We start from the raw sequence: 117,087 nt of genomic DNA on the forward strand, positions 1-117,087 counted from the left end.
GAGTTTTCCCAATTTGCTGACATATTGAGTGCAACACTTTCACAGCATCATCTTTTAGGATTTGAAATAGTTCAACTGGAATTCCATCACCTCTACTAGCTTTGTCGGTAGTGATGCTTCCTAAGGCCCACTTGACTTCACCTTCCAGGATGTCTGGCTTTAGGTGAGTGATCACACCATCGTGACTATCTGGGTCATGAAGATCTTTTTCGTATAGTTCTTCTGTGTATTGTTGCCACCTCTTCTAAATATCTATTGCTTCTGTTAGGTCCATACCATTTCTGTCCTTTATTGTGCCCATCTTTTCATGAAATGTTCCTTTGGTATCTCTAATTTTCTTGAAGAGATCTTCAGTCTTTCCCATTCTATTGTTTTCCTGTATTTCTTTGCATTAATCCCTGAGGAAGGCTTTCTTATCTCTCCTTGCTATTCTTTGGAACTCTGCATTCAAATGGGTATGTCTTTCCTTTTCTGCTCTATCTATTGCATCTCTTCTTTTCACAGCTATTTGTAAGGCCTCCTCAGATAATCATTTTGCCTTTTGCCTCTGTTTTTCTTGGGGATGCTCTTGATCACTGTTTCCTGTACAATGTCATGAACATCCGTCCATAGTTATTCAGGCACTCTGTCTATCAGATCTAATCCCTTTAATCTATTTGTCACTTCTACTGTATAATCATAAGGGATTTGATTAGGTCATATCTGAATGGTCTAGTGGTTTTCTCCACTTTCTTCAATTTCAGTCTGGTTTTGGCAATAAGGAGCTCATGATGTGAGCCACAGTCAGCTCCTGGTCTTGTTTTTGCTGACTGTATAGAGCTTCTCCACCTTTGGCTGCAAAGAATATAATCAATCTGATTTTGGTGTTGACCATCTGGTGATGTCCATGTGTATAGTCTTCTCTTCTGTTGTTGGAAGAGTGTGTTTGCTACGACCAGTGTGTTCTCTTGGCAAAACTCTATTAGCCTTTGCCCTGCTTCATTCTGTACTCCAATGCCAAATTTGCCTGTTACTCCAGGTGTTTCTTGACTTCCTACTTTTGCATTCCAGTCCCATATAATGAAAAGGACATCTTTTTTGGGTGTTAGTTCTAAAGGTCTTGCAGGTATTCCCAGAACCATTCAACTTCAGTTTCTTCATCATTACTGGTCAGGTGATAGACTTGGATTACTGTGATATTGAATGATTTACCTTGGAAATGAACAGAGAACATTCTGTCATTTTTGAGATTGCATCCAAGTAGTGCATTTTGGACTCTTTTGTTGACTATGAGGGCTACTCCTTTTCTTCTAACAGATTCTTGCCCACAGTAGTAGATATAATGGTCATGTGAGTTAAATTCACCCATTCCAGTCCATTTCCGTTCACTGATTTCTAAAACGTCGATGTTCACTCTTATCGATTCAACTCATTTTAATGTTTTATGGGTTACCTCACAATGAGTTAAATGAAATCTTTGACATGTGCTCATTTTATATGGGTATGAGTGTTGTGATTTTTACCTTTTTGAATTTTACATCTTAAAAATAATGGAATCTGGGCTCTGCCTGAAGTCTGTTCTTTGCTCTGCCCTGCAGTACCTGCCAGGAGGAACCTCTGCCCACTGTGCAGGTGGCCAGTGGAGATGCCTCCTGTTTCCTGTCCCTACTCAGTATCCACACCTGAGGTGGACGTTAGAGTATCTGCTCTCTTTGGTGCTGTAGGTTTTCCATCTCCCCACCATTGTTCAGACTGGGGGAGCCTCAGGGCATTTTGGAGGGCTTTCCAGGTGGCTCAGCAATAAAGAATCCACCTGCCAATGCAGAAGACATGGGTTCTATCTCTGGGTAGGAAAGATCCCCTGGAGGAAGAAATGGCAACCCACTCCAGTATACTTGCCTAGGAGATCCCATGGACAGAGGAGCCTAGCAGGCTACAGTCCATGGGCTTGTAAACAATAGGACATGACTTAGTGACTAAATAATAGGACATGACTTAGTGACTAAACAATAACAACAACAACAATAGGGCTTATTGAGGCCAGTATCAGTTTCTTTGATGATAAAAGTCCCCCAGGAGCTTGGGAAGTTTTGTGTATTGACTTTGTTTTTTTGTGTTTTTTTTTTTTCCTTTTTTTTTAAATTTAATTTAATTTTATTTTATTTTTAAACTTTACAATATTGTATTGGTTTTGTCAAATATCGAAATGAATCTGCCACAGGTATACATGTGTTCCCAATCCTGAACCCTCCTCCCTCCTCCCTCCCCATCATCCCTCTGGGTCTAGCCAGTGCACCAGCCCCAAGCATCCTGTATCATGCATTGAACCTGGACTGGCGACTCATTCCATATATGATATTATACGTTTTTCAGTGCCATTCTCCCAAATCCTCCCACCCTCTCCCTCTCCCACAGAGTCCAAAAGACTGTTCTATACATCAGTGTCTCTTTTGCTGTCTCGTATACAGGGTTATTGTTACTGTCTTTCTAAATTCCATATATATGCGTTAGTATACTGTATTGGTGTTTTTCCTTCTGGCTTACTTCACTCTGTATAATAGGCTCCAGTTTCATCCACCTCATTAGAACTGATTCAAATGTATTCTTTTTAATGGCTGAGTAATACTCCATTGTATATATGTACCACAGCTTTCTCTTATCCATTCATCTGCTGATGGACATCTAGGTTGCTTCCATGTCCTGGCTATTATAAACAGTGCTGCGATGAACATTGGGGTACACGTGTCTCTTTCAATTCTGGTTTCCTTAGTGTGTATGCCCAGCAGTGAGATTGCTGGATCATAGGGCAGTTTTATGTCCAGTTTCTTAAGGACTCTCCACACTGTTCTCCATAGTGGCTGGACTAGTTTGCATTCCCACCAACAGTGTAAGAGGGTTCCCTTTTCTCCACACCCTCTCCAGCATTTATTGCTTGTAGAGTTTTGGATCACAGCCATTCTGACTGGCGTGAAATGGTACCTCATAGTGGTTTTGATTTGCATTTCTCTGATAATGAGTGATGTTGAGCATCTTTTCATGTGTTTGTTAGCCATCTGTATGTCTTCTTTGGAGAAATGTCTATTTAGTTCTTTGGCCCATTTTTTGATTGGGTCATTTATTTTTCTGGAATTGAGCTGTAGGAGTTGCTTGTATATTTTTGAGATTAGTTGTTTGTCAGTTGCTTCATTTGCTATTATTTTCTCCCATTCTGAAGGCTGTCTTTTCACCTTGCTTATAGTTTCCTTTGTTGTGCAGAAGCTTTTAAGTTTAATTAAGTCCCATCTGTTTATTTTTGCTTTTATTTCCAATATTCTGGGAGGTGGGTCATAGAGGATCCTGCTGTGATGTATGTCGGAGAGTGTTTTGCCTATGTTCTCCTCTAGGAGTTTTATAGTTTCTGGTCTTATGTTTAGATCTTTAATCCATTTTGAGTTTATTTTTGTGTATGGTGTTAGAAAGTGGTCTAGTTTCATTCTTTTACAAGTGGTTGACCAGTATTCCCAGCACCACTTGTTAAAGAGATTGTCTTTAATCCATTGTATATTCTTGCCTCCTTTGTCAAAGATAAGGTGTCCATATGTGCGTGGATTTATCTCTGGGCTTTCTATTTTGTTCCAATGATCTGTATTTCTGTCTTTGTGCCAGTACCATACTGTCTTGATGACTGTGGCTTTGAGGTAGAGCCTGAAGTCAGGTAGGTTGATTCCTCCAGTTTCATTCTTCTTTCTCAAGATAGCTTTGGCTATTTGAGGTTTTTTGTATTTCCATACAAATTGTGAAATTATTTGTTCTAGCTCTGTGAAGAATACCATTGGTAGCTTGATAGGGATTGTATTGAATCTATAAATTGCTTTGGGTAGTATACTCATTTTCACTATATTGATTCTTCCAATCCATGAACATGGTATATTTCTCCATCTATTAGTGTCCTCTTTGATTTCTTTCACCAGTGTTTTATAGTTTTCTATATATAGGTCTTTAGTTTCTTTAGGTAGATATATTCCTAAGTATTTTATTCTTTCTGTTGCAATGGTGAATGGAATTGTTTCCTTAATTTCTCTTTCTGTTTTCTCATTATTAACATATAGGAATGCAAGGGATTTCTGTGTGTTGATTTTATATCCTGCAACTTTACTATAATCATTGATTAGTTCTAGTAATTTTCTGGTGGAGTCTTTAGGGTTTTCTATGTAGAGGATCATGTCATCTGCAAACAGTGAGAGTTTTACTTCTTTTCCAATTTGGATTCCTTTTATTTCTTTTTCTGCTCTGATTGCTGTGGCCAAAACTTCCAAAACTATGTTGAATAGTAATGGTGAAAGTGAGCACCCTTGTCTTGTTCCTGACTTTAGAGGAAATGCTTTCAATTTTTCACCATTGAGGATAATGTTTGCTGTGGGTTTGTCATATATAGCTTTTATTATGTTGAGGTATGTTCTTTCTATTCCTGCTTTCTGGAGAGTTTTTATCATACATGGATGTTGAATTCTGTCAAAGGCTTTCTCTGCATCTATTGAAATAATCATATGGCTTTTATTTTTCAATTTGTTAATGTGGTGTATTACATTGATTGATTTGCGGATATTGAAGAATTCTTGCATCCCTGGGATAAAGCCCACTTGGTCATGGGGTATGATCTTTTTAATGTGTTGTTGGATTCTGATTGCTAAAATTTTGTTAAGGATTTTTGCATCTATATCATCAGTGATATTGGCCTGTAGTTTTCTTTTTTTGTGGGATCTTTGTCAGGTTTTGGTATTAGGGTGATGGTGGCCTCATAGAATGAGTTGGAAGTTTACCTTCCTCTGCAATTAATGATTACTGGCTAGCCCACTCTCTCCTCTATTGATTCTACCTCATCTCTTTCGGGTCACCTCTAACTCCCTCCTCCCTCTTCTCTTCTCCATGTAATGCTGTAAACCTCTCTGGGTGACCCTCATGGTGGAGAAACTTTTCATCTTTAACGTAGACGTTTTATCAATGGTGCTGTATAGAAGGAGAAGTTTTGAAACTACTGTAATAATAAGACCGATAACTGGAAGCAGGAGGCTTAAGTCCAAACCCTGACTCCAGGGAACTCCTGACTCCAAGGAACATTAATTGACAGGAGCTCATCAAACGCCTCCATACCTACACTGAAACCAAGCATCACACAAGAGCCAACAAGTTCCAGGGCAAGACATACCAAGCAAATTCTCCAGCAACACAGGAACACAGCCCTGAGCTCCAAGATACAGGCTGCCCAAAGTCACCCCAAAACCATAGACATCTCATAACTCATTACTGGACACTTCATTGCACTCCAGAGATAAGAAATCCAGCTCCACCCACCAGAACACCGACACAAGCTTCCCTAACCAAGAAACCTTGACAAGCCACCTGTACAAACCCACACACAGTGAGGAAACTCCACAATAAAGAGAACTCCACAAACTGCCAGAATACAGAAAGGACACCCCAAACTCAGCAATTTAAACAAGATGAAGAGACAGAGGAATACCCAGCATATAAAGGAACAGGATAAGTGCCCACCAAACCAAACAAAAGAGGAAGAGATAGGGAATCTACCTGATAAAGAACTCCAAATAATGATAGTGAAATTGATCCAAAATCTTGAAATCAAAATGGAATCACAGATAAATGGCCTGGAGACAAGGATTGAGAAGATGCAAGAAAGGTTTAACAAGGACCTAGAAGAAATAAAAAAGAGTCAATATATAATGAATAGTGCAATAAATGAAATCAAAAACACTCTGGGAGCAACAAATAGTAGAATAACAGAGGCAGAAGATAGGATTAGTGAATTAGAAGATAGAATGGTAGAAATAAATGAATCAGAGAGGAAAAAAGAAAAACGAATTAAAAGAAATGAGGACAATCTCAGAGACCTCCAGGACAATATTAAACGCTACAACATTCAAATCATAGGGGTTCCAGAAGAAGAAGACAAAAAGAAAGACCATGAGAAAATACTTGAGGAGATAATAGTTGAAAACTTCCCTAAAATGGGGAAGGAAATAATCACCCAAGTCCAAGAAACCCAGAGAGTCCCAAACAGGATAAACCCAAGGCGAAACACCCCAAGACACATATTAATCAAATTAACAAAGATCAAACACAAAGAACAAATATTAAAAGCAGCAAGGGAAAAACAACAAATAACACACAAGGGAATTCCCATAAGGATAACAGCTGATCTTTCAATAGAAACTCTTCAAGCCAGGAGGGAATGGCAAGACATACTTAAAGTGATGAAAGAAAATAACCTACAGCCCAGATTATTGTCCCCAGCAAGGATCTCATTCAAATATGAAGGAGAAATGAAAAGCTTTACCGACAAGCAAAAGCTGAGAGAATTCAGCACCACCAAACCAGCTCTCCAACAAATACTAAAGGATATTCTCTAGACAGGAAACACAAAAACGGTGTATAAACTCGAACCCAAAACAATAAAGTAAATGGCAACGGGATCATACTTATCAGTAATTACCTTAAACGTAAATGGGTTGAATGCCCCAACCAAAAGACAAAGACTGGCTGAATGGGTATAAAAACAAGACCCCTACATATGCTGTCTACAAGAGACCCACCTCAAAACAGGGGACACGTACAGACTGAAAGTGAAGGGCTGGAAAAAGATTTTCCATGCAAATAGGGACCAAAAAAAAGCAGGAGTAGCAATACTCATATCAGATAAAATAGACTTTAAAACAAAGGCTGTGAAAAGAGACAAAGACGGTCACTACATAATGATCAAAGGATCAATCCAAGAAGATATAACAATTATAAATATATATGCACCCAACACGGGAGCACTGCAATATGTAAGACAAATGCTAACAAGTATGAAAGGAGAAATTAACAATAACACAATAATAGTGGGAGACTTTAATACCCCACTCACACCTATGGATAGATCAACTAAACAGAAAATTAACAAGGAAACACAAACTTTAAACGATACAATAGACCAATTAGACCTAATTGATATCCATAGGACATTTTATCCCAAAACAATGAATTTCACCTTTTTCTCAAGCGCACATGGAACCTTCTCCAGGATAGATCACATCCTGGACCATAAATCTAGCCTTGGTAAATTCAAAAAAAATAGAAATCATTCCAAGCATCTTTTCTGTGTATTGACTTTGAATCAGAATTATGTACTTGGAGCCTTAACTGAAGTTGTATTCCAGAGCAAATATTTATACCTGTCTTGTGTTTACGGGTTCATTGCTTGTGTCAAGCATTTCTCCCCCAATTTTTGAAGACTACCTTGATGCCCACAATATTATCTGAAATAATAGGCTTGAGCTGGATAACAATCTTTTAGCCTGATTTTGCTATAAAGCAGGAATGTTTTGTTAAGCTGATAAAGACGCTGAGTAAGTTTTGTCTCCAGAGTTTGAATTTGGAAACATTTGGATTTCAAACCTAAAGCCCATTTGCTTCCAAATATGCTTCAAAATGAACCAGTTCTTGCCAGCTCATCCCATTTTTATTATACCTTGTTAAATGCAACTAGGAAAGAGTCCTGGCAACCCCTTCCGCTAAGCAATAGGCACCAAAAACTCATGATCTGACTTCTAAATTATCAGGGGTGGGAGCCACACTCACCAACTGACTTGAGTCACCTGATTCCAGTTTTCCAGAAATAATGTTCCTCACCATCCACTGCCCAACCATTAAGCCAATGCCATATGGCTTTAGCTTCTTGTTACAGCAACACTCTGCCTGCAGAATTAATTTCTGTATTAGGGTAAAAAGGCTGCCATAATTGTTTTTACTGGAGTCACTTAAGTAAGATAATGGTCTAGCCCCTCATGTGGTCAGTAGCTTTGCTCTCATGGACATTTAAGGTCACAAATTCATTTTATTTTTTGTTTAGCAATATTCTAAGTAGATGTGGGCAAGTTTTTTCCTGGAAAGGGCTAGATAGTAAGTATTTCACACTTTGCAGGCCATAGCATCTTTGTTACATCTATTCAACCCTGCTGCAAAGGCAACCACAGTAAGTGAAAAAAAATAATGAGTATGGCTAATGGGTATGGCTAAAATAATGAGTTCCAATAAAATTTTATTTATAGACACTGAAATCTAAATTTAATATAATTTTCATGTGTTAAAATATAATTCTTCTTCTGAGTTTTTCCAACCATTTAAAAATATGAAAATAATTCCATAAAGGGCCAAGGGTTGTAGTTTGCTGACCCCTATATGACCGGGTTGTCCTCCTCTGCATGGTTGAAGCTGGGTCATGGGCATGGCAAGGACCAAGCTCACGTGACAGGAAAAGAGGGACTTCAAAGCAAGCAATATTTTTGTTGTTGTTGATAATAAATAGAAACGTATATCTCACAGAGGCTGAAAGTCTCAGATCAGGGTGCCAGCATGGCTGGGTGACATCCTCAGCCAGGGGCCAGATATTTCATTGTGTTCTCCATGGTGGAAGGGCTAGGGAACACTCTGGAGTCTCTTTTATCAGGACACTAATCTCATTCATGAGGCTTCTATCCCCATGACCTAAGCACCTTCCAAAGGCCCCATCTCCTACCATCACTTTGGAGACTAGCATTTCAGCACGTGAAATGGGGGGAGGAGGGGAGGGGAAGCAGACACAGACATTCAGTCTTTAGCACACAATGAACTATCACTATGCACTTGCCAGAATAGTTAAAATTTTAGAAGGAGACAATGCCCAAAGTTGATAAGGTGGAGCATCTGGAATTCTCATGCACTGCTAACGAAAAGGTAAAGTAGCAAATAACCACTTAGGAAAATTGTTTGTTTCTATCAACACAAAATATGTATATATCCCGCCTGCATGCTAAGTCACTTCAGTCGTGTCTGACTGTTTGTGACCCTAGGGACTGTACCCTGCCAGGTTCCTCTGTCCACAGGATTCTCCTGACAAGAATACTGGAGTGGGCTGCCATGTACTCCTCCAGGGGATCTTCCCAACCCAGGGATCTAGCCCACATTTCTTACGTCTCCTGCATTGGCAGACAGTTCTTTACCACGAGCACCACCTGGGAAGCCCTAGCAATTTCATCTCTAGGTGTATATCCAAAATACATAGGTATTTTCACCAAAAGATGTGTACAATAATGTTCATGAATGCAACACTCTTAGCTGCCAAATAGTAGAAACTTTCTGCATGTCCATGAACAGTACAAGGGATACACGGTCACATACAAGATGCTACAGTCATACACTGGAATGCAGCAACAGGAGTGAATAAAGTACTACTACTAACAATGTAAGTAAATCTCCCAAACACGATGTTGTAGAAAAGAAAACAAAGTGAGGCAAACTGCCTGGTTCCATTTTATATCAAGTTCAAAAGCAGGCATAAGCGACCTGCGGTATTGGAAGTCAAGACAGAAATCAATTTTAGAGAAGAGGAAGTGGTCACTGAGGAAGGAGTGGGGAGTGCTTCTGGGGTCCTGGGAAGAGCCCACTTCTTGACCTAAGTGGTGATGACACAGATCTGTTCCCCGTGACTGCATCCTCACCTCTCAGCTGAGCCATCATCCAGGGTAGGCCTTATCTGCACCTGTTTCCTTACAAACTTTTCTTACATAACGAGCACAGGTCTGCCTCCTGGGTTACACTTCCTCCTTCCTCGTGTGGGAAGATTTTCCAGTCCAGCTGGTACACCTACTTCGCTTCATCAAACACAGTCAGTAACTTGAGGGCACATCTGAGCCACATTTCTAACTGGTCCATCCCTTCCAGCCCTGAATGAAAGTCCCTGCCCGAGAAGAGGCTCCACACTCCCTGGACAGCACCTCTGTAGTTGAATATGTGCACCCTCCTTCATCCCATCAAATCAGAAAAGCAATCAACCCAAATTTATTTTGAATGAACACATGCAGCTGGGACAGCAGATGCCCTTGGCATGGGACCACTGCCCCAGCCCACTCCACTGAAGCCACAAAGGACAAGCTGAGCTAATAGATTTCACAGGGTCAAGACAAGAACACGGGTGCAAAGCCAGTGCTCTGGTTGTAAGGCCACAGACGGAACAGCAAAACTGCTATGGAAGAGCATGAGCGCAAGCTGTTATGTCTGATGCAGGCGTCAGATCCGGTTATGCCAGCAGAGAACATCACTTTCCATTGGCTAGAACTGGGTCACATGGCCCCTGGTCACAAAGGACACTGGAAAACAAAGATAAAGCTGGGTGTCCATGTGCTCGGGAGACCAGAAGAATATCTGATAATCAGCTGTCCCCACTCACTCCCAAGATGACTTCCTAAGAGCACTGTTAGGGTCACCAGCCTGATGTACTTCCTATAAAGTTGCCTGAGACCCATCGCCTGAATTCTATAGCTCCCTAGCTCTAGTTTTGCCTTAATAATATCTCTTCCATTCTCCCAGCTAGAAGACCACAACTATGTGAGGTGAAATTCTCTCCACCTCTATGTGTCCATCTTCTAACAACCACATCCATCCAGAGAGAAGCTAAAGATTCTTGGCTCTAGTCTAAGAATATACTATACACACAATGCAATGTTAAAGCTATGAAGGTTGACAGATTTTCATGTCCTAGATAAGCCCTCAGATATAACAGTTAAAACTGCTACATACAAGCTAGTGACCCATGGGATCGTGTGTTCCCACGCAGTAATCTCTGCTTTAGCACCCCAAATACAGCTGGATTTTTTTTCCTACCCACCACCCTCTAGGAGTCCTACTCCCACAGCCTTTGAACTATGAAAGTATTAATTGCTCAACCGTGTCTGACTCTTTGCAACCCCATGGACTTTAGCCTGCCAGGCTCATCTCTCCATGGAATTCTCCAGGCAAGAATACTGGAGTGGGTAGCTATTCCCTTCTCAAGGGGATCTCTCTGACTCAGGGATCGAACTCAGGTCTCCTGCATTGCAAGTGGATTCTTTGCTGTCTGAGCCATCAGGGAAGCCTGCAACTTTTGGACTTACAAATATCCTGGAACAAGTTTCCACACACAAGACAGAAAGGTGTCACACTGGCCTGTCAATAGCTGAGATAATGGTGCAGGTGAAGCAAAAGCCCTCCAGATCTTCAACTGGAATATCCCCTGATTGTTGGCTTTGGTAATGGGGATTCAGGTAATGGGAGGCTGCCAGAACCCACAAAGTCAGCCTCTACCAGACAAGAGCCAGTCTAAGCAGCTGCAATGACATCAGTCTAACTTTGAGAAATTGGATAGAATGTAGACGGTTGGGATCTGATTTTCTGGGAAGGTCACAAATGAGATGAAATCTTCCAAGTGGTAAGAGAACTACCAGTCAAAACTGAATTGTGGTAGGGAGGGAACCCTGAAAGTGTAACTAGTTCATGGAAAGGCCAGATCTGATGGAATTATATTTAGGAGGCAGATTTTTTTCCCCTATTTTTTGGCCGTGCCACCCAGCATGCAGGATCCCAGTTTCCAAACCAGGGACTGAACCCATGCTTCCTCACAGTGGAAGTGCAGTTCCAACCACAGGACTGCCAGGGAAACCCTGGAAACAGGTAAATTTTCTCTTTACTGCCAACAAACAGACTCTGTGGGCTCCCCTTTCCCTGCCCCTTGACAAGACCTGGGCAGATCTCAAAGTTTTGGGGTCATTTTTAGCTTTAAGGACAGCCTCATTCTCATCTATAGGAAGTTCAGCCTCGTATGACTTAAAACCCTAGTCTCGTCCAATCAATCCACTACGGCAGGCCAGTCCACAGCCGTTGAACACCAGGATGAACGATTCCCTGTTGGGCTCACCACCTCTGAGCATCCTGCTCTGGGCTCCCATCCAGCACTGCAGGCATCCTCTAGTGAAGTATGTGTCCACTCTCCTCCTGAGCCTTGGCTTTCTTACTTCATTTGTAAAGGGTTCTGAGCTTTTTCCTGTCATACCACCCATGCCTCCAACCCTCTCACCCCACTCCTCCTGGCAGATTCTAATTTACTTGGTAAGAGGCAGAGCCCAGGAATCTGAATTTTTAATAAGCCCTTAAAGTGATTCTGACACAAACAATCCATGCAACAGGATCTGAGAAACAGTGCTTCAGGGAACAGCTGGCATATCAACCAGGATACACATCCCTGTTTTCCTTGGTTCCTATTCTAACATAAAGCCTTTTGGTTATTTACACACTCTCATCACACAAATAACCTGTGTGACTACTTCCTTGAGCAACTCACTTCTTTTCCACCTCTCAAGCCTCTGGAATGGCTGGATCATCATAATTCCTTCTGACCTTTAAACTCTGTTCCACGCTCCCTGGCCTTGCCAGGCTCTGGCTTTACTTCAGCCTGCATACCACTGCGGATGCCTACTCCTGTAGCTTCCTTAGGCAACAATTGCCCATCCTCCCACACCCCCCTTACCCTGCACTTGAGAAATGAGGTTGGCACCTTCATTTCTCCCAAAACCACGTCCACACCATCGCTCACACACTTTCTTCAGCAGGCCCTACTCCCTGGAGACTCAGGCAATCTGACCCCTCTACACCCTGCCTTCGGGCACACTCCGCATCTGCCTATGCTGCCACTATTATGGGCCAGCTTCCTTCACCGCCAGGGCGCCCAGCGCAGAGTATTTTTCCCATACCAAGTTCCAGGGAACCTCCCATCTACAGAAGAGCCTCTGTGTTGTGCTGTGCTTAGTTGCTCAGTCAGGTCCAACTCAGTGACCCCATGGACTGTAGGCTGCCAGGCTCCTATGTCCATGGGATTTCCCAGGAAAGAATACTGAAATGGGTTTCCATGCTCTCCTCCAGGGGATCTTCCCAACCCAGGGATCAAACCCAGGTATCCCACATTGCAGTGGATTCTTTACCATCTGAGCCATCAGTGAAGCCCAAGAATACTGGAGTGGGTAGCCTATCCCTTCTACAGGGGGATTTTCCCAACCCAGGAATTGAACCAGGGTCTCCTGTATTGCAGGCAGATTCTTTACCAGCTGAGCTACCAGGGAAGCCCACAGAAGCCCCTACCCTCACATTATCCATCAGCTGTTTCATTGTGTCCCGTCACCTGTACCCTTTTAGATACAATCTCAACTCCTCTCTTCCTAATGTTTGCCACAGACCGCTCATTGCCTCCACATGCAAAACCCTGATCCTGGATAGATACAGCTACCCCTTGTCATCTGTGTTTGCACCCAAGTGCTAAATATTGATAAAGAAGAATCGAATTCATAGTGTAGCCTGGTCCCAACCTGTAGTTGCCAGCCTCAAATGGGCCTGTGTCACTGTTCAGGGATGCTATGCCACTGCTCTGCTTGCATATTAAACATTCAGATCCTGTTCTTTCACATCAAATGCCCAATCCTCCACATCCCCCTTCTCCTTCAGCACTGGACCTCCTAATTCTCTAGAAAAATAAGTAGATAAGCCTTCCTATACTTGCAACAAGATTTCCTATTTCCACACATATGTCTGTACACTGGGTGGCAGGTGGTACAGCCAAGGTTAAAAGACCAGAAACTTAAAACAATCTTGGGGTGGGATGGTGTGGGTGGGAGAGAGGTTAAAAAGTATAGGGATATATTTATACTTATAGTTGATTCACACTGTTATGAAACCAACATAACATTGAAAATAAAGCACTTGTCCTCCAATTAAAAATTAGTTTAAATAAAATAAAGGGAAACAAAAAATCAATACATAAAAAATAAAACAATCTTGCTTATATATAGACTGCTATATCAAAACCTCATGGTTACCACAAACCTGAGCCTTGGCTTTCTTACTTCATTTGTAAAGGATTCAGAGCTCTTTCCTGTCATACCACCCATCCTCCAACCCTCTCACCCAACCCCTCCTGGCAGATTCTAATTTACTTGGTAAGAGGCAGAGCCCAGGAATTTGAATTTTTAATAAGCCCTTAAAGTGATTCTGATGCAAATAATCCTTGGAACAGGATCTGAGAAACAGTGCTTCAGGGAACATCTATGATAGCTGTGTGCGTGCATGCCAAGTCACTTCAGTCATGTCTGACTGTGACTCTATGGACTGTGGCCTGCCAGGCTCCTCTGTCCATGAGGTTCTCCAGGCAGGAATACTGGAATGGTTGCCAGGCCCTCCTCCAGGGGGTCTTCCTGACCCAGGGGTTGACCCCACGTCTGTTATGTCTTCCGCATTGGCAGGCAGGTTCTTTATGACTAGTGCCACCTGGAAAGCCCCTACAATAGATACAAACACACGCAAGAGAAAGGCATCCATACACAACACTAAAGTTAACTGTCAAATCACAGGAGAAAAGAACAAAAGAGGAAGAGAAGGAACAAGACCTACAAAAGCAAACCCAAAACAATTAACAAAATGCAATATATCTATAATTATTCTAAACGTATTAAATGCTCCAGCCAAAAGACATAGACTGGATAAATGGTACAAAAACAAGACCCATAGGAACCTCACTGGTGGTCCAGTGGTTAAGATTCCATGCTTCCAAAGCAAGGAGTGCCTGTTTGATTCCTAGTCAGGGATCAAAGATCCCACATGCTGTGTGAGAAAAAACAAATTCATAACAACCTATAAATAAGAACCATACATGTGTTACCTATAAGAGACCCACTTCCAATCAAGAGACACATACAGTCTGAAAGTGAGAGGAAGGAAAATGGTATTCCATGCAAACAGAAATCAAAAGAAAGTTGGAGTAGCAGTATTCACATCAGACAAAATAGACTTTAAAAATAAAGACTGTTACAAGAGAAAAAGAGGACAGTAAATTATGATCAATGGATCAATCCAATAAAAGATATAACAATTGTAAATATATATGCACCCCACTTAGGAGCACCTCCATATATAAAGCAAATGCTAAAGCTATAAAAGGAGAAATCAACAGTGACACAATAATAGTGGGGAACTTTAACACCTCACTTATCAATGCATGGATCATCCAGAAAGAAATCAGTAATAACTAACACCATACTGAACATTGAAATTTTAAAATCATTTCCTCTAAGATCAGGAAAAAAACAAGGATGCCCACTCTTGCCACAATTATTCAACACACTTTTGGAAGTCCTAGCAATGATAATTCGAGAGGAAAAAGAAATAAAAGGAATCCAAATTGGAAAAGAAAAAGTAAAACTGCCACTGTTTGCAGATGCCTGGATTTGAAGGTTTACTATCAAGAACCAAGCAGTCGTGCAGCGTCCCCAGGGAGTAACACAGAACCACTTGAGCTTGGTAAGCACAGGTTGGGACCAATCTACACTATGAATTAGATTCTTCTTTATCAACATTTAGCACTTGTATGATACTATACGGGGCTTCCCAGATGGCGCTAGTGGTAAAGAACATGCCTGTCAATGCAGGAGACTTAAGAGACACATCTTCAATACATGAGTCAGGAAGATCCCCTGGCGGAGAGCACAGCAACCTCCTCCAGTAGTCTTGCCTGGAGAATTCCATGGACAGAAAAGCCTGGTGGGCTGCACTCCACAGGGTCACAGAGAGTTGGACACAACTGAAGTGATTTAGCATGGATGCACACACACATGATACTATACATAGAAAATCCTAAAGATGTTACCAGAAAACTCCTAGAGCTCATCCATGAATTTGGCAGGGTTGATGTATACAAAATTAATATGCAAAAATCTGTTGCATTACTATACACTGATAGCAAAACACTGGAAAGAGCAATTAAGGAAACAATCTCATTTACCACTATCATCAGAAAGAATAAGATACTGAGGAATAAACCTGCTAAAGAAGCAAAAGAGCTCTATTCCAAAAAACTATAGACACTGATGAAGGAAACTAAAGACGTGACAAACAGAAAGATATACCAGATTCTTGAATTGGAAGCATTAATGTTGTTAAAATGATCATACCACCCAGGATAATCTACAGATTCAAGGCACTCGCTATCAAAATACCAATGGCATAGTCACAGAACTAGATTTAAAAAATTTAAATTTATGTGCAAACACAAAAGACTCTGAATAGACAAAAGAATCACAGGAAAGAACTGAGCTGGAGGACTCAGCCTCCCTGACATTATACTGCAAAGCTATAGTCATCAAAGAAAGGTACGGAACTGGCAGAAAAAAGACAGAGATCCACGGAACAGGATAGAAAGCTCAGAAACAGGCGCACAAACTTGTGGTCACCTGGTCTATGGCAAAGGAGGCGAGAGAATACAACAGAGAACAGTCTCTTCCGTAAGTGATGCGGCAAGCCTGGACAGCTACATTTAAAAGAATGACAATAGAGTGCTCTCTAACACCATACACAAAAGTCAATTCAAAGGCATATGAAAATATGCTCAACAACGCTGATTATTAGATAAAGGCAAACCAAAACTACAATGAGTTATCACCTCACAGCAGTCGGAATGGCCACCATAAAAAAAAAGGCTACAAATAATAAATGCTTGAGAGTATTTAGAGAAAAGGGAACCCTTCTACACTGATGTTAGGAATGTAAATTGGTGATGAACAATATGGGAATTTCTTAAGAAACTAAAAATAGACCCACCAGATGATCTACAAAATCCACTCCTGGATATATATCCAGTGAAAAACTAATCTTAAAAGATATGTGTACCCTAATACTCACAGCAGCAAAGTTTACAATGACCAAAACACTGAAGCAACATAAATGTGCATTGACAGATGAATGGATGAAGAACGTGTGTGTGTGTGTGTGTGTGTGTATACACACACATTCAATGGAATACTACTCAGCAATAAAGAAGAATGAAAAAATTCCACTTGCAGTAACATGGTTGGACAGAGGATTATCATACTAAGTGAAATAAGTGAGACAGCAAAAGACAAATATCATTTAATACTACTTATATGTGGAGTCTTAAAAAATTATACAGATAAATTTATTTACAAAACAGAAGTAGATTCACAGACATAGTAAAGAAACTTATGGTTACTAAAGCAGATAGCACGGGGATAAATTAGGAGTTTGGATTAAAATATACACACTATATATATAAGATAGATAAAGTTCCAACTGTATAGCACAGGGATCTAAACTCAAAATTTTTTAATAACATATAATGAAAGCTGTGATACATATACACAATGGAATATTACTTAGCCATTAAAAACAATACATTTGAATCAGTACTAATGAGGTGGATGGAACTGGAGCCTATTATACAGAGTGAAGTAAGTCAGAACGAAAAACACCAATAGAGTATATTAACACATATATATGGAATTTAGAAAGATGGTAATGATAACCCTATATGCGAGACAGCAAAAGACACACAGATGTATAGAACAGTCTTTTGGACTCTGTGGGAGAAGGCGAGGGTGGGATGATTTGAGAGAATAGCATTGAAACATGTATATTATCATATGTGAAACAGATCGCCAGTCCAGGTTCGATGCATGAGACAGGGCACTCAGGGCTGGTGCACTGGGATGATGCTGAGAGATCGGATGGGGAGGGAGGTAGGAGGGGGTTCAGGATGGGGAACACATGTACACCCATGGCTGATTCATGTCAATGTATGGCAAAACCAGGACAATATTGTAAAGCAATTAGCCTCCAATTAAAATAAATAAATTTAAAATAAATAAAATAATATTTAAAAAGCAACATATAATGAAAAACAATCTGAAAAAGAATATATATGTTTAACTGAGTCACTTTGTTATACACCTGAAACTACACAACACCGTAAATTAACTATTTTCAAATTTAAAAACAAAAGACATTTTGGAGTCTTATCCCCTAGTACTTAGGAGTGTGACCTTCTTTGAACAGAGTCTCTATGGAGGTAACCAAGTTAACACGAGGTGATGAAGGTGAGCCCTGGTCTAATGAGACTGGTGTCCTTATAAGAAGTTTGACAACAGGGGCGTGCATACAACAGGGAGACGCCATGTGAAGACCAAGGCCGACATCACAGTGATGCAGCCACAAGCCAAGGAACGTTGAAAATTACCACACACCACCAGCATCTAGGGGAGAGGCCTGGAACAGATTCTGGGTCACAGGTCTCAGAGAGAACCATGCCTGCCGATGTCTTCATCCTGTACTGCCAGCCTCCAGACCTGTCCTTTGTCTCTATCATCACTTTAAACAACATACAGCTTCCAGCACAGAGGAAGTACTCAACAAATGTTTAGAGAATGACGGAGTCCAGAACACCTGGCCTTATAATTCATTCTGTGCCCAAGAGTCCTAAGCCAAGCCTTTAAAAGGCAGCCTGAGCTGCGAACCTTGATCACTCATTCCTCCTGCGGTTGCTCCTGACAATTTCAAAGTCTAGTCTCTTTGATTTTCTAGCAATCAATCATCTCTTCAGTTTTCAGCTTCTGATCCTCAGGTGAGCTGTCCCTAGATTAGCCCTCACCTACCCTTTCCCACCACACTGGCCATTCTTTGCCTTGATTTTCCAAGCACAACCTCAGGTCCCCTGCATTCCAGTAGCTGCTCTGATGGGCAGGAGGGGACATGAAGCCTGACCATGTGAGTGGGACTGACCAGCAGCAGAAGAAGTCTTTCCTGGGCAAGAATTAGGTGGCAGGACTGATGTGGATCCTTGCTTTGTTTTCCTAGTCTTCAACCACCAAAGGACGGGCTTGGTACTTGGAATCCAGAATGAATTACACACGGTTCATCACAGCCAAGAGTGCGGCCAGAAAACCTTATTCCATCAGAGTCATGTGTGAGTCCAAGCTGCGCCCCTCTCCTCCAGACCGAAAGTGGAGGGGAGGAGGGTCCCACAAAGCAGCTCCAGGCTGGGTGAACCTGGCTCTGTGGAGACTTGACACAGATGTCAGGCTGAAATAGGCAGGAGGGCAGTAAATCAGCAACAGAGAGAGACCAGGCCGCAGTGGGCATGTCCTGGTTAGGGTCCAGGAGGCTCTTCTGGGCACAGGAGGTGGGGTTCAGCACAGCCTGCAGACATGTGCAGAGCAGGGAAGGTGGGTACACAGGACAGAAAAGCGGCACAGGGAGCCTGGCGAGCCGGGAGGGGCCGAGTGGAGGAGGGTTTTCTGTTTCTGTGGCCCCTGGCTTACTGCCTGATCAGCCGGCCTTCTTAGCTTCACCTGTTGATTCCTTATTTCCTCCACCAGTGAGGTCAGCCCAGAAAAATTCATCTTCTATGTTTCTTTCAGACTAGCATTCTATCACTAGACATTATTACACTGTAAAGTTTTATTGACTTTAAAGCAACATACTGACCATCTCTGTTTATGAAAGTCTTCACTGAAAGTGTTTCTTCTTCTCTTCCACGTTGTTTAAGATGAGAAATTGGACAAGGCCCCGAAATCTGTCATCTCCTTGGCGACTGGAGTACCAAACCCCAATATGTTCCCTTTCAAGACTGCAGTTATCACCATAGAAAACGGGAAAGCTATCCAGTTTGACGAAGAGTTGATGAAGAAAGCACTGCAGTATTCTCAGAGTGCTGGGTCCTGTTCAGTAGATAATTTAACTTACTCGATTCATTTTCATAAGCAATGTTCTACAGCCAGCTGACAATGTTACTTGTGTCTTTTTAATTGGATAGTCAGTAGGTAGGAAGGTTTGAGGAAGAGTTAAAAGCAGCAAGGACACTGACAGCTTAACACCACTACTGATTGCTTCTAAACCATACATAACTAGGAGAAGGAGAGAAGGCTTTTGAAGGAGATTATCATTTGAGCTGAGACTGGGGGAAAAAAAGTGAAACGGGATAAAAAAAGAAGATAAGCTAACTGAAGAAGCAGCGTAGGAGAAAAGAGGAAAAAGATGATCCAGGAAGCAGCCATTTTATTTCCTGGGGGAATTTTTCACTAATTATATTCCCATTGTAAACAGGCAGCTGTGCAAATATGTTGCCTGAAGTTCAGATGTATTTAGATTCATAAAGGCAAATGGAACGAACATTCAAAGGCTTTACTTAGCTGATCTACTTCCAGTGATGAAGGGTAACCTATGAGTATCAATTATACCTTATTAAAGCCTGTTTCCTCTGTGATTAAAGAACAATGCATGTTGGGTGAATAAGAATTGAATTGTATACAATGTACACCTACGTTTTGTTTTTTGTTTTTTTTTTCATGATGCAAAGAACTTAACCTGGGCTTCTGAGTATCCTAAGAAAATCTCCCTAAGGAAAACAAAACAAAAAGAAAAGAAAAATAAATTATACAGGAAGTGCTTAATATAAAAGAAAAAGTACAGGCTTTGGACTAAGAAAGCTGTAGATTCAAATCTCAGCTCTTTTACACCAACCAATTAACTTTATGTGGATTTCTTAATCTCTAAGTGTGTTACCTTGTCTTTTAAGTAAAGATATTAATATCGTCAAAAAGCATTTGAAGATTTTTAACTCAAATGTGTAAAATTGCCTGGTATGAAGTCACCATTTAGTTGCTGTCTACTACCATTCTGATTTTCACTGTCAATTTTTAAATGCATTTATGCTTTAGACTCCCAGAGCTGTTATCCTGGCTAAAACAGTTACAAGTAAAATTGCATAATCCGCCCACCATCCATTATGCACCCAGCCAAGGACAGATGGACATATGTGTCACATGTGGCAGCCTAGAAGGTCTCTATAAGGTAAGACTGGAGGGAAAGGGCACCCATGGCAAGAATCTAACATGTGCACCCATACAGCCATCTCTCCCTTAACCACAGAGCAGCATGTTTTGTGGGACACCAGGTCTTCACCTGAATCATAAGTAGAACTTGAAGACATGCACCAGCCTGATTTCTCTTAAACAGAGAGCCCAGAGCTCTGAGTCCTTCGGATAAGATTCCCCGCAGCTTAGTGAGCACGGATCAGTTTCATGTGGCTCAGAGATTCAGGCCACATTGAGTTAGGCCGTGGTTATGTCTGTATGACTGTTTAATTCCTCGAGGGTGCGTCCTGACCCTCCTGAGCTGAGGCCTCATCCCTTTGTGTGTCTGCTGCTGCCATCGTCTGTACCAGCTGCCTCTTGTGCCCCCTCTCCCTCTTGGCTGTACTTCTCCAGATCTAAGGGTACGTCTGGTCTGTGGCTGACCTCTCCTCTGCGTTAGCGTCTTCTCTCTCTCTCTCTGTTTGTCTGTCCCTCTCTCTGCCTCTCTCCTGGATTCCAGGAAGTCCACCAAGGTAACCACCACTGGGGGTTCCCCTGATAAAGAGACTGCGTATATAGTTCTCAGTTTCATATATCTTTTTCTTTTCTTTTTCTTGAATAAGTAGTCCTGGATAAGGAGATTCTGTATTCATCTGCACATCTAGCTTAAAGTAAGACTCTTATTTATATTAAGCCAGAGTAGTTTTCTTGTTCCTCTTATGTATAAGAGGAAACCTATAATCTGGTTACTTTTAATGAATTTTAATTCAATTATTATTCCAGAATAATGTATTGAAGCAATAACACTTTAAAACTTCCTCCCTGTTTTATGACTTAATTAGGACAAAGACAAGGATAAGCTGCTGTTTGAGGTGTTTTGTTTTTGTTTTGTTTTGTTTTGTTTTTGAAGAGAAATATTTGTGATGCCCCAGACCAGTAGGAAAAAAGTTCTTTTCAGTGAAATACCTTTCCTAGAAAGGTACACCATGAGCCTTTTCTTCCCCTACAAAAGATGCTCTGGAAAGTTTCTTCTTTATCCATCTCAACATTAGTCCTATCGAAGAGGAAGATAGCACACATGGCCAAAAGCATCAGTTACTCACTGGTCACAGCCATGCGCTTACAGAGGCCTCCTGGGAATATGGTTTCACATTTCTTCCATTTTGCCCTCCAGAATAAATATTATTTTAGGTGCACAAGTCTCAGATAATAAACAGCACTCACTCCTCATTTAGGATATTGGACTTTGTCATGTCCCCTTACCAACACAGGAAATGTTGGTCATGAGGTTTTCATCTGATCCATAAATTATACATGGATTTGCTTGGTCCTAGGAGGTCGTGTAAAATGTAAATCAACTAACTTGTCAGAGGAGGCCTGTGTTTGTCATAAAATGCCTAAAGCTCATAAGGAATAGTAAATGGAATATCCTAGGCCAAATCAGGAAAGAAAAGTCAGATCTTCTATCTCAATGGATACTGGCCGTGATGCTTGTCAAGAGCTCTAGGTTGTTCAATGACACCGAGGAGAGGCTTGACCTGGGGCTGATGAAACATCACAGGGTAGGCAAGGATGGTTCTGTGCCTTGTGTAAGATACGTTGGAACGGACCCCTCTGATTCAGGCAGGGAAAATCTCTGTCTGGCTCTGCTGATGTCCTGAGGCATCACAGGGTCCTCAAGATCTGCTCTGATTTGCAGGCCTGGTCTCCCTTGACCTCCGCGTCTCCTGAGCCCTTGCTGAAACCGTCCTCTCTGGAAACTCCCCCGTCCTTGCCCTGCCCACCCTGCAGTGTCCATGGTCCACAGGAGCCCCGCAAGACTGGGCCTCGGACCTCTTCCCTTCCCACACACACCTCCCCTGGGCATCACGCCAGGTGCCCCTGCCCACGCCTCCATCGCCAGGCGCCCTCCACATCCACGTGTCCACCGCCCCCAGTGACCTCACCCCAGGCTGTCTCAGGGGCACCTCACACCAAAACACACTCAGCTGCTTCTCCCTCAGAACAGACAACATCGGGGGTGTTTTCCAGTGAATGACACCCCTCCCATCACCTCCTTGCTGTACAGCCAGGAATCTAGAGGCCCCTCCTTACCCCTCCTTCTCTGCTTCCCCTCAGCCCACACTTGTGTCCCTTGCTACTGGTTTCCTCAATGCCCCTCAGCTCTCTTCAGCTCCACCACCACCACCCCATCCAGACCACCCTTGCCTTTCCCTGGGACTGCAGCAAAAACCTCCCAAATGAGCCTAAAATCTTCCCGGACTCCACCTGTATTCTCACTCCTCTCTGATACTTTGATCTTGAAGCCAGAATGACCTTCTCAAATGCCTGTCTGATCTCATGACTCCTGGGTCCCGCCCTCTACTTAAAACTCTCCCTGGCTCACTTGTCCAAAGGCCTCCATGGGATGCTCTCTGCCCACTTCCTTCTGACCTCCCTCCACTCTCCTCTTCACACTCCACCTCCAAGCCACAGGATTCTTTCAGTTTCTCAGATGTGTACCCATCCTCACCTCTTCCCCAACTCTTCACTTCCTCAAAGAAGCCTTCCCTGAGTACCCCAAGTCTGCCGAGTGCCCAAGCCCTCCTACAATGAGCACTAGAACACTGGCATCTACACAGCAGTGCTTATGACTGATTTTACACGCATATTTATCTGAGTAGTGTCTAGCTCAGTGCTCTAGCACCTTCATGAGGGTAAAACCATCCTATATAATCTTTACTTTCTCTCCATACATTACACAGGCCTGGCTTATATCAAAGATTTAAAATTTTTTCAAAGAATGCATAAATACACTTTAGGAGCCAAACTAGTTATTTTTTTTCAACCTAGAACAGAGGTTGGCAAACTATGGCTTGAGAACAAAACCAATCCTTATCTGATTCTGTAAGTAGAGCTTTAGTGTATCTCAGCTTATGCGCTGTCTGTGGCTGCGTTCTCACCACAAAGGCGGAGATGAGTGGTGGCAACACGGACACCGGGGCCCACAGAACACGCCCTATCTGGCGTTTATGGAACACTTGCCAACTCCTGCTCTGGAACCCTGAAAGTAAAAGTGAAAGTCGCTCAGTCGTGTCCAACTCTTTGTGACCCCATGGACTATACAGTCCTTGGAATTCTCCAGGCAAGAATACTGGAGTGGGTAGCCTTTCCCTTCTCCAGGGGATCTTCCCAACCCATGGATCAAACCCAGGTCTCCTGCATTGCAGGCAGATTCTTTACCAGCTGAGTAACAAGGGAAGCCAAAGAATACTGGAGTGGGCAGCCTATCCTTTCTCCAGCAGATCTTCCTGACTCAGGAATCAAATCGGAGTCTCCTGCATTGCAGCGGATTCTTTATCAACTGAGCTATCAGAGACACCCACTCTAGAACCCTAGTGAGCTCAAAAAAAAAAAAAAAGTTGGAGGGGGTGTTCTAAGACTTGAAACTATATTTTCCAAGCTAACCTGTGTTTCTTTCGTTAGGTGTTTGAAATGATCATTAATCCTGGAGATAATATCCTTGTAAATGAACCTGTTTATTCAGGAACGATTCATGCTGTGAGTACATAATCTTACAAAAGGCAAGTCTCTTTCTTATAATAAAGAAAAAGAAATCACCACACCTTTAAAATTAGTTGCCCACTGAAAAATAAAATAGCATCTTTCTTTTGTAAAGAAGAGAAGTTTTAGTATAAGGAAAATATGCTAAACATACCCTCTGATTTATACATTTCTTTTGACAAAATCTAAATGTAGATGTGCTAAAATTCAGTCAGGAAAATCATGTCCCATTTTCTTAGTATTTCATTTGAAATGCCTCTTAATTTACAAAGACATTTTTCATTACTGTATATATTACCACATGTCTAAGACAAATCATATGTCAATGTAATATAACTAAACCTATCAGTATGATCAGGACTTTCATATCTAGTGTTTATTATAAGACTCTAGACCCAGAATAAGGAGGCAGATCACCTGCTCTGCTGGGCCCTGCTCAGAACTCAGCACTGTCTGGGGTACAGTACTCTGGGGTTGATGTGAACACAGTCAGAGAAGCAACCACAGTCACAAAGAATTAGAAATGAGACCATATGTTGAATGCTTTTAGGAACCATGCTCTTTCCTGCAGAAAGAGGAGACATGAGGATTGTCCTCAACTACATAAAAGTTAGCCGTGTCACAGAGGAGTTAGATTTGTCTGTGTGTGTCCTTAGGTTGACAGAACTGGAACCAAAGTGTGGAAACTACAGGGAAGCAATTTCAACTCAATGTAACAACTTTCTAACCCTCAGTCTTACCCACTCTCTGAGGAATAAGGCAGGCCCATCACTGCAGGTGCTCAGAGAAAGCAGCCAGACACAAAGGAACAAATATTGTATGATTCCGCTTATACAAAATATATAAAACAAGCAAATTCATAGAGACCAGAAGTTGATTGGAGGTGACCAAGGACTGTGGAGGGGGAAATGGGGATTTCTTGCTTAGTGGGCACAGGGTTTCTGTTTGGAGTAATGAAAAGATTCTGGAATTAATAACGATGAGAGTTGCACAAACTGTGAACATAATTATTCCCACTGAATCACATGCTTTAAAATGGCACGTTTTTTAGTAATATATATTTTACCAAAACTTTTAAGTGAAAGTGTTAGTTGCTCAGTCATGTCCGCCTCTTTGTGACCCTATAGACTGTAGCTCCCCAGGCTCCTCTGTTTATGGGATTCTCCAGGCAAGAATACTGGAATTGGTTGCCATTCCCTCCTCCAGGGGACCTTCTTGACCCAGGGATTAAAACTGTGTCTCCGGCATTGTAGGCAGATTCTTTACTGGCCAAGCCACCAGGTGTGCTGTGCTTCAGGTCCGACTCTTTGAGACACCATGGACTGTAGCCCACCAGGCTCCTCTGTCAATGGAGATTCTCCAGGCAAGAATACTGGAGTGGGTTGCCATGCACTCTTCCAGGGGATCTTCCTAACCCAGGGATCAAACCGGGGTCTTCTGCATTGCAGGTGGATTTTTTACTATCTGAGTTAGAAGGGAAGCCCTTTTAAAACTAAAGTAAAATAATTGCCTTTTCGTTGTGATTGGAGACTAATTATTAACAACCTTCCTAAATTCATAAGGTCACTTTCACTTTTCACTTTCATGCATTAGAGGAGGAAATGGCAACCCACTCCAGTGTTCTTGCCTGGAGAATCCCAGGGACAGCGGGGCCTGGTGGGCTGCCGTCTATGGGGTCGCACAGAGTCGGACACGACTGAAGTGACTTAGCAGCAGCAGCAGCATATATGTAAAATCGCATCCATGTAAATAGCTGGATGCACATACATTGTCACATGCCAAAACACAAATCGTACGAGCCTCTGAGGGAAGAGGCTGAAGTTCCATGCACATTTATCTCATCGCCCAACATCAACTTCTTGTATTCATGTAGACGTGCTTGGAAAGTCTAAGATCTTTTAAATTTGCTGCAAATATGGTCTAGACTATTCTCAGTGCATAAGTATACATTTGACCTCTACTAACTATGTTTGCTTGTCCCTTGAAAACTATTTTTCTGAGAAGCTAATCTTAATTATTATTATTTTTAATTTTATTGAAATATACTTTATTAACAATGTCATTTTAGTTTTAAGTATACAGGAAACTGATTCAGATATATATATATATGTGCATACATATATATATATATATTACAATATATATCTGTTCTTTTCAGATTCTTTTCCATTATAGGTTATTATAAGACATTGAATATAGTTACTTATGCTATATAGTAGGAAATTGCTGTTGATTTTATATATTGTAGTATGTATATGTCAAACCCAAATTCCTACTATATCCGTCCCCACATTTCCCCTTTAATAACCACAAGTTGTTATAATATGTCTGTAAGTCTATTTGTTGTGTAAAATAGTTCAAAATAGTTTATTTGTATCATTTTTTAGATTACATATATGTGATATCATATAATATTTGTCTTTCTTTGATTTACTTCACTTAGTATGATAATCTCTAGACCCCATGTGACTACAAATGGCATCATTTCATTCTTTTTTATGGCTGAGTAATACAGAAGTGGTCAAACAGGAGACGGCAAGAGTGAATGTCGACATTCTAGGAATCAGCAAACTAAAATGGATTGGAATGGGTGAATTTAACTCAGATGACCATTGTATCTACTACTGTGGGCAGGAATCCCTTAGAAGAAATGGAGTAGTCATCATGGTAAACAAAAGAGTCCAAAATGCACTACTTGGATGCAATCTCAAAAACGACAGAATGATCTCTCTTCTTTTCCAAGGCAAACCATTCAATATCACGGTAATCCAAGCCTGTGACCGAACCAGTAACGCTGAAGAAGCTGAAGTTGAACAGTTCTATGAAGACCTACAAGACCTTTTAGAACTAACACCCAAAAAAGATGTCCTTTTCATTATACGGGACTGGAATGCAAAAGTAGGAAGTCAAGAAACACCTGGAGTAACAGGCAAATTTGGCCTTGGAATACAGAATGAAGCAGGGCAAAGACTAATAGAGTTTTGCCAAGAGAACGCACTGATCATAACAAACACTCTTCCAACAACAGAAGAGAAGACTCTACACATGGACATCACCAGATGGTCAACACCAAAATCAGATTGATTATATTCTTTGCAGCCAAAGGTGGAGAAGCTCTATACAGTCAGCAAAAACAAGACTGGGAGCTGACTGTGGCTCAGATCATGAACTCCTTATTACCAAATTCAGACTTAAATTGAAGAAAGTGGGGGAAAACCACTAAACCATTCAGGTATGACCTAAATCAAATCCCTTATGATTATACAGTGGAAGTGAGAAATAGATTTAAGGGACTCGATCAGATAGAGTGTCTAATGAACTATGGACTGAGATTGGTGACATTGTACAGGAGACAGGGATCAAGACCATCCCCATGGAAAAGAAATGCAAAAAAGCAAAATGGCTGTCCGAGGAGGCCTTACAAATAGCTGTAAAAAGAAGAGAAGCAAAAAGCAAAGGAGAAAAGGAAAGATATGAGCATCTGAATGCAGAGTCCAAAGAATAGCAAAAAGAGATAAGAAAGCCTTCCTCAGTGATCAATGAAGAGAAATAGAGGAAAACAACCCAATGGGAAAGACTAGAGATCTCATCAAGAAAATTAGAGATACCAAGGGAACATTTCATGCAAAGATGGGCTCGATAAAGGACAGAAATGGTATGGACCTAACAGAAGCAGAAGATATTAAGAAGAGATGGCAAGAATACACAGAAGAACTGTACAAAAAAGAGCTTCATGACCCAGATAATCACAATGATGTGATCACTCACCTAGAGCCAGACATCCTGGAATGTGAAGTCAAGTGGGTCTTAGAAAGCATCACTATGAACAATGCTAGTGGAGGTGATGGAATTCCAGTTAAACTATTTCAAATCCTGAAAGATGATGCTGTGAAAGTGTTGCACTCAATATGCCAGCAAATTTGGAAAACTCAGCAGTGGCCACAGGACTGGAAAAGGTCAGTTTTCATTCCAATCCCAAAGAAAGGCAATGCCAAAGAATGCTCAAACTACCACACAAGTGCACTCATCTCACACGCTAGCAAAATAATGCCCAAAATTCTCCAAGTCAAGCTTCAGTAGTACGTGAACCATGAACTTCCAGATGTTCAAGCTGGTTTTAGAAAAGGCAGAGGAACCAGAGATCAAATTGCCAACATCCCCTGTATCATGGAAAAAGCAAGAGAGTTCCAGAAAAACATCTATTCCTGCTTTATTGACTATGCCAAAGCCCTTGACTGTGTAGATCACAATAAAATGTGGAAAATTCTGAAAGAGATGGGAATACCAGACCACCTGACCTGCCTCTTGAGAAACCTATATGCAGGTCAGGAAGCAAAAGTTAGAACTGGACATGGAACAACAGACTGGTTCCAAATAGGAAAAGGAGTACATCAAGGCTGTATATTGTCACCCTGCTTATTTAACTTATATGCAGAGTACATCATGAGAAACGCTGGGCTAGAAGAAGCACAAGCTGGAATCAAGATTGCCGGGAGAAATATCAGTAACCTCAGATATGCAGATGACACCACCCTTATGGCAGAAAGTGAAGAGGAACTCAAAAGCCTCTTGATGAAAGTGAAAGAGGAGAGTGAAAAAGTTGGCTTAAAGCTCAACATTCAGAAAACTAAGATCATGGCATCCGGTCCCATCACTTAATGGGAAATAGATGGGGAAACAGTGGAAACAGTGTCAGACTTTATTTTTCTGGGCTCCAAAATCACTGCAGATGGTGATTGCAGCCATGAAATTAAAAGACACTTACTCCTTGTAAGGAAACTTATGACCAACCTAGATAGTATATTGAAAGGCAGAGACATTACTTTGCCAACAAAGTTCCTTCTAGTCAAGGCTATGGTTTTTCCAGAGGTCATATATGGATGTGAGAGTTGAGCTGTGAAGAAAGCTGAGCGCCAAAGAATTGATGCTTTTGAACTGTGGTGTTTGGGAAGACTTTTGAGAGTCCCTTGGACTGCAAGGAGATCCAACCAGTCCATTCTAAAAGAGATCAGTCCTGGATGTTCATTGGATGGACTGATGCTGAAGCTGAAACTCCAATACTTTGGCCACCTCATGTGAAGAGTTGACTCATTGGAAAAGCCCCTGATGCTGGGAGGGATTGGAGCAGGAGGAGAAGGGGACAACAGAGGATGAGATGGCTGGATGGCATCACCAACTCGATGAACATGAGTTTGAGTGAACTCTGGGAGTTGGTGACGGACAGGGAGGCCTGGTGTGCTGTGATTCATGGAGTCGCAAAGAGTCAGACATGACTGAGCGACTGAACTGAAATGAATATAGAAGTAGGCCTTGTTCAATGAACAATGCAAAGAAATAGAGGAAAACAACAGAAGGGGAACGATCTTCAATAAAATTGGAGATATCAAAGGAATATCTAATCCAAAGAAGGGCACAGTAAAGGGCAGACTAAAGACGTTGTAGAAGCAGAAGAGATGGAAAGAATAAACAGAAGAACTGTGCATAAAGATCTTAATAACCCAGATAACTATGATGGTATGGGCACTCACCCAGAGCCAGACATTCTGGCATTTGAAATCAAGTGGGCCTTAGGAAAGCACTGCTATCAATAAAGCTAGTGGAAGTGATGGAATTCCAGCAGAGTTACTTAAAATCCTAAAAGATGATGCTATTAAAGTTATGCACTCAATATGTCTGCAAATTTGGAAGACCTAGCCATGGCCACAGGACTGGAAAAGCTCAATCTCCATCCCAATTCCGAAGAAGGGCATATTAAACAAGATTCAAACCATCAGACAACTGCACTCATCTCCGATGCTAGTAAGGTTAGGCTCAAAATCCTGCAAGCTAGGCTTCATCATTATGTAAATCAAGAACTTCAAGATTTTCAAACTGAGTTTAGAAAAGGCAGAGGGACCAGAGATCAAACTGCCAATATTGCCTGGATCATAGAGAAAGCAAAGGAATTCCAGAAAAACATCTACCTCTGTTTCATTGACTACGCTAAAGCCTTTGACTGTGGATCATAACCACCTGTGGAAAACTCTTAAAGAGATGGGAATACCAGACCATCTTACCTGTCTCCTGAGAAATCTGTATGCTGGTCAAGAAGTGACAGAACCTTGTATATAACAACTGACTGGTTCAGGATGGAGAAAGGAGTACGACAAGGCTGTTTATTGTCATCTTGTTTATTTAACTTATACACAGAGCCCATCGTGAAGAAATACCAGCCTAGATGAGTTACAAACTGGAATTGAGATTGCCAGGAGAAGTATCAACAATCTCAGATATGTGGATGACACCACTCCAATGACAGAAAGCGAAGAGAAACTAAAAATCCTCTTGATGAGGGTGAAGGACAAGAGTGAAAAAGCTGGCTTAAAGCTAAATATTAAATAACCAAGATCATGGCATCTGGCCCTATCACTTCATGGCAAATAGAAGGGGAAAAGGTGGAAGTACTGACAGATTTCCTCTTCTTGGGCTCTAAAATCACTGCAGATGGTGACTGCAGCCATGAAATTAAAGACAATTGCTTCTTGGCAGGAAAGCAATGAAAAAACCTAGACAGTGTGTTTAAAAGCAAAGACATCACTTTGTCTACGAAAATCCATATAGTCAAGGCTATGGTCCTTCCAGTAGTCATGTATGGTTGAGAACGCTGAGTGCTGAAGAAGTGATGCTTTTGAACTGTGGTGCTGGAGAGTCCCTTGGACTGCAAGGAGATCAAACCAGTCAATCTTAAAGTAAATCAACCCTGAATACTCATTGGAAGGACTGATACAGAAGCTGAAGCTCTAATACTTTGGCCACCTAATGTGAAGAGCCAACTCACTGGAAAAGACCCTGATGCTTGGAAAGATTGAAGGCAGAAGGCAAAAAAGGTAACAGAGGATAAGTTGGTTGGATGGTATCACTGATGCTATGAACATGAACTTGGGCAAACTCCAAAAGATGGTGAGGGACAGAGAAGCCTGGTGTGCTGCAGGCCATGGGGTCTCAAAGAGTCGGACACAACCTGGTGATTAAACAACAATATTCCACTCTATATATGTACCACATTTTCTTTATGCATTCATCCCTCAGTGGACATTAGGTTGCTTCCATGTCCTGACTATTGTAAATAGTGCTGAACATTTGTGTGGATATATATTTTTTAATTGTCCCAGAGTGGGATCACTGGATCATATATGTAACTCTATTTTTAGTCTGTTAGTGAACCTCCATGCACTTCTCCATAGGATCTATATGCTTTACATTTCCATCAACAGGGTAGGAAGGTTCCATTCTCTCCAAACCCTCTCCAGCATTTTATTTTATTTTATTTTATTTTTAAACTTTACAATATTGTATTGGTTTTGCCAAATATCGAAATGAATCTGCCACAGGTATACCTGTGTTCCCCATCCTGAACCCTCCTCCCTCCTCCCTCCCCATACCATCCCTCTGGGTCGTCCCAGCGCACTAGCCCCAAGCATCCAGTATCGTGCATCGAACCTGGACTGGCAACTCGTTCCATATATGATATTATACATATTTCAATGCCATTCTCCCAAATCATCCCACCCTCTCCCTCTTCCACAGAGTCCAAAAGACTGTTCTATACATCAGTGTCTCTTTTGCTGTCTCGTATACAGGGTTATTGTTACCGTCTTTCTAAATTCCATATATATGCGTTAGTATACTGTATTGGTGTTTTTCTTTCTGGCTTACTTCACTCTGTATAATAGGCTCCAGTTTCATCCACCTCATTAGAACTGATTCAAATGTGTTCTTTTTAATGGCTGAGTAATACTCCATTGTGTATACGTACCACAGCTTTCTTATCCATTCATCTGTTGATGGACGTCTAGGTTGCTTCCATGTCCTGGCTATTATAAACAGTGCTGCGATGAACATTGGGGTACACGTGTCTCTTTCAGTTCTGGTTTCCTCAGTATGTATGCCCAACAGTGGGATTGCTGGATCATAAGGCAATTCTATTTCCAGTTTTTTAAGGAGTCTCCACACTGTTCTCCATAGTGGCTGTACTAGTTTGCATTCCCACCAACAGTGTAAGAGGGTTCCCTTTTCTCCACACCTTCTCCAGCATTTATTGCTTGTAGACTTTTGGATCGCAGCCATTCTGACTGGCGTGAAATGGTACCTCATAGTGGTTTTGATTTGCATTTCTCTGATAATGAGTGATGTTGAGCATCTTTTCATGTGTTTGTTAGCCATCTGTATGTCATCTTTGGAGAAATGTCTATTTAGTTCTTTGGCCCATTTTTTGACTAGGTCATTTATTTTTCTGGAATTGAGCTGTAGGAGTTGCTTGTATATTTTTGAGATTAGTTGTTTGTCAGTTGCTTCATTTGCTATTATTTTCTCTCATTCTGAAGGCTGTCTTTTCACCTTGCTTATAGTTTCCTTTGTTGTGCAGAAGCTTTTAAGTTTAATTAGGTCCCATTTGTTTATTTTTGCATTTATTTCCCAAAGCAATTTATAGATTCAATGCAATCCCTATCAAGCTACCAATGGTATTCTTCACAGAGCTAGAACAAATAATTTCACAATTTGTATGGAAATACAAAAAACCTCGAATAGCCAAAGCTATCTTGAGAAAGAAGAATGAAACTGGAGGAATCAACCTACCTGACTTCAGGCTCTACCTCAAAGCCACAGTCATCAAGACAGTATGGTACTGGCACAAAGACAGAAATATAGATCAATGGAACAAAATAGAAAGCCCAGAGATAAATCCACGCACCTATGGACACCTTATCTTTGACAAAGGAGGCAAGAATATACAATGGATTAAAGACAATCTCTTTAACAAGTGGTGCTGGGAAAACTGGTCAACCACTTGTAAAAGAATGAAACTAGAACACTTTCTAACACCATACACAAAAATAAACTCAAAATGGATTAAAGATCTAAACGTAAGACCAGAAACTATAAAACTCCTAGGGGAGAACATAGGCAAAACACTCTCCGACATACATCACAGCAGGATCCTCTATGACCCACCTCCCAGAATATTGGAAATAAAAGCAAAAATAAACAAATGGGACCTCTCCAGCATTTACTGTTTACAGACTTTTTGGTTATAGTCGTTCTGACTGGTGTGAGATACGCCTCACTGTAGTTTGCATTAGCTTTTCTCTATAGTCAGCCATGTTGAGTGCCTTGTCAAGTGCACGTTGGCCATCTGTAGGTCTTCTTTGGAGAAATATCTCTTTAGGACTTCTGTCCACTTTTTGACTGGGTTGTTTTTGTTTTTGTTTGTTTGATATTGAATTGTGCGAGTTGTTTGTATAATTTGGAAATTCATCCCTTGTCAAATGCATTGTTCTAAATATTTTCTCCCAATCCATAGGTTGTCTTTTCATTTTGTGTATGGTTTCCTTTCCTTCTTATTTACTAAGTCTCATGTTTTTTCTTTTGTTCATCCATAAACATAAAATATGAAAATGCAGGTCTTTCACAAAACTCTGTCTATAAGGAAGGCCACCACTTTCGACTTCAGCCTCTGTAGTTGGTACAGTACTGAAACACTTGCACATCCCTTGCAGAGCCACAGCCCTGATGCTCCTTGGTGCCCCAGCCCCACCCTGGCCCCCCCTGACCCCTCTCCTGAGACCACCCTGAACCCCCACAGTGCAGAGCTAATGCTGATTGGCGGGGAGTCTCCAGGACCCCATTCCACCCTGCTCTGTGTCTGTGCTCCCATGCTACACCACTTGTCCAATATTTTGAGTATCACCTCTGCTTATAACTATTTCATGTATTAGCATCACAGATGCTTTCTATGATTGATTTACTGGGTCAAAAAAACATTCCTTAATAAACACCTATTTTATGAACCAGTTCTAATCATAATTGTGAAGATAATGCAGCGTGGGCATAAAGCTGAGGGCAGGTTTGCGAAGGGTAAATGATAACATTCTCCTTAATGTAAGAACCCTTGGCACTGATATTTTGTAATCATGTCTCAATCTTGGATTTGCTTTTCTCTGTGTACTTGACAGCTGCAACCCCTGGGCTGCAACATGATTAATGTTTCCAGTGATGAGCACGGGATTATTCCAGACTCCCTCAGAGAAATACTTTCCAAATGGGAACCAGAAGATTCAAAGGACCCTGAGAAAAACAGCCCCAAATGTCTTTACACTGTCCCAAATGGCAACAACCCCTCTGGGAACTCATTAACAGCTGAGCGCAAAAGGGAAATCTATGAGGTATTTTCAAAGAAGGTGTTACGTACTTGTGTTCTTGTTTCTTTCTGACTCTTTAGAAGAGTACTCTCAAGTTCCTTCTCTTATTAGCCCCTTGCTCACAATGAAGATGGTTTTTAATAAAACAAAGTCATCTATACCAGTGTTGCCACAAATTTAAACACAAGAATTTACTACAGTCTGGTTGACTATGATGTTTCTTTCCCTTTAATTGATATTTTCACTGAAAGAGATGCTACTCTTGGTGGGATGTTACACTCACCTCTTACACCCATCTCTTCTTTCTGTCTTCTCTTCATCCCCCACCTCCACCCCATACAGTGGCTCCTACCACCCACGTTACTCAAACCCACCATCTCCTTGGCCACACTCCCTCCCTGACCTGTGAGCACTTTGGAGTTACCCACCCCGACCCCCACACCAGCCCTTGACATCCTTCCTGCTCTAGTGTGGACCTACAGTTCCTCCTCCAGCCGCTTCACCCCACACTGCAAACAGTATCAAAGTCCTTCACCTGCCACATGCAATGATGGAACCTGGGCCTCTGTGTAAGGCTAGGGTCTCTCATATCCTTCCTTCTGTCCCTTAAACATCTATGCCTTCTAGAAACTTCTGTCCCTAAAACATGCCAAGTATTTTCTGCCTCCAGGGCCATTGCTCCCTGCTCTCAGTCTAAACATCTCCCCCAGCATCTGCACAACTGATCCTTCCGGTCAGCCTGAGCTCTCCTGCAGCTTCCCTGTCTCTCTCTCAAACATCAGCCTCTTCAACCATCTGCCGGGCCCTCAGAACCTCCCACCTGATCCTCCTCTGGTCACTATCTAGGAGCTCAGGTTCTGTCTTTACCACCAGAATGAAAGTTCTGTGAGGACAGAGCCTTTAGGGCTGGTTCCCCCTCCTAGGACAGCGGGGCCTCAGTAGTTGCTGGGATGAATGAATGAGTGAGTACAAAGAACTTTGATACCAAGTGATTTTCATCTTAGATAACTCTTAAGAAATAAATATGCTCCTTCAACCTTTTTGTAGCTCGCAAGAAAATATGACTTCCTCATCATAGAAGATGATCCTTACTATTTTATGCAATTCAACAAGGTAAGTGATGGTATCAACTCCACACACAATCAGTAGACAAGTGGTTGTAAGTTACTGCACTGCTTTGATTTTAACCTGGATCCTGAGTGTTTTCATCTCTGGAGGCTTACTTTTTTTCTAGAAATTCCCTACTTTTAGAAGAGTGGCTGGCTCTCTGTGTCAGGCACATGAAGGAACATGTGAGTCAAGGTGAGGGTCGTCTTGACTCCACATCCTGATCGTAGTTCCATAGATGGTACCAGGGATGTGCAGTGGGTGTCTCCTGGGGTGTCAACCTCAGTCTCTCAGGGGAGGCTGATGGGATGGAGGACTTGGGAGCTGTGTTCCGAGAAAAGGCAGAGGGCTGTGCTCAGTCAGTGATGTACTGTGAGCAGAGGAGGGCTCTCCTAGCATCATGCTCCCTGCCTGCCATCCCTGTCGCGTAGGGATGGGAATGCACCTGCACAATAAAGGACTTCTAGATCCTTCCCCAGTGTCCACGTGCACCACTGTCCCCGAGCACTCTTCCCTAGGAGACAACAGTAATGGCCCAGACTCCAGCGCCCAGTTCCTCAAAATCTAACACTAGAATTGCTCTCAGGGCTGCAGAGAACAGACACACGGATTCAGTCCCCACTACAAATCTACTGAAAAGAAACACAATTCTTGGCTTTTTATCTATTTGCCTATCATGTCTGCCTGCCACCCACCCTAAACACGACCATGACCCCCTTCCCTGTGGGCATTTACTTTGAAATAAATGTGGAAGGTTCGGCATTGCACGCTGACTACATGGCTCATCTTCATTTATACTTTTTCAGGGTTTCTGGTTGTTCTAAGGGTCAGCATTCCCTTTCTAAACAGCCCTGCATGCTGATGACCCTCTTCGTTGTGGTCTTTTCCAAACTAGTTTTCCTGGAATCCTTCCTGGGAAACTGTTCATCCTGGATCTCAAGCCTTGGGACAAGGAGGTCCTAGGTGAAGTTTCCCCACTCTGCACAAAGTAGGGATACAGACTCTAACAGATATAAATATTGTATGTATCTTCCATTTCAAGCCCTGGGCACCGACATTTCTCTCCATGGACGTGGATGGGCGTGTGATCCGAGCTGACTCTTTTTCCAAAGTCCTGTCCTCGGGGTAAGGTCCTGGCTCTGCCTTCAGGCTGCAGATAAAGGTGACAGGGCTGCCCCTCAGCATCTTTAGTGCAGACAGTTCTTCTCACTTAAGATGCTTGTACACATTCACCTTAACACATCTGTTAGATTATTACTATTACTAACAGATTTTCTCCCAATCCATCCTCAGTGGTCAAATTAAGTTATAGGTGTAGGAGGACTGCCCAGGTTTTTGGTTGCATGTATGAAAAAACACATTTAGAAATATATGGTCAGATATGCATTCTAAGTGTACAATTAAATTTAAATCTGTATTTTAAATAAGAAGTAGTGTCACTAGAAGGTGTTAACTGTCTAGATTCCTTTGTCCCCAGGTTACAACCTCCCTCCCCATGAACTCAGTAACATGATGTTAACTGATGTAGCAGGGTTGATAATATGCCTTTTCTGTCTTTGTGCAGGTTGAGAGTAGGGTTTATAACTGGTCCAAAGCCCTTGATCGAGAGAATTGTTTTACACATACAAGTTTCAACATTGCACACCAGCACTTTTACTCAGGTAAGGACAATTTCAGTTCAGTTCAGTTCAGTTCAGTCGCTCAGTCGTGTCCGACTCTTTGTGACCCCATGAATCAGAGCACGCCAGGCCTCCCTGTCCATCACCAACTCCCGGAGTTCACACAGACTCACGTCCATCGAGTCGGTGATGCCATCCAGCCATCTCATCCTCTGTCGTCCCCTTCTCCTCCTGCCCCCAATCCCTCCCAGCATCAGAGTCTTTTCCAATGAGTCAACTCTTCGCATGAGGTGGCCAAAGTACTGGAGTTTCAGTTTTAGCATCATTCCTTCCAAAGAAATCCCAGGGCTAATCTCCTTCAGAATGGACTGGTTGGATCTCCTTGCAGTCCAAGGGACTCTCAAGAGTCTTCTCCAACACCAGAGTTCAAAAGCATCAATTCTTTGGTGCTCAGCCTTCTCCACAGTCCAACTCTCACATCCATACATGACCACAGGAAAAACCATAGCCTTGACTAGACAGACCTTTGTTGGCAAAGTAACGTCGCTGCTTTTGAATATGCTGTCTAGGTTGGTCATAACTTTCCTTCCAAGGAGTAAGCGTCTTTTAATTTCATGGCTGCAGTCACCATCTGCAGGGATTTCAGAGCCCAAAAAAATAAAGTCTGACACTGTTTCCACTGTTTCCCCATCTATTTCCCATTAAGTGATGGGACCGGATGCCATGATCTTCGTTTTCTGAATGTTGAGCTTTAAGCCAACTTTTTCACTCTCCTCTTTCACTTTCATCAAGAGGCTTTTGAGTTCCTCTTCACTTTCTGCCATAAGGGTGGTGTCATCTGCATATCTGAGGTTATTGATATTTCTCCTGGCAATCTTGATTCTAGCTTGTGTTTCTTCCAGTCCAGCGTTTCTCATAATGTACTCTGCATATAAGTTAAATAAACAGGGTGACAATATACAGCCTTGACGTACTCCTTTTCCTATTTGGAACCAGTCTATTGTTCCATGTCCAGTTCTAACTGTTGCTTCCTGACCTGCATACAGATTTCTCAAGAGGCATGTCAGGTGGTCTGGTATTCCCATCTCTTTCAGAATTTTCCACAGTTTATTGTGATCCACACAGTCAAAGGCTTTGGCATAGTCAATAAAGCAGAAATAGATGTTTTTCTGGAACTCTCTTGCTTTTTCCATGATCCAGTGGATGTTGGCAATTTGATCTCTGGTTCCTCTGCCTTTTCTAAAACCAGCTTGAACATCAGGAATTTCATGGTTCACATATTGCTGAAGCCTGGCTTGGAGAATTTTGAGCATTACTTTACTAGCGTGTGAGATGAGTGCAATTGTGCGGTAGTTTGAGCATTCTTTGGCATTGCCTTTCTTTGGGATTGGAATGAAAACTGACCTTTTCCAGTCCTATGGCCACTGCTGAGTTTTCCAAATTTGCTGGCATATTGAGTGCAGCACTTTCACATCATCATCTTTCAGGATTTGAAATAGCTCCACTGGAATTCCATCACCTCCACTAGCTTTGTTCATAGTGATGCTTTCTAAGGCCCACTTGACTTCACATTTCAGGATGTCTGGCTCTATGTCAGTGATCACACCATTGTGATTATCTGGGTCGTGAAGATCTTTTTTGTACAGTTCTTCTGTGTATTCTTGCCATCTCTTCTTAATATCTTCTGCTTCTGTTAGGTCCATACCATTTCTGTCCTTTATCGAGCCCATCTTTGCACGAAATGTTCCCTTGGTACCTCTAATTTTCTTGAAGAGATCTCCAGTCTTTCCTATTCTGTTGTTTTCCTCTATTTCTTTGCATTGATCACTGAAGACAATTTAGGAAATTTAGGAATTTAGGACAATTTAGGAAACAGGAATGTCTGAAATCAGATCATAAAATGGATGCGGGCAAATAAGACAATGTGAAGGTGTCAGGGAGTGAAGTCATTTGACTGCTTCTCTGTTTCCCTATGGGCTGAATTAGAAGATCAGATATACCACAGATGTTTACTCCAAAAGGCAAAGAGATTTAAATATACCTGAGCTGTTTCAAGGTGTAGACCAAGCTCCTAGAGTCAGAGATCTTATTCATCTTGTGTCCTGGCATCTAGTTCAGGAACCCCATAAAAACTCATCAGGACGGAAGAGGTTTGGTGAAGTAACACACCATTATTTCTAGAGGCTGTGCAGGGTGGCAGTTATTGAATGGATCTGGGCCTGGACGTTCTGACTTGAGTCCAGGATTTGTGACCAACAGTGATCACAGGAAATTTAACTTCACCTAATGCCTCAGTCTGAAAAGGCAATGGCACCCCACTCCAGTACTCTTGCCTGGAAAATCCCATGGATGGAGGAACCTGGTAGGCTGCAGTCCATGGGGTTGCTAAGAGTCGAACACGACTGAGCGACTCCCCTTTCACTTTTCACTTTCATGCATTGGAGAAGGAAATGGCAACCCACTCCAGTGCTCTTGCCTGGAGAATCCCAGGGATGGGGGAGCCTTGTGGGCTTCCGTCTATGGGGTTGCACAGAGTTGGACACAACTGAAGTGACTTAGCAGCAGCAGCAGCAGCAATGCCTCAGTCTCAATATGAGTACAGAGAAATAACGGCCTGTCTAATAAGGGTATTGCAAAGACCAACTTTGCTGAAATGTATGGTACAGCAGTTTCTTGGATATACCAAGGACCATAAAAATATTTGTTATTATTGTTGTCATTGTTATTAAGCAACATTGTTATAAGTCACCGGCCCTATAAAGCTTGGTGCAGGTTATTGCATCTTCTTAGTGTGGTTTGTACATAATCAAGAGTGATTTGCTGTTACATTTGACAAAAAGTACATTTTAGAGGATGAACCTTGTTACTGTCTCATGCCTTTTAGCTCCTGGTATCACAGCTTCTGCATCAGTGGGGAGAAGAGGGCTTTCTGACTCACATCGACAGGTACTGTATTTTAGGTTCCATAGTTTATATAGAAATGGACTTCACTTGATTAATTTTCTGTTTTGAATTATTCCAAAACAATGGAAAAATCACAATGATACAAAGTTTACTACCTGACAGGTCAAACAAATATGCTCTATTCCCTCAATGAGTTTCAACATTTTCATCAAGATACAAAATAGATTCTTATAGACTGGACTCCAGAGCCTTTTGGTTTCTACAATCAGTGTAGCAAACACATATTTTTCATTGTTTTCTTCCTCTAGGGTTACTGATTTCTACCGGAAGCAGAGGGATGCATTACTGGCGGCAGCAGACAAGTGGTTAAGTGGTGAGTAGAACACACATCCTGTCCTGGGATGAACGAGCAGCAGTCCTTCTGTGAGTGAGTGATACTATAGAGTATTGTTAATAACCCTGGGGAAGGAAATAGGGTCCAGGCCTATTCTGGTCAAGAAAATGTTACTCTAGGGCTTCTCTGGTATGCAATGGTTAAGAATATGCCTTGCAATGCAGGGGACACCTGTTCAATCCCTGTTCTAGGAAGATCCCATATGCCCCAGGCAACTAAGCCCAGGCACCATGACTATCAGACTGGCACTCTAGAGCCCATGCTCTGCAGCATGAGAAGCCACAGTGATACGCCTGTGCACGGCAACTAGAATAGCCCCTGCTTACCACAACCAGAGAAAGCCCACACGCAGCAGCAAAGATGCGACGCAGTCAGAAATAAGTACTTTTCAAAAACGAAAGTGGTACCCTATAAATAATGTGAGAAGCAACAGCAGTAACCCTGCTGCAATTACAGCACTTCTACTACACCTAACTGCTGCACAGAGTGTGTGGTTTAAAGAAGAAAAGACCAATCAGTCTAACAACCAACCAGCAATAAGCTACTGAGAGCCAAATAATCTCTGAACCAAAAAGGTTCCCAAAATGTTGCTCCAAAGAGAAGAGGAATTGTGAAATCAACAACATAATTCTTTCTGACTCTATAAAAACAAAATACTGCAATCTTTGGCAGGTTTTTCATTACAGATGATGGGCCTTTTAATCATTAACTTCATTTATCTACTATCTAATCTTTTATATTGCTAATTTGATTTCAGGATGGTTTAGATTTAATTTTCTATTAAGGAAGAAAGTAAAATGAATTTCATGGCTTTAATTACACCACTAAAAATGCCTTTGGCAAAAATAATGGTGAATACACAGTGAAGTGAACATGGCTCAGTCCGACTCTATGTGACCCCGGGGACTGTAGCCCACCAGGCTCCTCCGTCCATGGGATTCTCCAGGCAAGAATACTGGAACGGGTTGCCATTCCCTTCTCCAGGGATCTTTCCGACCCAGGGATCAAACCCAGGTCTCCTGCATTGCTGGTGGACTCTTTAGGACTCAGCCACCTGGGAAGCCCTAATACAAGGTATCAATTCCTTATTTCCATCATACCTTCTTCCCTATGAAGTCCTGGTAAAAATACAATTAGTATTTTTTATAAGAGTACTATTTTACCACACTGTAAAGTTGAAAAAAGGTTTTAATCAACAGCAAGTTCTTTTTTTTAAATGGTAATAATTAAAATCAAAATAATTTTCTTCCTTCTTGGTTTCTCTATCCAATTCAATGAAACATAAAGCCTACAAATGCACCCAGAATTCCTTAGTTTTAAGTATGACTTTTATAACTAATTACATTCTGATAAAAATGTCAATTCATTACACTTCTGAACAATTTACTGAAACACTAATAAGATTCTAGAAGGAGTTGAGGAATCCTCTCCTACAATTTGAAAGAGACATGTATGCCTTAGGGACAGCTCTAAGGAAGAGAGATGGGCATGACACAGGAGTTTCTGCATGGCCCTAAAACCCACTAAAATCCTATACATACACATGAGTCCCCTTTCTCCCTTTCAAAACTTCCCCTCACTTTTTGAAATAAAACTCAGAACATCCAATTTCAGGACTCATAAAAATACATTTTTTAAAATTCTGTCACTGAAGGAACTTTTTTGGAAATGCTGCTGCTGCTGCTGCTGCTGCTAAGTCGCTTCAGTCATGTCCGACTCTGTGCGACCCCATAGATGGCAGCCCGCTAGGCTCCCGCAGCCTGCTAGGCTCCCCCATCCCTGGGATTCTCCAGGCAAGAACACTGGAGTGGGTTGCCATTTCCTTCTCCAACGCATGAAAGTGAAAAGTGAAAGGAAAGTCGCTCGGTCGTGTCCGACCCTCAGCCACCCCATGGACTGCAGCCTACCAGGCTCCTCCGTCCATGGGATTTTCCAGGCAAGAGTACTGGAGTGGGGTGCCATCGCCTTCTCCATTGGAAATGCTAGTTTACAATTACTGTCATTTGTCATTTAAGTGATATAACTGACATCATGAAAACTGGACTCAGAAAATATTTCTTCTCTTCTTTTCTTTGTAGGTTTGGCAGAATGGCAAGTTCCTACTGCTGGAATGTTTCTGTGGGTGAAAATTAAGGGCATTCATGATGTAAGAAAACTGATTGAAGAAAAAGCCGTTAAGAATGAGGTAAGACAGGAGGAAAAGCTAAACTTTTTCTGTAATTTCTTAATAAAAATTGTGAGATGTTTATCGTTGCCAACTAGCACAAGGCATTACATTTGCCTATCAGATACACTATCTCATTATTAAGATCACGATAGATTTTGGGTTCCAGATTTAGTCTCCTAAGTAGGGGAAATACAGTCATTCAGCTCAGCTACTGGTTATCTTAGTGGCCAGAGCACAGTTTTGGGAGCCACAGTCCTTGGGTGTGAATCCCAGCTCCAGTCCTTCATGATATGTGGTGTTGAGTCTCATCTGAAAAAAGGAGATAATAGGAATCTCTCGCTATCATGAAAGGAATCAACATGGAAAAAACTCCTAGACTAATGCCTGGCACATAGTAAATGCTTGATAAGTGTTAGCCATTAGTATTTAAAATAGAAGGGTTTTTCCCTTATGAAAGTAAAGCACACTCAGGGTGGCATTGTACTTCATTAAAGCATAATGTCACTTTTTAATTTTTATTTGATATTGAGGTATAGTTGATTTACAGTGCTGTGTTAGTTTCAGGTATACAGAAAATTGATTCAGTTATACATAGGCATATATTTATGCCTTTCAGATTCTTTTCCCATATTAGAAAACGGGTTATTATAAGATACTGAGTCAATTCCCTGTGCTATACAAGTAGGTTCTTATTGATTATTTTACATATGGTAGTGTGTATATGTTAATTCCAAACTCCTGATTTATCCTTTCCACACACACCACCACCATTTCCCCTTTGGTAAACTTTTCTGAATCTCTGAGTCTGTTTCCGTTTTAGAAATAAGTTCCTATGTATCATTTTTTTTTAGATTCCATATACAGTTTAATCACATATTTGTTTTTCTCTGTGTGATTTCACTTAGTGTGATAATCTCCAGGTGTATCCATGCTGCAAATGGCATTATACTAGACCATTCAGGTATGACCTAAATCAAATCCCTTATGATTATACAGTGGACATGAGAAATAGATTTAAGGGCCCAGATCTGAGAGATAGAGTGCCTGATGAACTATGGAATGAGGTTCGTGACATTGTACAAGAGACAGGGATCAAGACCATCCTCATGGAAAATAAATGCAAAAAAGCAAAATGGCTGTCTGGGGAGGCCTTACAAATAGCTGTGAAAAGAAGAGAAGCGAAAAGCAAAGGAGAAAAGGAAAGATATAAGCATCTGAATGCAGAGTTCCAAAGAATAGCAAAAAGAGATAAGAAAGCCTTCCTCAGCAATTAATGCAAAGAAATAGAGGAAAACAACAGAATGGGAAAGACTAGAGATCTCTTCAAGAAAATTAGAGATACCAAGGGAATATTTCATGCAAAGATGGGCTCGAAAAAGGACAGAAATGGTATGGACCTAACAGAAGCAGAAGATATTAAGACGAGGTGGCAAGAATACACAGAAGAACTGTATAAAAAAGATCGTCACGACCCAGAAAATCACGATGGTGTGATCACTCACCTAGAGCCAGACATCCTGAAATGTGAAGTCAAGTGGGCCTCAGAAATCATCACTACAAACAAAGCTAGAGGAGGTGATAGAATTCCAGTTGAGCTATTTCAAATCCTGAAAGATGATGCTGTGAAAGTGCTGCACTCAATATGCCAGCAAATTTGGAAAACTCAGCAGTGGCCACAGGACTGGAAAAGGTCAGTTTTCATTCCAATCCCAAAGAAAAGCAATGCCAAAGAGTGCTCAAACTACCGCACAATTGCACTCATTTCACACACTAGTAAAGTAATGCTCAAAATTCTCCAAGCCAGGCTTCAGCAATATGTGAACCATGAACTTCCTGATGTTTCAGCTGGTTTTAGAAAAGGCAGAGGATCCAGAGATCAAATTGCCAAAATCCGCTGAATCATGGAAAAAGCAAGAGAGTTCCAGAAAAACATCTATTTCTGCTTTATTGACTATGCCAAAGCCTTTGACTGTGTGGATCACAATAAACTGTGGAAAATTCTGAAAGAGATGGGAATACCAGACCACCTGACATGCCTCTTGAGAAATCTGTATGCAGGTCAGGAAGCAACAGTTAGAACTGGACATGGAACAACAGACTGGTTCCAAATGGGGAAAGAGTACGTCAAGACTATATATTGTCACCCTGCTTATTTAACTTATATGCAGAGTACATCATGAGAAACGCTGGACTGGAAGAAGCACAAGCTGGAATCAAGACTGTTGGGAGAAATATCAATAACCTCAGATATGCAGATGAAACCACCCTTATGGCAGAAAGTGAAGAGGAACTCAAAAGCCTCTTGATGAAAGTGAAAGTGGAGAGCAAAAAAGTTGGCTCAAAGCTCAACATTCAGAAAACGAAGATCATGGCATCCGGTCCCATCACTTAATGGGAAATAGATGGGGAAACAGTGGAAACAGTGTCAGACTTTATTTTTCTGGGCTCCAAAATCACTGCAGATGGTGACTGCAGCCATGAAATTAAAAGACACTTACTCCTTGGAAGGAAAGTTATGACCAACCTAGATAGCATATTCAAAAGCAGAGACATTACCTTGCCAACAAAGGTCTGTCTAGTCAAGGCTATGGTTTTTCCTGTGGTCATGTATGGATGTGAGAGTTGGACTGTGAACAAGGCTAAGCCCCGAAGAATTGATGCTTTTGAACTGTGGTGTTGGAGAAGACTCTTGAGAGTCCCTTGGACTGCAAGGAGATCCAACCAGTCCATTCTGAAGGAGATCAGTCCTGGGATTTCTTTGGAAGGAATGATGCTAAAGCTGAAACTCCAGTACTTTGGCCACCTCATGCGAAGAGTTGACTCATTGGAAAAGACTCTGATGCTGGGAGGGATTGGGGGCAGGAGGAGAAGGGGACGACAGAGGATGAGATGGCTGGATGGCATCACTGACTTGATGGATGTGAGTCTGAGTGAACTCCGGGAGTTGGTGCTGGACAGGAAGGCCTGGCGTGCTCTGATTCATGGGGTCGTGAAGAGTCGGACATGACTGAGCGACTGAACTGAACTGAACTCAATAGTACCACATCTTCTTTATGCATGCCTCTGTGACTACTCTCTAAAGTGCTTCAGTGAACAGTGAGGCATATATAACTTTTTGAATTTTGGTTTTCTCCAGACATTTTCCCTGAAGTGGGACTCCTGAATCATACAGTAGCTCTATTTTCCGTTTTTTAAGGAATCTCAATACTGTCCTCCATAGTGACTATACCAGTTTACTTTCCCACCAACTGTGTAGGAGTGTTCCTTTTTCTCCACACCCTCTCCACCATCTATTGTTAGTAAAATTTTTGATGATGGCCGTTCTGACCTGTGTGAGGTCATTCCTTATTGTAGTTCTCATTTTTCATTTCTCTATTAATTAGTGATGTTAAGCATCTCTACATGTACTTTTTGGCCATTTGTATGTATTCTTTGGAGAAATGTCTATTTAGATCTTTGGTCCATTTTTTTATTGGGTTGTTTGATCCTTCTGATAATGAGCTCATGTGTTGTTTATATATTTTGGAGATTAATCCCCTGTCAGTCACATTGTTTGAAAATATTTTCTTTCATCCCATAGACTGACCTTTTATTTTGTTAATGGTCTCCTTTGCTGAATAACTTTTAAGTTTAATTAGCTTCTATTTGTTTATTTTGCTTTTATTTCCCTTACTGTAAGAGGTGAATCCAAAAAGATACTATTGAAATTTATGTCAGAGAGTGTTCTACCTATGTTTTCCTCTCAGAGTTTTATAATTTCAGGTCTTACATTTAGGTCTTTAATAAATTTTGAGTTTATGATTGTGTATAGTGTTACAGAATGTCCTAATTTTGTTTCTTTATATGTATCTCTCTGGTTTTCCCAGTATTATTTATTGAGGAGACTGTCTTCTCTCCATTTTACAGTCTTGCCCCTTTTGTCGTAGATTAATGGGTCATAGGTGCATGAGTTTATTTCAGGGCTTTCCATACTGTTCCATTCATCTATATTTCTGTTTTTGTTTTTGTTTTTTTTTTTCACCAGTACCACACTGTCTTAATTACTGTAGCTTTGCATTATAGTCTGAAGTCAGGGACCCCAAGTCCTTGACCTCTCTTTTTCTTTCTCAGGATTGCTTTGGCTATTTGGGGTCTTTTGTGTTCCCATATATATCTTAAGATTTATTTACTCTATGTCTGCAAAAAAAAAAAAATGCCATTGGCAATTTGATAGGTATTACATTAAACTTGTAGATTGTCTTCGGTAGTAGAGTCATTTCAACAATATTGATTCTTATAGTCCAAGAACATGGTGGTGTATCTTTTCATTTGTTTGTGTCATCTTTGATTTCTTTCATTAGCATCTCATACTTTTAGAATTCAGGTCTTTTGAGGCCTTGGTTAGGTATGTGCTATGCTGTGCTTAGTCACCCAGTCATATCTGAATCTTTGCAACCTCATGGACTGCAGCCCGCCAGGCTCCACTGTTCATGGGAATTCTCTAGGCAAAAATACTGGAGTGATTTGCCATTCCCTCTTCCCGTGGTTAGTTATATTCCTATGTATTTTATTCTTTTTGATGAGATGGTAAATGTGATTAATCCTTAATTTCTCTTTCTGATCTTTCAGTGTTATAGAAGTTAACAGATTTCTATGCATTAATTTTTACCCTACAACTTTACCAAATTCATTGATGAACTCTAGTAGTTTTCTAGTATCATCTTTAGGATTTTCTATATATAGTACCATGTCATCTGCAAACAATTTTAGTTTTACTTTTTCCTCTCCAATTAGGATTCATTTCTTTGTCTTCAATTTGATTACTATGTATCTCAGTGTGTTCCTCCTTAGGTTTATCCTGTATGGGACTCTGCACTTTCTGGACTTGGGTAAATGTTTTCTTTCCCACATTAGGGAAATTTTCTGCTATTTTCTCTTCAAATACTTTCTCAGGCCCTTGCTCTCTCTCTTCTCCTTCTGGGACCCCTATAACGCTAATGCTGGTGCATTTAAAGTTGTCCCAGAGGTGTCAAATTGTCCTCACGTCTTTTCATTTTTTTTCTTTAATCTGTTGTGTGACAGTGGTTTTCACTATCCTCTCTCCTAGCTCACTTATTCATTCTTCTGCCTCATTTATTCTGCTATTGATTCCTTCTAGTGTATTTTTCTTTTCAGTTATTGTATTGTTTAACTCACTTCTTTATGTCTTCTAGATCTTTGTTAAACGTTTTCGTATCTTCTTGTTCTGTGCCTCTATTCCTTTTCTGAGATCTAGAATCATCTTTAGTATCATTCCTGTGAATTTTAGTGGGGTAGATTGCCTATCCCCACCTCACTTGGTTGTTCTGAGATTTCATCTTGTTCCTTCATCTGGAACATATTCCTCCGCCATCTCATTTTTTTTAACTTTCTGTGTTTGCAGTTTTCATTCAGCGGGTTGCAGGGTTATAGTGCTTCTTTGCTTCTGGTGTTAGCCCTCTGGCAGATGAGGCAGGTATAAGATACTTATCCAGGCTTCCTGGTGGGAGGGGATGTTTCCTGCCCACTAGCAGACAGGGCCATGTAAAGGGGTGTGTTCAGAGGTAGTTGTGAGCTCAGCAAGATTTTAGGCAGTCTGTCTGCTGATGGGTGGGGCTGTGTCTCCATCCTATCGGTTCTGTGACCTGAGGTGTCCCAGCACTGCAGCCACTGTTGGGTGGGGCCAGGTCTTGGTGTCAGGGTGACAACCTCCAGGACAGACCATGCCAATGAGGACTCTCCAGTACCACTGCCACCAGTGTCTTTGCCCCCACATTAAGCCACTTCTGCCTCCCACTCACCACACCTCCCACCCAGTAGACCCACAAAGACACACAGGTAGGTGCATTCCAGGCTCCTGTGAAGTCACTGCTTTTACCCCCTGGGTGCTAGTGCGCACGAAACCTCCTTTGTGCCACTCAAGGGTGGAGTTTCTCTCTCCTTCAAACCTGTGAAACTCCCGCAATCATGCCCCGCTGGCCTTCAAAGACAAAATGCTCTAGTGGAGCTCCTCCCCCTGATGCCGAGGAGAATCTGGTGGGGGTCTCAGAACTCTCACTCCTGTGGGAGAACCATTGAGCTGTAATTATTTTCCAGCTTGTGGGTCACCCACCTGGCAGGTTTGAGATTTGATAATCTCACAAATGCACCCCTCCCAGCATCGTGTTGTGGTTTCTTCTTTGAATATGGAACTATCTTTCTTCGTGGGTTCCAGTCCGTTTTGTTGACGGTTGTTTAGCAGTTAGTTGTGACTTTTGTGTTTTCACGAGAGGAAGTAAACTCAAGTCCTTTTACTCCACCGTGTTCTGTATTACTTCTGAATTTTTTTTAAATAGCCCATAATTTTACCACCCAGGTTTTTTGACCATTCATGGTACATTTTCTTGAAGAGCTTGTATGTATCTAATTTATTTTTAATGAAATGAATTTTTTTTTTTTTACTAAAGTATAGTTCATTGACAATATTACATTAGTTTCAGGTATACAACACGGTGACTCAATACTTCTAAAATTATACTCTTCATAAAGTTAATATAAAACACTAGCTATATTCCCTACACTGTATAATATATCCTTATGTGTTATTTATTTTATACATGATAGTTTGTACCTATTAATCCTCTACTCCTATCCGGCCCCTCCTCCCATCCCTCTCACCACCAGTAACCACAAGTTTGTTTTCCATACCTATGAGCTTATTTCTTTGTGTTATATTTATTCATTTCTGTTTTAGGTTCTGCATAGAAGCAATAACATATGGCATTTTTCTATCTCTGACTCATTTCACTAAGCATAATACTCTCCAAATCTGTCCATGTTGTCACAAATGGCAGGGTTTAATTCCCTTGTATGGCTGAGTAGTAGTCCATCATAGGCACATACTACAAATTCTTTATCCATTCATCTGCAAATGGATATTTATGTTGCTTTCATATCTTGGCAATTGTAAATAATGCTATAAATATAGGGGTGCATGTATCTTTTAAAATTAATATTTAAATTATTTTATGTATACCCAGGAATAGAATTTCAGGATCATAGTATAGTTCTATTTTAGTTTTTTGAGAAATCTCATATAGGTTTCCAAAATGGCTACTCCAGTTGAAATTCCTACCAATAGTATATGACAGTTCCCTTTTCTCCACATCCTCAACAACATTTTTTGTTTGTGGTCTTTTTGATGAGAGCCATTCTGAGAGGTATGATATGATATTTCATTGTGCTTTGATTTGCCTTTCCTGGATGACTAATGATGTTCAGCATCTTTTCATGTGCCTATTGGCAATCTGCATATCTTCTTTGGAAAATGGCTATTTGGGTCTTCTGCTGTTTTTTAACAGGACTTTTAATTTGTTTGATATAGCTATACATTTATTTTACATGATTAAAATTACAGGGAAATTTACATGTAATTTTACATAAAATTACATCCACCTTTTTTCACTTAATTAATCTACAAGGATGTCTGCACATTTTGTGCTTAAACCATAAGTCTATTGAGATTTAATTTAGGGGCATTGATAAAGCTAAAAAATCTAAATAATTTTTTGTGCAGCTTCCCAACTTATCAAATAAATCATCCTTTCAACATTAATTTTTTTAACATATTCATCAGTCTTATGTAAACACTAAGATCTGTTTCTAGTATCATGTTTGTCTTGAGGTACTAAGTACAAAAGAAAAACCATGTTGATGCTAGCAAAGTCCTGTGCTAGAACATAAGAGACAAGGCAGGTTAGCAGTCAGAGCAGGAAAATGGCTGTCTGGAAGCAAGAGCAAATGCACTCTCCTGGGGAAGTCATTCACCCTCTCTAACCATCATCCTTGAGTTCAGGGCTCATGCTTTATCAATTCTTATAATGCTAATGATAGCACATAGTAATTGTTTAATAAATACTTACATGACTTAAAGAATTGCATTTTAGTTTAATAAGTCATTTTGGAGCTCTCACAGGAGAAGATGAGTGCATGTCCTTCTACTCCACCATCTCATTGTATCAAATTGAAGACAGTAGGGAAAATCACTAGACCACTCAGGTATAACCTAAATCAAATCCCTTACAATTATACAGTAGAAGTGACATATATATTCAAGGGATTAGATCTGACAGACAGAGTGCTTGAAGAACTATGGGCAGAGGTTCATGACATTGTACAAGAGGCAGTGATCAAGAGCATCCCAAGAAAAACAAATCCAAAAAGGCAAAATGACTGTCTGAGGAGGCCTTACAAATAGCTGAGAAAAGAAGAGAAGCTAAAGGCAAAGGAGAAAAGGAAAGATAGCAAGGAGAGATAAGAAAGCCTTCCTCGGTGATCAATGCAAAGAAATAGAGGAAAACAATAGAATGGGAAAGACTCTCTTCAAGAAAATTAGAGATACCAAAGGAACATTTCATGCAAAGATGGGCACAATAAAGGAAAAAAAATTGGTTTGAACCTAACAGAAGCAGAAGATATTAAGAAGAGGTGGCAAGAATACACAGAAAAACTATACAAAACAATCTTCAGATAACCACAATAACCACAGATAACCACGATGTGTGATCACTCACCTAGAACCAGACATCCTGGAATGCAAAGTCAAGTGGGCCTTAGGAAGCATCACTACAAACAAAGCTAGTGGAGGTGATGGAATTCCAGTTGAGCTACTTCAAACCCTAAAGGTGATGCTGTGAAAGTGTTGCACTCAATATGCCAGCAAATTGGGAAAACTCAGCAGTGGCCACAGGACTGGAAAAGGTCAGTTTTCATTCCAATCCCAAAGAAAGGCAATGCCAAAGAATGTTCAAACTATTGTACAATTGCACTCATCTCACATGCTAGCAAAGTAATGCTCAAAATTCTCCAAGCCAGGCTTCAACAGTATGTGAACCGTGAACTTCCAGATGTTCAAGCTGGATTTAGAAAAGGCAGAGGAACCAGAAATCAAATTGCCAACATCCATGGGATCATTGAAAAAGCAACAGAGTTCCAGAAAAGCATCTACTTCTGCTTTATTGACTACGCAAAAGCCTTTGACTGTGTGGATCACAGCAAACTGTGGAAAATTCTTAAAGAAATGGGAATACCAGACCACCTTACCTGTCTCCTGAGAAATCCGTATGCAGGTGAAGAAGCAACAGTTAGAACAGGACATGGAACAACAGACTAGTTCCAAATTGGGAAAGGAGTACATCAGGCTGTATATTGTCACCCTCCTCATTTAACTTATATGTAGAGTACATCATGCAAAATGCTGGGCTGGATGAAGCACAAGCTGGAATCAAGATTGCTGGGAGAAATATCAGTAAGCTCAGATATGCAGATGACACCACCCTTATGGCAGAAAGTGAAAAACTAAAGAGCCTCTTGATGAAAGTGAAAGAGGAGAGTGAAAAAGTTGGCTTAAAGCTCAACATTCAGAAAACGAAGATCATGGCATCTGGTCCCATCACTTCATGGGAAATAGATGGAGAAACAGTGGAAACAGTGTCAGATTTTATTTTTGGGGCTCCAAAATCACTGCAGATGGTGATTGCAGCCATGAAATTAAAAGATGCTTACTCCTTGGAAGGAAAGTTATGACCAACCTAGACAGCATATTAAAAAGCAGAGACATTACTTTGCCAACAAAAGTCCGTCTAGTCAAGGTTATGGTTTTTTCAGTGATCATGTATGGATGTGAGAGTTGGACTGTGAAGAAAGCTGAGCACCAAAGAATTGATGCTTTTGAACTGTGGTGTTTGGGAAGACTCTTGAGAGTCCCTTGGACTGCAAGGAGACCGAACCAGTCAATCCTCAAGCAATCAGTCTTGAATACTCTTTGGAAGGACTGATGCTGAAGCTGAAGGTCCAATACTTTGGGCACCTGATGTGGAGAACTGACTGAATGGAAAAGACCCTGATGTTGGGAAAGATTGAAGGTGGGAGGAGAAAAAGAGATGACAGAGGATGAGTTGGTTGGATAGCATCACCGACTCAATGGACATGAGTTTGAGCAAGCTGTGGGAGCTGGTGATGGACAGGGAAGCCCTGTGTGCTGCAGTCCATGAGGTTGCAAAAAGTCGGACACGACTGAGCAATTGAACTTATAATAAGTCAATTTTATTACATTTTGTTTGCTTTCTTATCAATGTCATTATCCAGAATATTTGATAAGTGGCTATTTCTGTGTAAGAAAACAGCTCCCTGAACTAAGAGCTAAGGATAGATACTTCCTATTTTATAGCAGTTTTTTTCAGTCCCCTTCACTTATTCCATATACCCTGTGGCATGTACTTTAACTTTTCTAAATAATCTGCAACTTTATCACTTCTGCCTTAGACCAGATTTGGGTCATCATTCAAGGAGATTATTACCACTTCCTCCTTCTCTACAGAAACTTGCTTCTGGCACATCCCAAAACTATTCCACGATATTGGGAGAAATGACATTTTCATTGTTAATGAGGACAAAAAACTCTTCTTCCACCTTGAAATCTTCTTCCCTGAGTTCCCCAAATCATTTCATTCCCAGTTCATCAAACTTCAGTGACCAGAGCCCAGATTTATAACAAGTAATAACAATGGTTACTTGAAGTTTGAATATCATGATTTTACTAGACAACAATTTCAAAGACTTAACACAAGGCAAGTTTATTTCTTTCTCTGGCACAATTTTCAGAGGCATGGTCTACAGGCTCTTCTGCTCCCTCCTTGAGTCAGAGACCTGGGCTCCTGCCACCGTCTTGCATGGCATTTCAATTCATGGGCCACAATGAAAACAGCATGCAGAGGGTATGGCGGGTCACATGGGGAGATGTTCACAGGCCAGGCCAGGAAGTAACACCAAGACTTCCCCTCCCTAGTTGGGATTCAATCACTTGGCCATGAGCATCTAGAAAGAGGCTGGAAACAGTGTGTTTGCATGCCTAGGAAGCAGAGGACACTTGTGTGGGGGCAGGAAGCTGGCAGCCACAGAAGTCACCGAAGGAGACGGTGTCCCAGAGTTCTGACAGAATTACTTGCCATTTTATTCCTCCAGTCTAAGTATTGTTTCCACCTCTTTGAGTGACCCATTTTCTTTGCATCTTCAGGCCTCTACACTCTGTATCTTCTCCCCAAAGGACTCTTTCCTTACATTTTCTTTGGTCAATACCTACTTATCTTTGAAGTCCCAACTTAAAGATCACTTCCAAACTTGATATCTCATAAAGAATGTTTCATTGTTAGAATTTATTTTACTTTTCTAGTTACATTAAATGGTTATTATGTTTATTACAATTTCTGTTGCCTGTAGGATCTGTCCTTGGTCCATTAAAGCTAAAATTTAGTGTTTTTCTTCTGTTTCTGTGCTTTTTTATTTTAGTATACAGAGAAGAGATAGGACTGTCATATTTATCCTAAATACTTTTCCTGTTTCTGTGCTTTTAGTTTTGTTTATTGTATGATATGCAGAATTCTTCTGTAAGTTGTTTTTTCTCTTCAAATTTCTTTCATTGCTTTTAAACTCAGAAAGTCCTCTGACACTCTGAGATTAGATTTACCTCTATTTTTATTTTTCTTTTAATTACCTATTTTCCAAAATTCTCTCAGATATTCATGCTTCCAGGATATGGTTTCTACATTGATAGTTCAGCTCCTTGCCCCTACTTCAGAGCATCCTTCTCTTCAGCTTCTCCAGAACAGATGGACATGGTGAGTTATCAATTTATTTTTTGTGTTCATTTTGTGAGTTACAACATTATTTGATGTCTCCTTTGGTTTCTGAAAAATGGGAATAGTTGGAAAGTCATGAAGTATAACTCAAAGAAGTTGCCAGATTTCTATGGAAAGGTAATGAGACCAACTTGGAGTTGAATTTTATTGATTCTGTGAATAGATTTCAGACCTAACTCAACAGTGTTGACAGATCATCAACATGTTATAAAGAGAACCTCTTTCCCTCCTGCATAAAATTAACATGAGTCAGAGTACAAATTCACGAAGCCATCGGACTCTTTCTCTGAATATCAACAAGGGTCAAATAGACTAATATTGATGATTAGAATTAACTTATTGATTAATCAAAAAGTCCAGCTTTAATCAAGATAATATGAAGAAAAGAAGCAAGTTGCTAACTACTACCATGTCAGGAACTCACAGAAGAGCCATACACTGAAATCCAGTAACTACAAGAAGATTGTAATACTTATCCTTGGAGATGGGGTGTTTCTGGGTGTGTTCTTGATTTACTTGCTTTCTCACATCATTAAATATGCTCTTCATTAGTTATATATGAGTAGAGTTGGACAACTGAAACTACATATAAGGCATATGCAGATGAAAGAATATTTGAAAAAATAAAGTAATTGGTGTTCTGGGAGAAAATGATGAACTTGAGGGTAAAAAAATGTCTTTTTAATGTCTGGGATTCTGACATGTTTCCATATATTAGTGGACATGATGGCATACAACCCAGATAAACCTGAGGTTAACCCTGAGCTTTCATTATCTGATCTCAACATAAGATAAGACTCCTTTTTAAAAATTTTAATGTTATGGCAGAATTCTCCTAAAGCCTCTTGAAAGTGAAAGTTGCTCAGTCATGTCCAACTCTTTGTGACCCCATGAACTATGTAGTCCATGGAATTCTCCAGGCCAGAATACTGGAGGGGGTAGCCTTTTCCTTCTCCAGGGAATCTTTCCAATGCATGAGTAGAACCCAGGTCTCCTGCGTTGCAGGTGGATTCTTTACCAGCTGAGCCACAAAGGAAGCCCAAAAAGCATGTTAATTTCAGTAATTCTCCTCTCTGTCTTATTTTAGGCCTTTCAGAGATTAGCCCAACTTATAGAAGAATCTCTATGAAGAAATCAAACTCTTTATAGCACTCATGGATTTCAGATAAATTATTTCTATGTTTTAGCAAGAAGAAATGATCATTGGTGTAAGACTTACAGATTGGGTTTCAACAAATATGTCACATTTGTAAAAATTTAACTACAAAACTTTTAAAGTGCCCTTGAAACCATCAGAATACCAAAATATATTTATAATCCTTTTGATAAATTTTCAACCCCCCAAATGATATCCTTATCATGGGTTTTATTGTAAAGAACTCTATAGTCACTTTCTGCCTTTTCACACTTACTATAATAAAATGCCAGGCTGGATGAAGCACAAGCTAGAATCAAGATTGTCGGAGACATCAATAACCTCAGATATGCAGATGACACCACCCTTATGGCAGAAAGTGAATAGGAATTAAAGAGCCTCTTGATGAAAATGAAAGAGGAGAGTGAAAAAACTGGCTTAAAACTCAACATTCAAAGAACTAGGATCATGGCATCCAGTCCCATCACTTCATGGCAAACAGATGGGGAAACAGTGGAAACAGTGACAGTCTTTATTTTCTCGAGCTCCAAAATCACTGCAGATGGTGACTGCAGCCATGAAATTAAAAGACGTTTGCTCCTTGGAAGAAAAGTTATGACAAACCTAAACAGCATACAAAAAAGCAAAGACATTACTTTGCCAACAAAGGTCTGTCTAGTCAAAGCTATGGTTTTTCCAGTAGTCATGTATGGATGTGAGAGTTGGACTATAAAGAAAGCTGAGCGCCAAAGAATTGATGCTTCTGAACTGTGGTATCGGAGAAGGACTGCAAGGAGATCCAATCAGTCCATTCTAAAGGAAATCAGTCCTGAATATTCATTGGAAGGACTGATGCTGAAGCTGAAACTCCAATACTTTGGCCTCCTGATGCGAAGAGCTGACTCATTTGAAAAGACCCTGATGCTGGGAAAGATTGAAGGCAGAAGAAGAAGGGAACTACAGAGGATGAGATGGTTGGATGGCATCACCAACTCAACAGACATGAGTCTGAGCAAGCTCTGGAAGTTAGTGATGGACAGGGAAGCCCTGCATGCTGCAGTTCACGGGTCGCAAACAGTTGGACAAAACTAAGCGACTGAACTGAGCTGATAGTCGCTTTATAATTTCCCATAAATTTTCTTTGAAACTAACATTTTACAGTAAATTATTTGTAAGAATATAATGAAATTCAAAAGAGACACTGATGTATAGCACAGGCTTATGGACTCTGTGGGAGAGGGAGAGGGTGGGAAGATTTGGGAGAATGGCATTGAAACATGTGAAATGTCATGTATGAAATGAGATGCCAGTCCAGGTTCAATGCACGATGCTGGATGCTTGGGGCTGGTGACTGGGACGACCCAGAGGGATGGTATGGGGAGGGAGGAGGGAGGAGGGTTCAGGATGGGGAACACATGTATAATTTTTTTTAATTAAAAAAAAAGAATATAATGAAATTCAAAATGGTATATCATGTAAACTCTATTTTTAATTAAATTTAATAAAAATGTATTGCAAAAGTTGTTAGAATTTGACCATTGGGCATAATTCTCAGTAAGAGAAACACAGACATTATATTATGGCATAGGAATCTCTTTAAAATAAAATTCTAAAACTAAACATACCTAAAGGTCTGCTTGCTAATTCTAAATGAGGAGGAGAGATCCAGGACATAGAAAAATTGACTAAATTGTATTTTTATACTACACTACTTCAAAAATGTATTCATATCAGTTATAGGATTTCTGGCTACTACACTCCTTTCAGGTACTTAGAATATACTTTTTAATGATTTCTTTCTCACCTTTATGATCTTTATTTCCCTCATCTGATTATTAAATATATGCTGATCTAAATGTTTTCAAACAATCCAGGAAGAATAAGCAATAAAGTTAAAGTTGCTGGCTGTCTCAGCCTCAGCATGCATCAGCCAGCCTTTTTGATGTTTCTGTGCATGTACACATAATATGTACAAGAATAGGATGTCATTAGGACAGTATCAAAAATACCCTGTATCTGTTTTCTGTTGCTGTAGAAAACTTTACCTACGTTCCATGATCTAGTCCTTATAAAGTTATCAGGTTCTTTGAGGAATTAGGACACTTATGTCAGTGTTATTCCCACCTTCCTTATATATATATAAATGTCTCCATCATGGCTATTATTTTCTCAGCATCTGAATGAGCTGGAGCATTGAGCCCTGGTGAGAATCACTATGGTTATTTCAAGCTAACCTAAAATTAAGAGTTGTCGGAAGGTTCAGAGAGCCCTAGGCAGGATAAACCCAGATAGGAACACACTGAGAGGCATAGTACTCAAATTGACAAAAATTAAAGAAAAAATATTAAAGGGAATATTAAAATATTAAAAATATTAAGGGAAAAGGCAATAAATAATGTGCAAAGGAATCCCCATAAAGTTAGCTGGTTTCTCAGCAGAAATTGTGCAAGTCAGAGGGGAGTGACATGATATATTTAAAGTGATGAAAGGGAAGGACTTACAACTGAGAATATCCAGCAAGGCTCTCATGCAGATTCTACAGAGAAATGAAAAGCATTTCATCAGAGACTGAAAAGCATTACTATCTGAACCACCAGGGAATTCTTGGTGGCTCAGACGGTAAAGAATCTGCCTGCAATACAGGAGACCCAGGGTCAGGAAGATATCTTGGAGAAAGGATGGCTACCCACTTCAGTGTTCTTGCCTGGAGAATTCCATGAACAGAGGAGACTGGTGGGCTACAGTCCATTTGGTCACAGCGTCAGACACGATTGAGCAACTAACATCTTTTTTCACTTTCAGACAAATGCTACAGGAACTGCTCTAGATGGAAAAGAAAAGGCCACAACTAAAAACACAGAAATTATGAACGGAAAAGCTCATTCATGCATACAAAGGCAAACGTACAGTAAATGCTTCTAACCAGCAATTGTGAGAAGAGTACAGCATAGACATAGGATACTGGAAATACCTTTGAAATTAAAAGACCAGTAACTTAAACCGATCTTGTATATAGATGCTATGTCAAAACCTCATGATAACCACAAACCAAAAATCTAAAATAGATACACACAAAAAAGAAAAGGAATCTAAACACAATACGAAAGTTAATCATCAAATCACAAGAGAACAAAAGCAGAGGGGAAGAAAAAAGATCTATAAAAACAAACTCCAAACAATTAATTAAATGGCAATAAGAACATATATTCTTATATAAGCCTTCTTCAGCGATCAGTGCAAAGAAATAGAGGAAAACAACCCAATGAGAAAGACTAAAGATCTCTTCAAGAAAATTAGAGATACCAAAGGAACATTTCATGCAAAGATGGGATCGATAAAGGACAGAAATGGTATGGACCTAACAGAACCAGAAGATATTAAGAAGAGATGGCAAGAATACACAGAAGAACTGTACAAAAAACATCTTCACAATCCAGATAATCACGATGGTGTGATCACTGACATAGAGCCAGACATCCTGGAATGTGAAGTCAAATGGGCCTTAGAAAGCATCACTACGAACAAAGCTAGTGGAGGTGATGGAATTCCAGTGGAGCTATTTCAAATCCTGAAAGATGATGCTGTGAAAGTGCTGCCCTCAATATGCCAGCAAATTGGGAAAACTCAGCAGTGGCCACAGGACTGGAAAAGGTCAGTTTTCATTCCAATCCCAAAGAAAGGCAATGCCAAAGAATGCTCAAACTACCGCACAATTGCACTCATCTCACACGCTAGTAAAGTAATGCTCAAAATTCTCCAAGCCAGGCTTCAGCAATATGTGAACTGTGAACTTCCTGATGTTCAAGCTGGTTTCAGAAAAGGCAGAGGAACCAGAGATCAAATTGCCAACATGCACTGGATCATGGAAAAAGCAAGAGAGTTCCAGAAAAACATCTATTTCTGCTTTATTGACTATGCCAAAGCCTTTGACTGTGTGGATCACAATAAACTGTGGAAAATTCTGAAAGACATGGGAATACCAGACCACCTGATCTGCCTCTTGAGAAATTTGTATGCAGGTCAGGAAGCAACAGTTAGAACTGGACATGGGACAACAGACTGGTTCCAAATAGGAAAAGGAGTACGTCAAGGCTGTATATTGTCACCCTGCTTATTTAACTTACATGCAGAGTACATCATGAGAAACACTGGACTGGAAGAAGCACAAGCTGGAATCAAGATTGCCGGGAGAAATATCAATAACCTCAGATATGCAGATGACACCACTCTTATGGCAGAAAGTGAAGAGGAACTCAAAAGCCTCTTGATGAAAGTGAAAGTGGAGAGTGAAAAAGTTGGCTTAAAGCTCAACATTCAGAAAACGAAGGTCATGGCATCCTATCCCATCACTTCATGGGAAATAGATGGGGAAACAGTGGAAACAGTGTCAGACTTTATTTTTTTGGGCTCCAAAATCACTGCAGATGGTGACTGCAGCCATGAAATTAAAAGACGCTTACTCCTTGGAAGGAAAGTTATGACCAACCTAGACAGCATATTCAAAAGCAGAGACATTACTTTGCCAACAAAGGTTCGTCTAGTCAAAGCTATGGTTTTTCCAGCAGTCATATATGGATGTGAGAGTTGGACTATAAAGAAAGCTGAGCGCCAAAGAATTGATGCTTCTGAACTGTGGTATTGGAGAAGGACTGCAAGGAGATCAAATCAGTCCATCCTCAAGGATGGTTTTTCCTGTGGTCATGTATGGATGTGAGAGTTGGACTGTGAAGAAGGCTGAGCGCTGAAGAATTGATGCTTTTGAACTGTGGTGTTGGAGAAGACTCTTGAGAGTCCCTTGGACTGCAAGGAGATCCAACCAGTCCATTCTGAAGGAGATCAGCCCTGGGATTTCTTTGGAAGGAATGACGCTAAAGCTGAAACTCCAGTACTTTGGCCACCTCATGCGAAGAGTTGACTCATTGGAAAAGACTCTGATGCTGGGAGGGATTGGGGGCAGGAGGAGAAGGGGACGACAGAGGATGAGATGGCTGGATGGCATCACTGACTTGATGGACCTGAGTCTGTGAACTCCGGGAGTTGGTGATGGACAGGGAGGCCTGGCGTGCTGCGATTCATGGGATCGCAAAGAGTCGGACATGACTGAGCGACTGAACTGAACTGAACTGAAGAACATATATACTGAAAATTACCTTAAGCCTAAATGTATTAAATGCTTCAACAAAAAGACATTGGCTAGCTGAATGGATACAAAAACAATACCTTATACAGAAGAGTCCCACTTCAGATCTAGGGACACACACAGACTGAAAGTGAGGAGACGGGAAAATGCATCCTCTGCAAATGGAAACCAAAAAAAAACTGGAGTAGCAATATTCATATCAGACAAAATAGACTTTAAAATAGAGACTGTTACAAGAGACAAGGAAGGACAGTACATTACGATCAAGAGATCAATCCAAGAAGAAGAAATAACAATTGTAAATATATACGCACCCAACCTAGGAGTACCTCAGTATATAAGGCAAATAGAACAGTTGTCACTCTGCAGGGTTTCCTTCTGATTTAAATTTAAATATTGACTTGTCAATTATGAGTCCCTCCTCTGGCCCCATGTAAAAAAGTCTTCAATGCTTCCCTGTAGATCACTGAAACTGAAAGCTAGTTCTTTGAAAAGATAAGCAAAATTGATAAACCACTAGACACACTCATCAAGAAAAAAAAGGAGAGAACTCAAATCAATAAAATTGGAACTGAAAAAGGAGAAGTTGCAACAGACACCACAGAAATACTAAGGATCATGAGATACTACTACAAGCAACTACAATATACACCAATAAAATGAACAGCCTAGAAGAAATGGACAAATTCTTACGAAGGTACCAAGACTGAACCAGGAGGAAAGAAAAAATATGAATAGACCAATTACATGTATTGAAATTAAATCAGAAATTTAAAAGGTCACAACAAGCAAAAGTCCAGGACCAGATAGCCTCACAGGTGAATTCTATTAAACATTTACAGAAGCATTAACACCCATACTTCTGAAACTATTCAAAAAATTGCAGAGGAAGGAAACTTCTGAATTCATTTTGAGGCGACCATCACTCTGATACCAAATCAGACAAGATACCACAAAAATAGAAAATTACAGGCCAATTTCACTGATGAACACAAATGCAAGAAATCCTCAACAAAATACTATCAAATCAACTCCAACAAAACATTAAAAAGATTACACACCATCATCAAGGGGATTTATCCCAGGGAAGTTAGGATTTTTCAATATTAAGAAAATAATCAATGTGATATACCACATTAACAAATTAAAGATGGTTTTTATTTTTAATTTGGATCATCTCAATAGATGCAGAAAAATCTTTTGATAAAATTCAACATCCATTTGTGACTTTAAAAAATCTCTTCAGGAAGTGGGCATAAAGGAACCATATGGGCTTCCTTGGTGGTTCAGATGGTAAAGAATCTGCCTGCAAGGCAGAAGACCTGGGTTCAATCCCTGGGTCCGGAAGATCCCCTGGAGAAGGAAATGGCTACCCACTGCAGTATTTTTGCCTGAAGAATTCCATGGACAAAGAAGCCTAGTGACCTACAGTCCATAGGGTCACAAAGAGTCAGACATGACTGAGCAACTCTCACTCACTTACTTTGATGTCATCATAATTACATCAAATATAACAACCCACAGCTTATACTGTACTCAACTGTGAAAAGCTGAAAGCATTTCCCCTAAGTAAAACTCTCACCATTTGCAGATGACACAATGTAGTACATAAAAAACCTTAAAAATGCTACCAGGAAACTTCTGGGGTTCATGGTGGATTCCATAAGCTTGCAGGATACAAAATTAATATATAGAAATCTGTGGCATTTCTATACACAAACAAAAGAAAATATCAGAACAGAAATTAAGGAAACAATCCCATTCACTAGAGCAAAAATAATAATAATAATAAAATACCTGTGACTAAACTTACCTTAGAAGGCAAAGATCTATACTCTGAAAACTATAAGATTTGATAAAAGATATATTGAAAATACGGAGAAGGCAATGGCACCCCACTCCAGTACTCTTGCCTGGAAAATCCCATGGATGGAGGAGCCTGGTGGGCTGCAGTCCATGGGGTCGCTAGGAGTCAGACACGACTGAGCGACTTCACTTTCACTTTTCACTTTCAAGCATTGGAGAAGGAAATGGCAACCCACTCCAGTACTCTTGCCTGGAGAATCCCAGGGACGGGGGAGCCTGTTGGGCTGCCGTCTATGGGGTCGCACAGAGTCGGACACGACTGAAGCGACTTAGCAGCAGCAGCAGCAGCATATTGAAAATATAGATGACACAAACAGATGGAAAGACACACTGTGTTGTTGGACTAGAAGTATCAGTATTATTCAAATGACCATATTATCCAAGGCAATCTACAGATTCAATACAATACCCATTGAAGAATTTTTCATAGAACTAGAGCACATAATTTAAAAATTTTTTACCCAGAGGGATGGTACGGGGAGGGAGGAGGGAGGAGGGTTCAGGATGGGGAACACGTGTATACCTGTGGCGGATTCATGTTGATATATGGCAAAACCAATACAATATTGTAAATTTAAAAAATAAAATAAATTTTAAAAAATTTTTAATAAAAATTTTTATGGAAATACCAAAGATCTCAAATAGCCAAAACACTCTTGAGAAAGAGGAATCGAGTTGGAGGAACCATGCTTCTTGTCTTCAGCCTACACCACAAAGCTACAGCCATCAAAACAGTATAGTATTGGCAGAAAATGAGACATTAGACCAGTGGGACAGGATAAAATGTGCAGAAATAAACTCAAAACCTGTGGTCACCTAGGCTATGACAAAGGGGGCGAGAATATACAATGGCAAAAGACGGTCTCCTCAACAGGTGGTGTTGGGAAAACTGGACAGCTACACGTAAGAGAATAAAATTAGAACATTCTCTAATACCATACACAAAAATAAACTGAAAATGGCTTATATACCTAAATGTAAGAAAGGATACTATAAAACTCCAAGAGTTTTTTCACTTCCTTGACAGTATCTTAGACACACAAAAGTTTTAATTTTGATGACGTCCAATAATAATTTTTTGTGTGTTGGTTGTTTTGGTGTTATAATGAAACTTTTCTCTAAGGTAAAATCATAAAAAATTTACATGTATATTTCTGAGATTTTTACATTTTATCTCTTATATTTACCTATTTAATCCATTTGAGTTAATTTTGGTAGCAGATGTGATGTAGTTATCCAATATTATTATTTTGTATGTGAGGTCCATTTGTTACCCCACCATTTTTTTGAAAAGGCTGTTCTTTGCCCACTGAATTATTGTGGCAACCTTCTCAAAAATCAATTGACTACATATATGTGTGTTTTTTAGAAACACAATTCAATTCCATTGATCCTGTAATTATCCTTATACCAGGAGCACGTTGTATTGGTTACTGTAGCTTTGTAGTAAGGTTTGAAGCCAACAGTTTTAATTTATCCAGTTATGTTCTTCATTTCCAACATTGTTTTGACTATCTGGAGTCTCTTGCATTTGTGTTTCAGTAATCAGTTTGTTTATTTTTGCAAAAGGCAGTTGGAATTTTGATAGAGATTGGATTGAGCCTCCAAGAACAATTTGTTCTCTTGCCATCTTAAAATTTCGAGTCTTTCAATCCATGGACATAGTCTGTCCCTGCATTTATTTCTTCCAATAGTACTTTATATTTTTAGTGTACAGGTGTTTTACCCATTAAATTCATGTCTATGTATTTAAAAATAAATAAATAAAACTCCAAGAGGAAAACACAAGTAGAACATTCCTGACATAAGTGGCAGCAATGTCTTTTTGGATCCATCTTCTAGAGTAAATGGAAATAAAAACAAAACTAAACAAATAGGACCTAATTAAACTTTCAAGCTTTTGCACAGCAAAGTAAACCATAAATAAAATGAGAAGATAACTTAGGGAACTGTAGAAAATACTTTAAAAGATGCTCCTGACAAAAGATAAATTTCCAAAATATTCAAAGAGCTCATATAGCTTAATATCAAACCAAAAAAATCCAATCAAAAAATGGAGAGAAGACTTAAATAGACATTTCTCCAAAGAAGAGATACAGATTACCAACAGGCACATTAAAAGATGCTCAACATTACTAATTATTAGTGAAATGCTAATCAAAATTACAATTAGGTATCACATCACAAGGGCTGCCCAAGTGACTCAGTGGTAAAGAATCTACCTGCAAAGCAGGAGACATAGGCTCCATCCTTGGGTCAGGAAGATCCCCTGGCAGAGGAATTGGCTACCTACTCCAGCACTCTTACCTGGGAAATTGCATGGGCAGAGGAGCCTGGGGGCTACAGTCCATGAGGTCACAAAAGAGTCAGATACGACTTAGCGACTAAACAACAACATCACGTTACAGTGGTCATTATTAAAAAGTCTACAAAGCATAAATGCTGGAGACAGTGTGGAGAAAAAGGAACCCTCCTGCGTTGCTGGTGGGAATGTAAATGGCCACAACCACTATAGAGGATAGTTTGGAGGTTTCTTAAAAAACCATGTGATCCTGCTATCCCACTTCTTGGCATATACCTGGAGAAAACTCTAATTCAAAAAGATACATGCACCTCACTGCTCATTCCAGCACTACTGTCAATAGACAAGGCATGGAAGCCTAAATGTCTGCTGGCAGATGAATTGATGAAAAAAGATATGGTACATATTATTCAGCCATAAAAAAGAATGAAATACTGCCATTTGCAGCAACATGGGTAGATTCAGAGATTATGATATTCAGTGAAGTCAGAGAAAGACAAACATTATATGATACTACTTATATGAGGAATCTTATTTTTAAAAAAGATACAAATGTGCTTATACACAAAATAGGAAGAGACTCATAGACATATAACATAAACTTGTGTTTACCAAAGTCACTGGGAGGAGAAGGGAGGGAGAAGTTAAATTAGGAGCTGGGATTAAAATAAAGTATGTTATATATAAAATAGATAAGTTCCAACTGTATAGCACAGGGATCTATACTCAGTATCTTTTAATAATGGAAAAAATCTGAAAAAGAATATAGATGTTTAATTGAATCACTTTGCTGTACACTTGAAACTACACATTACAAATTAACTATACTTCAATTTTTAAAAAGAGACACTTTGGAGTCTTAACCCCTAGTGCCTAGAAGTGTGACTTTATTTGAACACAAAGTCCTTACGGAGGTAACCAAGTTAACACGAGGTGATGAAGGTGCTGCTGCTGCTGCTAAGGTGCTTCAGTCGTGTCCGACTCTGTGTGACCCCATACGGTCTAATGAGACTGGTGTCCTTATAAGAAGTTTGACAACAGGGGTGTGCACACAACAGGGAGATGCCATGTGAAGACCAAGGCCGACATCACGGTGATGCAGCCACAAGCCAAGGAACGTTGAAAATTACCACACACCACCAGCATCTAGGAGAGAGGCCTGAAACAGATTCTGGGTCACAGGTCTCAGAGAGAACCATGCCTGCCAATGTCTTCATTCTGTACTGCCAGCCTCCAGACCTGTCCTTTGTCTCTATCATCACTTTAAACAACATACAGCTTCCAGCACAGAGGAAGCACTCAACAATTGTTTAGAGAATGACTGGGTCCAGAACACCTGGCCTTATAATTCATTCTGTACCCAAGAGTCCTAAGCCAAGCCTTTAAAAGGCAGCCTGAGCTGCGAAATTGATCATTCATTCCACACCCTCAGGAGAATTCCTCTTGCGATTGCTCCTGACAATTTCAAAGTCTGGTCTCTTTGATTTTCTAGCAATCAATCATTTTTTCAGTTTTCAGCTTCTGATCTTCAGGTGAGCTGTCCCTAGCTTAGCCCTTGCCTACCCTTTCCCACCACACTGGCCATTCTCTGCCTTGAATTTCCAAGCACAACCTCAGGTCCCCTGCATTCAGTATCTGCTCTGATGCGTCACTTCTCTGCCTGTCTCCCTGAACTCAATCATCACCACCTCACAGTCAATCAGCACCCTCAAACTCTCACCTGTCCCACTCCTGCAGCTGAGTGGAAAATTCAGCAGAAACTGATGAAAGTTCAGAGCCTGCATCTTATGAAGAGAAAGCTCTTTAGTTTTGGCTCCCTTCGTTTTGTTACCATTGATTGGGAATGTGGGTGGGGATAATTTCCATACTTTAAAAAATAAAATTCTGTATGTAATCAATACTATAAGAAGCACAGACCTGTACAAGAATATGGCTCCAAAGGCTAATGTTCTCCTTGGCCCAGAACACCAAACACCTTTCACCAAACAGGTTCCTACTGACAAAGGGAAGATGTTTAAGTTTGTATTAAGTATCTAAGGGAATCACACTAATTAAATGTGAGGAGGAAATCCTGAATCTCTCTAGTCACATCAACATCTCCATTTTATCGCCCCGGCTATCCTGCTCCCGGCCAACCGGCCGCTCCAGGTCCAGTCTCCAGGAAGTCCTGGCCGCTCCAGGTCCAGTCTCCTGCAGAGACTCCAGGTCCCGGTTCAAGCTGCTAATGCGGGGTGCCAGGTCCCGATACTGCCTGGCCCCGCAAGACGCAGGACCAAGCTAGAGGGTGTGGCCGGGCCTCGGATTGGAGGGGCGGGCCATCAGGGCGGGGCCGGAATGGAGGCGTGTTCTCTGAGGCCAAGGGGCTGGAGGCGAGGACCCGTCTAGAGGCGCGGCCAGGGGTGGGGTTGACCTGCTGCCGCCCGGACGCCGGGACTCCTCACAGGTTGGAGGCGGAAACCAGACCCGAGGCGCGGCACGCAGCCACTACGGGGGTGGAGGCGTGGTCTCGGGGCGAGAAACCGACTGGGAGTGGTGGCCATTGGCTCTAGACCGCGTCACGCAGGGAGGGAGGGGGCACGCGTCGTGAGCCTGTGAGTGGACTTTGCCAGGCCTGCCACCCGCCGGCCGAATCCTAACCAGGCCCGAGCGCAGCCTGCAGCCGGGACTCTGGCCCTGCACGCCAGAAACCGATACCCAGAGGAGGTGCCTTTCTCAGGCAAGGGTTAGGCCGGACTGAGAAAAACCTCCAATCGGAGAAGGAGAATGAATTACGCTCGGTTCATTACCGCCACGAGCGCGGCCAGAAAGCCTTCTACCATCCGAGTCATGAGTGAGTCCGAGCTGTGCCCCTCTCCCATGGGCTGGAAGTGGGGGTGGGGGTGCCCTCAAAGCGGCTCCAGCCTGGGTGAACTGGCTTTACGCAGACTTAGCACAGAAATCGGGCCGAAATAGGCACAAGGGCAGTAAATCAGCAACAGAGAGAGGCCAGGTCACGGTCATGGTTAGAGTTCAGGGGGCTCTTCTGGCACAGGAGTCAGGGTTCAGCACAGCCTGCAGGCGCGCGCAGAGCGGGGAGGGCGGGTACACAGGACAGAAGGGGCTGCAGGGAGCCTGGCAGGCAGGGAGGGGCCGAGTGGAGGAGGGTTTTCTGTCACTGTGGCCTCTGCTTTGGGCGATCAGTCCGCCTTCTCAGTGGCACGTGTTGATTCCTCAGTTCCTCCACTAGTGAGGTCCCTACAAAGTCATCTTATGTTTCTTTCAGACTAGCATTCTATCACTAGACATCGTTACACTGTAAAGTTTTATTGACTCTAATGCAACATACTGACCATCTCTGTTCATGAAAGTCTTCACTGAAAGTGTTTCTTCTTCTCTTCCATATTTGTTGTAGCTGAAATATTGAGCAAGGCACCGAAATCTGTCATCTCCTTGGCAACTGGGGCACCAAACCCCAACACGTTCCCTTTCAAGACTGCGGTCATCACCATAGAAAACGGAAAACGCATCCAATTTAATGAACAGATGATGAAGAGAGCACTGCAGTATTCTCAGAGTGCTGGGTACTGATTGATCAGTAGTTCAGCCGCTAACTTGTGTCGACTCTATGACCCCATGGACCGTAGTTCGCCAGCCTTCCCTGTCCTTCAGTGTCTCCCAGAGTTTGCTCAGACTCATGTCCACTGAGTCAGTGATGCTATCCAACCATCTTATGCTCTGCCGCCCCCTCTCCTCCTGCCCTCAATCTGATCAGTAGATAATTTAACTTAGTTGGTTCATTTTCATGAGCAATATTCTACAGCCAGCTGATAAAGCATCTTGTGTCTTTTTAAACTGGATATCAGCATTTAGGAAGGTTTGGGGAAGAGTTTTCAGAGTAATTAAGAGCAGCAATGTTTCTGACTGCTTAAGATCCCTAATGACTGATTCTCAACCTTATATGACTAGGAGAGGGAGAAGATTTTGGAAGTAGGTACGATTTGTGCTCAGACTGGAAAAAATACAAAGTGAAAATAGATAGGTAAATAAACCAGGATAGGAGAAAGGAGGAGAGGATGACACAGGAAGCAGGCATTTTAGGTCCTGAGAAAAAGTTTTAATGATTATGTTTCCATGCTAACCAGGCAGCTATGGAAATGTGTTGCCTACAGTTCAGATGTATTTAATTTCATAAAGGCAAATGGAACAAATATTCTAAGGGTTTCCTTAGCTGGTCTTTTTCCACTGATGAAGGGTAACTTACAGAGTGTCTATTAATTATATTTTATTAGTCCATTGCTTTGTGATGGAAGAATAATTCATGTTAGGTACGTAACAATTGTATATAATGTATGCCAAGAACACGCCTGCCAATGCAGGAGATATAAGAGATGCGGGTTCGATCCTGGGGTTGGGAAGATCTCCTACAGAAAAAAATGACAACGCACTCCTGTATTCTTGCAAGCATAATCCCGTGGACAGAGAAGCCTGGCAAGCTACAGTTCATGGTGTTAGAAAGAGTAGGACATGACTGAGCAGCTAACACAGAGAGGCTTTTCTTTCCATGATACAAAGAACTGAGTGAACCTGAACTTCAGGTATCCTACAAACTCTCCCAAAGGAAAACAAAAAGTCAGTAACAGTGAATGCTCTAACGGAAAGAAAAACTATAGCTTTTGGAATAAGAAAGCTTTAGATTCAAGTCTCAACTAATTTAACAACCAGCTGATTAATTTATGTTAATTTCTTACTCTGTAAGATTGTTGCCCTGTATTTTAAGTAAAGATAGTAATATCAGTGAAAGGCATTCAAAGATTTTTAAATTGAATATATAAAGTGCCTGGTATGAAGTCACCATTTAGTTGCTGTCTACTACCATTCTGATTTTCACTACTGTCAATTTTTAAATGTATTTATGCTTTAGAATCCCAGAGCTGTTATCCTGGCTAAAACAGTTACAAGTAAAATTGCATAATCCGCCCACCATCCATTATGCACCCACCCAAGGACAGATGGACATATGTGTCACATGTGGCAGCCAAGAAGGTCTCTGTAAGGTAAGACTGGAGGGGAAGGGCACCCATGGCAAGAATCTAACATGTGCACCCATACAGCCATCTCTCCCTTAACCACAGAGCAGCATGTTTTGTGAGACACCAGGTCTTCACTAGAATCATAAGTAGAACTTGAAGACATGCACCAACCTGATTTCTCTTAAACAGAGAGCCCAGAGCTCTGAGTCCTTCGGACAAGATTCCCTGCAGCTTAGTGAGCACGGATCAGTTTCATGTGGCTCAGAGATTCAGGCCACATTGAGTTAGGCCGTGGTTATGTCTGTACGACTTTTTAATTCCTTGAGGGTGCGTCCTGACCCTCCTGAGCTGAGGCCTCATCCCTTTGTGTGCTGCTGCCATCATCTGTACCAGTTGCCTCTTGTGCCCCATCTCCCTCTTGGCTGTGCTTCTCCAGATCCAGGGGTACGTCTGGGCTGTGGCTGACCTCTCCTCTGCATTAGCGTCATCTCTCTCTGTCTCTCTCTGTTTGTCTGTCTCTCTCTCTGCCTCTCTCCTGGATTCCAGGAAGTCCACCGAGGTAACCACCACTGGGGGTTCCCCTGATAAAGAGACTGCATATATAGTTCTCAGTTTCATATATCTTTTTCTTTTCTTTTTCTTGAATAAGTAGTCCTGGATAAGGAGATTCTGTATTCGTCTGCACATCTAGCTTAAAGTATGACTCTTGTTTATATTAAACCAGAGTAGTTTTCTTGTTCCTCTTATGTATAAGAGGAAACCTATAATCTGGTTACTTTTAATGAATTTTAATTCAATTATTATTCCAGAATAATGTATTGAAGCAATAACACTTTAAAACTTCCTCCCTGTTTTATGACTTAATTAGGACAAAGACAAGGATAAGCTGCTGTTTGAGTTGGTTTTTTTTTTTTTTTTTTTGGAAGAGAAATATTTGTGATGCCCCAGACCAGTAGGAAAAAAGTTCTTTTCAGTGAAATACCTTTCCTAGAAAGGTACACCATGAGCCTTTTTTTCCCCCTACAAAAGATGCTCTGGAAAGTTCCTTCTTTGTCCATCTCAACATTAGTCCTATAGAAGAGGAACACAGCACACGTGCCCAAAAACATCAGTAACTCACTGGCTCACAGCCATGCAGTTACAGAGGCCTCCTGGGAATATGGTTTAACATTTCTTTTTTTTTTTTAGAACATAATATAGTTTATTAGTTCTCATATTTATTTCTTTTTTTTTCTTTTTATTTATTTATTTTTTACTTTATGTATTGGTTTTGCCATACATCAACATGCATCTGCCACGGGTGTACATGTGCTCCCCATCCTGAACCCCCCTCCCTCCTCCCTCCCCATACCATCCCTCTGGGTCATCCCAGTGCACCAGCCCCAAGCATCCAGTATCGTGCATCAAACCTGGACTGGCAATTCCTTTCTTATATGATATTATACATGTTTCAATGCCATTCTCCCAAATCATCCCACCCTCTCCCTCTCCCACAGAGTCCAAAAGACTGTTCTATACATCTGTGTCTCTTTTGCTGTATCACATACAGGGTTGTCATTACCATCTTTCTAAATTCCATATATATGCGTTAGTATACTGTATTGGTGTTTTTCTTTCTGGCTTACTTCACTCTGTATAATAGGCTACAGTTTCATCCACCTCATTAGGACTGATTCAAATGTATTCTTTTTAATGGCCGAGTAATACTCCATTGTGTATACGTACCACAGCTTTCTTATCCATTCATCTGCTGATAGACATCTAGGTTGCTTCCATGTCCTGGCTATTATAAACAGTGCTGTGATGAACATTGGGGTACATGTGTCTCTTTCAATTCTGGTTTCCTCGGTGTGTATGCCCAGCAGTGGGATTGCTGGATCATAAGGCAGTTCTATTTCCAGTTTTTTAAGGAATCTCCACACTGTTCTCCATAGTGGCTGTACTAGTTTGCATTCCCACCAACAGTGTAAGAGGGTTCCCTTTTCTCCACATCCTCTCCAGCATTTATTGCTTGTAGAATTTTGGATCACAGCCATTCTGACTGGCATGAAATGGTACCTCATTGTGGTTTTGATTTGCATTTCTCTGATAATGAGTGATGTTGAGCATCTTTTCATGTGTTTGTTAGCCATCTGTATGTCTTCTTTGGAGAAATGTCTATTTAGTTCTTTGGCCCATTTTTTGATTGGGTCGTTTATTTTTCTGGAATTGAGCTGTAGGAGTTGCTTGTATATTTTTGAGATTAGTTGTTTGTCAGTTGCTTCATTTGCTATTATTTTCTCCCATTCTGAAGGCTGTCTTTTCACCTTGCTTATAGTTTCCTTTGTTGTGCAGAAACTTTTAATTTTAATTAGATCCCATTTGTTTATTTTTGCTTTTATTTCCAATATTCTGGGAGGTGAGTCATAGAGGATCCTGCTGTGATTTATGTCGGAGAGTGTTTTGTTTGAGGTGCTTTTTTTTTGAAGAGAAATATTTGTGATGCCCCAGACCAGTAGGAAAGAAGTTCTTTTCAGTGAAATACCTTTCCTAGAAAGGTACACCATGAGCCTTTTTTTTCCCCTACAAAAGATGCTCTGGAAAGTTTCTTCTTTGTCCATCTCAACATTAGTCCTATCGAAGAGGAACACAGCACACGTGCCCAAAAACATCAGTAACTCACTGGCTCACAGACATGTGGTTACAGAGGCCTCCTGGGAATATGGTTTCACATTTCTTCCACTTTGCCCTCCAGAATAAATATTATTTTAGGTGCACAAGTCTCAGATAATAAACAGCACTCACTCCTCATTTAGGATATTGGACTTTGTCATGTCCCCTTACCAACACAGGAAATGTTGGTCATGAAGTTTTCATCTGATCCATGAATTATACATGGATTTGCTTGGTCCTAGGAGGTCCTGTTGGAGAAGGCAATGGCACCCCACTCCAGTACTCTTGCCTGGAAAATCCCATGGATGGAGGAGCCTGGTAGGCTGCAGTCCATGGGGTCACTAAGAGTCGGACACGACTGAGCAACTTCCCTTTCACTTTTCACTTTCACTCATTGGAGAAGGAAATGGCAACCCACTCCAGTGTTCTTGCCTGGAGAATCCCAGGGACGGGGGAGCCTGGTGGGCTGCCGTCTCTGGGGTCGCACAGAGTCGGACCCAACTGAAGCAACTTAGCAGCAGCAGTAGCAGGAGGTCGTGTAAAATGTAAATCAACTAACTTGTCAGAGGAGGCCTGTTTTTGTCATAAAATGCCTAAAGCTCATGAGGAATAGTAAATGGAATATCCTAGGCCAAATTGGGGAAGAAAAGTCAGATCTTCTGTCTCAGTGGATACTGGCCGTGATGCTTGTCAAGAGCTCTAGGTTGTTCAATGACATCGAGGAGAGGCTTGACCTGGGGCTGATGAAACATCACAGGGTAGGCAAGGATGGTTCTGTGCCTTGTGTAAGATTCGTTGGAACGGACCCCTCTGATTCAGGCAGGGAAAATCTCTGTCTGGCTCTGCTGATGTCCTGAGGCATCACAGGGTCCTCAAGATCTGCTCTGATTTGCAGGCCTGGTCTCCCTTGACCTCCACATCTCCTGAGCCCTTGCTGAAACAGTCCTTTCTGGAAACTCCCCCGTCCTTGCCCTGCCCACCCTGCAGTGTCCATGGTCCACAGGAGCCCCGCAAGACTGGGCCTCGGACCTCTTCCCTTCCCACACACACCTCCCCTGGGCATCACGCCAGGTGCCCCTGCCCACGCCTCCATCGCCAGGCGCCCTCCACATCCACGTGTCCACCGCCCCCAGTGACCTCACCCCAGGCTGTCTCAGGGGCACCTCACGCCAAAACACACTCAGCTGCTTCTCCCTCAGAACAGACAACATTGGGGGTGTTTTCCAGTGAATGACACCCCTCCCATCACCTCCTTGCTGTACAGCCAGGAATCTAGAGGCCCCTCCTTACCCCTCCTTCTCTGCTTCCCCTCAGCCCACACTTGTGTCCCTTGCTACTGGTTTCCTCAACGCCCCTCAGCTCTCTTCAGCTCCACCACCACCACCCCATCCAGACCACCCTTGCCTTTCCCTGGGACTGCAGCAAAAACCTCCCAAATGAGCCTAAAATCTTCCCAGACTCCACCTGTATTCTCACTCCTCTCTGATACTTTGATCTTGAAGCCAGAATGACCTTCTCAAATGCCTGTCTGATCTCATGACTCCTGGGTCCCGCCCTCTACTTAAAACTCTCCCTGGCTCACTTGTCGAAAGGCCTCCATGGGATGCTCTCTGCCCACTTCCTTCTGACCTCCCTCCACTCTCCTCTTCACACTCCACCTCCAAGCCACAGGATTCTTTCAGTTTCTCAGATGTGTACCTATCGTCACCTCTTCCCCAACTCTTCACTTCCTCAAAGAAGCCTTCCCTGAGTACCCCAAGTCTGCCAAGTGCCCAAGTCCTCCTACAACGAGCACTAGAACACTGGCATCTACACAGCAGTGCTTATCACTGATTTTACATGCATATTTATCTGAGTGGTGTCTAGCTCAGTGCTCTAGCACCTTCATGAGGGTAAAACCATCCCATACAATCTTCACTTTCTCTCCATACATTACACAGGCCTGGCTTATAACAGAGACAAACTTTTTTCAAAGAAGGCGTAAATGTGTTTAGGATCCAAATCAGTTCTGTTATTTTTCAGTGTAGAAGAGAGGTTGCCAAACTATGGCTTGAGAGCCAAAGAGAATCATCCCATGTCTGATCCTGCAAGTAGAGCTTTAGTGGAACTCAGCCTACATGCTGTCTGTGGCTGTGCTGTCACCACAGAGGCGGAGCTGAGTGGTGGCAACACAGATGCCAGGGCCCACAGAACGCGCCCCATCTGGCGTTTATGGGAAACTTGCCAACTCCTACTCTGGAACCCTAGTGAGCTCAAAATAAAGTTGTGGGGGGTTCTATGACTAGAAATCATACTCTCCAAGCTAACCTTTGCCTCTCTTATTAGGTATTTGAAATGATCGTTAATCCTGGAGATAATATCCTTGTAAATGAACCTATTTATTCAGGAACAATTCATGCTGTGAGTACACATTCTTACAAAAGGCAACTCTTTTTTATAGTAAATAAGGAGAAAGCACTGCACCTTTAGAATTATCTGCCCACTGAAAAATACAATAGCATCTTTGTGAAGAGGAGAAGTTTTAATAGAAGCAAAATATGCTAACCATAACTTCTGATATATACATTACGTTTTACAAAATCTAAGTGTGGAGGTGCTAAAATTCAGTTGTGCAAAATCCTGTCCAGTGTTCTTAATATTTCACTTGAAATGCCTCTTAATTTACACAGACATTTTTCATTACTGTCTATATTACCACATGTCTAAGACAAATCATATGTCAATGTAATATAAATAAACCTATCAGTATGACCAGGACTTTCATATCTAGTGTTTATTAGAAGACTCTAGACCCAGAATAAGGAGGCAGATCACCTGCTCTGCTGGGCCCTGCTCAGAACTCAGCACTGTCTGGGGCACAGTACTCTGGGACTGATGTGAACACAGTCAGAGAAGCAACCACAGTCACAAAGAACTGGAAATGAGACCATACGTTGAATGCTTTTAGGAACCATGCTCTTTCCCGCAGAAAGAGGAGATCCACGGGGACATGAGGATTGTCCCCAACTACATAAAAGTTAGCCATGTCACAGAGGAGTTAGATTTGTCTGTGTATGTCCTTAGGTTGACAGAACTGGAACCAAAGTGTGGAAACTACAGGGAAGCAATTTCAACTCCATGTAACAACTTTCTAACCATCAGATTTACCCACTCTCTGAGGAATAAGGCAGGCCCATCACTGCAGGCGCTCAGAGAAAGCAGCCAGACACAAAGGAACAAATATTGTATGATTCCGCTTATACAAAATATATAAAACAAGCAAATTCATAGAGACCAGAAGTTGATTGGAGGTGACCAAGGACTGGGGAAGGGGAAACGGGGAGTGGTTGCTTACTGGGTCCAGGGTTTCTGTGTGGAGTGATGAAATGATTCTGGACTTGATAGTGTCACGAGACGCACATGTCGCGAACACAGTTATTGCCACTGAATCACACACTTTAGAATGGCACAGTTTTTAGGAATACACATTTTACCACAACTTTAAAAACTAAAAATAATTCCCTTTTCTTCATGATTGGAGGCTAATTATTAATCACTTTCCTCAAATATACATATAAAACTTGCATCTATGTAAATAGCTGGATGCACCACACTGTCACATGCCCAAACAGAGATCTGTGCCAGGCTCTGAGGGAATAGGCTGAAGATCCACGTGCAAGACTTCTATAAAACTGTGTTCATGAACAAGGCCACTATTATCAACTACAGCCTCTGCAATCAGTACAATATAGAAATACTTGCACACTTCTTGAGGAGCCAAGGCCTGGATGCTCCTTGGTGCCCCAGCACCACCCTGGACCCCCTGACCCATCTCCTGCAACCACCCTGAACCCCCACAGTGCAGAGCTAATGCTGATTGGCGGGGAGTCTCCAGGACCCCATTCCACCCTGCTCTGTGTCTGTGCTCCCATGCTACACCACTTGTCCAATATTTTGAGTATCACCTCTGCTTATAAATTTTTATGTATTAGCATCACAGGTGCTTTCTAAGATTGATTTCCTTTCTCAAAATCACTCCCTAATAAACACCTATTTTATGAACCAGTTCTAATCATAATTGTGAAGATGATGCAGCGTGGGCATAGAGCTGAGGGCAGGTTTGCGTTTAAGGGTGTAAATGGTAACATTCTCCTTAGTGTAAGAACCCTTGGCACTGATATTTTATAGTCATGTCTCAATCTCAGACTTGCTTTTCTCTCTGTATTTGACAGCTGCAACCCCTGGGCTGCAACATGATTAATGTTTCCAGTGATGAGCACGGGATTATTCCAGACTCCCTCAGAGAAATACTTTCCAAATGGAAACCAGAAGATTCAAAGAACCCCAAGAAAAACAGCCCCAAATTTCTTTACACTGTCCCAAATGGCAACAACCCCTCTGGGAACTCATTAACAGCTGAGCGCAAAAGGGAAATCTATGAGGTATTTTCAAAGGTGTTACGTACTTGTGTGCTTGATTCCTTCTGACTCTTTAGAAGAGTGCTCCCAAATTCTTTCTCTGGTTAGCCTCTTCCTCTCAAGGAAGATGATTTTTAATAAAAAGAAGCCATCTATGCCAGGGTCGCCACAAATTTAAACACAAGAAATTACTACAATCTGGTTGACTATGATATATTCCTTTCCCTTTAATTGATATTTTCATTGAAAGAGATGCTTTTCTTGGTGTGATGTTACATTCACCTCTTACTCCCTTTTTTGTCTGCCCCTCATCTCCCACCTCCAATCCATCCCATGGCCCCCAACAACCACTTACCCAAACCCACCATCTCCTCAGCCACCCTCCTGCCCTGACCCTGGGACTCATTCGTGAAGCTCCTCCCCACACACACGCCCCGTCCCCCAGCGCCGGCCCCACCACCAGTCACTGAAACCCTTCCTATTCAAGTGTGGACCGACAGCCCCTCCTCCAGCCGCTTCCCAACCACACACGGAAAATAAAGATAAAAGTCCTTCACTTCCACACACTGATGAGACCTGGGCCTCTGCTCCCAAACTGGGGGCTCTCACATCCTTCCCTCTGTCCCTTAAACAGCCATGCCTTCTAGAAACTTCTGTCCCTAGAACATGCCAAGTATTTTCTGCCTCCAGGGCCATTGCTCCCTGCTCTCCTTCTAAACATCTCCCCCAGCATCTGCACAACTGATCCTTCCGGTCAGCCTGGGCTCTCCTGCAGCTTCCCTGTCTCGCTCTCTCAAACATCAGCCTCCTCAACCATCTGCCGGGCCCTCAGAACCTCCCACCTAATCCTTCTCTGGTCACTATCTAGGAGCTCAGGTTCTGTCTTTACCACCAGAATGAAAGTTCTGTGAGGACAGAACGTTTAGGGCTGGTTCCTCCTCCTAGGACAGTGGGCACTCAGCAGCTGCTGGGATGAATGAATGAGTGATTGAATGAGTACAAAGAACTATGAATGATTTCAAGTGATTTTCATCTTACACAGCTCTTAATTTAACTTTACTCTTACTTTATTTAATGTGTTTTAGCTCGCAAGAAAATATGACTTCCTCATCATAGAAGATGATCCTTACTATTTTATGCAGTTCAACAAGGTAAGCGATGGTGTCAACTCAGCCCAGTTAGAAGATGAGGTGTTGTTAATGCACCTGATTGAATATTAGCCTGGCTGCTGAATATTTTCTTCTGTGGTGTTAACTGCTTATTCCAGAATTTCCCTACTTTTAGAATAGTGGCTGGCTCTGTGTCAGGCACATGAAGGAACATGTGAGTCAAGGTGAGGGTCGTCTTGACTCCACATCCTGATCGTAGTTCCATAGACATGGTACCAGGGATGTGGAGTGGGTGTCTCCTGGGGTGTTAGCCTCAGTCTCTCAGGGGAGGCTGATGTGCTGGAGGACTTGGGAGCTGTGTTCCGAGAGAAGGTGGAGGGCTGTGCTCATCAGTGATGTGCTGTGAGCAGAGGAGGGCGCTCCTAGCATCATGCTCCCTGCCTGCCATCCCTGTCGCGTAGGGACGGGACGCACCTGCACAATAAAGGACCGAAGGCGATGGCACCCACTCCAGTTGGAAAGTCCCATGGACGGAGGAGCCTGGTGGGCTGCAGTCCATGGGGTCGCGAAGAGTCAGACACGACTGAGCGACTTCACTTTCCTGTTTTTTTTCATTTATATTTTGTATTTTATTCAGTTTTAATGACAGTACATTCATATGGTACAAGAAGCAAATCATATATAAAAATATACAGGGAAAAATGTCGCACTCACTCACCCCAGTTCCCATCAGTACTCCAACAGGTAATCATTTTTATTAATTTCTTTTAATTCTTTTGGAGTTTCTTTATGCATCTAGTAGCAAACATGAATATGTATTTTTATTTCCTTTTCTTTTTTCCACAAAACATTGCATATTATATAGTCTGCTCTGCACTTTTTTTTTTTACTTTACAATATTGTATTGGTTCTACCACACATCAACATGACTTTCATGCATTGGAGAAGGAAATGGCAACCCACTCCAGTGTTCTTGCCTGGAGAATCCCAGGGATGGGGCAGCCTGGTGGGCTGCCGTCTATAGGGTCGCACAGAGTCGGACACGACTGAAGCGACTTAGCAGCAGCAGCAGGAGATCCTTCCCCAGTGTCCACGTGCACCACTGTCCCCGAGCACTGTTCCCTAGGAGACAGCAGTAATGGCCCAGACTCCAGAGCCCAGTTCCTCAAAATCTAACACTAGAATTGCTCTCAGGACTGCAGAGAACAGACACACGGATTCAGTCCCCACTACAAATCTACTGAAAAGAAACACAGTTCTTGGCTTTTTATCTATTTGCCTATCATGTCTGCCTGCCACCCACCGTAAACACGACCATGGCCCCCTTCCCTGTGGGCATTTACTTTGAAATAAACATGGAAGTTTCAGCATTGCACGCTGACTACATGGCTCATCTTCATTTATACTTTTTCAGGGTTTCTGGTTGTTCTAAGGGTCAGCATTCCCTTTCTAAACAGCCCTGCATGCTGATGACCCTCTTCATTGTGGTCTTTTCCAAACTAGTTTTCCTGGAATCCTTCCTGGGAAACTGTTCATCCTGGATCTCAAGCCTTGGGACAAGGAGGTCCTAGGTGAAGTTTCCCCACTCTGCACAAAGTAGGGATACAGATCTAACAGATATAAATATCGTATTTATCTTCCATTTCAAGCCCTGGGCACCGACATTTCTCTCCATGGACGAGGATGGGCGCGTCATCCGAGCTGACTCTTTTTCCAAAGTCCTGTCCTCAGGGTAAGGCCCTGGCTCTGCCTTCAGGCTGCAGATAAAGGTGACAGGGCTGCCCCTCAGCATCTTTAGTGCAGACAGTTCTTCTCACTTCAGATGCTTGTACACACTCACCTTAACACATCTGTTCGATTATTACTATAACTAACAGATTTTCTCCTGATCCATCCCCACTGGTCAAAGATCCTTGACCTTCAAGCTATACCTGTAAGGGAACTAGTCAAGTTTGGGTCATGTACAGAAGACTTTAAAAATACCTTGTCAGATATTCATTCTATTTTAAGTGTACAGTTAAGTTTAAATAAGAAGTTTTACTAGAAGGTGTTAAGTCATGAAATCAGTAACATGGTGTTAATTGATAATGCATGATTGGTAATGTGCCTTTTCGTTTTGAGCAGGTTGAGAATAGGGTTTATAACTGGTCCAAAGCCCTTGATTGAGAGAATTGTTTTACACATACAAGTTTCAACAATGCACCCCAGCACTTTTGCTCAGGTAATGATGGTTTATGAAATATCAACTTTTTGAATCAGATCATAAAAGAAATAGATCTTGGCAAATAGACAGAGTAAGGTGTCACTATGAGAGAGATCACCGACTCCATCTCTAGCTCCACATGGACTAGCTAGACAGCACGTATTTGCTCCAAAAGGCAAAAGAGATTTGAATGGACCTGATGCTGTTTCAAGTGTAGACCAAGCCCCTTGAGAGTCAGAGATCTCATTCATCTTGTGTCCTGGCATCTAGCCCAGGAACCCAATAAAAACAGTGTTAGACTCAACAGGATGGAAGGGGTTTGGTGAAGTAACACACAGCTCGCTCCATTGTCCTGGAGTCTGAGAGCAAGGGTTCCGGACCTGCTAGTGGCCAGGCGTCTGCCTTCACTGCCCACGCGCTAACCTCCCAGTGGCCAGGCGTCTGCCTTCACTGCCCACGCGCTAAGCTCCCTACAGAGACCAGCTGGGATGCATTTTAATTAAAAGACAGTGAAATTATTTTTGGACATTGCATACATTTCTTCACAAGCTTTGAGAAATGATTGGACCCATCCCTAAGGCAACCTTGAAAATCAAACCTTAAGGACAGAACTGCTAGCTATGAAACCCAAAAGGGTAGTTTATGTAAAATGGACATTTGTTTGATATTATATGTTCCACAAAGTGCAGATGCCTGCATGTTTTATCACCTTGGGGACTTTTTCCATATTTTCTGTATCTGTTATCAACCAAATTTCACTATCCATTTACAACATTTAGAACATCTATTCTGGATTAAAAAAATCTCTGGAGATATTGTATAATTTTATGCATCAACTGTATGTGTTTTATACTTAGGCCATCCAGGGCAGCATTTACTGAGTAGATCTGGGACTGGATAGTCTTACTTGAGTCCAGGCTCTGTGATGAGCTGTGACCTCAGGAAAGCTCACCTCATGCTTCAGTCTCTGCCTCAGTAGAGTGGAGACAATGACCTGCCTAATAAGGGTATTACAAAGACCAACTAATCTGAAATATTAGTATATTCACATGGTACAGCAGTTTCTGACACACAGTGAGAACCTGATGAACATTTGTTATTTTTAATGTTATTGTTGTCACTGTTGTTAATCAGCACTGTTATAAAAAGCTTGACTCGAAAAAGCTTGTTGCAGCTTGGTGCATCTTTTTTAGGATGGTTTGCACATAGTCAAGAGTGATTTGCTTTCATTTTTGGCAAAAACACATTTAGAGTGTGAACCTTGTTACTGTCTCATGCTTTTTAGCTCCTGGTATCACAGCTTCTATACCAATGGGGAGAAGAGGGCTTCCTGGGTCACGTAGACAGGTAATGTATTTGAGGTTTCATACTTTACATAGAAATGGACTTCACCCTATTAATTTTCATTTTCTAATTATTCCAAAATAATGGAAACACTACAAATTAGAAAGTTTACCACTGGACAGATCAAAGAAATATGGTCTATTCCCTCATCAAGAATTCAACATCTTCATCAAGATATAAAATAGATTCTTACAGACTGGACCCTCAGAGCCTTTTGGTTTCTGCAATCAGTATAGCAAACACATATTTTTCATTGTTTTCTTCTTCTAGGGTTATTGATTTCTACAGGAAGCAGAGGGATGCATTAATGGCAGCAGCAGACAAGTGGTTAAATGGTGAGTGGAACTCACATCCTGTCCTGGGATGAGCAGCAGTCCTTATATGAGTGAGGGATACCACAGAGTATTGTTAATAATCCCGGGGAAGGAAACAGGGTCCAGGAGTATTCTTGACAAGAAAATATTACTCTATAAATAATCTTAGTAATATTAGCACAAAGAAATAAAGGAAAACAATAGAATGGCAAAGACTAGAGATCTCGTCAAGAAACTTAGAGATACCAAAGGAACATTTCATGCAAAGATGGGCACAATAAAGGACAGAAATGGTAAGAACCTAACAGAAGCAGAAGAATTGAGAAGAGGTGGTATGAATACACAGAAGAACTTTACAAAAAAGGTCTTAATGACCTGGATAACCACTATGGTGTGGTCACTAACCTAGAGCCAGACATCCTGCAGTGTGAAGTCAGGTGGACCTTAAGAAGAATCACTATGAACAAAGCTAGTGCTGGTGGTGGAATTCCACCCAAGCTATTTCAAATCCTAAAAGATGATGCTGTTAAAGTGCTGCACTCAATATGCCACAAATGTGGAAGTCTCGGCAGTGGCCACAGGACTGAAAAAGGCCAGTTTTCATTCCAATTCCAAAGAAAGGCAATGCCACAGGATGTTCAAACTACCACACAATTTTGCTCATTTCACATTGATAACAAGGTAATGCTCAAAATCCTTCAAGCTAGGCTTCAACAGTACATGAACCAAGAACTTCCATATGTTCAAGCTGGTTTTAGAAAGGCAGAGGATCCAGAGATCAGATTACCAACATCCGCTGGATCATCAAAAAGCAAGAGAGTTCCAGAAAAACATCTATTTCTGCTTTATTGACTATGCTAAAGCCTTTGACTGTGGATCACAATAAACTGTGGAAAATTCTGAAAGAGATGGGAATACCAGACCACCTGACCTGCTTCTTGAGAAACCTATATGCAGGTCAGGAAGCAACAGTTAGAACTGGACATGGAACAACAGACTGGTTCCAAATAGGAAAAGGAGTACGTCAAGGCTGTATATTGTCACCCTGCTCATTTAGCTTCTATACAGAGTACATCATGAGAAACACTGGGCTGGAAGAAGCACAAGCTGGAATCAAGATTGCCGGGAGAAATATCAATAAGCTCAGATATGCAGATGACACTACCCTTATGGCAGAAAGTGAAGAGGAACTAAAAAGCCTCTTGATGAAAGTGAAAGTGGAGAGTGAAAAAGTTGGCTTAAAGCTCAACATTCAGAAAATGAAGATCATGGCATCTGGTCCCATCACTTCATGGCAAATGGATGGGGAAACAGTGGATACAGTGTCAGACTTTATTTTTTTGGGCTTCAAAATCACAGCAGATGGTGATTGCAGCCATGAAATTAAAAGACGCTTACTCCTTGGAAGGAAAGTTATGACCAACCTAGATAGCATATTCAAAAGCAGAGACATTACTTTGCCAACAAAGGTCCGTCTAGTCAAGGCTATGGTTTTTTCAGTGGTTATGTATGGATGTGAGAGTTGGACTGTGAAGAAAGCTGAGCGCCGAAGAATTGATGCTTTTGAACTGTGGTGTTGGAGAAGACTCTTGAGAGTCCCTTGGATTGCAAGGAGATCCAACTAGTCCATCCTAAAGGAGATCAGTCAGTCCTGAATATTCATTGGAAGGACTGATGCTGAAGCTGAAACTCCAATACTTTGGCCACCTCACACAAAGAGTTGACTCACTGGAAAAGACCCTGATGTTGGGAGGGATTGGGAGCAGGAGGAGAAGGGGATGACAGAGGATGAGATGGCTGGATGGCATCACCGACTTGATGGACATGAGTTTGGGTAAACTCCAGAAGTTGGTGATGGACAGGGAGGCCTGGCATGCTGCGATTCATGGGGTCGCACAGAGTCGAACACAACTGATCGACTGAACTGAATGGTTTTTCCAGTAGTCATGTATGGATGTGATGGACCATAAAGCAATCTGAGCGCTGAAGAATTGATGCTTTTGAACTGTGGTGTCGGAGAAGACTCTTGAGAGTCCCTTGGATTGCAAGGAGATCCAACTAGTCCATCCTAAAGGAGATCAGTAAGTCCTGAATATTCATTGGAAGGACTGATGCTGAAGCTGAAACTCCAATACTTTGGCCACCTCACACAAAGAGTTGACTCACTGGAAAAGACCCTGATGCTGGGAGGGATTGGGAGCAGGAGGAGAAGGGGATGACAGAGTATGAGATGGCTGGATGGCATCACCGACTCGATGGACATGAGTTTGGGTAAACTCCAGGAGTTGGTGATGGACAGGGAGGCCTGGCATGCTGCAATTCATGGGGTCGCAGAGTCAAACACGACTGATCGACTGAACTGAATGGTTTTTCCAGTAGTCATGTATGGATGTGATGGACCATAAAGCAATCTGAGCACTGAAGAATTGATGCTTTTGAACTGTGGTGTTGGAGAAGACTCTTGAGAGTCCATTGGACTGCAAGGAGATCCAACCAGTCTATCCTAAAGGAAATCAGTCCTGAATATTCATTGGAAGGACTGATGCTGAAGCTGAAGCTCCAGTACTTTGGCCACCTGATGCAAAGAACTGACTCAGTGGAAAAGGCCCTGATGCTGGAAAAGATTGAAGGCAGGAGGAAAAGGGGATGACAGAGGATGAGATGGTTGGATGGCATCATCTAGTCAATGGACACGAGTCTGAGCAAATTCCAAAAGATAGTGAAGGACAGAAAGCCCTGCTTGCTGCAGTCTATGGGGTCACAAAGGGTTGGACACAGCTGAGCGACTGAACAACAGCACAAACCCTGACACAACTCTACATATTTCTATATATGAAGTCTATACCTGGCTTCAGGAAAGGATCTATGGTTTTCAGAAAAAAAGATCAATTAAGCTAACAATCAACCATCAATAACCTACTTAAAGCCAACATCTGTATTGAAAGATTTTCAAAATTTTGCTCCAAATAGAAGAGGAATTGTGACATAAGCAATATATTCCTTTTCTAACCTGACTCCGTAAATACAAAATAGTACTATAGTACAAGCTAAATGCAATCTAAGGTGGATTTCTCATTACAGATGATTTGCCTTGTAATTATTAACTTCATTTATCTAATATTTTTTATCACTAATCTGATTTCAGAATAGTTTAGATTTAATTGTCTATTGACAAAGAAAGTAAAATGAATTGCATGCCTTTAATTATCCCACTGAAAATGCCTTTGGCAAGAATAATAGTATATACAAAGTATCAATTCCTTGTTTCCATCATATCTGCTTCCCTATGAAGTCTTATCTTTTTGATAAGAGTACTATTGCATCACTTCTGTTGTGCTGAAAAAAAGGTTTTAATCCTCATCCATGTTTTTTTTTTTTTCCCTAAAGAGTAATGACTAAAATCAAAGTAACTCTTGTTCCTTCTTGGTTTCTCTATGCTTATATTCAAGGAAACAAAACCTACAAATATACCTGGAATTCCTGAATTTTAAGTACTTCTTAATTGTGCATGCATGCTGAGTTGCTAAGTCATGTTCAACTCTTTGGTTGAACTCTTTGGACATATGATTTCCCGGACCAGAATACTGGCATGGGTTGCTATTTCCTTCTCCAGGGGATCTTCCCAAACCAAGAAATCGAATTTGCATCTCCTGCATTGGCAGATGGATTCTTTATCACTGAGCTACCTGGGAAGCCCATACTTCTTAATTATTAGTACATTCTGATTTAAAAAAAAAAAGAACTTTATTGGACTTCTGAACAGCTATATAAATGATAGGATTTATTGAAATACTAGAAGACTCTAGAAAGAGTTGAAGAATCCTCTCCTAAAATTGAAAGAGTGTCTTAGGGGCAGCTCTAAGGAAGGGAGGCGAGCATGACATTGGAGTTCCTGAATGGCCCTGAGACCCACTAAAATCTTAAATATACATGAGTCTCCTCTCTCCCTTTCAAATGTTCCCCTTGCTTTTTGAAATAAAACTGTAACACTCATTCTTCAGGACTCATAAAACTATGTTTTTTTAAAAAATGCTATCTCCAAGGGAACTTTTTTGAAATACTAGTTTACAGTTACTGCAATACATCATTTAAGCAATATAGTTGACATCATCAACAATGGCCTTAGGAAATATTTCTTCTCTTCTTCTCTTTGTAGGTTTGGCAGAATGGCATGTTCCTACTGCAGGAATGTTTCTGTGGGTTAAAATTAAGGGCATTCATGATGTAAGAAAACTGATTGAAGAAAAAGCCTTTAAGAAAGAGGTAAAACAGGGGGTGGGGGGGAAGCTATACTTTTTCTGTAAGGTGATATCTTAACAAAAACAGCAAGAGATGTTTATCACTGCCCACCAACTGAAGGATGATTTTGTGTATCAGTTACAATATCTTATTATTAAGATCATAATAGATTGGGGGGGGGGGCTGTTTTTTTAATATTTACTTATTTACTTAGTTTCAGCATAAAAACATCACTGTGGCATGTGCAGTCTAGTTCCCCAACCAGAGATCGAAACCAGAGCCTCTGCATTAGGAGAAGTCCTGAGATCATGATAGATTTGGGGTTACAGAACTAGTCTTCTGGTCTAAACTAGGGGAAATACAGTCATTCAGCTCAGCTACTGGTTAGCCTAATGGCTAAGAGCACAGTCTCTGGAGCCTCAGTCCTTAGGAGTGAACCCCAGCTCCAGCCCTGCCCTGATATGTGGTGCTGGGTGAGGTGCCCTCACCAAGTCTCATCTGGAAAATGCAGGTAATAGGACTCTTTCCCTCTTAGAGTTGCTATGATGATGACAGGCATCAACACGGAAAAAACACTTAAACTAATGCTTGGAACATCGTAAATGCTAAGTATTGGCCATTATAATATTTAAAGTACATTTTTTTTCCTGACTATGAAAGTAAAGCAAAAATAAAATAAAATAAAAAGAAAGTAAAGCATATTCACTGTAGCATCATACTTCATTAAAGCATAATGAAAAAATTTTAAATAGTGCATAGTTTTACCACCCAGATTTTATTACCATTTGTGATATATTTTCTTGAAGAGTTTGTATATACCTAGTATTTTGGCTATGAAATTATTTTCTAAAGTATAGTTGATTTACAATATTACATTAGTTTTAGGTGTACACCATACTGATTCAAAATTTTTGAAGGTTAGACTTCATTTAAAGTTATAAAATCTCGGCCATATTCCCTATGCTGTATAATACATCCCTGTATCTTATTTACTTTATGCACAGTGGTTTGTACATCGTATTCCTCTGCTTCTGTGTTGCCCCTCCCTGCTTCTCTCTTCCCAATGGTAACCACGAGTTTGTTCTCTATAGGTATGGGTCTGTTTCTTTCTGTTATCTGCATTTAAGTGATAACATGGTGTTTCTCTTCTTCTGAATTATTTCACTAGGCATAATACCCTCCAAGTCCATTCATGTTGTCACAAATGGCAGGACTTCGTTTTCTTCTGGCTGAGTTCCGATGTATATGTGTAGCACATCTTTATTCATTCATGTTTGATGAACACTTAAGTTGTTCTTTTATCTTGTGTATTGTAAATAATATTGGGGTGCATGTATCTTTTCAGATTAGAGTTTTCTATTTTTCCAGATATATGATTGGATTGGAATTGCTGGATCATTTGGTAGCTCTATTTTTAATTTTTTGAGGAACCTCAATATTGTTTTCCATAGTGGCTGCACCAATTTACTTTTCCACCAATAGTACATGAGTGTTCCCTTTTCTCCACATCCTTGCCAACACTAGTTATTTGTGTTCTTTTTGTTTATAGCCATTCTGAGAAGTGTGAGATGATATCTCATTGTGGTTTTACTTTGCATTTCTCTGATGATTAGTGATGTTGAGCATCTTCTCATGCACTTGTGGGTGATGTGCATTTTTTAATCAAGTTTTTAATATGGCTATGCAATTGTTTTAAATGATTAAAATTACACAGAAAAATTTACATCCTGCTTTTTTACTTAAAATTATCCTGCAAGGATTTCTTCTGGGTTTTTCTCTCCTTTTATACTTAAATCATAAGTATACTTAGATATACATCCCCTCTCATTCAGAGACATTGATTACACTGGGAAATCTAAACATTTTTGTCTGGCTTTCCAATTTACCAAATAAATTATCCTTTCTCTATTAATTAATTCCTTTATGGTTTTTGTCACTCTTTTCTAAACACCCAGATCTGTTTCTAGAATACCTTTTTTCTTGAAGCAATGAGTACAAAAGAACAGACTGTTGATATTGGCCAACTCCCATGCTAGAGCATAAGAGATGAGGCAGTCTAGAGGTCAGAGCTGGGAACTGGCTGACTGGACCTGAGGCCAAATCCACTCCCCTGGGAAAGTCACTCACCTTCTCTAACTGTTGTACTTGAGCACAGGACTCGTGCTTTATGAATTTTTTAATTCTAATGACAGCACATAGTAAATGCTTAATAAATACTTACCTGACTCAAAGAAGTGCATTTTAGTATAATAAGTCAATTTTATAACATTTTGTTTGCTTTCTTATCAATGCCATAATCATCTGGAACATTTGATGAATGGCTATTTGTGTGTATCCCTGAGCTAGGAGCTAAGGATACAGACTTCATGTTTTATCATAGTTTTTTCAGTCCCCTTCATTTATTCCCTATTCCCTGTTGCATGTACCTTTAACTTTTCTAAATAATCATCAACTTTATTACCACTCTCTTAATCTAGATTTTGACCATATTGGAAGGAAATTACTACCACTTCCTCCTTCTCTACAGAAATTTGCTTCTGGCACATTCCAAAAGAGTCCCACAATATTGAAAGAAATTATGGTTTTCATTCTAGATGCTTCCCAGGAGGCACTAGTGGTAAAGAACCTGCAGGAGACATGGGTGTGATCCCTGGGTGGGGAAGATCCCTTGGAGGGGGCATGACGATCCACTCCAGTATTCTTGCCTGGAGAATCCCATGGACAGAGGAGCCTGGTGGGCTACTGTCCATAGTCTCACACAGAGTCAGACACAACTGAAGCGAGTTAGCACGTTAATCAAGACACAAAACTCATCTTCTGCCTTGAAACCTTCTCCCCAGAATGCCCCAGATCATTTCATTCCCACCTCATCTAACTTCAGCACAGAGGTCCCACACTCACACCATGTAACAACAAGCAGTTACTTAAAACTTTGAATGTCATGATTGTACTAGACAATCATCTCAAGGATTTTGTTTCTGACTCGGGAACAATTTTCAAAGACATGGTCTGCAGGCTCCTCTGCTCCTGCCATGAGTCTGAGACCTGGGTTCATGCCACCTTCTTGCTCTGCATTTTTCAGCACACAGATCCATGATGACTGCACACTGCAGAGGGCATGGTGGGTCACACAGGAGGTATTCGGGGCCAGGCTGAGAAGGAGCACCAAGATGTCCCCTCTCCTGGCTGGGATTCGAGCACTCAGCCACAGGCATCTAGAAAGAGGCCGGCAACAGTGTTTTCATGGCCAGGAAGCAGCGGACATGTGCTCTAGGGCAGCGAGCTGTCAGCCACAGAGGTCACCAAGTAGAGCAGCTGTCCCACCATTTGGACACATTACTTGACATTTTTATTCCATCACTCTATGTATGAAGTGTTACCACCTCTTTGAGTGATCAGTTTTCTTTCCACTCGGGGCCTCCATACTCTGTATCTTCTCCTTGAAGGACTCTTCCCTTACGTTTGCTTGACCAACACCTACTTATCTCTCAAGTCCCAGCTTAAAGGTCACCTCCAAATGTGATACCTTAAAAAGCGGTTTGGATTTATTTCACTTTTCTGGTTACATTAAATATTTATACACTTTCCCAGTTTCTATGCTTTTAGTTTTGTTTATTGTAAGACATGCAGAATTTTTATATAAATTGATTTTTCTCTTGTGATTTCTTCAGTTGCTTTTAAACTTAAAAAGTCTTCCCCTACTCAGGTTAGATTTTCCTCTGTTTTTATTGTCCCTTTAATGGAATATCACCCATTTTCCATAAACTCTCTCAGATATTCATGCTTCCGGGATGTGGTTTCTACACTGACAGTTCAGCTCCTTGCCCGTACTTCAGAGCATCCTTCTCTTCAGCTTCTCCAGAACAGATGGACTTGGTGAGTACCATATTCTCTTTAGAGAAACACTAGATATCAATTTATTTTTTGTGTTCATTTTGTGAGTTACAACATTATTTGTTGTCTTCCTTGTTTTCTGAAAAGCTAGAATAATTGGAAAGTCATAAGTTACCATTCAAAGAAATTGCCAGACTTCTTTAGAAAAATGATGAGAGCAAGTTGCAGTTGAATTTTTATTGTCTTCATGAAGTTTTCAGACTTACTCAACATTGTTTGCAGATTATCAACATGTTACAAAGAGAAACTCTTTCACTCCTTCATGGAATTAACATGAGCCAAAAGTATAAATTCATTAAGTCATCACTCTCTATCTCTGAAGGAAAAATTCAGCAAAGGCCAAATAAAATAATATTAATGATTAGAGTTAATTAATTGATTAATCACAAAGTCCATCTTCAACCAAGATAACAGAAAGCAAGTTCCTAGGCACTGACTGATGTGTCGGGAACTCACAGAAGAGCCATACGCTGAGATCCAGTAACTGTGAGAAGAGTGTATACTTATCCTTGGAGATGGGGTGCCTCTGGGTGTGTTCTTGATTTACTTGCTTCTCACATCATTAAATATGCTTTTCGTAAGTTGTATGTGAATAGAGTTGGACAATTGAAACTATACAGAAGGCATATGCAAGTGAGGGAGTATACGCAAAAACCAATTTGTGTTGTGACAGAAAAAGATGATCTTGAAGGAATAAGAATTTTAAAAAATTCCTGGGACTCTGATATGCTTCCATCTTCCTATATTAGTGGACATGATGGCGTCTGACTCAGATAGAGCTGAGGTTTAAGCCTGACCTTACATGGTCTGATCTCTTTGTTTGAATTTTTTAAGTTATGACAGACTTTTCCTAAGTGGCATCTAATTTTCTTAATTCTTCTCTCTGTTCTATTTTAGGCCTTTCAGAGACTGGCCCAACTTATAAAAGAATCTTTATGAAGAAATCAAACTCTTCATAGCACTCATGGATTTCAGATAAATTATTTCTGTATTTCAGCAAGAAGAAACAATCATTGGTGCTAGATTTACAGACAGGGTTTCACTAAATATGTCATGCCTGTAGTCATTTAACTACACAGCTTTCAAAGTGCCCTTGAACCCATCAGATCTCCAAAATATAATTCATCCATACCTTTTGATAAATATTCAACCCACACAGTTAATTTTATCCTGGGTTTTATTGTAAAGAACTCTGTATTCACTTTATAATTTCCCATAAATCTTCTTTGAAACTGACATTTTATAGTAAATTATTTATAAGCCAATAAGTTTAAAATGGCATATAATGTGAACTTTATCTCTTTTTAAGGAAATGTTATGAAAGCTTCCACCTGGAGCAGTAGTAAAAGAATCTGCCCACCAATTCACGAGACTCAGGTTCAATCCCTGGATTGGGAAGATCCCCTGGAGTAGGAAATGGTGACCCACTCCAGTATTCTTACTGGGAAATCCCATGGACAGAGGAGCCTTGCTGGTTACAGTCCATGGGGTCACAAAGAGTCTGACATGACTGAGCACTCACTCAATGAAAGCTTATTGCAAAAGTTGTTAGAATTTGACCATTATGCATAATTTTCAGTAAGAGTATCACAGACATTATATAATATAAAAATCTCTATAACATGAAATTCTAAAACTAAACATACCTAAAGATGTTCCTATTAATTCTGAGGAGGGGAGACTGAGGACTTTGAAAAATGGACTACATTGTATTTTATGATTCTACACAACTTCAAAAACACATTCTTACCAGTTATGTGATTTCAAGCTACTACATACCTTTGAGGTACTCAGGATATACTTTCTAATGATTTTCTTTCTCATCTTTTACTATCTTTATTTTCCCATCTGATTATTAAAAATATGCTCATGTAATTTTTCAGATAATCCTAGAAATGTAAAGGATAAAGTAAAAGCCACTGCCTGTCTCATTACACCATTTATCATCCATCCTTTTAGATGTTTCTGTGCATGTACATGAGCATAGGATGTCATTAGGACAGTATCATAAACACCCTGTATCCATTTTCTGTCCCTATAGAACAATTTACCAGCATTCCAATCTAGTCACTGTGAAGTTATCAGGTCCTGTAAGGAATGAGAAGTATAGGTCACTGTCATTCCCAAGATCCTTATGTACATAAAAACCTCCATGACAGTTGTTATTTTTCCACCATGTGAATGAGCTGGAGCGTTTGGTCCTGGTGGTCATCACTATAGCTATTTCAAGCTGACTTAAAATGAAGAACTAACTGTCAGGAAGCACAGAGTCACAGGCAGAATAAATTGAGGGGAACATGAAGATATACATACAAATCAAATTGACAAAAATTAAAGACAAAGAAAAATATTAAAAGTTAAAAAAGGGAAAGCAAAAAATAACATACAATGTAATTCCCATAGGGTTATCAGCTGATTTCTCAGCAGAAACATTGGCCAGGAGGGAGTGACATGATAGCTTTAAAGTGAAGAAAGGGAAGAAACTGAATACCTAGCAAGGCTTTCATGCATTTGACAGAAAAATCAAAAGCTTTACAGATAAGCAAAAGCTAAGAGAACTCAGCACCACCAGACCAGCTTTACAACAAATGCCAAAGGAACTTCTCTAGGTGGAAAAGAAAAGGCCACAGCTAGAAAAAAGAAAATTATGAATGGACAAGCTCACTGGTAAAGATACACATGGTAAACATAGGAAATCAGCCACTCCTAACTACGATACCAAAAGCATCAGTCGTGAGGAGAGCGCAATGCAGGGTCCTGGAGATGCATTTAAATTAAAAGACCAGCAACTTAAAATAATCGTGTTTATATATAGATGCTATATCAAAACCCGCTGATCACCACAAACTGAAAATCTACAATAGACACAAACATAAAAAAGGATCCATATACAACACTAAAGTTAGCTATCAAATTATAAGAGAGGAGAACAAAAGAGGAAGGGGGAAAAAAGATTTGTAAAAACGAACAATTAACAAAGAGGTAATAAGGACATACCTATGGATAATTACTTTAAATGTAAATGAATTTAATGCTTTGAATGAGAGACACTGACTGGCTCAGTGGACAGAAACATAAGACGCTGTCTACACAAGCACCACTTCAGATCTAGGGACACATACAGACTGAAAATGAGGAGTTCGAAAAAGGTATTCCATGTAAATGGAAACCAAAAGAAAGCTAGAGTGGCAATACCCAGACAAAATAGACTTTAAAGACTGTTACAAGAGGCAGAGGAGGACACTATATAATGATCAAGGGATCAATCCAAGATGAAGATATACATGTATAAATATCTATGCAACCAACACAGGTACACCTGAATATATGATGCAAATAGAAACAGCCATACACAGGCAACAGTTGTCACTCTGCATGGTTTCCTTCAAATTTAAATTTAAATATTGACATGTCCACTTTAGGAGTCCCTCCCCCCAGTGTAAGAAAGTCTTTTATGCTTCCCTATGGATCAATGAAACTAAAAGCTGGTTCTTTGAAATGATGAGAAAAATGGATAAACCACTGAAGTTGCTCAGTCGTGTCTGACTCTTTGTGACCTCATGGACTGTAGCCCACCAGGCTCCTCCATCCATGGAATTTCTAGATAAGAGTACTGGAGCGGGTTGCCATTTCCTTCTCCAGGGGATCTTCCCAACCTAGGGATAGAACCCGGGTCTCTCGCACTGCAGGCAGACACTTTACCATCTGAGCCACCAGGGAAGCCCACTAGCCACACTCATAAAAAAAAAAAAAAGAGGATTCAAATCAATAAAATTAGAAATGAAAAGAGAGAAGCTACAACTGACACTACAGAAATAAGAAGGACCCTAAAAGACTACTGTGAGCAAGTATACACCAATAAAACAGAAAGCCAGAGGAAATGGGACAAATGCTTAGGAAGGTACCGAGACTGAATGAGGACGAAATAGAAAATATGAACAGACCAGTTATCAATACTGAAATTGAATCAGAAAATTTTAAACTCCAAACAAAAGCCCAGGACCAGATGGTTTCACAGGTGAATTCTACCAAACATTTGAAGAAGAGTTAACAATCATCCTTCTAAAACTATTTCAAAACAATTGCAGAGAAAGGAACAGTTCCAAACTCATTCTATGAGGCCACTGTCACCCTAATAACAAAACCAGACAAAGATATCACAAAAAAAGAAAATTATAGGCCAATATCACTGATGAACACAGATACAAAAATACTCAACAGAATACTAGCAAATCAACTCCAACAATACAATATAAAGATCACACACCATGATCAAGGGGATTTATTACAGGGGTGCTAGAAGTTTTCATTATTTGGAAATCAATCAATGTGATGCATTATATTAACAAACTGAAAAATTAAAACCGTATTATCATCTCAGATGCAGAAAAAGCTTTTAATAAAATTCAACATCCATTTATGATTAAAAACTCCTCAGAAAGTGGGCATAATGGGACCATATCTCAACATACTAAGGCCATATGTGACAAACCAGTAGCTAATCTCATATTCAACAGTGAAAAGCTGAAAGCATTTCCATTAAGCTCAGAAACAAGAAGATAATGCCCCCTCAACTTTTTTATTCTACATAGATTTGGAACTCCTAGCCATGCAATCACACAGGAAAAATAAAAGGAATCCAAGGTGGAAAAGAAGAAAGTAAAACTATCATGGTTTGCATATGACATGCTGCTATACGTAGAAAATCCTAAAGACCCTACCAGGAAACTATTAGGGCTCATTAATAAATTCTGTAAATTTTCAGGACACAAAATTCACATACAGAAATCTGTTGCATTTCTGTACACAAACAAGGAAATATCAAAAGAGAAATTAAGGAAACAATTTCATTTACTACAGTATCAAAAAGAATAGAATACTTAGGATTAAACCTACCTAAGGAGACAAAGACTTCTACTCCGAAAACTGTCAGATAATGATAAAAGATTTAGAAGACGACACAAGCAGGTATAAAGAGACACCTTGTTCTTGGATTGGAAGCATCAATATTGTTCAAATGATACTATTCAAGCCAATCTACAGATTCAATGCAATACCACTCAAATTACCAAAGACATTTTTCACAGAACTTGAGAAAATAAAATATGTATGGAGGGCTTCCCTGGTGTTCTGTTAAGTGGTTAAGAATCTGCCTACTGATGCAGGGGACACAGGTTCGATGCTTGGTGGGAATATCACATTTGCTGAGGGGCAACCAAGCGAGCCCGTGCTCCGCAGCAAGAGAAGCCACCACAATGAGGAGCCCGCGCACTGCAGTGATGCATAGCCACTGCTTGCTGCAGCGAGAGAAAGCCCTCACACAGCAGCCAAGACCCAGCACAGCCAAAAGGAAACAAATAAATAATGTTTTTAATGTATGGAAACACAGAAGACACCCCCCCCCCGCCGAAATACCCAAAGCAATCTTAAGAAAGAAGAATGGGGCCGGAGGAATCATGCTCCCTGACTACTGATATAAGGGAGTCATCAGAACACTATAGAACTGGCACAAAAACAGAAATACAGACCAGTGGAATAGCATAGAATGCCGAGAAACAAACCCACAAATGTATGGTCAAGTGATCTGTGACAAAAGAGGCAAGAATATGCAATGGAGAAGAGACAGTCTCTTCAACAGGCGGTACAGGGAAAAGTGGACAGCTACATGTTAAAGAATGAAATTAATTAGAAAATTCGCTAATACCGTAAACAAAAATAAATTGGAAATAGCCTACAGATCTAAATGTAAGAATAGATACTATGAAACTTCTAAAGGAAATCTTAGGGAGAATATTCTTGGACATAAATGGCAGCAATATCTTTTTGGATCAATCCTAGACTAATGAAAATAAAAAGAAAAACAATAAATGGAACCTAATTAAATTTAAAAGCTTTTACAGAGCAAAGGAAACCATAAAAATGAGAAAAGACCACTTAGGGAATAGGAGACAATATTTGCAAAAGATGCTACTGACAAAGAATTAATTTCCAAAATATACGAAGAACTATTAGAGTTTAACATGAAAAAAACAACCCAATCAAAAAAAAAAAAAAAAAGGTCAAGAGACCTAAATAGACACTTCTGCGAAGAAAATATACATGGCCAACAAGCACATGAAAAGATGTTCAACATCACTATTTATTACAGAAATGAAAATCCAAATTTCAATGAAGTACCATGTCACACTGGTCAGAATGGTCATCATTAAAAAGTCTACAAAATAAAAATTTCCAGAAGGTGTGGAGAAAAAGGAACCCTCCTACATTATTGGTGGGAATGTAAGCTGGTATATCCATGTGGAAAATTCTATGTAGCTTATTTTTAAAACTAAAAGTGGAGTTGCTATATGATCCTGCAATCCCACTCCCGGGTGTATATATATGGAGAAAATTCTAGTTCAAATAGATACATGCACCCCAATGTTCATAGCAGCACTATTTACATAGCCAAGACATGGAAATAACTTAAATGGACATCACAGATAAATGGAAAAAGAAAATCTGGTACATATTACTCAGCCATTAAAAAACAAAATAGAATGAAATAATGCCATTTGCAGCAACATAGGCAGACCTAGGTATTATATTAAATGAAGACAAAGAAACAAATATTGTATATCACTTATATATGGAATTTTTTTTTAATGATACAAATGAACTTATTTACAAAACAGGAAAAGAGTCACAGACATAGAACATAAAATTAGTGTTTCTAATGGGGATGGAGAGATGACAGGGAGAAGAAGCTTACGCAGGAGTGTCTGAGATTAAAATATAAATGGCAACCCACTCCAGTATTCTTGCCTAGAAAAAATCCCATGGACAGAGGAGCCTGGAGGGCTACAGTCCATGGGGTCACAAAGAGTCAGACACAACTGAGCAATGGAGCATACGTAAGATAGATAAACAATAAGAACCTACTGTATAGCACAGAGAACTACATTCAATATCTTGTGATTACCTATAATGGAAAAAAATCTGAAAAAGAATACACATATATGTATACATAACTGAATCACTTTGTTGTACACTTGAAACTAACAGAACATTGTAAATTAACTACACTTCAATGTTTTAAAATAGATACTTTGGAGTCTTAACCCCTAGTACCTAGGAGTATGACTTTATTTGAACACAAAGTCCTTACGGAGGTAACCAAGTTAACACGAGGCGATGAAGGTGAGCCCTGGTCTGATGAGACTGGTGTCCTTATAAGGAGTTTGACAGCAGGGGTGTGCACACAACAGGGAGACGCCATGTGAAGACCAAGGCCACATCACGGTGACGCAGCCACAAGACAAGGAACGTTCAACCATACCACACACCACCAGCATCTAGGAGAGAGACCTGGAACAGATTCTGGGTCACAGGTCTCAGAGAGAACCATGCCTGCCGATGCCTTCATCCTGTACTTCCAGCCTCTGGACCTGTGGCTCGTCTCCATCATCACTTTTAAACGTGATACAGCTCCCAGCACAGGGCAAGCACTCAACAAATGTTTAGAGAATGACTGGGTCCAGAACACCTGGCCTTATAATTCATTCTGTACCCAAGAGTCCTAAGCCAAGCCTTTAAAAGGCAGCCTGAGCTGCGAACCTTGATCACTCATTCCACACCCTCAGGAAAATTCCTCCTGCGGTTGCTCCTGACAATTTCAAAGTCTGGTCTCTTTGATTTTCTAGCAACCAATCATCTCCTCAGCTTCTGATTCTTAGGTGAGCTGTCCCTAGCTTAGCCTTTGCCTACCCTTTCCCACCACACTGGCCATTCTCTGCCTTGAATTTCCAAGCACAGCCTCAGGTCCCCTGCATTCAGTATCTGCTCTGATGGGCTACTTCTCTGCTTCTCTGCATGACCTCAATGATCACCACCTCACAGTGAATCAGCATTCCTACAGCCAAGTATAAAATTCAGCAAACTGATGAAGGTTGAGCGCCTGCATGATATGACAAGCTGGCCTAAAATCTCTTTACTCTGGACTCCTTTAGTTCTGTTATCATTGACTGAAAGTGTGGGTGGAGATTAGTTCCATACTTAAAAAAAAACTTTATAATAAATATTATGAGAAGCACAGACCTGTGCAAGAATATGGCTACAAAGGCTAAATTCTAGTTTTCTTCTTGGCTCAGAACACCAAATACCTTTCACCAAACACTTTCCTGCTGCCAAAGGGAAGAAGTTTGGATTTATATTAAGTATCAAGGGAATCACACTAATGGGGGCGGGGGGAGGATCCTGAATCTCTAGTAACATCAATATCTGCAGTTTTATTTCATAATTAACTATTGCTTATAACTTAGTTAATTTTAAAAGTTAGAGCTTCTTGAGCTAATTTCTAGAAACATTCAGAGGCAACACTTTTCTAAATAGGTAACCTCACAAAGATTCTTAATTGCATATATGAATTAACAAAGGACATAATTTTCCTTAAAAGTTGCCATATAGTTTCTCTAGCCAATGCCATCAGCAGGCTGAGTTCTTAGGTTTGCTTAGAACCTTGTTGTTGCTGCTGCTGCTGCTAAGTCGCTTCAGTCGTGTCCGACTCTGTGCGACCCCATAGACAGCAGCCCACAAGGCTCCTCTGTCCCTGGGATTCTCCAGGTCGGAGTGGGTTGCCATTTCCTTCTCCAAGGACAGTGTTACTAGTCATAATAACAGCTAAGAGTCACTGAGTACTTTTATAAGATCAGGCCACTGTGCTGATAAGCCTTAGAGATTCTCTGATTTAATCCCGCTCACAGCAGGAGCAAACTGATGCACAGCAAGATTAAATAACTTCATTAAGTGGGATTTAAACCACTTGAGGTCTCTGAATCCAGAACGCCATCATTGCCTTTTAGGTTTCTAGCAGCTTTAATAATATATTCCCTTGTGTTCCTAAGCTAGGGGCTTCCCCAGGGGCTTAGCAAGTAAAGAACCTGCCTGCAAGGCAGTAGATTCAGGAGATGCAGGTTCGATCCCTGGGTCAGGAAGATCTGCCATTTCCTGGAGAAGGAAATGGCAACCCACTCCAGTATTCTTGCCTGGAAAATCCCACGGACAGAGGAGCCTGGCAGGTTACAGTCAATAGGGTCACTAGAGTCAAACATGACTGAGCACGCAAGCTGGGGGCATAAAGATTTTCCTGGTCTCATCCTGCTGTTGCCAGGACCTAGATAAGGGCAGAAGGGACTCCAAGATCAAACTATTATGTCTAAGAAAGTCCTTTGGCAGAGGGTCAATACTCACTCATTCAGGAAGAACTCAACAGTGTTTACCAAATGAATGAATCCAGTTAGGAATTTGGTTAAAAAGAAATGACTTAATACCCATTTAAGAATTTAAAAAGAAAAGGACTGTTTACAAATCTCTCATTAAGGGCTCCCATGGAAGCCTGTGCATTCCATTTTGATGATTCAGAAAAGAGAAATCACAGAGAAAACTGGTGGAGGGTGTGGGGAGGAGGATTATTCTATAAGAAAAGGGGGACAAGGTGTTAGCCCCAAAGTCCTGAATCTTTTTGGATCTACACTTCCAACCTAAATCTATAATGGATGGTCAGAGGACCCAAGGGAAGAGGAGATAGTAAAATCTGAGGAGACCCTCAGAGTGGTTCCTGCAAAGTTTGCGTCAACACTGAATCCTCACTCTACAATACTCTGGTTGCGACTTCCCTGGGTCCTAGGCCTTCCACTGAAGGCCGCTTGGGTGAGCTTGGGTTAGACGAGGGAACTAAGATCCCACCTGCCCTGGGAAGCTAAGCCCACCAGGCCACAGCTGCCTAGCCCAGAGGCCGGGGTGCCTGTGCCCTGCTACAAGAGAAGCACCCCCCACATCAAGAAGACTAGGGCACCTGGAGACAAGCACCCACGGCCGACAACCAGGGAAAGACATGCACTCGGCAGAAACAGAGAGTTTAAAACGTGGTTTTAAAACTGTAAAACTCTCAGGTCCTGGAGACAGAGGCTCTGGAAATTGTCAGTTCACTTTGGTGACCTGCCAGGAGAGGGTCTACAGTCTGCACTGCTGAAAGGAGAACTTTGCATCTGATTTGGTCACGGTGTGAAGCCAGGCAGGTGGCCTTCCTCCAGGACCTGAGCAGGGCAGACTAAGAGCCCTCCACTAGCCTCTCGCCTGGATCCAGGTGGCTCCCCAGTCAATCTGCCACTTTCTTCTGCAACTCCAGCTGCAGAGTCAGGAATCTGACTGGATTTTTAACCCTGGTTAGGGCTGCAATGCTGGAGGGCCAGGTTCCCACACTGCCTGTGCCAAGACCGATGACCAGGCTGGAGGAGCAGTCAGGACCTAGACCAGGATGGAGGCAAGGCCGGGGGCGGTGGCCAGAGGATGGGCATGACGAAGGGAGGTACCAAAGGCCACGGGGCAGGAAGGGGTACGTATATTGCCACTGCCATGGACTTTGCCAGTCCTGCCATCCGCCGCAGCCGGTTCCTAACCAAGTTCAAGCAACACCTGTAGCCAGGGCTTCTCCGGCCTCTCCTGCTCCAAGCACCAGACTCAGACTCAGGGGACAGAGGAGGTGACCTTTTCAGGGCAAGGTTTAGGAGGAACGATTGAGGTGGATCCTTAGCTTTCCTAGTCTTCAACTACCAAAGGAGGGGCTTGGTGCTTAGATTCGATAATGAATTACACACGGCTCATCATGGCTAGAAGCGCAGCCAGAAAGTCTTTTGCCCTTTGAATCATTGGTGAGTTGGGGTGCAGCTCTCCATTAGGAGGGAGGGGTCCCCGCAGAGCTGCTCCAGGAGGTCTGAACCCGGCTCTGAGAAGACTTGGGACAGGCACTGCCCTCGCTCTCAGAGAACTCAGTTGGAACTGGCACAAGGGCAGTAAATCAGCAACAGAGAGAGGCCAGGTCACGGTCATGGTTAGAGTCCAGGGGGCTCTTCTGGCACAGGAGTCAGGGTTCAGCACAGCCTGCAGGCGTGTGCAGAGCGGGGAGGGCGGGTACACAGGACAGAAGGGGCTGCAGGGAGCCTGGCAGGCAGGGAGGGGCCGAGTGGAGGAGGGTTTTCTGTCACTGTGGCCTCTGCTTTGTCTGGGCGATCAGTCCGCCTTCTCAGTGGCACGTGTTGATTCCTCACTTCCTCCACTAGTGAGGTCCGTACAAAGTCATCTTATGTTTCTTTCAGACTAACATTCTATCACCAGACATCGTTACACTGTAAAGTTTTATTGCCTTTAATGCAACATACACTCTCGGTTTACAAAACACATGTTTCTTACTCTCTTCCCTTTGTTGAAAGTGAGAAACTGGGCAAGGCACCAAAATCTGTCCTCTGCTTGGCAACTGGGGCACCAAACCGCAGCACATTCCCTTTCAAGACTGTGGTCATCACCATAGAAAACGGAAAACCCTTCCAATTTAATGAACAGATGATGAAGAGAGCACTGCAGTATTCTCAGAGTGCTGGGTACTGATCAGTAGTTCAGCCACTAAGGCATGCCGACTCTTTACGACCCCATGGTCTGCAGCACGCCTGGCTTCCCTCTCCTTCACTACCTCCCACAGTTCGCTCAAACTCATGTCTACTGAGTCAGTGATGCTCTCCAGCCATCTGATCCTCTGTCGCCATCTTCTCTTCCTGCCCTCAATCTGATCAGTAGATAATTTAACTTAGTTGGTTCATTTTCATGAGCAGTAGTCTGCAGCCAGCTGATAAATGACTGTGTCTTTTTTAACTGGATATTCAACAGTTAGGAAGATTTGGGGAAGAGTTGTTCAAGAGAAATTAACAGCAGGAATGATACTGACTGCTTAACACTCCTCAGTGCCTGCTTTTCAACCTTAAAAGTAGTCACCTGGAGAAGGAGAAGTTTTCAAAAGCAGGTACCATTTGATCTGAGACTGGAAAGACAGAAAGAAGATAAACTAGGAGAAGAAGCAGGGGAGAAGAGAGGAGGAAAAAGATGACCCAGAAAACACTTTAGGGCCTTGGGAATTTTTCACTAATTATATTTCTATTCTAACAGGCAGCTATGGAAACACATTTCCCAACAATTCAGATGTGTTTAATTTCATAAAGGAAACAGAACAAATATTATACAGCTTTCTTTAGCTGGTCTTCTTCCAGTGATGAAGGGTAACTTACAGAATGTCTATTAACTATACTTTATCAGAGTTTATTTCCTCTGTGATTGAAGGATTAATACACATTGGGGGCATAACAATAGTACTGTACATAATGAATACCTAGGCTTTTCTTTCTGTGATGCAAACAACTTACTGAACCCAAACTTCTAGGTATCCTACAAAAATCTCCCTAAGAAAAACAAAAAATCATATACACAGTGAATTCTCTGATGTAAAAGAAAAAGTACAGGCTTTGGAATAAGAAAGCAGTAGATTCAAGTCTCAGCTCATTAAACCACCAGCTGATGAACTTTATGTGGTTTTTCTTAATCTATAACTTTGTTGCCTTATATTTTAAGTAAGATATTAATATCAGCAAAAAGCATTTAAGGATTTTTAAACTGAATGTATAAAGTCCCTGGTATGAAGCCACCTGAAGAAGGAAATGGCAACCCACTCCAGTATTCTCACCTGTGAAATCCCATGGACAGAGGAGCCTGACAGGCTACAGTCCATGGAGTCACAAGAGTCAGACACAACTTAGCAAGAAAACCACCACCACCATGAAGCTACCATATGGTTGCTATCTACTACTATTATGATTTTCACTAATGTCAATTTCAAAATGCATTTTTTGCTTTAGATACCCAGAACTGTTATCCTGGTTAAAACAGTTACAAGAAAATTGCATAATCCACCCATCATCCATTATGCACCCAGCCAAGGACAGATGGACATACGTGTCATATGTGGCAGCCAAGAAGGTCTCTGTAAGGTAAGACTGGAGGGGAAGGGCACCCATGGCAAGAATCTAACATGTGCACCCATACAGCCATCTCTCCCTTAACCACAGAGCAGCGTGTTTTGTGGGACACCAGGTCTTCACTAGAATCATAAGTAGAACTTGAAGACCGGGAAACCAACCTGGTTTCTCTTAAACAGAGAGCCCAGAGCTCTGAGTCCTTCGGACAAGATTCCCTGCAGCTTAGTGAGCAAGGATCACTTTCATGTGGCTCAGAGATTCAGGCCACGTTGAGTTAGGCCGTGGTTATGTCTGTACGACTGTTTAATTCCTCGAGGGTGCGTCCTGACCCTCCTGAGCTGAGGCCTCGTCCCTTTGTGTGTCTGTTGCTGCCATCGTCTGTACCAGCTGCCTCTTGTACCCAGTCTCCCTCTTGGCTGTGCTTCTCCAGATCTAAGGGTACGTCTGGTCTGTGGCTGACCTCTCCTCTGCGTTAGCGTCTTCTCTCTCTGTCTCTCTCTCTCTCTCTCTCTCTCTCTCTCTCTCTCTGTTTGTCTGTCTCTCTCTCTGCCTCTCTTCTGGATTCCAGGAAGTCCACCGAGGTAACCACCACTGGGGGTTCCCCTGATAAAGAGACTGCGTATATAGTTCTCAGTTTCATATATCTTTTTCTTTTCTTTTTCTTGAATAATTAGTCCTGGATAAGACTCTAATTCAGTCTTTACCTCTAGATTAAAGTCTGACTCTTGTTTATATCAAACAAGAGTAGCTTTCTTGCTCCTTTTTTATGTAAATATGAAAGACATAATCTGGTCAGTTTCAATGAATTTTAATTAAATTATTATTAAGAATAATATATTAAAGTAATAAGACTTCACATTTTTCCCCTCTTTTTGGACTTAACAAGCAAAAAATAAAAGGATTAGCTGCTGTTTGAGTCTTTTTCTTGAATACAAACATTTGTGATGCCCCAGAATAGTAGGAGAAAAAGTTCTTTTCAGTGAAATTCTTTTCTTAAGAAGGTATACTGCGAGCCTTTTTTTCTCCCCAGAAAGATGCACAAGAAAGTTTCTTTTTGTCTGTCTCAACACTGGTCATATGAAGAAGAAAGGCAGCAAAGGTGGCCAAATGTACCAGTAACTCACTGGCTTGTCGCCATGCTGTTACCAAGATCTCCTGGGAATCCGGTTCAATCTTTCTTCCACTTTGTTCTCCAGGATAGATATTATTTTAGATGCCTGTGTCTCAGATAATAAACAGCCCTCCCTCCTCATTTAGGATATTGGACTTTCTCATGTCCCTCATCAACATGGGAAATGTCTGTGATGAGGTTTTTCATCTGATTCCTGGATAATACACAAGCCACCCTAGTGACTTGTTTGGCCCTTAAAGGTCCTGTGTGCTTCCCAGGTGGCTCAGTGGTAAAGAACCTGCCTGCCAGTTAAACAGATTCAGGTTTGATCCTTGGGTCAGGAAGATCCCCTGGAGGAGGAAATGGCAACCTTGCCTAGAAAATCCCACGGGCAGATGAGCCTGGCGGGCTACAGTCCACAGAGTCACAGAAGAGTCAGATACGGCTTAGTGACTACACAATGACAACAACAAAGGAGGTCCTGTAAATCCTGACTCAGTTAGAAACTCTTCAGAGAAGGACGCTGTTTTTGTCTTAAAATGCCAAAAGCTCATGAGGAATGGTAAATGGAAGATCTGAGACCATATCAGGAAACTAAAGTCAGATCTTCTGTCTCAATGGATAACGGCCCTGCTGTTTATCAAGAGCTCTGGGTTGTTAAAATGATACAGAGGAGACTCTTGGCCTGGGGACTATGAAACATCCCAGGGTAGGAAAGGACGGTTCTATGAGTGCTAAGTTGCTTCAATTGTGTCCAACTCTTTGCCAACCCAAGGACGTAGCCTGCCAGGCTCCTCTGTCCATGGGATTCTCCAGGCAAGAATACTGGAGTATTCCTGGGCATGGGTTGCCATGCCCTCCACCAGGGGATCTTCCCCACCCAGGTATCAAACCAGCATCTCCTGTGTCTCCTGCATTGGCGGGTGTGTTCTTTACCACTAGTGCCACCTGGGAAGCCCATGTTTCTGGGACTTCTGCAAACTTAGTCATCATGGTGGCCGAGCACTGCCATAAGGGTAAAAACTATACAGTTGTTCTCACCACTTTATCTCCATCGTTTACACAGATGTGGTTTCTAGCAAATATTTAAAATGTTTACAAATAAGGAAGAAATGAATTGTAGGAGCCAAATCAGTTATGTTTTGTTTTTCAACACAGGTTGGCAAACTGTGGCTTGAGAGCAAAACCAGCCCTTGTCTGATCCTGTGAGTAGAGCTTTACTGGAACTCAGCCACACCATCGGCTTACACGTGGCCTACGGCTGCGTTCTCACCACAGAGACAGAGATGAGCAGTGGCAACGCTGACACCAGGGCCACAGAACACGCCCCATGTAGTATTTACAGAAAACCTGCCAATGCCTACTCTAGAACACTAGTGAGCTCAAAATTAAAAAAAAAAAAAATGTCGTGGGGGTTTCTATGGCTGGAAATCATACAAGCTAACCTGTGCTTCTTTTGTTAGATGTTTGAAATGATCATTAATCCTGGAGATAATATCCTTGTAAATGAACCTACTTATTCAGGAACAATTCATGCCGTGAGTACAAATTCCTACAAAAGGCTACTCTCTGTCTCTTATAATAAATAAGGAGAAAACACCACAACTTTAGAATTATCTTTCCACTGAAAAATAAAATAGCATATTTCTTCTGTAACAGAATCTTTAACATGTGCAAAATATGTCAAATGTATATACCCTCTATTTATATATGTCCTTGACAGTCTAAATGTAGAGGTGCTAAAATTGGATTGTACAAAATCATGTCCAGATTTCTTATTATTTCACTTGAAATGTGACAATTGACAAAGACGTTTTTTATTACCATCTGTATTCCCACAAGTCAAAGTATAAGCATATGTCAATATAACTGAAAACTAATATGTTAAGTCTAGTACTTTGATATCCAGTGTTAACTAACAGATCCCAATATCCAGAATAAGGAGGCGGATCACCTGGTCTGTGGGCCCTGGCCAGAACAGAGCACTGTCTGGGGCACAATGCTTTTGGGTCGATATAAACACAGACTGGAGCACAGTCAGAGAGAAGCAACCAGAGTAAACAACGAACTGGAAACACACGATGAATGGTTTTAGGAACTACTCTATTTCCCAGAAAGAGAAGACTCCATCGAGACGTGACAATTGTCCTCAACTACATTAAAGTTAGCCGTGTCACAGAGGAGTTAGATTTGTCTGTGCACGTCCTTAGGTTGACGGAACTGGAACCAAAGGGCGAAAACTACAGGGAAGCCAGTTCATGTCAGTGTAACTTTCTGAGCACAGCCTTACCTGCTCTCTGAGGAGGAGAGCAGGCCCATCACTGCAGGCGCGCAAAGTGACTCACGGCCACCTCACACAAGTGCTAGAAAGTAATTCCAGCTTAGACTAGGCGACTTAACGACGCGGTTCTCGTGCTTCACTGATCTTAAGTTCATGGATTATCTTTTTCTAATTTAATATTGGCTTTGTAAAACTGAATATGTATAAAGCAATTACCTTGTCTTGATGAAAGGCATATTTCCTCAACACTCCTAGGTAGAGGTAAAATTATTTATAAACATTGCTTTTCTAATGAACAAACTGAAAAGGAAATTAAGAAAACAATTCCATTTATAATAGCACCCAAAAGAATAAAATATCTGGAAATAAATCTAACAAAATAAGTGAAAGACGTCCACATTAACAACTATAAAACATCGATGAAAGAGATTAGAGAAGACTCCCGTAAACAGAAAGCCATCACCTTCTCCCAGATAGGAAGACTTAATACTGTTCAGAGGTCAATACTACCAAAGTGAAACACACCTTCCACACAGTCCCTATCAAAAGTCCAATGGCTTTTCTTGCAAAATAGAAAAGCCAATCTTCAAATTCATTTGGGATTGGAAGATGTCTAAATAGCCAAAACATTCCTGAAAAAGAGCAAAGTTAGTGGACTCCACGGTTCCCAATTTCAAATCAACTGCAAAGCTATACTAATCCAAATCAGGTGGTTCTGGCATAAGGATAGACAGATATTCCAATGAAATAGAACTGAGAATCCAGAAATAAACCATACAGCTGTGGCCAATTGATTTTGACACGGGCACCACTCAATAGGAAAAAAAATAATCTCTTCAATGAATTGTGCAGGAATAACTGGATTTCCATGTACAAAAGAAAGAAATCAGACCTTTACCTCACCCTGTATAAAAATGTAACTCAAAATGGATCAAACACTTAAATATAAGAGCTAAAACTATAAATTCTTAGAGGAAAACATAATGGCAAATCTTCTTGACTTTGGATTTGGCACTAAGACATAACAACAAAAATACAAGCAACAACAACATAAATACAGATGAATTGGACTTCATCAAAAATTAAAATCTTTTCCGAATCAAAGGACATCATGAAAACAGTGAAAAGACAGCCTAGAGAGTAGGGGAAAACACCTGCAAATCATATATATGATAAGAGTTCAATATCCAGAGTCTATAAAGACCTCCTACAACTGAATAGCAAAAGACAACAAAAGTAATTTAAAACTAGACAAAGGACTTGAACAGACATTTCTCCAAGGAAGATACATAAATGGCCAATAAGTACATGAAAAATACTCAGTATCACTAGTCCTTAGAGGAATGAAAGTCAAAACCACAATGAGATACTACTTCACACCAACCAGGATGTCTATTATATTTTTTAATGGAACATAGCAAGTCATAGAAATTGCTGGTGAAAATGTACATTGCTGGTTAAAATGCAAAATGGTGTAGCCCCCTGTAAAAAACAGTTTATCAGTGCCTCAACATTTTGCTCCTAGTACATACCAAAAAAGACTGAAAAACTGGGGGTCAAACAGAAATGTAAATGTTCATAGCAGCAATATAATAGCCAAAATATGGGTGTTTCCAAGTGTACGTCAGTGGATGGATTAATGTGGTCTATCCACACAGTGGAAGATTATTCAGCCAGAAAAAGGAAGGGAGTTCTGGTACCTCCTACAACACAGATAAACCTTGAAAACGTGATGCCAAATGAAAGAAGCGAGACACTAAAGGACAAACATTGTGTGATTCCACTAGATGCAATATCTGAAATAGGCAAATTCATAGAGACTGAGAGTTGATCAGAGGTTACAGGAACCGGGGCGGGGGGGAGTTGGAAATGAGGGGTTCATGCTTAATGGGTACAAGGGGTCTGTTTGTAGTGATGAAAGATTTTGGAAAATAATAGTAACGATGGATGTACACATGTGACTGTAGTTAATACCACTGAATCCCTCACCTTAAAATGGCAACTTTTTATTATTTATGTATTTGGTCATAATTTTAAAAGCTAAGTTAAAATAATTGCCTTTTCTTAGTTAGTGGATACTGAGTGTTAATTATTTTCCTAAACTTCTTAGGCATAAGATTACACAATGCCTATAAATATAAGACTTGTGTCTGTGCAAATTGCTCACGTGCACACACATTTTCACATGTCCAGAGAACAATGCCAGGCTGTGAGGGAACATGCTGATGTCCATATTGTTTATTTCATGATCCAGTATTGACTTCTTTCATTCATGTTTGGTGGCTCAGACGGTAAAGAATCTGCCTGCAATGCAGGAGATCCAGGTTTGATTCCTGGATCTGGGAAATCCCCTGGAGAAGGGAATGGCAATCTACTCCAGTATTCTTGCAGAGGAGCCCGATGGGCTACAGTCCAGGGAGTCACAAAGAGTCGGACACAACTGAGCACAACAACAACAAATTATACAATCTAATCCTAACCCCAGGCTTAAGACAAGTTTAATATGAGTAAAGACTGAGCAACTAACACTTTCACTTTCATATAGCATCTGATTTTCAAGTCTAAGACCTTTTCAGTTCACCATAAGTGCAGTCTGGATAACTCTCATTTAGTGAACAATTTTACATTTGACTGCTAAGAAAAGTGTTTGCTTATCCGTTGTAAAAATTTTTTTCACTCAATTATTGTTATTTTTAAATTTTTATTGAAATATAGTCTATTTTCAATGTTGTCTTAGTTTCAGATATACAGCAAAGCAATTGAGTTATACAGGGCTTCCCTGGTGGCTTAGAGGGTAAAGCATCCACCTGCAATGAGGGAGACCCAGATTCAATCCCTGAGTCGGGAAGATCCCCTGGAGAAGGAAATGGCAACCCATTCCAGTACTCTTGCCTGGAAAATCCCATCGAGGGAAGAGTCTGGGAGGCTGCAGTCCATGGGGTCACAGACTTTCTGATTATTTTCCATTATAGGTCATTACAAGAGGGTCAATACATTTCCCTGTGCTATAAGCTTTTGTGGGTTATCTATTTTATATATAGTAGTATGTATATTTTAATCCCAAACTCCTAATTTATTTCTCCCCTCCTCTTTCCCTTTAGTACTCATAAGTTTGTTTTGTATGTCTGTGATATCTATTTCCTTTGCAAATACGTTCCTTTGTATCATTTTTTAGATTCCATGTATAAGTGATATCATGATATTTGTCTTTCATCATCTGACTTACTTCATATGATAAACTGTAGGTCCATGAATGTTGCTAAAAATGGCATTATTTCATTCTTTTTCGTGACTCAGTAATATTCCTCTGTGTGTATGTGTGTGTGTGTGTGTGTGTCTGTGTCTGTGTACCACATATGTAGGTAGTACTAGCAGTAAAGAACCTGGCTGCCAATGCAGGAGATGTAAGAGACACGGGTTCGATCCCTGGGTTGGGAAGATTCCCTGGAGGAAGGATGGCAACCCACTCCAGTATTCTTGCATGGAGAATCCCCATGGAGAGAGGAGGTTGGCAGGCTATAATCCACAGGGTCGCAGAGAGTCGGACACGACTGAAGCAACTGAGCACGCACCCATGCACCACACCTATATCAATTCATCTATCGATAGACTTTTAGGTTGCTTCCATGTCTTCCTATTGTAAATAGTGCTACAAAGAACATTAAATGCCTGTATCTTTTCAAATTATGCTTTTCTTCAGATATATGTCTAGGAATGAGATTGCTGGACCATATGATACTCATGTTTTCAGTTTTTTAAGGAACCTCCACATTGTTCTTCAGAGTGGCAACACCAATTTACTTGCTCACCAACAGTATAGGAGGGTTCCCTTTCTCCCTACCCTTTCCAGTATTTGTTATTTGTAGATTTTTCAACCATAGCCATTCTGACAGGTGTGGCTGTCACTGCAGTTTTCATTTGCATTTCTCTGATAATTGTGATGTTGAGCACCCTTCCATGTGCCTGTTGGCCATCTGCATGACTTCTTTGAGAAATGTATACCTAGCCATGAAATTAAAAGACTCCTTGGAAGGAAAGTTATGACCAACTGAAAAGCAGAGGCATGATTTTGCCAACAAAGGTCCGTCTAGTCAAAGCTATGGTTTTTCCAGTGGTCATGTATGGATGTGAGAGTTGGACTGTGAAGAAAGCAGAGCGCTGAAGAACTGATGCTTTTGAACTGTGGTGCTGGAGAAGACTCGAGAGTCCCGTGGACTTCAAGGAGATCCAACCAGTCCATTCTGAAGGAGATCAGTCCTGGGTGTTCATTGGAAGGACTGATGCTAAAGCTGAAGCTCCAACACTTTGGCCACCTCATGCAAAGAGTTGACTCATTGGAAAAGACCCTGATGCTGGGAGGGATTGGGGGCAGGAGGAGAAGGGGACTATAGAGGATGAGATAGCTAGACGGCATCACCGACTCAATGGATGTGAGTCTGAGTAAACTCTGGGAGTTGGTGATGGACAGGGAGGCCTGGCGTGCTGTGATTCATGGGGTCACAAAGAGTCAGACACGACTGAGCGACTGAACCGAATTGAACTGATACTTAAATCTGGGCTTCCCTGGTAGCTCAGCTCGTAAAGAATCCACCTGCAATGTACGAGACCCCAATTCAATTTCTGGGTCAGGAACATCCCCTGGAGAAGGGATAGACTACGCGCTCAAGAATTCTTGGGCTTCCCTGTTGGCTCCGTCAATAAAGAATCCACCTGCAGTGTGGGAGAGCTGGGTTAGATCCCTGGTTGGGAAGATCCCCTGGAGGAGGGCAGAGCAACCCACTTTAGTATTCTTGCCTGGAGAATCCCCATGGACAGAGGAGCCTGGCAGGCTGCAGTTTATGGGGTCGCAAACAGTCAGACACGTTGGGTGCCTCTTGGCAATGGCAGGTCAGTATAAACCCCGACAGGTTTCTGCCATAAGCTGTACGAGGTCACCACGGAACCACAGAGCAGGGCTCCTCACTTGCTTCACACAGGGTGTTTCATTCATCCACGCAAGCACACTGTAGAGTTAGTAAAGTGCAGCAGAAAACATGTTCGCTAGGAGAACGAAGAACTAGAGCTCCAAGCATCCTTACCTTGTCCTGAAGAATCCCAGTTGAGCCCCCAAGATGAAAGTTTGTTGCTGAATTACACAAAGACTCTGGGATCCTTGGCCTCCGGAGGAGAAGAATTCAATCCGGGGCCAGAGACTAGGCTTGATCGCTCAGAGCTTTTGTGTAATAAAGTTTTACTAAAGTATAAAGGAGATAGAGAAAGCTTCTTACATAGACATCAGAGCGGGTAAAAAGAGTACCCCCTTGCTAGTGTTAGCAATGGAATTACATACTCTCCAAAGAATCCAAAGAATGTCTGGAGGTTGTAAAGATCTCATCAGACCTACTCCCATAATTTACATTTTAAGATAACAGGATTAGCTAGAAGGTTTAGTCCAGAGACTGCCTTCAGGCAGGATACATTATTGTTGTATAATCCTTGTAAAGACCAGACCTACTCCCATAATTTACATTTTAAGATAACATGATTAGCCAGGTTTAATCCAGAGACTGTCCTCAGGCAGGATACATAATCCTAAGGATGTAGAGGGAAAAAGTTTGTCCTTTCTTCCTCCTTGAGAATTCCAGACCCCTGTCTCCTTGGGGACCCCTAGACTTCTTATCAACCTGCCTAGGAAATTACTCTCTCAGGATCTGTTACCTAAGGGTCTCCCCACCCAGATTAGATAATTTGAATTACAACTGTGTAAAAGCTAAGACATTTACCAAAAAAAGGAGGGGGTGAGGGGCGGAGGGTAACAGTGGGGTCACTTTTTTTCTTTATTCACAAAACCTTCTCTAACATGGTTCTTTAAGAGCTGAAATAATGAATTTACTTTTTCATACCCTAAGCAAGCCAATCACACTTTTTCTCACTCAAATACACAGACGTTCTGAAAGGCAGTGGTACAAAGCACCTATGGAGCCAGCACGTGGGGGCGACCACTGCCGCTGCTGCTGCTGCTAAGTCGCTTCAGTCGTGGCCGACCCTGTGCGACCCCGTAGACGGCAGCCCACCAGGCTTCCCCGTCCCTGGGATTCTCCAGGCAAGAACACTGGAGTGGGTTGCCATTTCCTTCTCCAATGCATGAAAGTGAAAAGTGAAAGTGAAGTCGCTCAGTCATGTCCGACTCCTAGCAACCCCATAGACTGCAGCCCACCAGGCTCCTTCGTCCATGGGATTTTCCAGACAAGAGTACTGGAGTGGGGTAACCACTACCAGAGGGAAAACCAAATGCACGGTCGCACCTGTGGTCTGTGTGGATTTCCTGCTGTTGGTGCCCGGACCTTCCATGGCAGCCCCGGGGTCACCACCCTGGTCCACAGCCACCTAAAGAGCCAGAGCTGTTAGGTCCTGGTGGGAATTAACAGGACTGATTCAAATTGACCTGAAGTCAACAGTTGTCACTCTGCATGGTTTTCTTCTCATTTAAATTCAAGTATTGACTTGTCCACTTAAGGAATTCCACACTCCCGCCACACTTCCTTAAACCTTTCATGCTTTCCTACAATACTTCTACAGCATGGTGTATCTTCAAATTCCTTTCCAAATGAAGTGTAGCTCGCCAGGCTCCCCTGTCCATCGGGTTCTCCAGGCAAGAATACTGAAGTGGGTTGCCATGCCTTTAGCCAGGGGATTTCCCAACCCAGGGATTGAACCCAGATCTCCTGCATTGCAGGCAGATTCTTCACCATCTGAGCCAACAGAGAAGTCCAGTTAAACCATCAGTCGGTAGCAATTACTGACTTTAACAAAAGTAGGTTTCATTAAAAATTTTGGAGAATCTAATCTCCATGAAAATCAAATATTGACTAAATATCTCATTTTAACTGGTAATGTGTATCAAGATTCCTGAAGTCATGGACCTTAACTCCTTTTTCTGAAACCCCACACTAACTAAGGGAATATTATGTTTTAATGTATGTACTGGGGCTTCCTTGGTGGCTCAGATGGCAAAACATACCCATTGACTGGTGTGCCTTTAGAGTTACCTTACTTCGACGCTCCCCAATTTAACATTTCACTTACTCCTTTTATTCATTCAGGCAGTAAATATTTATTGAGTGCCTACTGATAGGGTCTACATGGGGGCCCATGGCTGAAATGGCTCATTATGTTGACCTCAGAAACAAAGAATAAAGCCACAGTGACCCTTGAGACTGACCAAGTTATCCAAAGGACATTCTGTTTTCCCACTGGCACTTACCTTTTCAAGGCTACGAGACCTCCGGATTCCAGACTTCTGGCTACATGACCGCAGGACTCAGCTACAGGCTAAAAATTAACCATCCCTTCAGAGAATTTTTCATTGGCAGGGTATAAAAAAGACCGGGTCAGAAAGGGAGGACACGGGTTCTTCTCAAGGGCCAGTCATCCTCTCGTTTCCCCTCTAATAAATTCCCTTTTCTTGCCTGACTGCTTGGCTCACTCTCTTTTTCTCTGAACTCACCTTACACCTACTACTCTAAGCACTCAACCTAAAGCAATGAACAAAACAGAGAGATCCTTACATTTGGGGCAAAGAAGAGTTGGCAGAGGAAGATGGAGAGTAAAGACATTTATTAGTGTTTTATGCAGTGCTAAGCACAACAAAGAAAGCAATTCAAGATAAAGGGTGATGTAAAGCTGGGGTGCTCCTGTAGTGGGGGCTGGAGAGGGCAGGTGAGGCTGGCAGAGGGCAGACTGCAGACACCACAAACGTGGCCGTGGAGCCCAGGGGCCTGAGAAGTAACTGTGAAGAGCTCAGAGAGGCTGCAGGGTCAGTGGAGGTGGGGAAAGCCCTGCAGAGCGCTGGCTTCAGCAACAGAAATGTATTTGCCCACAGTCTGCAGACCGGAAGTCTGAGATCCAGGGCAGGCAGGGCCGTTTCTTCTGAGGCCTCCCCCTTTGGCTTATGGTTGGATGGCTGCCTCTCCCTTTGCGTTCAAGTGGTCATCCCTCTGTGCATGATTGTGTCCTCACCTCTCCCTATAAGGACCATGGTCACAGGTGTCCTAAGGGACCAGGACCCACCCTAATGACCTCAGTTTAAATTAATCACCTCTTTAGAGGCTTTCCAACCAAATACAGGCGGGGGTTAGAATATCAACATATGAATACCCCACCCCAACTCAGCTCATAAGAAAAGTGATACGAGACAGAGAGCAGGTGGAGGGGTGCTCGACCAGGTAAGGCCTTACAGGCCATGCAAGATCTGGAATTAGCCCAAGAACGTGGGAGCCACTGCAGGGTTCTAAGCAGGAGAATGGCGGAACTGACTTGGCTCTCGAAGGCCATCCTGACCCAGAAAATGGGTCACCATGGAGCAGGAGAAGCACTGGGGGAGCCCCGAGGAGCCTGCAGATGGGACATTCCATCTCAACTAGGGGATCAGGACAAACTCTTACAACGCAGCCTCTAAAGCGAAATCTGAATAAAGGGCAGATACTTGAGGAAAAGAAGCAAAACGACCTTTCAATACAAATGAAATTTTAAAAGGCTACTTAAGGAGATCAAACCAGTCAATCCTAAAGGAAATTAACCCTGAATATTCATTGGAAGGATTGATGCCGAAGCTGAAGGTCCAATACTCTGGCCACCTGATTTGAAGAGTTGACTCGTTGGAAAAGACCTGATGCTGGGAAAGATTGAAGGCAGGAGGAGAAGGGGACGACAGGGGATGAAATGGTTGGATGGCATCACTGACTCAATGGACATGAGTTTGAGCAAACTCCAGGAGACAGTGAAGGACAGGGAAGCCTGGTGTGCGGTCACAAAGAGTCGGACACAACTGAGTAACTGAACAACAATGAATTGAGGGTGAAGCAAGTATTGCACGGTTCCTGCTCTCATCTGCTCTGAATATGTAACTCATTTTCTCACTTACTAGCTTGGTTTGGCTCATTTGCTTTTCTTTTGTATTCCTGCTTTCATGGTTTTTTTTTTGGGGGGGGTGGTTTTCTTTATTTCATACTTCTCGTAAATGTTTCATGTCCTTTTTAAATCTTGAAATTTATAACTGACACTGAAATTTTAAGTACTAGCTCGTAATACAGTCATAATTCCAGTAACATTGAGTATTTACAAGCTGGATTGCCCAGACACTACAGTCATATGTTTATTAGAGTCATTGAAAAAGCACTTCAGATGAGAACTTCACGGGGCTCTTAGTGATTTTACATTCAAGGAAGAAACCAGGAGAAAATAAAAACAAGTCTGGCTAAAATTCAGGAACGCTGGAGCCTGACTGAGAGTCCAGGTTGAGGCTGCCCCCGGGACAGCCTCCACCTGCAAAGACCTGCCTTGGGGCTTCTCCCCAGGTGCCTCGAACTGCCTGTGAACAGTCCCAGGACGGAGACAACGAAGCCACAGGGACACCAAGGATTCCCTAGACACCCTTCCAGCAATTCTTCTTAAAATTTTCAGAAAGCAGAGGAAGAACAAAGGCAGGAAGGCCAGACCTGCATACGTCTTGTCGGAGCACCTGAAGCTCCGAGTTCACGGATGGAGACAGTTGAAGGCCCTTCATCACAGCACCTTAAGAAAGAAGCGGCCCAGGCGGCCGACCACAGCAACTTCCTTCCAGTGCCCCCCGGCCCACCGCCCACCCCGGCTCATGCTGAGGACTCGGGTCCTGCGGCCCCATGCTCGTGGAGGGGAGGCCCAGATCGCCATCACCCTGCACTGGCCAGGACAGGGCCGCCATCAGGCAGCACCACTTTTCCTTGCAGCTCTTCCCATGGTCAGTAATTCTCCCTGCTGCTGTTAATCAGCGTTCTCCTCCCAGGCCCTGAGGACAGGAGCCAAGCCACGCTCCTGGCCGCATCCTCAGGGCTCATCCTCAGCGCCTGGCCGGGGGGCAGGTCTTCATTAAGTGATTCCTGCCCTTGGGTTCTGCACTTTATTTGGGACACTTTAACCACTGGATGGCCAGGGAAGTCCCTTGGATCATACACTTTAAATGGGGAAGTTTGTGTTGTATGAATTACATCTCAACAAAGCTAGTTTTAAAAGGTTACCATTAAAACAAATTAATTAATTAAACAGTAAACTAATTGTGGCTCAGATGGTAAAGAATCTGCCTGCAATGCAGCAGACCTGGGTTCGATCCTTGGGTATGGAAGATCCCCTGGAGAAGGGAATGGCAACCCACACCAGTGTTCTTGCCTGGAGAACCCCATGGATGGAGGAGCCTGGCGGGCTACTGTCCATGGGGTCACAAAAAGTCAGACATGACTGAGCGACTAACACAAAGTCAATTACCATACAGTGGCATTCAATGTAGTTAGAAAAAAATGAGGTGCATGTCTATTGACATGGGAAAATATTCAGGAAATACTATGCAAAAGAGTTTTGATAAAGCAGTTTGTTTTACAATATAAACCTGATATTTTGTTGCTGTTTTTGGTTGGTTTCTTTTTTTTTTTTTTTTGCTTAACAAAGGGATATATCCACATATTTAGTATTTCTGAATGCCTATATTTGTGGGCACAGTTCTAAGTGTTTGTGACCCATCAGTGAATGACGATCCTTGTTATCACAGAGCTTACCTTTTCACCGAGGAGGCTGACCATAAGTAATAAGCACAATACACAAGTATATCATATAGCATCTTAGACGGGACAAAGGGCCGTGTGGGTGCTGCCTGGCAGAGAGGGCTGAGATGCAGGCAGGGAGCATGGTGCAGGGTGAATTCAGGACGCTAGACTGGACCCAAACGGGTATCTAGTGGAGGAGTAAGACCTCAGATTTGAGCCTTTTCATTCAGGGGACAGCCAAAGGACCAGGGTGACTGCAACAGAGCAAACAAGAGGGACCCACTGGGAAAGGAGGGTGGGGTGGCATCTTGTTGCCCCGGTGAGGACTCTGGCTTTTACCCTGCAAGCGGGGGAACCATGGTGGGATGTTGACCATGAAAAAGAGGAGGCCTCCAGCTTGAGTGGGCGGCTCTGGCTGCTGAATTGAGGGGAACAGGAGAGGTAGGGAGGCCTGTCGAAGGGCTACTGCACTAACTCAGACTTGGGAGGACAGTGACTCGGACCCAGAAGAGGGCAGCCAGATAGTTAGGAAAGGCTGGTGTCCAGATTTTTCAAAACAGAGCCACAAGGGTCTTCTGTTAATGGAACGGGGGTTTCCCAGGTGGCTCTGGGGGTGCAGCCCCCCT

The 117,087-nt window shown here is 41.6% G+C and overlaps 2 protein-coding genes across 4 annotated transcripts; both read left to right on the forward strand.

The window, feature by feature from the left end:
• Positions 1-18,537: 18,537 nt before the first annotated feature.
• LOC102270370 (kynurenine/alpha-aminoadipate aminotransferase, mitochondrial) lies at positions 18,538-55,205 on the forward strand. The gene is made up of 13 exons (XM_005892566.1): positions 18,538-18,604; positions 19,187-19,355; positions 20,358-20,490; positions 23,958-24,032; positions 34,028-34,237; positions 35,261-35,326; positions 36,363-36,445; positions 36,885-36,981; positions 39,824-39,885; positions 40,152-40,216; positions 42,316-42,422; positions 53,954-54,055; positions 55,164-55,205. The coding sequence occupies exons 1-13, from the start codon at positions 18,538-18,540 to the stop codon at positions 55,203-55,205; spliced, it is 1,278 nt and encodes a 425-aa protein (XP_005892628.1).
• An 11,777-nt stretch (positions 55,206-66,982) lies between these two features.
• Positions 66,983-90,826, forward strand: LOC102269904 (kynurenine/alpha-aminoadipate aminotransferase, mitochondrial). 3 transcript variants are annotated; one of them, XM_005892564.3, is made up of 13 exons: positions 66,995-67,349; positions 67,911-68,079; positions 69,420-69,552; positions 74,506-74,580; positions 76,392-76,601; positions 77,663-77,728; positions 79,336-79,418; positions 79,811-79,907; positions 81,175-81,236; positions 81,504-81,568; positions 85,704-85,810; positions 89,561-89,662; positions 90,578-90,826. In XM_005892564.3, exons 1-13 carry the CDS (start codon positions 67,283-67,285, stop codon positions 90,617-90,619), a joined length of 1,278 nt encoding a protein of 425 aa, XP_005892626.2. In that variant the 5' UTR covers positions 66,995-67,282; the 3' UTR covers positions 90,620-90,826. The 3 variants fall into 3 exon arrangements, with proteins under 3 accessions (XP_070232141.1, XP_070232140.1, XP_005892626.2); XM_070376040.1 differs by lacking the exons at positions 79,336-79,418; positions 79,811-79,907 and having other exon boundaries at positions 66,983-67,349; XM_070376039.1 differs by lacking the exons at positions 79,811-79,907; positions 81,175-81,236 and having other exon boundaries at positions 66,985-67,349.
• Positions 90,827-117,087: the final 26,261 nt, after the last annotated feature.

The sequence above is a fragment of the Bos mutus genome, chromosome 8 (assembly GCF_027580195.1).
Source record: "Bos mutus isolate GX-2022 chromosome 8, NWIPB_WYAK_1.1, whole genome shotgun sequence".
In the NCBI taxonomy this organism is placed as follows: Eukaryota; Metazoa; Chordata; class Mammalia; order Artiodactyla; family Bovidae; genus Bos; species Bos mutus.

Excerpts from the sequence above, each read along its gene's own strand:
- LOC102270370 (XM_005892566.1), top strand. The coding sequence starts at position 18,538 with ATGAATTACACACGGTTCATCACAGCCAAGAGTGCGGCCAGAAAACCT. Across the intron at positions 36,446-36,884 it reads TCCAAAGTCCTGTCCTCGGG|GTTGAGAGTAGGGTTTATAA; the intron begins GTAAGGTCCTGG and ends GTCTTTGTGCAG. Across the intron at positions 40,217-42,315 it reads AGCAGACAAGTGGTTAAGTG|GTTTGGCAGAATGGCAAGTT; the intron begins GTGAGTAGAACA and ends TTTTCTTTGTAG.
- LOC102269904 (XM_005892564.3), top strand. The coding sequence starts at position 67,283 with ATGAATTACGCTCGGTTCATTACCGCCACGAGCGCGGCCAGAAAGCCT. Across the intron at positions 68,080-69,419 it reads CAGTATTCTCAGAGTGCTGG|AATCCCAGAGCTGTTATCCT; the intron begins GTACTGATTGAT and ends TTTATGCTTTAG. Across the intron at positions 81,237-81,503 it reads TTCCTGGGTCACGTAGACAG|GGTTATTGATTTCTACAGGA; the intron begins GTAATGTATTTG and ends TTCTTCTTCTAG.